At 36.3% G+C, this 122,832-nt stretch overlaps 2 protein-coding genes across 2 annotated transcripts; one reads left to right on the top strand and one right to left on the bottom strand.

Annotated features, from left to right (window-relative positions):
- Positions 1-18,925: 18,925 nt before the first annotated feature.
- On the top strand, positions 18,926-92,198 carry LOC140139752 (plastin-2-like). Its single transcript, XM_072161460.1, has 14 exons — positions 18,926-19,122; positions 56,730-56,885; positions 61,973-62,129; positions 66,573-66,681; positions 67,788-67,998; positions 72,529-72,673; positions 78,188-78,312; positions 78,696-78,770; positions 79,610-79,733; positions 82,371-82,459; positions 84,677-84,872; positions 89,745-89,869; positions 91,068-91,214; positions 91,954-92,198. Exons 1-14 carry the CDS (start codon positions 19,063-19,065, stop codon positions 92,125-92,127), a joined length of 1,893 nt encoding a protein of 630 aa, XP_072017561.1. The 5' UTR covers positions 18,926-19,062; the 3' UTR covers positions 92,128-92,198.
- Positions 92,199-103,413: 11,215 nt separating this feature from the next.
- LOC140139751 (uncharacterized) lies at positions 103,414-115,645 on the bottom strand. Its single transcript, XM_072161459.1, has 4 exons — positions 115,381-115,645; positions 106,492-106,577; positions 105,746-105,880; positions 103,414-105,111 (listed from the first exon to the last, which is right to left on the bottom strand). The coding sequence occupies exons 1-4, from the start codon at positions 115,403-115,405 to the stop codon at positions 104,959-104,961; spliced, it is 399 nt and encodes a 132-aa protein (XP_072017560.1). The 5' UTR covers positions 115,406-115,645; the 3' UTR covers positions 103,414-104,958.
- Between the last annotated feature and the right edge of the window lie 7,187 nt (positions 115,646-122,832).

Here is a 122,832-nt window from a genome sequence, read left to right as displayed (position 1 = left end):
AATGTTGCTGACATATGTGTACGTCCATATCAAAACGATGCACTTGTCGGCTGCTACATGTGTCTCATTTCACATAATAGCTAGAAATTAATACCAGACTCATCTCAAGTGGAGGTCACTTCAAATCATCCCCATGTGGCATGGTTAAGGAATGTTCTCTGTTTTCCTAAACCATGAGACTTGGGGATGATTTGAAGTGACCTCCACTTGAAATGAGTCTAGTATTTATTCCTAGCTATAATGTGAAATGAGACACATGTAGCAGCCGACAAGTGCATCCTTTTGATATAGATGTACACATATGATGAGATATGTTTGATTTTGATTTAATTGTCCAAATATTTATCCATGATTCATGCTTACTGGCAAACATTAACTGTGACTTATTCTGGTGATCAATTAAAACGTGGTAAATTTATGGTTTCAGTTAGTATGACATGACTGATAAGAGTCTTAAAAATGAATATAAATATATGAGAAAGATAACAAAATATTCAGAAATAGTAGCATTACCGAATAACCATTATGCAGACATTTAGGCAAAATATTTAATTCTTGATCATGAGAGCCAACTTGGGTACACAAAGATATTTGCGTCGAGCGTACAACGCGAAGACCACATGCATACGGCACAAGCACATCTTTTGAGAATTGACCAATCATGGTCTGTGGACACACGATCGTGTTGTTCCAGGAAAAGTGCACTAACGCAACAGTACGCAGAAGGTACATCCTCTCATGATCGATATTTTGCCTATAGTTTAATAGATGGTGCTATTAAGGAGCTGAAATGGTGTATAGCTAAGAGGCTTGAATGTGTAAAATAATATGTACACAGATATATGGGTGCTTTTGTTGGAATGTGATACCGTACCCGGTATGTGATAGCTTTTTATTTGCAATAGGGCTCAACCGATATGGCATTTGTCTACCGATCCGATATCTGATATTGATTTAGAGAATAAGCGATAGGAATTTTTATTTTGCCTATCCTCTACCGTGTGATAGATTTGACAGGCAGGTCCAATATTTTGAGTAGTGGATGCCGGCGCAGCCGGTATCCACTACGATAAAAATATTGGACCTGCCTGTCGCTATCATAGGTAGAGGATAGGCAAAAATAAAAATTCCTATCGCTTATTCTCATTCTTAGTCAGTTAAATATTATTTTAATAACTGTAAACAAATTTTTTAAGCAAAAACTAAGTTACCGTCATAAAAACTCCCCTCATTATAAAATGAACGAAACTTGTTTACAACTTCACATATTCTGTTGCGTGTATTGCTAGCGCGTTCGCGTATTCCACACTAGTCTACGCATCCAGCGCGATACATACGCGCACCTCTACACGCGTGTTACGCATTATCAAGACGCATGATGACGTGGGGTCGTCTACGGCCTGATAGACGGCACCCGAAATCATACGATTGTCCAATCAGAAATGTGTCTATGAACTAGACCACTCCCACTGACTAAGAATATATAATATCAGCCGATATCCGATCCGATATCGGCTGATGCATTATATGATGCATTGGTTTTACATGCATTTGTAATATGTGATATAGATGAAGAGGTAAACACAAGTTAATGGTTTACATATTAAGGATAAAAACTGTAATTTTTTTTCCAATTTTTGTTCAAATTAGCTGTGAATAACCACTTCAGAACATGTCCAGTGGTTCTTCAAAGTCGCCAAAAACTTTAAAAACAAAATTTAAAATTTTTTCAAAAACATTTTTTTTACTGATATCCGTTCCGATACTGACATCGAAAATATTGGCCGATACGATATCCGATCCGGTTGAGCCCTAATTTGCATGAAACAATTTATAACACCATGCAACATAAAGAGTTCAGATGGAAATGGGATGTATCCAATGTCAGCCTTGTGTATTTCTAAACAGTAATCGGCTATTCCAGTTGCAATCCATACCCCCTATGGAAGACATGACCTTAATCTCCCACACAGGGGTGCGAAATTCAAATTGAATTACCTGAATGGTTGATGTCCATTTGATGTCTACATTCCCTATGTGGATGATTAAGGTCATGTCTTCCATAGAGGGTGTACATTTGTATGGATTTCAACTGGAATAGCACAGTAAGATTGTTGACCATGATTATTAAAATGAACACTATCATCGACTCGCTTACAATGATAGTTCGGCCATAATAGGAATTTTATCGGTACCTGCAAAGGGGAATTTTAATAATTTTAAATTTTAATAAGAAGCGAACACCAAAATATAAATAAAACCATCAATAACAATTTTGATGAGACAAATATCACAAGGCACCACATGGCATTTATCGCATTTTCAGTATTTGAACTCTTCAAATGTTCATTGGTTATATAAGAATGAAATATATGAGAGGATTTATTTGAGAAAGTAATAGTACAAGTTTGGTGCCATTTAAATTTGACAAATGAAGTAACTAATATGGAACTGATATGCTGAATATAAGTCGTTCTTTAGGGATAACAATTAGTGTGGTCCTATAACATATCAGAGGCCCGCTAACACTGATGAATTTAGGAAAAATTACATTTTCAGCCCATATACAAAAGAGTAGGAATCTATCCTCTCAAAATGTTGGCTTTGCCGGCGTTAACTCAATTCCTGTCAAAACGCCCCCTCTTCCCGATATGGTAGATTTGAGCAGCATTGGAGGAGCAAAGTAGAAGTTATCCCATTTAAAAAAGGTGGTGTTTCAAATATGCATTGGATTTTTAAAAGAAGTATATCCCACCAAACATGGAAGTGTTTTCACTTTGGACCAACAAGTGTTTATTAGCTACAAGTAAAAACATTATTTAATCTATTCCTTTTCTATTTCCACTAATTAACTTCGAACAAATGTTTGATAACATCAAATTGATAATATATTTCCACCAGATATTTGACATAAATGTGATCAATTTTACGCCTTCAAACATTTGTTAGAAGTTATACATTACTGGAAATAGAATGGGAATAGATTAAATAACAAAGACATATTACATCAAATATTCTATGTCAAATATTCGGACTCAGTCAGACACATATTTATTAATCCCTCCAAGGACCACTAAGTTCTACCTGCTTTACAATTTGCAATCATCAACATTCTTCAGAATGGTCTATTGTAACATCACATTTGTGATCGAGATCAAGCATGAAAATACCTCAAAAATATGATCAGTACCATAATACCATGCCTCCGAGTAATATATAATGTAAATTGTCATAATTCCTTACACCCAACCTATTACTTAACATATTTATCGTAAATAAATTGGAAATCCATATTGGATTATCACCCATTGGTCTGTTCCAATCGAAATCCATACACCGCTTATGGAAGACAAGACCTTAATCTCACACCTAGGGGTGTAGATTTCAAATGGAGTCACCCGTTCAGGTAACCACATGTGAAATTCACACTCCCTGTGTGGAAGATTAAGGTCTGTCTTCCATAGGGGGTGTATGGATCTCAACTGGAATAGCCCAATCCAGATTGATGCTATGTAACTATTTAATTTGCACAGTAATCTAATGATATATTTAATCACATGATTGGTCATATGACTGATCACATGACCGACATTCCTACCAAATATAAATGCAACTTGTACTAATTTATTCTGTCCTTGCCAGCTGAAATCGGTTATTGTGTGTTAAATTCCCCTTGATATATTAAGAAAGCCAAAATAATTAAATGGTGCATAAATAGATTACCGTATTTCATTCCTTGAAAACACAATGTATCAATAATGTTAATAATGTATTATACGAGGGGGTATCAAAAAGTTTTTGAAAGCGCCCAGAAGTGAAAGAGCTATATCAATGAAATTTTGTCAGTGCAATCACTGGTCCTTAAGTACACTATGGTGCAAAAATGGTCTCATAAGTATGTTTACTCTTTTTACAGGTGCTAGATGTCAGTACCTGCCTATGTAACCGCATAACCAGCAAAATGGAGAAAATTGAGGCATGTAGCATGATTAAGTTCCATTTTAAGGGTTACAGTGCCCACAAAATCTGTGATGAAATAAAAAATTCCTTTTCCAAAAAGCAACAGTGACATATCACAATCACCACCGAAGATAACTTTCATTTCATCATCGATTTTCTAGGCACTGCAACCCTTCAAAAGCAGGATCTTAATCTGTTTGCCTCAATTTTCTCAATCTTGCAGTTTATGCACAGTAACTGGGACAGCAGGTTATTGGCATCTAGCGCCACCTGTAAAAAAAGTAAACATGCTTATGAGACCATTTTTAGCACCATAGTGTACATAAGAACCAGTGATTGCACTGACAAAATTTCATTGATATAGCTCTTCCACTTCTGGGCGATTTCAGAAACGTTTTGATACCCCCTCGTATCATTCTAGCAGATCCAAAGAGATAAGACCCAATGAGTACTGATTCCACCATGTTTGCACAGTGGCATAGCTAGGGGTTGTGGCACTCGGGGCAAGGACAAAAAATGGCGCCCCAAATCTGTGAATGACCAGACAGAAACATTGTTTCCTGGAAATTATTAATTGTAGACCCCAACTTTTTTCTGCCCAGAGCGCTCAAGAATCTAAAAACATTTTTTCAATGCAAGTTTAACATAGACAGCGATTTGGTGCCCCTCTCCCAAGACGGCGCACAGGGTACTTGCCTCCCCTAGCTACACCACTGTCTTTGCGTGTTGCTCACTGAGGGTAAAACCTGTGTCCTTCCAGACCACTCTGCCATGTAAAGCATGGAGTTGTTTGCTCTTGGCATATAACACATTGTGCCAATAGCGCACTAAACATTCAATGTGACCTGCTACCACAAAATCAGCGTAAAGTTGCTGCGACTTTATACTTATTTTGTTGAGTTGGTAGTTTCAAGATATTTGGTCTGACTAAGTTGATGTTCTTTGTTTGCCACCACCTGTACAAGCCAGTAGTATTATCCTTCATGAATGGCCCATTGTGCCCCATTCACAAAGGACATACAGACATACTTAGTGGCTTTAACAGGCGAGTGAACACCAACACAGTAGCCAGGGCGTTCTTTACTAACACCTTGCGACTTTACGCTGATTTCGTGGTAGCAGGTCACAAATGTGCAAGCCTCCATGACGTTATTATCTTTGGAATTACATCACTATTTTATCCTCCATGGGTGACAAATTCAAGTTGGCAGATTTGACATTTGTAGTCTTTGGGTCAAACGTCGTTGAACTGATTTTATTTTGATAAAAATATTGGGCAGAACCAGAGAAACGTAAAAGTATTTACACAACCCATAATGGATTTGTACAGCATCATTACACTATCCATTCTGGTGAGAAATATTTTGGGAAATGTGAAAATAATCTTAAGGGTTGTGTACCACTTTACGATGCTTGTCAGGAAATGCCTGTTGATCACCTTTTCTGAAATATAACTACTAGTGTACCTTGGAAAACAGTGTCAAACAAATTTAATAATTTCCTTGAAAAATTATTACAAATATTGATAATTTCTTGAAACCATGCATTTTTTTAAGTGTAGGATGTATTTGTGTTTAAAAGTTGAATGTAAAACCATCACCCAGTATAAATATCATGACTAACATTGAAATGCCAGTAAAAAAAAAAAAAAAAAAAAAAATGCATTGTTTATGTTAATTCTGTGTAAATCAAAACACCAGGCTGATAAGTTGAGTCATATATAGTCAATGTGCAGGGCTTACATAATGTATGTTAGATCAACATCCATCCATTTATTCACACGTTCAGTAATATTATTCATTTGTGACTTCCAAGTAGGAGCAAGGTTGTTTTATATGAATTTCCAATGTGAAATTAACATTCATAAAGATATATTATTAATGAAAGCTTTATTAGTATAGTATGGTTTACTGATTTGTTCATTTATATTGTGGTATTTTCCCCAACCCCCCTTCATAAAGTGTGTGTTTGTACCTATGTTTACCATAATTTAGTGCATTTAAATGCTAAAAAGTGTATTTTGTTGTAAATAACTAGAGATTTATCTTGTGTATATTGTGAAAGGGCTCTGATGAACAACTCAACTTGTTGAGTTGTAAAAAGTCGCTTCGCACAGAGAGACGTACTTGGGTCCTGATGGGACCAGGCTCAAGCAAAATGCTCAAGCCAGGCTGAAAAGCCTATATAAGCATGCTGGCTTATATGAAAAGATAAGAATTGAAGGAAAATAAGCCCACTTCCAGCAAATCATGACTGTGAACAATATTATTGTCACACTTTGGGTCAAGAGAGGGGATATTCTTAAATCCAATCGTAATGGCCACAAAGTTGGATACCAGTTGATTATCATATGCCTATTCCAACTATATAACAAGGCTGCTATACATTGGTTTGCCTCATATTTCGTTGGGCGCAGTATTGCGTTGTGGGGATCCTGGGGTGCACATATCATTAATCATGCAGAGTGTACACACATGCGTACAAGGGCGGTTTGTCGCCATGCTTGCAACGCAACCACGAAAAGGTATTGATATCATTACCGAACTTGTGGTGAACCAAAGAATATGTGACCATCCATCTCAAACTGCTCGTAAAGTCAGCAAATTGTATTTTGAGTTACAGTGCAAAATGTGCATAGAGTTTGTATTCATTTGTCCCTAATATTTGTCCTACATGTTTCTCATTTTAGTCCAGTCAAACACCAATCTTTAATCCTATTGTTGAAGAGGATAATAAGCTTATACTTATGTATAGCATTAGTAAAAAGCTTAAGTCTTTGTTTGCTTTGGCTAAATCCTAAATCAAATGGTGGGTTAACAAACCATTAACAATGAGAGGACAATGTAGAAAAAGAGAAATAATGTAGTGCCAAAATAATGTCCCCTTTTACTGAAGGAGCAAAGTTTAACAAGTTATAACTCCGCTTCTGGATATCGTTTGAAGTCAAATGATATATCATTGTAAAGCTTATGATATATATTTTCTAAACACGGAAGAAAACAAATTTGACCAGGGGCCGACTTTACGAGCGTTTCGACCTGGACGGTCACATGTTAAATTTCAATGTAGGTCAAAGTTCAACTTCACAACATGGCCAGGTCAAATTATTGACCTTAAATGTATTAATATCATTGTAACCTAAGATTATTCCTGTCATTGTAGCCGTTAGATCTGCCATTATGATAGGTCAAAGGTTAGACTATGCCATAGTCGATTTTTGATAAATAAAAATGTTATTAATCATGATGAACGCATTCAGTTGAACTCGAAATTATACTGATATTTAGTAGGCCTACATCAAAATACTAGTATAAAATGGTTATGAAAAAGTTTAGGCTATATAATTATATTTGTGACAGTAAAAGTAAAGTATAGGCCCTACGTAGGCTTATATTATTGAATGCAACATATCATAATGGCATAATTAAATTATAACTGTGATTATAATGACACTTCAATACTGTAAATTTTTCTAATTTTAGAATCTGCCAGTTTATTATCGACTATGGACTTTCACTTTTAAGCAGAACTTTACCCCGCGACTCACACACTGTCAATCATACTTGTTTATCAATAAAATCTAACCACAAGACTAAGCATGGTGGTACAATACGCGCTAGATGCATACGTTCATCCACCAACACAAAAGCGCCGCATTCCCTAGATAGTTGTGTACCATGTATAGTTTAAATGGTACCAGTACGCGTCGGGAGGATTTAAACAATAACAAGGTCTGGGCGACCAATCACAAGCCAGATTCATTTTTAAAGATGCATTACATCATCACCAATTTTAGTTAGGCCAGAAATTGGCAAAGTCAGTAGTCCACTTGGGAAGCTAACAAACAGAGGGCGTGCGGTGACTGAAAAGATCAGTTGTGAAAATCTATCAATTGTGCACTCATTAATTAAATCAGAGTTTTAAGCTTAAATGTAATAGCCAGAGTAGTGCACAATTGGCAAGTGGACTACGGAGAAGTCTAGTCAAAGGTTAATTTTGTTGTTTATTTCCACAGGTCAAGATTTGACCTTAGTGGGTCAAAGTTGAAAGGTTGAGACTGAATGATATTCTATTTTATTAATAGGCTGATGCAATGCAATGTTTTGTGTTATACATGTATGTGAATTATGAAGTCTATAATAATTGATGGTGCATATTTTCTGTAGTGTTCAGTGATTATGTAATCAATGGAAATTGTATGTAGTTTTGTTCTTTTTTAGCTTTGATCATCATGACTTATGTATACAACCAAATCATACATATTTTTGGTCGATTTTCATATAGTTTACTTTTTAACTTGGTGTAGGGTTCTTGTTCAGTGTGTTGTTAAAGCAGCCAAATATTGCACAAGCATCCTGTTCAAAATATTGGATTTGTCTATATTTTATTTTTAATTACTTCGCCGTGATTTTAGCTCTGATGTGTTATAGAAGTCAATATTCCTACTTAATTGATCCTGCATGATTTTGATTTTGCTCTGAGGTTCAAAGGAATATTTTCAGGAGACTTGTTCTGAGATTTTTGTATAATTTGCTGTATGCATATAAAATCAGCTGTTTGTTTGTTGTTGTTTTTCTTGGCCAAAACTTTTGGCCAAGAAACTTTATCCCTTTTGGCAAAAGGGGATAGAATTTAACAGAAATTTGGAAATTGTATGCATGTAAAATCGGGTGCTTTTTGAAAAAAGTAAGATTTATTTTCACTAAAAAAATATGAGCGAAAAAAAAATTGCAAAATAAAATGCAATTTATTTACAGGTTTTGTTGATTTTTTTTAGTTATTTGTAAAACAATCGACCCTACTGAGGTATGTTTTTAGAAAATGTAAAACAAATGTGTTTTCCGTCACGTAACAAAGCAAATTGCAAATCGGCAAAATTGCTATTTGTTTGTATACAGAAGTTTTGATGATATATTGTTATATTTATGTTGCAAAGACATGTTATACAGAAGATGTTTCTCTGCTTAATGAAAATTTGTCTATTCTATTCTATTCATCCATTTACAACTCAATAAGCGCTTGGCACAATACTCACATTTATTTAATTCAAATCTTGTTCTCCATTTGAAACAGTAACAGGTTATTCCAGTTGATATCCATACACCCCCTATGGAAGACATGACCTTAATCTGCCACACAGGGAGTGTGAATTTCAAATGGGGTTACCAGAATGGGTTACTTTATTTGAAATCTACATCCACTGTGTGGGAGGTTAAGGTCATGTCTTAAGTGGGGGTGTATGGATTTCAACAGGAATAGCCCAATTAATATTGTGTATAGCCAAAATATTAAATTCTCGATCATGAGAGCCAACTTGGGTATCACACAGTTATTTGCGCCGAGCGTGCTACATAAATACCGGCGCTACGGGCGCAAACACAGCTTTTGAGAATTGACCAATCACACGATCGTTGCTAGGCAAGGTCAAGATTCGGTCATGCAGGTCAATAGTGATCGTGTTATTCTATGAAAAGTACGCTGACACAGAAGGTACATCCTCTCATGATCGAGAAATTGTTATTTTGGCTATAGTAGTAATAGACATGTTTGATAGAATTTCAAAACTTATATTGAGGCTAAATAACTATTTCTAACCAATTATCTTAATTTTTTGTCAACTTTTATCAATTAATTGCACCCTGTATTTAACATATGTACTTGCTATTGGTATGTGGCACTTTAGTTAATGAAATCGGGGAAAGGGGTGTAAAATTATCTTAAATGTTATTTAAAATGTGTGTTCAAAGAACTTGTTGTATATTTTTTGTTCATTATGAATAGAACAGTGTTTCTATAATGAAATGATGATCAATTTATTATTATAGAATGACATTTAAAAGTGTCTAAACCTGCTCTAAGTAGTTTCCATGCCCAACCATGATAGTTTCGGGTCTTGTGGAGGGGTTTAGCACTTGAGATTGTAGCGTAGATCTCTTTGGCCCATTAGTTTATATTGTCAAAAATATGGCGTATAAAATTATTTTTGGTACTATATCCAGTACTAGTGTGTTATAAATGACACAACTCTTGCCAAACTAATCATATTGAAAAGGTGACATGATCAGAATTAAGGAATGGGATATTAATGTTTAGCGACGTTTTCACGTATTTTTTGTGGAGCTGAGAGTACACCAGACCTATCAAATTACATTCTGAATACGAGGGATGTCCTTCAGATATCAAATAATTTTGATTTTTTGAAATTCGCGATATAATACAAATTTTATGACAAATTATTAAAATTCAACATTTTTTTAATTTTTCATATTTAACAGTCCTCGAAGTAAACTTAATAAATCTAATGATATGTACTGAAAGTGTATGCAGCTGGGATGAAAAGCCGACGATCAATTGAAAATTTTGACCTTTCATATTATTGATATACATTTTTTTCCCAAAAAGACCTAATTTTTTTTGGTGTTTTTTTGGAAAAAAATTCCATATCTTTAAAGGGGGGTAACCCTATTGGTTTTGGATATGGATTGTCTTTAAAATTACATAATAATATCAAATATCGCCCCTTTATGCTGCTTTGTGAAAAAAGCGAGAGCATTTTCGGCGTAAATGTGAATAAATAGCCAAATTTGCAATCCAATACCTTGGTATACATGAATTGCATTCTGGGTAGGCAAGCAACAACAACCATTTCCGTTCGTATGACGAATTTAATGCTGACATGCTGTACAATCAATGCCCGGCCCGTATTGAACGAAAAATATTTGTTTTTTTCGTACCGTTTCAGAAAAAAGGAAAAAAATATATTTCCCCTTGCAATATGTACATTTCAAATGAATATAAAAAAGATTGGGTTAAAAATGGAGAGGAAAAAAACATTCCGTGCGGATTTTGAACCGGTACCTCTCGGTAGAAACATGAAGCGCTGCGCTAACCGACTGAGCTTATCGGCCCGCTGCCTCCATCGTGGAAATGTTATAATTATATACGGCACACCGTCTAGACGCGTCTCCTCAGCAGTTAGTGTGGTTCGCTTTTTTCACAGAATGTGTATGACGCGAAACCAAAGTAGCTGTTGAGGAGACTATTTTTCGAGCTATTTCGTTCATAATTCCCGGCCCAGAAATCCAAAGTATTTACCATTGTTTACAAACAGGTAGCCTGTAAAAGCCGCTGTGTTTCATGATTTCTCGAAATACATCGACTTGGAGCGTCAAATTTCAGGATAGTAATGAGAAAAATAGTATCTATTATGTGATACCAAAACCTCATCAACAATGAAAAAAATCGGGGATAATGCTGTCGATCGGGTTACGGACCTTTAATACGAGAGGTCATACACTTTAAGTACATATCATTAGATTTATAAAGTTAACTTCGAGGACTGTTAAATATCATTTTTTAATCATTTGCCATAAAATGCGTATTATATCGCGAATTCCAAAAATCTAAATTATTTGACATTCTTCGTATTCAGAATGCAATTCGATATGCCTGATGTGCTCTCATGTCCCACAAAAAATACTGTCTAAACGTCCATACCCCATCCCTTAACAACCACAGGTGCAGAGATTTCATTGGTCTGACAGGTTCCAAACTGATTAGGTATTCACCCGATGTGTTCATATGAATGGGCTATTCTGTTTAAAATCCATGCTCCCCATATGGAAGACATGACCTTAATCTCCCACACAGGGTATAGATTTTCAAATGGAGTCACCCATTCAGGTAACCCCATTCAAAATTCACACTCCCTGTGTGAAAGATTAAGGTCATGTCTTCCATAGGGGGTGTATGAGTATCAACTGGAATAGCCCAATTATGTAACAGTTTCTTATGTAAGTAAACCCCACATGCAAACCTCACATGCTAGCAGTCTTCCTCTTTTGCAAGTTAACATTTTTAACAGCAAAAATATCTCTCCAACCATAAACAGCATTGCATTCCCGTCCACTATTGTGGTAAATCCTAGGTAGATCATCATGTAAGGGCAAGAGTGTTGTATGTGTAATAGCAGTCAATTGTCATTTATAGTTTGTGGCACTCTAAATGTGTCAAGTCTGCAGGTATTTGAACTTGAGATGCTGCCAGAAGCAACTGAAGAATCTCAAAACCCAGCGCCAAAATACAATTTGCAAAATCTTAACACAAGGCAGCCTTTGGGTGCACAAATTTCTTAACACTCATATGACAATATAAAGGGTTTGCCGCTTAAGTTCCCGCTTAAGACTTTTTATAATAAATTGAAAAATATTATACTAAATTATTTTTAGCCTATTTTGTATTGCACACTAACCAATTTACAGTGTTACACATGTTGTGTTTGGTCACAGTGGTTCTTTACGTATTAAAGAAAATATGCCGTTTTGAAAGTTACAGTTTGGTCTATTTACTCAAAAAGCACGCAGAAACAAACACAAGAATAGATCAGGCCTACTACATTGTTTACGATGTTTGAATGGACCAAAGTGCAACTTTCAAAAGTGCATCTTTACATAATGAGCCACTGTGATGGATAACTTTTACAATTTTATAAACTGTTATAAAAAGTCTTAGGGGGGACTTAAACCTTAAGAACTCTCTATAACAAGCAATGCAATTCCTAGTGTTTTATAGCTGGCTTGGTTTAAAAATAGTGAACAACTCAAACCTTCATGTAAGCTGAATAGTTTCAGATGTAAGTGTCTTTAGAAAATAAGAAGCATATGATTGATATGATTGTTTTCATATTGTGCCATCACATTTGAGCCCATCTGATTCCAAGAGTATTTTTGCAATCTTGTAGTCTTTTGAAGATATTGTATTTGGTTTTAGTTTGGCAGATTGTTGATGCACATAATAATTATCCACTAATGATGTGTGAAGGCACATCATAATCTACTGTACCTGAATGTATATGTAGGTATTCTGTGGTTTTTTGATATGATAAAGTTAAATAATTGTGTTATTATTTTTGTTAGGCGGTTACAGGGTCAATCTGTAGATTTAAACTTTAAAGATGTCATATTGATATGTCTTTTGGGGAAAAATAATTCAAGTTGATTTGCATTCAATGTATCGGGCTACAGGTCGCTTATTAAAAGTTTTAGCAGGTTAAGTTCCCGAAGGATTTATTCCCTGTCTTGTTCCCCCCCCCCCCACTATTTTGTTAGGGGGGTGGTCCATATAATCATTCCCCCGCCCCCCCCCCCCAATGTTGATGCCTGGATGTGGGTTTCTGACCAAATTAACCTCATAATTGGCCATTTTAGCCACAAAAGTTTCGCGAATATATTCCACTTTTGCACCATATTTCATCATTTTAATTCAATATGGCAAAATTGAAGCGTGCATTTGTACCATAAGCCAATTTGGTCGGTGAAAGGTGCTGGATTCACTATACTTCAAGAATTTTTTTCAAACTCCATCCCCCAATGCCAAAAAGACATCTACGCCACTGATGTTTACAGTTTATTGTATAATAGTATTACTGAAAGAAAGAGAATTATATATAAGAGTATTGTCATTATGCTTAAGGTTGCAGGGTCATTATGTACTGTAGATGATAAAAGAGTCAATACCATGTTTTTGAAAATAAAGTTATTTTTAATTTGGATCAAATAATCATTCAGATTATTTTTGAAGTGTGACCAAAGGCTCCCAGTGAATTAGAAACAATTTGTTTAAATAATGTTATGTGATGTCATGGGCTATTCCAGTTAAAATCCATACACCCTGTATGGAAGACCTGACCTTTATCTTGCACACATGTGTAGATTTCAAATGGAGTTACCCATGTGGAAGATTAAGATCATATCTTCCATAGGGGTTATGGATTTCAAATAGAATAGCCCAATGTGTTTAAAGTGGATATACAATTTTGGTTTCAGTTTATTTTTACATGATGCGATATTTGAGACCAGTTTCATTTAAATCACAGCATTTTGCTATGGAGCCTAAAATTTGCTACATCCACTTCCACTGTGCACAGAAAACTTAGCCGCATTAATATTTTGTTTCTGTTGCAACATGTTTTTGAACGTATGATGTCTGCTTGAAGACTGATTTTGTTACAATGGACATTCCATTGTTGAATTTAAATTCAAGAATAGTATTTGGTGTATCTCTTTTTGAGTAAAATTGATATGTTAGATGTAAAATGTGATATATCTAAAGCTGCAGTGTAGTATTTGTTATTTTCAATATTCTATCAGTTGGAGCGTTGAACGAAGCTGTGCCACCTTGTGGGTATTGTGGTGCAGCAGGGGGGCATGGTGGTGGCAGGCTCTGCCTCCGACTCCAAGCCCCAGATGCGCCATTATGTTGTGCACTTGGGCAAGGTGCTTTACCTCACTTGCCTCTCTCTACCCAGGGGTGAAATGGGGAGCTCTTAGAGGTACTATAATAGATATTCAATTGTGATATCAATTTGAAAACATCACAATGCAGTCTTTGGATATATCACCTTATACATCTGACTTTTTATTAGTTTGGAGGACCAAACTCACTAACATATTTTGCTAGCACCTTCCAAAGCTCATACATCAGGTTTTTTGTTAACTCCAGTGGCAGCACGAACACCAAGGATGTGGGTGGGGGAGGTTTAAGGGTTAGGGTTAATACCCCCCCTGGCCACTGGTTAACCTGTGTATGCAGGCACATATACAGGTATTTACTATTGGTAATTGTTGAACACAATCATACATGCATGATTAAGATGGAATTGTCATATGATTTGATGAATAAAACAAACAAGCACAGTACATGTCAGTTTCTTTTGTATATTTTATCATTCCTTTTCTGGGGAACAGTCATGGCTGTGCCTCATGCTGATGCATGGAAGCAGGCATCCATTATATCTGTCTTGATTAAAGAGAGCTGATTATTTTCGATGAAGGCAAATATTAAAAAATTATTATATGCTATCTTCTATTACTACATTTGAATCTTGTGTAGGGCAGGTGCAGTGAATGACATGCTTAGGACAGTAAAATTAATTATCAATGAAAATTCATGCAGGCCTATGCGTAAATTGTAAGTTATGAGAAGTGTAGGCTGGACTATTTCAATATCAAAGTGTACACTATCGAAGCCTTGATCAAGGCTAACGCTCAGGCCTGCATGGTTGCACGTACAGCATGTATTAAAATGAAATGAATCCACGGCTGCCACGCACACCAAAAAGGGGGGCGAAAGTAAAAAAAAAATATTTAAATATTATTAGTATTAACATACCTGCCAACTACTCCGATTTTCGCGGAGTTACTCCGATTTCCCGAGTTTTAAACCCCCGTTTTTTTATAATTTTTTTAAAATTTCTTTTCCAAAGTTTTCGGCGACTTTGGAGAACCACTGGACCTATTCTGAAGTGCTAGGATCATTCACAGTTAATTTGAAAACAATTAAAAAAAAATTACGAAAAAAATAGTTTGTTATCCTTAATATGCAAACCACTAACTAATGTTTACCTCTTCATCTAGCACATATTATAAAATGCATGGAAAACCAATGCATGTATAATATTGTGATAGATGAAGAGGTAAACATTAGTTAATGGTTTTCATATTAAAGATAACAAACTGTAATTTTTTTGTAATGTTTTCCAATTTTTTTTTTTCAGAATACGTCTAGTGTTTCTCCAAAGTCAACAAAAACTTTGACATGTTTTTTGTTAAATGTTTTTTTTTTCTGAATTTTTACCTTTGTATTGTGCATCATATCAATGTCCTATCAGTCACGTAGGCCTTGTTATAAAGCCAATAAATCGCTTCAACGAATGATCATTATGTACAAAAGTATAGGAAACTGCATTTTTAAAAGCACATTTTCTGTGTGAAGGAAGCATATTTTTCAAACTTATAAAAACAGGTCCCAGAATGTTTTTTCACATTTTTTTCAAAGGTTGTAGTCATCAAATATGTGTTGAAATTGTTGCTAGATATGGAGTATAAATCCCTCCTCAAAGTGTATAAAAGCCTAGGGCTTCATTTTCACCTTGTTGTTTTTCTATAAAATGTGTCTAATGTGAAGGGGCTTATAAGGGTTTTTACAGTGTAGAAACCCTCTAGCTTTGGGGGGCTTCGCCCCCTCAACCCCCACCGGGGCTTTGCCCCTGGACCCCACCAAGGGCCCTTAAGCGGGCCCCTGGACCCCCCGCCGTCAGAGGCGATACTACGGCGCTTCGCGCCCTACGTTCGCCATGTACTCTGTTTTCTAGGTTTTCAATGTTGGCAGGTATGTATTAACTGTTGGGAAAGTTTTTTGGTCATTTTAAGCCAAACTAATGAATCAAAATATGTGTGGTGTTCTACATGAGGATTTAAAGTCATAATTATGACAAATTCAAACTTACTCTGTTGCCCTCAAATTTGCTTTGCTGAATCCAATTAGGTGTAAGCACAGATGTGTAAAACATTACAAATATGCCAAAAAAATCCGTCAATTTTTGAAAAAATTGACCAAACTCATTTTAAAATGATCTCACATTGTGGTTTTAGACCTATTCGGTCATGTTTTAATTCAAAAGGACGATGGGGTAGATATTTTTGGCATGTCAAGGGGGTCGGCAAGCGATTTTTGGCAGACTTTCTAGTACCTAAATTGTATACCCCGTGGTGGTCACAGAATTCTCAATATGGTCTGCCAAAAATCGATTTCCCCTCCCCTTGACATGCCAAAAATCTCCCTCGTCCTTTTCACACCATTATCCCCCCCGCCATTTGACTTGCCAAAAAATCATATGGAAAGGTTTCTATACAAAAACGATTCTCTTATCATGCGCACAGTTTCCACTTCGATACACCTGAGCACACATTTTCGTCCAACAGCTTCCAAGCAGAGAACAACAAGCAGTGAATCTCCACCACAGTCTTTGCTTACACTACACGGTTGAGTGCATAGCAATGTGAGAGCTGTGGAGCTTCTAGCTGAAAAATGGGCCTCCTTGATTGGTTTTTGTCGAAACCTAGTGTTCCCTTCATCCAATCAGAATTTTTTAAATATCGAACGAAAAGGCTAACACTTCCCCCTAAAACACTTTTCGTCACTAGGTCAACAGATAACACAATTCAATGTTTATAGCAAGGCAAATGTGGTAAATCTGTTGAAAACTACCTATCCAAGCACAGTTTTTGACCAAAATGTAGGTTTTAAAAGTCAAAACCTCAAGTGTTCCTTACACTATTTGTCAAATTTAATGTCATTAAATGAAAAGGCACACTTATATTGTCTATACACTAGCGTCATTGATGTGCAATATATTTTATTTTGTTATAAATAATACTGTATATGTAGTGTAATTTGTATGTTATTCTTATAGTACCAAATAAAATCAATCAATCAGTCACTTTCAATTGCGAATCTTGTGCAAAAAGTTACGGATTTCACCTGTTTTGTCATATTATACGGTTCAATGAACTATGACTTTGCTATTACAAATTGATACGCTTGAGGAATTGTCTAATCATGTGATGCGAGTAAAATATTTTGCATATTTGAATGCTTTTGAATGTTTCAACACCTTTTTAGGGTGTAATATCGAAACGGTGTCCAAATATCTGTGTCATAAATCGCTCCCCCCCCTCTTGGCCTGCTAAAAAATCTTTGACCTCCTTTGTTGGTCTACCAAGAAATCATTTTTGTTCCCCCCCCCCCCCAATTCACCACAAACATTTTTTTGTCCAAAGTATGAAGGGGTGGGCTACCACTTTTTCGAATGTGACTTACCTTGCTCAGCTCATTATTGAAATCCTGTGAAATAATTAGGGGCTGTGCAATAGGCCTAGGCCTATATATTTTCTGAGCCCGGGGGCGGAGCGGAGGAGAAAATTTGGGCAGGTCGAAGGAGGGAGGGGGGGGGCAAGTCAATAAAAGTTAAAATATGCTAAATTTCCTGCTCGCTGCGCTCATATTTACTTTTTTAATTATGAATTTTCGAAGCTATATTACACCTTTTGTTAATTACAATGATTTTTTCAAATATTGTCACCCCAAAACAGTTCCTTTTGGTTTTAATAGCTAAAGAACATTCAAGGCTACTACTGTGCATAAAAAAGAATTATTTTCTTAAAATTTTATATTCATTTAAGTTCAGATTTCCGGAAATTCCCTTTTTCCAAACGGGAAATATATGTGTATTTTTACCCACACTATAATGTCATGCCAATAACTCAATTTTAGCCAGAGGTGGATGTAAAGGGCTCATTGCAACTAACTGAGCTCTTCATATCGTGATGGTTTGTCATAAATGAGACATTTAGTAATTACCCTAATTACTCCGGATTTTTTTTACTGGGCCCTTGCCTAGCCAAGTGTGGTTCGAAGATCTATAGGCCCTAGGGGCCCGTTTTTGTGAGTTTGACAAGTAAAAGTCTCAACTAAATTTATCTCATACTGACCCTTCTCGCCTGTTTTCGTAGGCAGCGTTGAGAAGTACCGTATATAGGCCTAACCAGAACCAGAACTAGCTCAAGTGTATTGCGGGTTTGTACAAAATTCAACCAATTTTGTCCAATTCTCACCTGGGGCTCGGACCTTTCTGTCAACTATTCAATATCTTTCTTTCAACCTTTCTTTCTTTCAACATCACTCATGACTCATCATCCTTTCTTTCTTTCTTTCTTTCTTTCAAGTTTCTCTTTTAGTTTATATGACTAGGCCCACTCAGCCTTAAACTTAAATTCCTGTTCAACCTGTGTTCAAACATGCCCTGGTGCTCAACTTCTTCAGTACAGATCTACGCCCTCATTCGTAGTAAAAAGTTCCTACAACCACTTGTTCCGATCATTTATCATCAAAGAAGGTCCCTGATCCCTAATTGATCTGTTTTGAAAACATGGAAAATTATTGCATTAAAATGAAAGTCAAACACGTAAATATCGAATCGTAGCAACTTCTAATGAAGATTACATTAAATGCAAAGCACTAATAATAAACCATCATATTGATTAATATACATTTAAAGGCCTTTTTAAAGAAAATAAAACAATTTTAGAGCAACATCTTAAAATGTCTAGCAACACTAGCGGGCGGAGCTCGATCGATGATTGACGATACATGCCGTCACTACTGAGGGTGGCTTTTCAACTCATTACTGCATGATCAACAAGAACAAGGGCCGAAAACGCTGATTTTAAGGGGGATTCTACAGATTCTGGGCTAAAAATCAAAATGTCGGGACCACAGATCACAGATGAACAGAGAGCGGAGCTTAAGGAAAGCTTTGAAGAGGTAAGGACTGAAGATCCGAGTAGGAAGTGGCTGGGTGTAAAGCCCGGGGTTTACAATCTCAGTATATTTAGATAATTTACCATTGTTGTATGTGTTAGCACTTCCGGGTAGTGAAGTGTGTTCACATGTTCAAGGTTTTATGTTGTTGTAGCCTTAGACGAGCGCGTATTGTAAGGATACATCGCGTATTTACTGGGTTGCACGCACTTGTCTCTGATTGGCTGCTGAGGCGATCTGTTGTTGCCGAGTGGAAATTTATGAATGAACTGTGCGCCGTACGCGTTGTTAGCGCCGAATTTGCAACATCACGGTAGTCGCGCTCGTAAAAGGTTTTCTGCATTTTATTATAGTGAGGATGGACTCTTGACTTTAAGTGGTCTATATAATATAGAGATTATTTTATACTATCTGTGCATGCTGTGTGGGTTTTTTAGTGTTTAGAATCAGGTTTTTGCAAATAAGCTTAAAAAGTTACACTTCTCAATTCTACTGAAATCAGTATTTGAAACTGTCCAGCACATTATTTTGAACAATTTCGCTCTGTGCTTGCACGCAGTCTTGCTCTCTACGCCACGGCAAGAACTATGCCTAAAAAAGAATTTGGCATTTTATTTTGATTCCAAATTCCATCCACTATATGCTATGATAATATGATCTGATCCAGTGTCAGTGAAACCAAATCAAATTGGATCCATTTGCTCCAGACTATAAATTTAATCAACATGATCAAAGACCAAATTAAAAAGATTAATTTGCAATTGCATCTGATGTCAGGACAACGGCGCGGTGTGATTGGTTGCTGACCTGCGCAGTGCAGCATTTTTGGTCTAGCTGACAGGACGTCCAAACTTTAATTTGTTCTTGTACATTTCGCTGTATAATATCAGGGGGTACTGGTCACAGGGGAGGGAGAGAGGGTATTAATGTGTGACCCCCGGTGGGTTCAGTTTGTATTTAAAGGTAGGACGTATGACCGTTCCAGGATTTGAAAATGACCCCTATTTCACGGGGAATCGAGGACATTTGCAGCAATTTTACCCCTATTTTGCGCAAAAATCAAGGACAATTTGCCCCCAAATACCTCCCCTATTTTTATCATTTTGAGGATGCATTTTCATTTCGCCTCCTTATCACGAGGAATCGAGGACATTTTTTCGAAATAAATACCCCTATTTTTACCATTTAAGGACGCTTTTGAATTTTTACCCCTATTTCACCGGAAATGAGGACAATAACGAAAACTGTAGCGGTAAAACACGGACGAAAGTCCTAGAAATATACCCTATTTTTCATTTCAAGGACAATTTTGCTCCAAAACACCCCTAATTTGGACAATCGCGAACAATTTTGTCCTTGAAAATTCCTCGGACATTTCTTGAACAGTACCCCTAATTGGAACCATCATGCGTACACATTGTCAGTGAAGACTGAACCCACCGGGGTGTGACCATGTCCATTATTAAGTCTCAAGCACCGGAAACATACATGTATGCTAGGGGTGAAAATGCACTCGGCAAACATGTATTTTATAGGTATGCCAGGTGAATTCAAATTTGCAATCAAACTGCATCATTTTATCAAATTAAAGCCCCTGAGTAAAGAAAGCCAAAATTGAAAACCTTTTTGTCATATCTCATAGCACTTTCTGTAGCAAAGTTACATCTTGTCAAAGATTGACTTTCATCTAAAAGATTCAGCTAACAATTTTCGCATTTCGGTGGTGTTTCTAGCCGGGGTTTCTAGATCTTAGTCTCATGATGATACAGTGGAAACTCATTATAACGAAGTTGTCAGGGACAGAGAAACTAGTTCTTTATATCCAAATTTCGTGATATCAGGGTTGTAAAAACAATAAATAACAAAAGAATTTTGTATCTTGGTTCTGGAAAAATACTTCTTTATAACAGGGTTTTTCTTGTATCCGATTTCGTTATAATGAGGTTTTACTGTAGCAGCTTTTCTATGTGGAACTGCTATCAAAATCCCTCTAAAATTCCATGTGCGAGTGTCTCATCACCATAAAAAATCATATATTTGGGTCAAGTGAAGTATCTAGACAACATTTATGTAAGTTTCCTTGACCTACCTGTTCTTTTAAATTTCTATGTAAATATGTATTGTGTTCTAGGCGAATTTGGCTGACTAGCAAATGTGTTTAAAATTAGGGTTTGCCTGGCATATTTTAATGACACAAACTAAAAAAAGGCCTGTCCAGTTGACTAGGCAAGGTAGCTTGTTGGGAAGGTTGTAGCACAAATATATCTATGCACTGCAAGGAATCTAAATCCTGATGGTACAATTACCAAATAGGGTGCAACTTGCTAGACTTGAGTCCAGTCCTCGTTTACGGAGTAATAGGGTTAGAATTTAGGATTGGGGTAGGGCAGTCTTGTAATAAGAATAGTAGAGTTGCACCCTATTCGGCAATCGCCCGGGGGGGGGGGGTCACTCTCACACAAAAGTGCCTCCCACCCGCGTCCGAACACCTCTGAAATGCACCCCTAATGGCGAATTTTCACATAAACAAATTGCACCCCATAATGGCGAAACACATGCAAAATCCTACCCTAAATGGCGTAGCACATGCAAAAACCATACCCTAAATGGCGTCAACTTGGAAATATCTATATTGATACCCAAGTGGCGTAAACAGGGAAATCAAATGAGCTAATTTGATACCCAAGGTCATGGTGTCTTTTTGATGTTGCAGACATATAGATACTGAAGAAAAGATGCACAAAAGTAACAAGAATCAATTAATTAAAAAGTGGTGATTTTTATCAAATTAGTGCAAACTCACTCAAACAATAATATTACTAACCCTAAACGTCTAAGGATTTGGCTGAAAAAGGACCCCTAAATGGCGATGCCTTCTGAAAAAGTACCCCTTTTTCAAAAAGACGTCGACGCCGCTGTGTGGTGAAAACACACCCTTTTAGACGTTTTTCATGGACACGGGTGCGTAGCAAGTCAAGTAGTGAGTGACCCCCCCCCCCCCGGGCAATCGCTCTATCCTGATTTGCAAAATGTAAACACTATCTGCACAGGAAGGTCACCATAATCAATTTGCATATGGTGCCCACAGTCATCCCGTGTCTAGTCATTAATCTACCCTCATGGTAAAATTCCAGATATTTGGACTGGCTAAAAATACAATGCCCTACCCTAAACTATTTTATTTAGTATCTTTAGGTCAAGAAAATGAATAATAATTTCATTCATTTTCTTGACCTAAAACTCTTTTGTAAAATAGTGGGAAAACACAAATTCCAAAAGATCAAAACTTTGATAGACTGTACCAACTACCAAGTATGGTATGTTGTTAATTTTAGGCAGGGGGGGGTCGATTTAGAAAATAAAAGTTACATGTACTTTAAGGCTGGCATTTTCGGTCGGGTAAACGGGTACCCGCCCGAGATTACATTACCCGGGTAGGAAATACCCTCCCCGGGTACCCGAAATTCAAATTCAATACATTTTGAAATCATTATAGACTATGACATGAATACAAATTATCAATTTTCATATTAAAAATAACAAAATATCTTGAATTTTTTTTTTTTTTTTTTTTTTTTTTTTAGGTCAACCATGAATGATCCTGGCATTTTTTTTTGCAATTTCGGGTACCCGGTTACCCGCCCGAAAATTGCGGCGGGTACCCGGGTACAAAATTACCCAAAAATGCCAGGGTTATGTACTACTGCAGTTTTTCCTTGCATGCACCAAGCAAAATGTTACATTTCGACCCCTGTTGTTAATAGGATGTCAGGTTTTCAGTTTAGTCCAACAAGAAAATTTCAACCCCCAAACCCACCCATTTAATTGAATTTCCCCTTTAATTTATTTTTGATAAAATAGTGTAAATTAATTGGATTGGGAAATACAAACTTTCACCTTTACTTTCTTTCTTTCTTTCTTTTTTTCTTTCCTTCCTTCTTTCCTTCCTTCCTTCCTTCCTTCCTTCCTTCTTTCTTTCTTTCCTTCCTTCTTTCTTTCTTTCTTTCTTTCTTTCTTTCTTTCTTTCTTTCTTTCTTTCTTTCTTTCTTTCTTTCTTTCTTTCTTTCTTTCTTTCTTTCTTTCTTTCTTTTTGATCTTTCTTTTGCTCATTTCTTTCTTTTGCTCAATTTTGCTGTTCTTTCAATCTTCCTTTCATTCAATCTAAGTTCTCTCTTTTCAACTCGAATGTTATTGTTTTATACCTAACCAGTGTTAACAGGGCCTGTACTTAACTTCATCAAGTATGTACGCCCTCAGCCCTCATTCCATCGCAAGTAAACATTACAACCACTTACTCCAATCATTAATCAAAGGTCCCTGATCCCAAGATTAACCTGTTTTGAAAATATGGAAAACTATTGCATTAAAATATCAAAGTCAAACAAACTGTAGTAACTTCAAATGAAGGTCACATTTACATACATTACGTTATCTATTCCAGCTCCAGTCACTAGGATCCACAACATGCCCATCTATCAGGGCACAGTTCTTGAACCCCAATACATTTACACATTCATTGAATGACCTTTGACAATTTGGGTACAAAACTCATACTCCGCAACTTGATGTCGAATTTTGTACTATGATTGGTAAATTGACGGTATTGAACTATGCCATTGGGATGAGGCTATTGTAGTCCATAGTGAGTGATGCCTCATTAATTAATATCCCTGGACCTTTGGATGCAATAAAATAGGTGATAGCATTTTACTTCGAAAAAATCAATAACAGCTGTACAATGTACATAGTGTTACTTTTCATGCCCCTCCAGTAAATAGAGACCCAATCATACCCAGGCAAATATCACTAGGATCCAAACCATGCTCATCTATTAGTGCACAGTTCTTGAACCCCAATACATTGGTACATTCATTGAATGACCTTTGGAAATGGTACAAAAACTCATACTCTGCATCTTGAGGTCAAATGTTGCACTATGATTGTTTAATTGAGGTTATTGGACTATGCCATTGGGATGAGGCCATTGTGGTTCATAGTGTATGAGGTGTCACTGGACTTGGAACAGATGTATCTCAACGAAATATGTGATATGTAAAATTGTCTAGGAACACTTGTGGGCGGTGCTTGATCAATGTGCGATGCTACATTGTACATGCCTTCACTACTGTAGGGTGGCTGTTCAATTCATTACTGCATGATCAACGGGTATAACGGGCAGACACACTGATTTTAAGGGAGATTTTATAGATTGTGGGATAAAAATCAAAATGCCGAGGCAGCCGAGAATACAGATCACAGATGAACAGAGAGGAGAGCTTCGGGAGAACTTTGATGAGGTAAGGGCTGCAGATCCGAATAGGAAGTGGCTGGGTGTTAAGTCCTCAGTGTGAGTTGTAGCTACAATGGGCGGTGTTGGGCGGAAGAGCCTATCACTCAGTTTTGGAGCCCATCACTCAACTGTAACTTTAGCACTGGAACCTACCACTCAGATGCCAAAATTGCACTATTTTACTGAATTTGTCAAGAATATGGTCAATTTTGGCAACAAATTGCAAAATATGCAAGATTTTCACTTAGGGGACTACTGTACACATAATACATGCTCAAGACTGATGTACATGGTGGGAGCACTAGCTATGAAGCCACAGATCCACCACTGTTTGTCCGGCACCACTGTGTAAAGGGTGGGTTTCTAAAAAACGTGTGAGCGAAATATAAAGCGTGTGGGTAAGGTTACCAATTGGAAAAAAATTTGATGATATCTCCAAAAACATTAATATTTTCTGGGTAAATTTTGAATGAAAATTGCGGAAATTAATTTGCTGAGAATTGCACTAGATTTCACAAATACAGGCTTTTGGAGTTCGGGACTGGAGTGGAGTTTGAGGATAACAAAATGTTTTTGGCGCAAATGTTTAAAATTCCTATGAAATTGTGTGTGGAACTCAAATTTGAACTTGAAGCTCATTTTGGGGAAAATTTAGCCATTTTATCTCTGCAAACTTCATGCTATTCCATTGGGGTGTCAGGAATTGAATAAAAATTCCCTTTAAAAGGGAAGGCCAGCCTCAATGCAGAAGAGGTCTTGTAAATAGTTTGGGTCACCGTGAAAGGCATTTTTTAGGATCACGCTTACATCCATGTTACATGACAGTTCACCAAACCATCAATGGTGAGAACATGCACACTGAAACAGCAACAACATTAACTCCTATAACTCCTGTCAACTCTTTAATTCATTACTCCAAATTGTTCTGTATTTTTGTCTTTACTGCTTTTTACCCATGCTTATTATTAAAATCAAGAAATACACTGCAGTTGTTAGTTAGAGCCAATCTCCCTTATTATGTGCAGTTTGCGATACAAAAAAAAATAAATTGTCTCTAAAAATAATTTTGGTACATATTAGCACCAACAACTCACATGTAAAATATGGCGTGCACAGCGCCCTCGTTCAACTTGAAAAAATTCTTGAAATTTCAGCCTCTCTGAGCCTTACTTGCAAATGGTAAACTTTGGAGGTGCATAACATCGTGCACCATCATCATCCCAACCTGCATTTTGCATTTTTTTAAAGTACCAAATGGTTACATTACAAAAACCAAGAAAAAAAAAATTGGGATCTTGATGGCGCCCAAAATCAGCAAATCCAATGATACGATGAAAAGCGCCCTAGTGCAAACTTCAAAGCATCATAACGGGCTGCGCCATCAAGATCCCAAGTCCGAACAAGTTTGAAATTAAAGACCTCCATGGCAAGTTTCATTTTTCAGCAAAAATTTTTTGGGATTTAGTTGGCGCACCGAGTTAACAGAGGTCAAAGGTCAAAATTTCCTATTTTAGCACATTTTTGCACGCCTGTATTATTAAACGGCGCCAACGTCACCTGACTCTCCGAATAGGATTTCATCAAAGAAGAGGTAATTCTCTGCAAGAACTGAAAAAATTAGCTTGGGATCTCTTGATCTTCATATTTTTCTGATTTTTTGAAAATGGACTTAGCCTCATTTTGGAGGTCAATTTGACCTCTTTTTCCCACTTTCTGCACAATGTGGGCTTTTTACTGCATCACAAAAAGATGCGCCAACAAGATCCCAATTTTATTTTTCATCGTCTAGCTTCTTTGGCGACCAGTAGACAAAAAACAAGCAACAGCTAATTGGGATCATGTGGGCGCACTAATATAAAAGAGGTCAAAGGTCAAGCTTTGTGCCGAAGTGATGCATATTTTGTCTATGTGCAGCACGAAAGTGGAACTTTGACCCGCAATAAAATTGTGCGCCAACAAGATCCCATCTTACTTTTTGGATGATTGGATAAAGGGGCTTATGTATAACTGATAACAAGTAAAAAAAAAGTGGGATCATGTGGGCACACTAATTCAATAGAGGTCAAAGTTCATACTTTGTGCCGAATTGGCATTACTTTGCCTATGTGCAGCACAAAAGTAGAACTTTGACCATAATAAAATGTGCGCAACAAGATCCCATCTTACTTTTTGGATGATTGGATAAAGGGGCTTATGTATAGCTGATAACAAGTAAAAAAAAAGTGGGATCATGTGGGCGCACTAAATCAATAGAGGTCAAAGTTCATACTTCATACAAAATTAACCGATTTTTAGCCTAAAGTTGCGAATTCAGCAACCTTTCACTCAAATTTTGCAAAATATGACCAAGTATTTTGACAAAAATTTTTTTTACTCTCACCAACTACCATGATGGAATCAGCATCATCTGAAATGCACTCACACAAGTTTCTATGAGACATGTCTGGTGATCCCCATTGAAAAAAAAATTCGTCACAAAGTATGAACTTTGACCTCTATTGAATTAGTGCGCCCACATGATCCCACTTTTCTTTTTTGTTTTTATCGGTTTTACATAAGCCCCTTTATCCAATCATCCAAAAAGTAAGATGGGATCTTGTTAGCGCACATTTTTATTATGGGTCAAAGTTCCACTTTTGTGCTGCACATAGGCAAAATAATGCCAATTCGGCACAAAGTATGAACTTTGACCTCTATTGAATTAGTGTGCCCACATGATCCCACTTTTTTTTACTTGTTATCAGTTATACATAAGCCCCTTTATCCAATCATCCAAAAAGTAAGATGGGATCTTGTTGGCGCACAATTTTATGGCGGGGCAAAGTTCCACTTTCGTGCTGCACATAGGCAAATATGCATCACTTTGGCACAAAGCTTGACCTTTGACCTCTTTTATATTAGTGCGCCCACATGATCCCAATTAGCTGTTGCTTGTGTTTTATCTACTGGTCGCCAAAGAAGCTAGACGATGACTAATCAAATTGGGATCTTGTTGGCGCATCTTTTTGTGATGCAGTAAAAAGCCCACATTGTGCAGCGAGTGGGAAAAAGAGGTCAAATTGACCTCCAAAATGAGGCTAAGTCCATTTTCAAAAAATCAGAAAAATATGAAGATCAAGAGATCCCAAGCTAATTTTTTCAGTTCTTGCAGAGAATTACCTCTTCTTTGATGAAATGCTATTCGGAGAGTCAGGTGACGTTGGCGCAATAATACAGGCATGCAAATATGTGCGAAAATAGGAAATTTTGACCTTTGACCTCTGTTAACTCGGTGCGCCAACGAAATCCCAAATATTTTTTACTGAAAATGAAACTTGCCATGGAGGTCTTTAATTTCAAACTTGTTCGGACTTGGGATCTTGATGGCGCAGCCTGTTATGATGCTTTGAAGTTTGCACGAGGGCGCTTTTCATCAAATCATTGGATTTGCTGATTTTGTGCGCCATCAAGATCCCAATTTTTTTTCTTGGTTTTTGTAATGTAACCATTTGGTACTTTAAAAAAATGCAAAATGCAGGTTGGGATGATGATGGCGCATTTATGTTATGCACCTCCAAAGTTTACCATTTGCAAGTAAGGCTCAGAGAGGCTGAAATTTCAAGAATTTTTTTAAGCTGAACGAGGGCGCTGTACACGCTCATATTTTACATGTGAGTTGTTGGTGCTAATATGTACCAAAATTATATTTTAGAGACAATTCTATTTTTTTTTGTATCACAACCCCCCTTATTCATGTACATAATAAGGGAGACTGGCTCTTAATTCGCTATGTTAACTCAACTTACATGCATTTTAAAATAATTTTATATTATTTCGCAATGTATAGTTTACTATAAAGTAGATAGTGGCAAGCACATGATAAAGGACTGATCATTCACTACAGGTCGTGCGTCATGAATTGGGGTATTGGAAAAGGTGGAGGCGTTACATTTTTTCATTTTATTCAGGACGTTTTGTCCTAGATCTCAAGAATGGAGAGGGGTACTGAACTAGTTTTGGTCTCATTTTGTTGCTTATTTATCTAGCTCAAATTGTGGAAAGAAAGAACATCACACTTTATTTACTTCTTGAGATATTGCAGTTCAAGTGATGTGAAGTCAGGGGTGGAGGATCCTACGGTTGAGGATCCTACGGTTGAGGCATGTGTTAAAGTATAGGGAATGTTGATTTTTAGCGCCTCACAAATATATTTTTTACTGTAACTTCATAACCCAGTAAGGTATTGAGATGGATTATGTACCATTGTTTTGGTATGTCTAGTTTGAAATGTGACCAGTTTTACTCCAAGCTAAGTTAATTTGTTGCAAGTGTGCTGCATTCTGTGTCATGGGTTCTAGGCTTTTCCTATACGTTACTGTGTTAAGTATTCATTTATGCTCCGAAATGTTCCAAAGGTCATATTTCTTGAAGGAGTTACCCTACTGCTGTAAATGTTGACATTTTTTGGATGGAAACTTGATGAGGAATTCAAATATGCCATTGGTTTTTGTGTAGGTCATGAAGGAAAAAAAGTTTTGACCGATTCTGTAATAAAAATCATAAAAATTATGTGCGACTTTTGAACACCCTGTATCTCAGTTGGGCAACATAACTCATCCTTACAAGTTTGCTTTTTTTGGAAACCTACAATGTTATTAGCACATCTAAAAAGGTTTCAGCAGAACAGGAATTTTTGCTAGTAAATAAGAGAGGAACAAAATTGTCTACTTTTTGAACCAAAATTTAACTTTTCCACCCTATATGACATTTGTGGCACCCTGTATATTGACTAATTGTTTGTACATGTGTATTCCTGGTACCCTAAGCTTTACAGTGATATAATTTTATAGGGTTTTGATGAACAGTTTATGAATTAGATCAGTCTAAGTACAAAAACATGCAAATTGTTCAATTTTTTAGTATGTAACGCATTTGGCCCCCAATTCATGGCGCACGACCTACAATCTTCACTTTTAAACTGTATTTTTTGAATGTGTTGATTGTTAGTCCGAAACTCCTGCAAAGCTATGGACATGGCATCTAACCTACTCCATTCTGTAATAGTCTGCATTGTGTGTTTTCTCAGTCTTCAATCATTTTGTTGAATGTAATTTTAATATGAATCAAATAAAAATGATAGAAATTGGCCTCACTTTAGTTATGTGTCATTTTACAGTATTTATAATTGATAAAGTAAGACAATAATTTATTTATTTTCTATAAGTGCATGTCAAAATATGGGATATATTGTTCAATATTATAGCTAGCCCCTAAAAACTTTATTTTCAATCGGATTTTTCCCGTTGAAAAGACGAAACTGATGTAAAAGATAGCAATAATATCATCAATAACATTTTGAGTCAATTTTATCCATAAAACGATACAGGATAGGATAGATAATTACTTTGACTTCAATGTGGTCCATATAATGAAGATTTTGATTCTACAACATTATTAGATCTGTTATCAACATATCAATTATGCACTCACAGGCAACCAAACATCATGCTATGCTCAGTAGTCCACTGATATGACCTGGTGATCATTCCCCCGCTTTACTTTGACCATGTCATTTTTTTGATATGCTGATTGCTGAACAAGTTTATGTTTATATACATGTGTAGGCCTAACCTATGATAACTTTTTAAGTCATAATTAATTCAAACATAACTTTGGCAATACTCAATCGTTTTCGTTCGTTGAAACGGCAAAACATACTTTATTTCCCTTGCAAATCGAATTAGCAGACATCAAAAACATTTCCACCACGAGAATTAAAAAAAATAATTCATACCAATAAAAGAAGGCTATAATCTTAGCTAATCTTTAGTGTACACAAACCCCATCTCAGAATTAGGTACCAGCCCTATGGGCTGGCGAAAAGAGCTTTGAGAGGGTAGATTTGTCCCAAGTAGTTGTGAGAGGGTAGATTTGTCCCAAGTAGGCCTACTTTAAAGTTTTAATATTTCATCGTGCACTTCACCAATTGCATAATTTAATGATCAGTGCAGGAAATATTATTTTCCATAATTATGTACATTTTGGAAATGCAGATAAGATCCTTTTCTCCCAGAATCCAAGAGATAAAATAAACATACACATCAAATATGAAAAAAAAAAATCAGTTTGATGGGTTAGTTCCAGAATAGCTGCTGTATAGACATAATTTGACAATTTCAGCATTCTATATTGTACACATCTAAATGAATATAACACTGGGCAGCTATTGCGAATAGGACCTTCTTACACTTTGTTGTATTTTTAGGTAGATAACACAAGTGCCAGATCTAGATATTCGAAGTCCATGTCAAGTACAAAAGGCAATGATTGACAATGCAGTGTACATAAAGCGTACTATCTAAAACCCTATGTTGCCTTTTGGAACATGTGTGTCATAGTGCAGAACAAATGTGCATTCTTTCCATGATACATGTAAGTTTTTCTATTTTCAGTTTGCTCTGCATTTTGTACATATACCAGACATCAAGGTCCAAAAAATTCCCTCAAATATCTTTCCCATCCCTTAAATTCTGCTCGAAATCACCAAAATTGGCCTAAGATAACACAAGATCCTCCAAAAAATCAACCAAATTTTGCACAGAAAGTCTGTACCCCCCCAAAAAAGACCACTTTTTCAAATATGTGCTGAAATAAATCCACTCTTACAAAGTCTGCCCCTCCCCAAAATAATTCCTGGCTGCAGGCATGATTGATAGACTCTAACTTTAAGGTTAGCAACTATTTTAAACTGTTGCGATTTGGTCTCTCCCAGCATCTTGCGAATGGTAGTGAGCTTTGGCAAAAAATGCATTGATCATTTCATAGCGAGCATGTTGAAGAATTCAAATAATTATAATTAACAGTATAATTTTGTAGGTCCTGTGCTTCTTGAGTTATGTTGTAAAGAGGGCTGAAACAATATCACTTTGGTAACACGTACATAACTCATCAAGCAAGTTTTCAAAGTATTATCAAGGTGTTATTTTTCAATAATATATTGATTTAGATAATGAAAATCGATCTTTTTGGATGCCTCGACCAATAATACTTAGTCAACCCTTAAAATCTCAATTGATGAATTTAAAATACTTAGTGTCCAGATCACCACTTATTATCACTAGATACTACGCCATACTTCCTGTGAGTACCTGAAACTATTTCCTAAAGCATCAACTTCTCCCAAAATTAGCAAATTCATAACACAATTGATAACCAGTTCACTCCAAACCCAGCAGTAGTTTTCACTTTCAACGTAATCGGATCTTAAATGACGCAGCTGTTGTCACAGCAGTGCGTGTCGTTTTCATCTTCAAAAATAAATGTACTGACTGTTTCTGGTTTAGGATGACAAAACATCATGTTTAAACTATCCATACATGTATTTTGTAGGTGGGTGTGGTCAAAATGTTTAGAATTTCAATTGTCTTGAAACTGCTTTTCAAATTGTGAGCACTCGTAATTTACCATTTTTTCAAGAAGTATGTCATAATATCATTGAATTCTGTAAACTGTTTTTGTCATTTCAAGTTCCAAATTATCATGTAAAGAATGCCCTTTATGGTGTGCATAACGTATAGTGTAGGTATATCATGTTAATGATCCAAAGAACAGGGTTCAACTTTTTTTTACAAATTGTGCAGTTTAAATTTAAGTAAAATCAGTATTATTTATAGTTTGTGCATGTTGTACAAAACACTGAATTTTGGATATAAATCTTATACTGGATCATACTTTTTGCAACTTTGCTACGTTGCATCTGGAAGCACCATGCTTCATCAGACAGCTGACCTGCTGGACTGGTCATGTGATCGATGAGTAAGTCGTTATTCTGGATCAGGAGGAACAATGGCATACATGTAGGAGATAAAAGGCATGAAAGAAGTCATATGGGAGTGCATTGAGCAACCAAGAGATGGGGCCTACGCTTTTACTAAATCTTATGCATGGGTCCCGGCCATCAACACGTACGGTACCTAGCCATCTATCTTGTGACCAATCCAGCGGGTCAGTTACCAAGCCTGGAAATAAGTGGGCACAGGGAGCAAATTTGCCCTTGTAAAGCCACCAATTTCTCCTGGTTCTTGTATAATTCACATGAACCAAAGCAATTTATTTTAGAAAATTGCTCCTGTTTCCAGTTTTTGCACTTGATGCAGTAGTGCGGGAATGCTATATTACATGTATATGTGCAGAAAAGGATCTACTATTCGAAAATTGCTCCTGTTTCTTCAAATATTGTGCCTGGTGCATGTAAAATCCCAGTGAACCAGGAGCAATGTTCGAAAACAAATTGCTCCTGGTTCCAGTCTGCTTATTTCCAGGTTTGTCAGTTACCTGGTGGTCCCATACACAATGTAGCAAAGTTGCAGTAAGTTGCAGTATTAGATTTATTTCCAAAATTCTGTTTACAAGTACAACTATTGGATGACTAAGAACTTCCACTCCTTTGAACAAAAACACTGTTTAGACTGGATTTGCTTGAGTGAACACATTTTAAATGTCATACCAAGTCATTAAACTAAGGCATTCCAGGCCCAATTAACAAAAGGCATGTCAGGCAAGGCTGACTGCCTATTTTCCCTACATTTTGGAACTTTCACTAAGTCACTATATTTTCCTGTTACATATGTCCTACAATTTTTTTTTCTTCTAAATTTAGGAAATTAACATGGTTTTTTTTCAGTTTAACAAGTGAATTTGATATAAAATTTCTGTGTGCTTTGCGTGCAATTGTCATACATTTTCAGCAGGTCGGGGTAAATTTTACTGGCTTCTATTTTTGCCACCAATCTGAAGTGATGCCCAATGCAAAATTCAAAGTATCTATTATTGGGACTATAGTTACTGGTCTCAGATGCCCAATTTTGACTTTCACTGTCCAATCATTTGTCCTACCGTATTTCGTCAAATAAACGCCCCTGGGGGCATTACATTTTCCCAAAGGGGGCGTTTATTCAAGGTCAATTTTAGAACAGTAATTCACGTTAAAATCATTAGGTAAACTTAAAACTCACACTAAAATGACGAACTGTGAACTAGAAACACTGACTTCTGGTTCACTTCCGGGTTTCCAATTCAGATTTTCGCAAAAAGTGACGCTATTATCGACCATGTGAGCAACTTGGTAAGCTTACTACACAAGATAGCATGGAAATATCAGCATTTTTGAAACATCTTGGTTGAAAAAAGTGGTGGGGGCGTTTATTTGAAGGGGGCGACTATTTGACGAAATACGGTATTTTTCCCAGGGCTGGCTTGACACCCTGCTTCTTTCTTGGAACTAGGCAGACAGGTAGTTTTTGAATCAGGTCAACTCTCATGAAATGAAAATGTGCAGTCCAATCTTCCTTCCTTATCGTCATATGGCTGTATGTGCTTCCTTGAAAAGCATGTTTTTAATGCTTTGACACCTTCATACTCTGACACATTGGTGTATGCCAGGTATTGTGTGTGACCATCAACAGCACATTGGTTTGAAGTTTAAATCACTGAAATCAGTGTGCTTAAAATTCCAAGGTAATACCAAATAAATAGTTTGCACAATGAGAACAATGTGGAATGTTACTAAAGTGATCCCCACATATTTCATAAATGTTATTGAGAAGAGAATTGATTTTAAATACAAAGTACAAATAAAACCCTGGAGTAAAACATGTTTAACAATGAAAGTTTTCATGCCTGAACTGAAATGTTCAAGGAAACAGTCACTGACAGTATATTTATTTAATTGTTTGTTGACAAATTGTACACGGAAATTCCTGGTTTAGGAATGAACAATATCAGTTGAACCCAGAATCATAGCTAATGAATAAATGGCAAAGCTCTAGGACATTACAAAATTTATAAACAAACTCACCCCATCCCAATACAGCTCTTCCGCACCCCCTACAACTGTACATACATGTCCCGTGGGGGGGGGGGTACTCAAGTTTGGTTTTGGTAGGGACGTGCCGCTGAGAATTTGAAAGTGGTCCCATAAATATACCAATTTTTCAAGAAATTTGGACCCATTGATACACCAAAAGTCAAAATTTTCGGCCGAATTTAACCCAAATTGTCTTAGTTTTTACAAATTTTCCCAAAATTTTGGAAAATTTTGACAATTTTGGCTAGATTAAGGAAAAATTGGGCTATTTTCCGAAAAAAATTGAGAAAATTTTGAAAAAGGACCCATTCATATACCAAAATAGGCTTTGAAAAAGGGGTCATTGATATACCAAAAGGCTGAAAATGCTACCATATTTGCGCTGAGTACCCCCCCCCTCCCCGGGATACATGTAAACGTCAGGAAACAAGGACCTAAAACTTGGATCTAGTTTAAAATAGGACTTTGTACACCCAAAACTAAGCTCCAAACTGTGGATACTTTTGAAGTTTTACAATCCAACTGGGGACTGACTCTATAGCAGCAAACAAGGCATGGATTTTTACATGGTTTGCAATAAATGCTGGTGGGAGAATAGAACTGAGGACATAACATGCCAGGTCTAGAAATGCGATGTCGGACACAGATCCATTCCTGCAAAGATTCTCGTAAAACATCAATCATTGTACAATAAAACTGATTTGAGGGGCATTTTTAAACAGTAAAAACAGCCATTTGGTTGTGTAATAAGACGTGGAAGATACGATCGCCATATTTGATTCGGTGACTAAGATAGAGGGCAGTATTTTGTAATTATTAGTAATATTTTGAGCAGCGAGAGGTAGATACGTAAATCGTAGCAATCCTAAATTTGCGCCAATCAATGATTCTTGCAAAATCCTCGGATTGCGAGCGTACTGTCCCAGATTTCTAGGTCTGACAGTTGACGAGTGTCCACGGATGAATTTGTAATTCAGGTTTGTGTCCTCGTTTGCCTGCGTTTACAAACACACACCCATGTACACAACTGCTGACAATGCACCCATTATTATAAGCATGTGAGCTTCACAGTAAATTATTGCAAGAAATTATTTGACTAATTGTTCAATGTGCCTTATCACAGTTGGAGAGCATTTAATTAGGCAGTTAAAATTAGAAAGCTTGTTTGGTAAAGTGACAAATTACAAAGTACGTCGGAAAAGTCAAAAGTTCACATTGATATGTTGTTAATCGTCTGAGTGAACGAACAAGAAATTAATTAATGAGTTGTAGATCTCTAATAGCGATTAGTCTAGAGTTTTATGACCAATGGATTAGTGGATTTTTTGTTGAAAGTAAAAAAATAGGTTTAAAACTGCAAAACTTTGTTCTTATGTGTGTGACTTTACAGCCTATAAAAATGTTGTAAGTTGGTGCTGCTTTTTAAAACGATAAGAAAGTAAAAGTCAATTATCTAGGACTTAGATTCTTGGCAAAGTGGCCTACATGTAGTAGGCCTATACACTATACAGCAGGGTTGTAGCTAGGCCAATTTCTATGCCAGGTGGCAAAAAAATCATTTATTAAAAAAAATTAAAAACAAATTTTTTTTTTTTTGGTGCCGAGTGCCGGGCCGGGCAGCGCCAGCGTGCTACAACCCTGCTATACAGTATCCGAAATTGTTCCAAATTTTCCCGCAAAACTGCATATAACATTCCAAAATTCATATTTGAAACTGGCTATTCCAGTTGAAATCCATACATCCTGTGGAAGACACAACCTTAATCTTCTACACAGGTTGTAAATATCAAATGAGGTAACCTGAATGGGTGACTCCATTTGAAATCCACACACCCTGTGTTCATGTCTTCTACATGGGTGTATGAATTTAAGCTGGAATAGCCCAATTAGGATGTACCATATGGAAGAGTAATATTAATATAAACTTTGTATGTGTACCAGGATATTGTAAACCAAAAGTTGATATTTTGCTTGGTTTTGGAACTTAATCCGTGTACATGTCAAGGAACGGGAAAGAGCATCAAGGGTTACTGAGGTCAGATGTGAAGATGAATAAAAACATTGTATTTTTAGTATAATTTGAAGCAGATATAGAATGTATTATGTATACTTCTCCTGTCATATCCACCTACACACAATGCCAGTGATCCACACCCTGAACTTGTGTTATCTGTAGCGAGTCATTAGACATTTAGCAGATAATTTGCCCTTACATGATTTACCATATATTTATGCTGCAAAATAAAGAAATATACAAAATTTATGCTTAACCTTCAGTACATGGCCAGATCCAATGTTCGATTTACCCGTTGTAGCAGAGCAAAATGCTCCCCATTTTAATAGGACAACCTGCTATCAATTTCAGCTTGTATATCAATTTTTACAACAAACGTGCTAAAGAACATCGCCTAAATAATGTTTTTGATTAAAATTGCTACACAACTTTTTCAAAGTAAACCTTGACCAGATTCATAGCCAGGATATAGGAGGAGGAGAGTTGACAGTTTTAAACTGTGAACTTTGTATGAAATAAGTTGACTACCCACTGAAACTGAAAGTCATCTTCTTGGGTCTTATTTGAATACTTTTACACTTCAGGTTTGCAGACTGAATTTGCACCTTTTTGGGCAAATTTGGACGTACCGTATATTAAAAAGGTGAATATAAGTAGCATTGAGTTTGTTGCACCCCATGAGTACTGTCCTGTTTATAGGATGCATGTGAAACTGGTAGAAAAATTTAGGACTCAAATTCATGTTCTTACAGGCAGAAATAATTTGATTGTATTCAAATTTATGTGAAATTTGCTCAGAAATTGATAGATCTACAAACTACATACCGGTATATCTGTTTGCACAAGTGATATAAATAATACTGGTTTGTGGGATTATTTCAAGAAAATAATACTCAAGTTCCTGATATAATAAAATCTAATACCGGTACATTTATGTAAGTCGTGGGTTATACAAGGTTTTTTTGTGTACTACATAATTTCACATTGAGTAGTAGAGCAAAAATTCTGGAAGTAGGAAATTAATTGGAAGTAACAATATTATTTTTTGGCAAGAATTATTGATCTGATAACACAATGAGTGCTGTCATCGTGATACTTAAGAATTCAGATTGATTCACATTCACATGGATTCAGATCAAAAGATTTGCATCATCAAACCACATCCCAGATTGTAATAGGAGCAATCTGAATTGATTCACTTCAGTTTAGATGTGCATCAAATCAAAATGGGGTGTGTTCTGCTGCACATTTAATCTGGAATAATCTGGAATATGGATAATCCGCATTGGAGTGGATTGAAAGGTTGCATCTATAACATATACATTGTAGATAGACTGTACACTGTACAGGCAGGTCTCCTCAATTCATGCCCAATTATGGACAAAAAGGAAGTGTAAATAAAAAATTTCCAATCTAAGTGAACCTTGGACGTGAATAGATTAGGCCTATAATTTAGACCTGATAAACTTGAGATTTGATACAAACATTTGGACTCTTCTAATTGAAATCCATACACCCCTTATGGAAGACATAACCTTAATATCCCATTCTCTTGGTCGGGCTGACGTCACAAAGGGGAAATAGCCTTGTAAAACCAGTGTGCGCATGTGCAGTTCCCCTTTCTCGAGCTGGTTGCTATGCTTGCGCTTGTGCAAAGGGGACAATGTCCCGGATGTCCGACCGAGTGAATACAGGGGGTGTAGATTTCAAATGGAGTCATCCATCGGGTAACTCAATTTGAAATACACACTCCCTGTGTGGAAGTTCAAGATCATGCCTTCAATTTGGGGTGTATGGATTTCAACTGGAATAGCCCAATTGGATAAATTATTCGTCTGGTTTTCCCCTTATTGATTATTTCCTGATTAAAAAATATGTATGTGGATATTTTTGTGTTCTACTTGTATGAATGTGGTTTTGATGTGGGATTGTGAAGAAGTCGTCATCATTATCAATTTAGGTAAACATGTAAATAAATACGCCCTATTATAGAATGTGAAATAAAAAAGAAACACAATGCAGACAAATGAGTAAGCAAGGCAAGCTAAACTGACAATAATTTAATAAATAAAACCATAGTACTTTAGGGCCTTTTATACATTGTAGTGCGCCATACCACATGTATGGCAAGCCAAAACGCCTCAAATTTGCAATCATATTTGAACATACCTTTCTCATTCATTATTGTTTGATGACCTACCTATTCTCAGAGCTTCTTTTCATTTGAGACTAATCATGCTCAGACCAATTTAATGTATTTTCTTTGCTTGGCGGAAATGACCCTAAACTTTAAGGAAAGTGGGATGGCTGGAGCTAAGCATAGGGAAAATGCACAATTTTTGAGAGCAAAATGCGCGTGCCAGTTTTGGAAAATGCACAATTTGCATTTTTTTGTTTTAATTTTCTCCACAAAATGTTTGTAATTTGCAATACCGGTATTTAAAGATATTTTAAAATTCTTACTTATTTTTATTGCAATTTTTTATGATGGTCTATTTTCTATATTCTTTTAACATGGATTGTGTTGCAGATCATTATACATATGGATTCTTTGATTTTAGTGAAAATCTTAAAAAGTGCTGGCTATGCCTCTGGGAACCACTGACCATTTAGATACAACTGGGTATAAACATTCTCTTTGACAGCATTGCAGTATTTAAAATATAATTATGGTGATAAAGCTTTTGATGTTACTGGTACATACATAAACTATACTGGCATCTGTTAATAAAAGCTCAGACAAGAATGTCAAATGCCAGTAATGCAGTGATTAAGCTTAATGTGTGTGCAATTGTACACTGATCATTAAAGAGACATAATATATGGTATCAATTTGATGCATTTGTATTCATTGTATTCTAAATTTAATACATAATTTTATACAGTGTTCTGGTAAAACATAACATTAATTTTAAAAATAACAATTAATTTTAGTTTTATGCAATTTTTTTTATAGATCTGTCTTATATTTATAGCAATTTGCAAACTTAACTTTATATTAAATTATTATTTTTTTAATTCCTTTGGTTTGTTGTGGCAAAAATAAGTCAATTATAGTGTTTTATGTAAACACTGTGTTGCATGCATTCACAATCTGTATTGGTGCAAGCAATTCATGCAATGTGGCGGACCTGGGAGGAACCAGAAATGGAAATGTGTTGATCCAATCATACTAGGCCTAGGCTGTTGTTAATGCATCAGGTGTTATATGATAAATGAAAATCAATTACTCTGATTGAAAATTAGACAAGGTTATGGTTGGAGTGCTGTTCCATCTGTCATTGCAATTGTACACATATGTATCCAACATGTACAATGTACCAGGGTTATACACGGCAACCGGCATTTAAAAAAAATGATTTTTTTTTTTTCATCATAAAAAGAGTAAAAACAGGGCCGTAGCAAGCAGGGCAGCCGGGGATGCCATGGCCGCCCCACTTTTTGAGAAATTTGTTATGTTTTTCTTTATATCTTTATTTCAATTTGGTTATATATTTGTATTTTGGCACTTCCCACATTTGTCATGGCCACCCACATTTTACAACCTTGCTACGGCCCTGAGTAAAAAACAAATAATTTTTAGGGGGTGATACCCTCTAGGGGACCGTTCACAAACACTTGTAAGGGGGGGCCTGATGCAAAAAGGGGGTCCCTGAAAAATTTTGAAAAAAATGACCACAATTTTTTCTGGGAAAATTGAGTTTATATGCTTTTCTATGGGGTTGACCGATAATTTTCATGTCTGTAAAGGGGGGGCCTGAAAAATGTTCGCGATAATTTTTTTTGCATCAGGCCCCCCTTACAAGTGTTTGTGAACGGTCCCTAGCCTATTCCCATCAACCAATCTTTCACTATGTTCATATTAATACTGTGCTCAAAGTTATCCACCACTCACACAAATTGAAGACTTTTGTTTTTGAGGTGTTCATGTGCTCAGTCATAGGACCATTTAACAACAATGAGTAATTGGCTGTATATGTTCCTTCAGGCTTTTCGGCACTTAAATTTCAGTATTGGTTGAATCATAGACCATTTAAAACATGGTTTATGGTTGAATCTTGCCAGATGACAGGTATGGTAGTATGGGATTTCTTTTGTATTGACTTTAGGTTTGTTTTCTGAGAACTAATACTGACTTGGAACGATTTTCTGTTGACTCAGTGGATTACTACATGTATGTACATACATTTTGTATCTGATGACCAACCAGTTGAATGCATTTTTCTCAAAAAATAATAGCACACTGGTAAAAAAAGTTATTATTATAGGGGCAAGGAATCCAGTTACTACACTGGAATTTCAGTGACTCAAGATAAGGGGTACGTTATTTAGGATAAGGAAAGAGGTACCACTAGAATGTACCTCATTTCTAAAACATCCCATAAATAACCACTTGTCTTGAATCACTGAAATTTCAGTGAAGTAATTGGATTCCTTGTCCATATAATATACATAACTTTTGTTACCAGTGTGTAGTTATTTTAAAAAAAGAAAAATGCTAAATTAGTCACAAAATTTATCAGGGGGTGTAGTATCACCTTAAATGCACTTACAACCTTCTTACATTCAACTGATAGTAATGGTCCATTCATCCTCATCCAACATGGCAGTCATTGCATTGGGTTGGCATGGCGATGGTGAGCTACAAGATGTTGACATTGGAAAATGAGATTGAACAAAATCTGTGCTTTATTGTCTGATGTAAATAAATGGCTGGTATCAATTTCCTGCTGATGCTGCACTGGGTGTGCTGATGATGATGTGAATCTTTATGTGACTGGGAACCACCTGGGTATTGATTAGGGCATACTTGTTTATATGCATGTATGATACATGTACGTTGCTTGTACAAAATTACTTGATCAGCAAAATCACACATTGAGAATCTGTGGTAAAATCCGGGGGTACTCAAGTTTGGTTTTGGTAGGGACGTGCTGGTGAGATTTTGGGGGGGGACCCATAAATATCCCAATTTTTCAAGGAATTTGGACCCATTGATATACCAAAAGTCAAAATTTTCGGCCGAATTTAACCCAATTTGTCTTAGTTTTTACAAATTTTCCCAAAATTTTGGGAAAATTTTGACAATTTTGGCTAGATTTAAAAGGAAAAATTAGGCTATTTTCCGAAAAAATTGAGCAAATTTTGAAAAAAGGACCATACCAAAATAGGCTTTGAAAAAGGGGTCATTGATATACCAAAAGGCTGAAAATGCTACCCATATTTGCGGCACGTCCCCGTATGGTCATTTGTACTGAGTACCCCCCGCGGGGTAAAATCCATGTGTGCACTCTGCAACAGTTATTGTAAATTGGCTCAAAATATTTAAAGGGGCATTTTGTGATCCATGCCCTTTTCACCCACTTTTCTCAAAAAAAAGTCGGAAATTTTTATACCACTGGAAACCTCTGGCTGCATTATGTTATTGTTTATGTACATATTTTTGGTGGGGCCAGACTGCATACAATGTAGTGGGAACACCCTATATTAATATATGTTACTAGCTTACTAGCTTACTTACAAGATATCGTCAAATTGAATTACGTTCTGATATACTAGAACATAATTTGACACAATGGCCTATGGAGCAGTGCAGAGTAATACACATAATCATGGATAACTATGCAAAATCGGAATCCACTGAAATTTTGGGAATAAGCTTTTATCATGGATATAGGAAAAAAAAAAAAAAAAAGAGGATGCCAGGTTCACGCAATACTCCTTTTTAAAAATAGTCATCAAAATATGACAATATGTACATACCCATATAGGCCTGACTTGTAATTTACCATGATGACAGTCAGAAACTCTTGAGTATTGAGTCCTTAATTACATGCCTTGATTGATCATGATTGCACACTGTACCACTATCGGGGTATTACCATGATTACCGCTACCAATATCCCAGTTGTAATCAATGTTGATGGACTATTATAGGGCAAACATGTAATTGAGGATATGCTTTGGCATCTTGATTTTGGTAAGAGCAACATTTAGGGAAGATTTGCTCATCAAACTGATGGATATGGCCTATGGGGCCGATTCTTGAGGCATTACACATTAACCCCTCAGTGCGCTGCACTTTGCTGTTACGACATCATCAGCATCCCTCCCCAGTGAAGTCTAACTTGAATCCAGGTTTTTTTTAAAGCCCCAAATGTCTAGTATTCTGCTTTAATATTATTTTTCTATATTGGCCCATTTGCGACTTTTTTTGTAAATTTATGTGCTTTTTACCTTTTTACCAAATTTAGGCTTTTTGAGTGGCACTAATTTAGAACTTGTAAAATCAAAAATGAGTAGGGCCTTTACCATCCATGGTGTTGGTCTCTTCATTCTGGGTAGGGAGCTCATGGTTTAAACTGTGATGATATTTTGGACCCTCACGCTTCATACGTGTGGTTCCCAATAGACTGTATGCAATAAACCAACCCATAACAATTGAAATGGCAGCCATGTTGGAGGACAGTTCTAAGATAACTTAACCCTAACCCCCTAAGGGCTTTTCGGCGACGGGAATGGAAAGAAGGAAAGAATAAAGAGAGAGAAAAGAAGGAAAGAAGTTGTTTGCTCTGGGTGGGATTCGAACCCGAGACCCCTCGCATGCCAAGCACTCGGTCGGCGACACTTTGCCACGGGTTTTGGGCTTCGCTGGCCAGCGAAACCGTGCCTATATATCACTTAGGGCGATTGCGTCATCACACCACGTGGGATGCATGCACGAACAGCGCATATATCAAGTAGTATTTTGTAGTATTCAGGCGGGTTAGGGTTAAGGAAGCCTATACTGAGTTTCGATAGTGGTAACCTAACCCTAACCACCTAAGGGCTTTTCGGCGACGGGAAGGGAAAGAAGGAAAGAATAAAGAGAGAAAAGAAGGAAAGAAGTTGTTTGCTCTGGGTGGGATTCGAACCCGAGACCCTCGCATGCCAAGCACTCGGTCGGCGACACTTTGCCACGGGTCTTGGGCTTCGCTGGCCAGCGAAACTGTGCCTATATTATCACTTAGGGCGATTGCGTCATCACACCACGTGGGATGCATGCACGAACAGCGCATATATCAAGTAGTATTTTGTAGTATTCAGGCGGGTTAGGGTTAAGATGACAGATGGACACATCTCTAGATCGATTCCACATACTCAGTGGCGGATTTAGAGGGGGGCGCACGCGGCGCGCGCCCCCTCTATTTTGTGCAGATCGGCGCCTGTGTATTTTTGCAGAGTGGCACCTGACTTTGTGTGGGTGCCGAGCCGCGGCGGCGGTGGCGGTGGCTCGGCGCCCCCTCTATTGAAAATTCCTGGATCCGCCCCTGATACTTGTACCTATCACCTGTTTTATTGTATTATCATGCGAATTGCTCCATGGTACCTTATGGAGGACAGAATTTTATTTTAAAAATTGATGATGACTCGGTCATGTGTGATGACTCTGTCATGAGTAACGTCGTATCAATTGAATACCTTCTTACGAATCGTAATCCCCCCCCCCCCTAAAAAAACAAAAACAAAAAGTCAATGTCAGTATTATAAAGTCAAATTTAAGTGTAGATTCTGCACAATTTTCAAATAAAACCTTGGAAAAAATGGTTCATCATGCATGGGAGCTGTAATATAACAGACAGTCAGCTTAGCTGATGAGGATTAAGTCTTTGTAATTTGTTCTTGAAGATGATTAGTAATCCCAGGATGCATTGCTCATATCACAACAAATCAAGGCCAGAGTTATCCAGGTATGTACATGACAATGTATACATCGATTTTGACAGGGGTGGGGGCATCATCATTTTTGGTGTGCATGCTCCCTGCGGATCTTTTGGAGTTGATTTGCGTAGTGATAAAAGGGGGGTCTTTCGAGCTGCAACCTGTCAAAATCAAGGGTCATTATTGGAAAAAAGATAAAAGGAATGAGCAATTTGGGGTCTTTTATCTGAAATGATCAAAATCAGGGGTCTTAAAGCTCTTGGGATCAGGGTTCTCTCGGAGCTCAGAGGTCTTTCCTTAAAACATGATACATACCTGTAAACATAGTAATTTGAGTTAAGTGAACATCTGCATCCTATGTTTTAGGTTTAGGGTTTGTGTTTACAGAAGGGTGTGATGTTGTTGTATAGTTTACTCCACAAATTCAGATTCAATATTGTAAGGACATTTAATAGTCCTATACATACATGTAGCAAACTGCAAAAGGCACTATGGGTACACTGGTACAATGTATGTATACTTTACTATTTCATGGACATTTAATACAGTCATACATAGTAAAAGGCATTATGGGTACAATATAACATGTGTACTTGTACTCTACTATGACTGGCAATCATCCTTTTATATATTTCTTATTTTCATTCTGATTACCTGAATTCTCTCCTAATTAAGCCAAACAACTAAGCACAGCAAAGCATTCATATCATCAGAGTGCTCTATCTGCTTTCATTTGTGCCATTTGCTTCCTGTCTTTTTCTCTCACTATAATGACCTCATACCCATGGCATAGCCCAATGACCCCAACTTAACAACCAAAGGTCACATTTTGACCCCAAGTTGTGAAAGATGAGTTTTTGTACCCAATCCATCAAAAGGTCATTCTTGAATGTAGAAGTATACTGAGGTTAAGGAACTGTGCCCTAGAGATTGTCATGTGTGAGATCCTACTCTCTATATTGCAAAATGTACAATGTATAGCACTTCCTGGATGTGTATGTAGTTGTGTGAAAATAGGCCAGTAATAGCGCTGATAAATTTGAAAACCTTTCAGTTTCTCTGATAATGAACATATTAAGGATACCACTGTAAAGCACAATATTTTTGCAGTACGAAATCTTTGCAATTTGAAAATTTAATTTTCACAAAATGTTTTTAAAATGTGTGTAGGCTACAGAAAAAAAGAAATATTTGCAAGGATGAAAATGTCGCGCGAATTCATTCCAATGACTTGTGGACTTGTATACGCGCAAATATTTCATGCTTTGCGAGTTAGTATACCTCCCAATTGAGGTAAAAATTCAAGTAAATACCGTAACCACTCGGGTATAAGCCCACCCCCCTAGATGGCAGATTTCACTTCAAAATGAGTGTGGGCTTATACCCAGGGAGGGGCTAGTACTTGAATTTAGAAATAAGAAAAATCATCCCTGGGAATCATCCCCATTTGTATAAATGCCCAATGTACCAGTAAATTCTATCATCTATGTCAATTTCTTAACATTCTAAGTGTGGAATGTTAATTATCAGCTGATTTTTTTTAATTTGTTCTTATGTGAGAGAAAAGCATTGATTTGATTTAGTACTGGGCTTATAGCCGAGTGCACCCTTGTTCCCAGAATGTTTTGAAAAATAAGGGGTGGGCTTATACCTGAAGGTGGGCTTATACCTGGGTGGTTACGGTAACAGCGGCCAGTTATTGTAGTCTGTCTCATCTCAAGTTGAGAGTAACGCCATGTTGGATTTTGCAGTGGCAGATTCAAATCATGCATGCTAACCTAATCCCGAGAGATTGTATACAGGCACACAGAATATTTATCTGTACGCTGGCAATGCAAACGCAATGATTCAAATCTCACTACAAAATCTAACATGGCGTTACTCTCAACTTGAGACAAGACAGACTATACACAATTACCTTATGAGGCAGACACATCTAGTTATGTTACAACTACATGTAGCCAAATGAGTTGCAAAATGTACATCATGGACCTTGGAAGATACTTGAGGGCCTAACATGCATGATACATCGTTAGGCCAAAAAAAATATTGTTTGTTTGTCCACGTCCGACCGACCGTGTACCCTGGTCCCGACCGGGTCTTTTTTCTTTTTTTTAAATTTACGTTGAATGTGCTAGTAAAACAGTGGTTAGTATAAATTTAAAGAAAGAAAATGTCAAGAAAATGAACAGTATAACATGCAGAACCATCTCAAGAGTTAAACCAGTATAAAGTGCTGTGTGTTTTGACTTATTTACCAGTCTTCAAATTGTCAGTTTCAAGTGCAATATCTGTAAAAAAATTTTTTTTAAAAATCCGACCTACCGACCCAACTGTTTCATAAGCCTCTATGGACAAACAAACCTTTTTTTTTTTTTTTGCCTTACATGTAGCCAAAAAATCAATTGTAATTTCTTCCATTTAACATAAATTGTGTATAGCAAGCTACAATAATAAAATGCATAACTTCAATCAAATTCCAGTTACAGCATGCACTATTTTAGCAGCATGGTCACTATGACGACAAGGGGCGGGGCTATGGAAACAAATGTCAATTTTTAAAAGTAAATTGTCTACTGAACATGTAGCTCTTGATCAGTTCCCTTGGATCGCCATGTCCAAACAGGAGAGACATGTAACGCTAATACCAATGCACGGAGATGAAAAGAGGCGCATAGCGCAGACATCGAGGCAGTTTGAATGTTTTAAGGTGCAGATTAACCATAGGGCACACTGTTTTATTGCTGCGTTTCAGAAACAAATCATTTCCAAGTTTGATTGGCAGATGACGTCAGATGCAAACTGTGTCCTATTAATATAGATGAGGCCTTTTGACCATGCCAATCCCTAAAAACGCTTATATGTGACCCTCGGCACAACTGAGCCCTGAAGTCGCCAATCATCATTTTTGAGATATTCAACCAAAATATTCTGCTTGAAATTAGCTTTAAAATGATGTATATCATGTCTATAGTACTTGACATTTAAGTAGTGAAAAATCAATAGAACAGTCAATAAATCCTTTGTTTCCTATTGTTTATTGTTAAGTTCGACGGAGCATATCTCAATAGTGGCACTGGCGACATCCGGGCTCAGTTGTGCCGAGGGTCACATATACTCAGAGAAATGGCAAAACCCAGTGACCACTCCCCTGTGCATGTCACACTGGCCTACTAAAGACTTCAATTCTGAGAATGATGTTCTTTGATGTTTAAATTTTCTCAATATTTCTGTATGATATGGGCCTCGATACATACCACAAGTCCAGCGTGCCTACTTCCTGGATCAGTTGGATAAGGCTCAGTGTAAGAATTCTCTTTTAGCCCACATGTAGCATATCTTTGAATAAATGAATGGCCTTCTAGTTTTGATTGATAAAGGAGGAAATAAGTGTGAAATAAGCATTTTGTGACAGTAAGGCTGGCAATTGAAGTTAACAGGGGGACTGCTATGTGATATGGATTCAAACTGATAACAATGAAGAGCTGATGGGATGATCCAGACCTAGAAATCTGTGGCAGTGCGGGCGAATCCATTTGGATTCTCGCAAGAGAATTGTGCGAGAATCCCTGATTCGCGCAATTCTACATCCCGCTCCCGCTGCACAATGATTGAAAAATATACTGCCCTCATACGGTTATGACAGTCTGATTTAGTCATCCAAGATGGCGGTTCTGGTGAAACGAAACATCGGCACGCAACCGATGGCTGTTTTTGCTGTCAAAATGCCCTCTCAAATCAGTATTGTTGCGCAAATTATTAATGATTTAAGTAAATTATACCATAATTCATCATTTTGGGGGTTCAGTTTGAAGTATAAATAGTCAAACCGGGACTCAAACTGGGTACATATTTTTTTCTTTCTGTACACTGCCAATGCACTACGCGAATCCATATGGATTCGCCCGGTTGATGTTTACGAGAATCTTTGCGCAAATCGATTCGCGGATTCGCGTCGGATTTCTGAGCCTGCGATCTGATGGTTCACTGTATGTCAGTCACAGGCTCGCAGATCTATGATCACCAGAAAGCCTGAGTATTAGGCAAGCCTAAAGATATTTTACATTGTAACACCTGTTACCTGGGGTACATAGAAAGTCTAACTATTCTAGAAACTGCACTCAGTGTGAGGCATAGTGGACCTTCCAATCCTTCAGATTTCCAAGGGGATATGTCATGTAACTTGGTCTTAGGACTTTGCTTTTCTTTTTTATTGGGCGGAAAGTATAGCAGGAATGTAAATTTTCGCTTTTTTACGGATTTCCGTTTTTTTCCAGATCCGGAAAAATCCGGAATTGTTTTTTTTTAAATTTGTGTTCCCTAAAAAATAAAGTGTTACATCAAGCGTTAAACTTGCTTGCTTCGCTTGCACTGTTTCAGGGTGTGTTTTTTTTCAACAGTTACTTTAAAGACCTACATCCCTGGTATGGGGCAGCTTTGTAGCAAAGCTAAACTCAGAGCTGCTTGACAATGAACCAAATGAATGAAGTGATGTCCTGGTGTGTACTAGTACTAGTAGACCTTCAGAGATAATTGTTTATATAGCAATAGAGAACTGATCTTTGATCTGTGGTACATCATTTATAATATAGGTCATCTGATTTATTACTGAAATACTTGGATAGGTTATGAATTTGTTAGTTTGTACAAAGTGGGCATGACCCACCAGGAATATTGAGAAAGAACAAATTTTTACAAGGGACTCTGTAGCTAGCAAGATCCTTAAGACATGGAGGGGGTGGAGTTTGGTATTTTTACATTATAGACCACTAATATTTGCCCTCTTTTATTATTTATCATCCCAGATCTATAAACAATGTTAATAAAGGCTGGCATTTTGCAGCTTACAATAAATACATGTACATTGTAAATATGAACAAGATATGAAGCTTCTAGCATTGATGTATTCATATGCATGGACTGGGTGTAGTGAGAATCAGGACCTTTCTGATATGCAATATATAGTGTGGCAGCATAAATCCTGGCCAGGATCTATGGTGGCAGTCAGAATATGATCAGGCTGGGTTGATTAGTAAGAAGTAGAAGGATATTAGTCAAATTGAATTGAAAGAATAATGATTGGAATAACGCTACCGTGAAATATTTTATTTTGGGAAGGGATGGAAAGAGTAATAAATGTGGCTGGATATGAATCAAATTGATTTCCATTAGTAGCTACAGGGTGTCCCAGAATGATTTGTACCGTGTTTGCAAAAATAACTAAAAATAGAAGACGGGCAGTGTATCTATTTTTGATACCAGCATTATAATGTTGGACATGTCTCCTACTTATTCTGTTAATTTTAGCACGCTACCTTTATTTGTTTTGCCGTGGCATGCAATAATGTAAAATCGATGAAAAATGACTCGCATACCTTTGAAAAATGGCACGATACGATTAAATGAAGAACGTGGGATGTTTGGCACAGCATTTCGACGACAACTACTGTTGGGGTTGCGCCTTAAAGCTTGCCGGACAGATGCAATGTTAAGCTCTAGTTCTTACAGTCTTACGAGCACCTGAAGCTTCACTCTGCCGATTCCTGACAGTTCCGTGCTCGTCAAACTTCTTTACGTTATACACTATCGTCTAATGAATCTTCTTTGCGTCTCAACATAGCTGCCGGTTTGCCAGTGAGTTTTTGAAAGAAATCCACGCTGCTGTACAGTAATTGAGGAGCCGTATTTTCTGTACCACAACCAGTTCAATCTCTGCAAGCATTTCAAATGACATGGACCTCACACCACAATAACTATATTTAAAACTACCGCCAAAGAGAGAATGGTATTAGGCCACAAATCCTTAATTCCATGTAATGATTGCTTCGTAACGTCATAAATAATAGATAGATATCGGCTATTTAGTGGAAACATGAACAGGGCACAACTAAAATACCTGCATAACTTTTTCCAAATAACTTTGTGCTGAACGGTTAGTAATGTTACAGATTTTCAAAAAAGGTTGCGTTGTCAAAACTTAGAATTCACCATTTTTACGCAATCTTCTATAACTTCTACTAGAAACGTCCAATTTTTAAAATCTAAAAATCTGAGAAAGCTAACTATATGTAAAACTTAAAATGCAAAACAATATGACCATTCAACATGCCCTTCATACCTAAAAAAATCCATCATTCTCGGTACAGATCATTCTGGGACACCCTGTAGTTACTTGAATTTTCCTGGAACATGGTTTAGTTTAAGTCATTTTAAGGCTGCAGTCTGTGGCCCTCACAGACTTAGCGAGCGCCGCAGAGCGCAAGTTGTGTGGCGCGAGCAGCCGAGGCAAAGCCAACGCAACCTCTCTGGATAGTATTAAGTATACTAAAGCAACAGAGCCCGAAATTCCAAATGAGAATTCACAGAAATTAAAAAATCACCCCTGGACTGTGTGAACTCCACAGCGGCAAGTTTATAAATGTTTAATTGTCGATTATAAAGTTACCCGATTGCAAATGTAAACTGTATTCGGCCATTGTTATACTAGTAAAACAAGAAGCAGTCTTGACATGAATCGTGAAACATAAAAGTATATAAAAGGACGTCCAATTTTTATTTGTTTACAGTACGGGTGTATTATTTGCATAGCGTCTGTTACAAGTGTAATGTGTACATAAGGCCTATCAAATTAGGTCCCGTGAGCTCAGTGAGTCAGGTCACAACTTGGTTTCTAGTAATACCAGGATCCATATCAGGGAAGATATCATACCCTTCCCAGAATCCTTTGCAACATGATGCATCACCTCATTACATACATGTATTAATGACACTCCTATTACTTTCAGGCCTGTATGCAGGATTTCATTTGGGGGGTGCTGAATTTGAAAAAGTGGACTTTTTTTCCCAAGGGCGGTGGGGGGGCAATTTTGTGAAAAGTGGACTTTCTTCCCAAAATTTGGACCTTTTTTGTCCAAAAAAGCGTAAAAAACCTGATTTTGTTGCTCGCTATGCTCGCAAATTCTAAAATTTTGGGACTTTTTGTATACTTTTCCAAATTTTTCGATTGCACCCCCCTGCGTACGGGCCTGATTACTTTGTACAGGTTCTCTTTGTTTTCATGCTGAGAATAGACTTAGCTAAATGGGTGGGTAGTCAAGAACTAAACAAATTTTGCAAGATCTGGATGTGCTCTGTTAGGTACTTTTCATCACTTTTGACCCGATTGCACTATATAGCAAATCAGTACAGAAAATTTAAATTGAAGAAATGCGTTGTGGGAAGTGTAAGATATAGATCTTCTCTGGATCCACATCAAGTTTCAAAGTTCACTTGTACATACACACAACCTCCCATAAACCAATAAAACTTGATGGCACTTCTACCCACCATTGCTTGAGGAAGGCATACTGGACTGGTCCAACGATTAAAAAATTTCGCAAAGTGAAAAAGATTATTTATAAATAAAGGAATTTTTGTTGCTAAATGTGGCATTAATAATAAAATATATTTTAAAATGAAATACGTTTTATTCATAACCTCATTAATATACGCGAAGCCTGTGATCCAATCAAAAGGAATTGATTGCCTGACCGCGCATTAGTTGCACGGTCATAATAACTCACAATGACTCCTGACGCGCTACAATGACTTCTGCGTGTGCGTGTGTGTATATGCTAAGCGATATGACAACGCACACGCTTACGCGATGCCGTCGCGCTTCTGTGATTGGTAGCTCTTGTTGTCGGCAGGGATGTTAAATTCGCCTGGTCGGTTTTTTTTGTAGGGTAGCTAATAACAATAATTAAAACTGGTTACTTAACAGCGTTTTATGACATAAAATAACATGTCAATTTGATTTGTTCAAAATATCAGATACGACGGTAATGAATGACAATAATAACTTTGCACCATCTATTTTGAGTTCATTGTGTGAAATTGTCGGGTTTTGTTTTGGGCCTCGGTATTTTTCCTCGGGATGATGCTTAAACTTTTTCAAAATCAGCACCCCCCCCCCCCAAAAAAATCCTGGCTACAGCCCTGCATTTTGCACCTGATTTAATAGAGGTTGTAATTGTAATTAATTTTAATATCATTAAAAACAAATTATATCAACTGGATTTTTAGCAGGTATATGTAGGTTTGAGCGTGACCTCTTTTTACAATCACAGCAATTCTCTGCAATGTGCAGTGCAGTGAAGTATGAATGTACTTTACGACTGTATTCAGGCGAAAGTAGTCATTTGCTTTGACTTTCATTAACTTGGTGAATAATGAGTGCCCCCATGACTTTGTTAAACATGCAGGATGCTATGATTAGGTTGAATAAATGTTAACTTGTAGTAGACAGTCATGGTAGAGTCAAGGCAGCATAGGGTTTAATAGTTAGGTTAGGTTTTCAGAAAGGCCTGCATATTTGGGATTTATAGAACTTCTCGTAATCGATGGGCCTTATAACAGGTTTAAGAGTGCTAACTATATATAGTTAACCTGTTTGGACTGTATTGGACTATATTGTACGTTAAAACGTGGATCTACTTTTGGACATAGTGATAAAAAAGCCTACCCCCCCGCCCATTAAGAGCAGTTAGCAGTGAATTGTTTAGTAATTGTTTAGTACGTTTTGGTGAAACCTGTAGTTGTTGAATAGCTGGCCTTTATGTACATGTAGGTGGTTTCAAGTGGTTGCAAGTGTAAGGTGGGTGTTATGATTTATACAGTGTTTGGGTAGCTAGCCAGGGTGTGTCATAGACTACTGGCATACCACTTCACCATGTAGTAGGGCCACTCAAGGGATAATTCAGGCTATACTCGTGTTTGATCTGTAGTCAATGAGGTAGAACCAAAGAGTACCGACTCTGTTTGTGTGTTGCTCATGCAGGGCAAATAGTGTGCCACTGGGTAATTTCGCTATGTACCCAGTAAACTTTGCACAGATTACTGTTTGTTTTCTGGCTTTTGCTTAAAAAAGCAAAAAAGTACACTACAACAAAACAATATTGCTGATTTACCATAATGTTACACACATAGCAATTTTGAGTTGGTACTCATTGGGTATAATCTCTGTGTCTGCAGTGAATGAAAATGTGACTTGCCAACCATGCAAAGCACTCTAAATGTAGTAGCACCACTCAAAAGGCCAATTCAGACCAGCCTAGCAAAACATGCCTAAATGTTGCACACCTAAATTACAACTAGGTTACTCATACACAAAGTTTCATGTGCAGTAGTACCTTTTGTTTTATATCGGTAAAATATATTTGCATTTAGTGCCATCTGCTGCCTGGTCATTCCATGGTATGAATTTTTTTTTTTTTTTTTTTTTTTTTTTTTTTTTGTTGCAACTTCAGTTCATCAAACTTCTATTTTTGCCCATAAAATCAGTTGCTAATCCCCCGCCCCATCTGGGCACTCTTCAAATTTTTTTATCTTGAGATGCACTTTTGCACCTCATTTGGAAAGTTATGGTGCAATTTCATTTGACGCAGAGCAACTTGAAGTGCAGTCTCAGACAATTTTAAAACACATAAAGTCAGTACAATGTGGTATCGCAAGTTTGCACCACACTTTAAAGTTGTATCGCAACAGGCAAATTTTGGGGGTGCAAATTGCACTGCGATAGGGCTTATTCTGAATGCAGTCTCCTGGGAGAGGTGCCTGATTACTTACATGTACACATTCTTTGACATTTTGGGTCAAAGTGCATTTATTTTATCATCTGCCAGATACAACGTTTTTCACAGATGGGCTGTTTCCCAAAAATAAATGATTGTTTTGGTTTGAAGAGCAAATAAGTTAAGGCCCTCTTTATAATTAAATAGTTTTTTTTTCTTTTTTCCCTGCATTTCTTTTTTCAATTTAGGAGCTGTGTAATAATGTGCCAAAATTGCTTCCCCCTTCTGACTAGCCAAAAATATCATGTGAGCGTAACTATATATTGAACCTTTCTGTATTGTTTTCCTCAGAGCGTGTTGTTTAAAAGGTGCCTTGTAAATGTGTGCCAAAAATCCCCCTCCCCCTCAATTTTACCATCAGGCTCATAATTATTGCACAGTCTGAAGCTTTGGAGCAAGTTTGCCAGAAAAATATTACTGTTTAAAATGTATACCACAAAAACATATACTACAAAGAAATTGACCTTTTAAAAAAGGAAGGAAATTCATGTTCACACAATTTGCGATGTTTTTTCTTTTCAATAATTGAAAAAAAGAGACAAAAGCATAGCAATACACGATTTTACAAACGTGTGTGACCTTTAAGTCAAATATTATGGCCTTAGTTATTTTAAAACAGTGTAAATATGATGCTGTGATTTGACTTACGAAAGTGAGAGAGGGAAGCGAGTATAAAGCCTAAAAATGACACAGCAGTCATAAACCCTGCATGTTCATCATCTTGGCGTATTTTGTGGGGGGGCTTTGGGGCGCCAGCCCTGGGGTCAAAGTAGGGGCGGCAAAAAGCGAAAGGGCGGCGGAAGAAGAAGGGGCGGCAAAAACAGGGGCTTCAAAAACAAAGGGGGCGGCAAAACGAATTAACAACGAAAAAAGGGCGCACAAAATTGAAAAAGCATACAAAAATTTGAATAAAGGTTGCTTTTAGGGCGCTAGCGCCTAAATTCCTTTTTTTTTTTTTTTTTTTTTGCTCTTCACTTTTCAAACGACCGTGAAAAAAATTGGGTCAACCTTTTCGGGCTGTTAAGGAAGGGCGGCAAAATTGTTTCTTCTTCAGCCCCGGGGTTGGGGCGCCACGATCGCCACTGTTCATCATGAGGATTTTCCTGGTTTTTACAGTGGCGTAGTTGGGGGTTGTGGCACCCGGGGCTAAGGATACATAATGCGCCCCCAATTCTTGAAACATGCACAAATAGTGCATTTTTCAATTAATTTGGGTTATAGTGAAGTTGAATATCTACTTAAATTGATCCTTCAAATGTTCATTTGTGTTAGAATGCGTGTGAAGCATGCAAAAAATCGACTTTCATCGCTTGGAGGGGGCGCAGAATCGATGCTGAATTGGTCATACCCCCATATCTACTTGGTTTGTAATGGAATCCTGTGCAAAATGTGTTATAAAAAGTACAAAACACTTTAAAGATTGGTAACTGATAGCAAATCAAAAGTGACATTTATGATCTATGTTTAGTATGTTAACCATATTATATAGCTGTCAACATGCTGTCAACATAGACCTCTAGAGGGTCTATCCTGTCAAATTAGCATAGCTTCTGTGCAGTCATGTATATGTTTTATTAACTTTCTGGCACAGACATTTATGTAAGTGTATGTGTTTTGATTTTTGAAAAGAAAACTTTATGCTCTATGAAACATGTACTACAGAAAATAGATTAATGTATGATATAGTGTTTTGAATTGTATGCATGAGTGTGGCTGGGTTTTCATGCTGTTGGTTCAATGTATTTTGTGAAGTGTTAGCATTTACAGCATGATGTAAACTTTAGGGATCTATAAATTATGTAAATTCAAAATAATTCGAGTTAGGGTTAGAACTAGCCCTGTTCGCAAACCGTGATGCCCACCCCTCAAATATCAAGCGAAGCAAGCAGCGATCACAAACTGTGATAGCACTCAAATAGCAAGCAAAGTGAGCATCTTAGATCATCTTAGATCATCAGAATAGATTGGTTTATTGCAGCTTGTCATCAAAGGTTTGGGATTTTTTTGGCTGTCCATCACTGGTGCTGCAGGTTGTAAAAGGAAACTCCTTTGCATGCAATACTGCTATTAGAGGAAAACATGAAATTATTGCAATGACTTTTCTTTGTATGAATTTGGTCAATGCGATTGTTTATGTGGAGTTTTGTTTGCATTAGTATTCCTGACAAACAGGGGGCAGCTGAATCCCCTGTGAGAAGTCTTGCCCCCCTCCCCCTTGTCTTATGATCTGTGTTTCAGCAGTGTCTAGCTTAAGAGGGCGAGATGGCCGAGTGGTTAAAGCGTTGCGCTGCCGGCCGGGAGATACGATCGACGAGGGTTCGAGCCTTGGGCTTGCCTTAGGTGAAAATTCTCTTCCCTCCCAAAAAGTTCCTATATGGTCAGGAATCCTTCAATTCAGTTCAGTTATTTAATTTCAGAATTTAATTGAAGAATTTCTTCTCGCCCCCATACACTGCTTATCACATGCAGATATAGGTAGTGTATGTGCTTCGTCCGTGATTCGGAAGTCACGTAAAGCCGTTGGTTTAGGTGAAAATTCTCTTCCCTCCCAAAAAGTTCCTATATGGTCAGGAATCCTTCAATTCAGTTCAGTTATTTAATTTCAGAATTTAATTGAAGAATTTCTTCTCGCCCCATACACTGCTTATCACATGCAGATATAGGTAGTGTATGTGCTTCGTCCGTGATTCGGAAGTCACGTAAAGCCGTTGGTTTAGGTGAAAATTCTCTTCCCTCCCAAAAAGTTCCTATATGGTCAGGAATCCTTCAATTCAGTTCAGTTATTTAATTTCAGAATTTAATTGAAGAATTTCTTCTCGCCCCCATACACTGCTTATCACATGCAGATATAGGTAGTGTATGTGCTTCGTCCGTGATTCGGAAGTCACGTAAAGCTGTTGGTCCCGTGTACAGGAAGAGTCAAAGCTTGTGCACGTTAAGTGTCAGAGCTATTCGAAAAGAGAAGGGGGACCATCCCCGGTTCTGATATTTGCAATCAATCCTAGGTTCCAGGATCGTGCATAGGTAAAAAAACTGTGCACGTTAAGCCAGTGCGACAATACTCAATTTGAGGTATGCACGTGTATAGGAAGAAGAAGAACATATAATACAATCACTAATTAATGTTTTGTTACTTCTTTGTTTTAACAGTACGATGCAGATGGAAATGGCCATATCACAACAAAAGAACTTGGAGAATGTCTGAAGAAGAGTGGGGTTGATCTACCCGGCTATAAACTGAGAGAAATTGTAGAGCAGGTAGACAAGGATGGCAATAAAATGATTGAATTCGATGAATTTGTTACGGTAAGTTTGTATGTTTGTTTGCGGGTCTCCCCGTCAGTCCAAAACACAGTCAGTCCGAACCACCGCTAGTCCGAATTTTTTAGGGTTAGGGGTAGGGTTAGGTTTAGGGTTAGCGTTAGGTAAGCTTAAAATTTGGACTAGCGGTGTTTGGACTGACAGGGTTTCGGACTGACGGGATGTACCCGTTTGTTTTAAATGGTTGCTCTCTTTTTTTTTATACATTTCCAGAATTGGATGATAATTTGTCATAAAGAGAGCAAAAAAACAATTTTTGAGGGGGGGATGAACCCCCGCCAGGTTCGCTGCCCCATGGACCCCCTTTGCACTCATCGTCTTCGGCTCGGCTGTTCGGCTGCTCGCCTTCGGCTCTCATGATTTTCAGGAAGTGGATCATTACCTCACTTACATCTCTGGATGAATCTGATGGATGATTCTGGTTGTGTGGGACAGGTCATCACTACGCAGTTTGTTTTGGTGGTGGCATGGACCGGGAACCAATGAAAGTCGCTGTTTTGTGAGCGCTTCAGAGTGCGATTCTGTTATAATTGTTAACTGTTGGTTTTGAATCAAACGAAAGGGCATCGTAAAATATTTGCTGTCTTACAGCAATATTTACAACTAATTTGAGCACAGCTTAAATAAGTTCCAATATCGGTATTTCATAAATATGATACTGAGACAACTTTGTCGCCGTCAAGGTTAGCTGGATATTTAGTACAGGATTGAAATACATTTTGTAGAAGTTGCAAACTTTGTTACAAAAATAATTCAGATCACAATAATCCAAGTGCATAATAAAAGGTGTCTTGTTTGATTGCCAACATGATTAGCAAGTTTGCATCCTTGTCCTTTTTGGTTTCTCTGTCCAAGGGTAAACAAATCTAAATACACAATTCAGTTTTAGCAGTTCAGTCTGAGTTAGTTGAATTTTCACTTATGCTGTAAATGAGTCCTAACCCTAACACTGACCCATGCTTTTTGATATCGGAAGTAAAGAAGATCCGAATTGTTCAAGAAGAAGAAGAATTTTTGACTTGGCACCCCCGGGATTCGAACCTTTGACCCCCGCATGCTAAGCACACAATTGCGAACCGGTAGCTGCACGGGTTATTGCTGCCCGGCCAGCAATTCCATGAGCATATCACACTTAGGGTGATTGTGTCATCGCAGACCCTGGGATGCACGCATGCGCGGTATTTTTCATCGTGGTATTTTGTGGTTTTACACTGGTGTTAGGGTTAGAAGACACTCTAATCTGGAAAATACATCTTACCTAACCCTAACACTGACCCATGCTTTTTGATATCGGAAGTCAAAGAAGATCCGAATTTTTCAAGAAGAAGAAGAATTTTTGACTTGGCACCCCCGGGATTCGAACCTTTGACCCCCCGCATGCCAAGCACACGATCGCGGACTGGTAGCTGCACGGGCTATTGCTGCCCGGCCCGCAATTCCGTGAGCATATCACACTTAGGGTGATTGCGTCATCGCAGACCCTGGGATGCATGCAGAATTTTTCATTGGGGTATTTTGTGGTTTTTACTGGTGTTAGGGTTAATCAGCTTTTGTTACATAGTATGCTTTTGATACTTGTATTCATTCATATTTTATTAATATTTATCAAAAGGTCACCTGAAGGTCAAATGACATGATAAATTTACAGAGATAAAAACAACGAATCTATATAACACACAGAATGATATAAAATTTCATTTACAGAAACTAATATTGCAGTCGCACTTTGAAAATATTATTATATAAAAAGAAGTAAGAAAAACATTGCATAATACAATTCAGAAATTTGGGATTGCGCAGCCACTTTGCATGCAGGATACAAAGAGTATTAAAAATAAAAAATATAAAACACTACTTGTTAAGCAAGTTCACAAAGTATGGTATGGGACTATTTTGGAAGCGGGAAGTCCTGAATTGCAGCTGGGTGAATCTATTGCATAATTCCGTAACAAAAAATGCTTCCAAGTATTGAGGAAATCCTAAGACAAAAAGAAAGAAACATCCTTGTTCTAATGGTAGTGAAACTAAGTTTAGACTTCCAGTTGGTCTGATACTGCACAATCATTTCCTCTTCAGAAAAAAAAACCTATTTCTACCTGTTTTTGTTATGTAAGGAAATAGAGGTCTCCAAAAATGAATAAAATTTGAAAGTTGCTAATTAAAAAAAATTGAGCTTAATCTTGAAACCTTTATTTTAGACCTTTGGTTAAAATTTGGTCTCATATGAACAGATTAGATCCCAATGCAACCATTATTATGTTTTGATGAATCCAAGTGTGTGAAAATATTAGATCCAACACATAATATTAATAATGATAAAATTGGATGCTTTACGCCTAATTTTTATTGGTCTTGCTATAAGTTACTCATACAGTATGACATTCATATTATTCAGCTATTAATATAATACTAGGCGGTTACCCGTATTTCGCGGTTCTCGGCTGTCATAGTTATTGGCTTTTGCAGATCTCAAACCTGGGCTTCCTTGGCCAAAGTTACACCCACCGACCAAGTTTGAGCTCCATGAGCAATTTGCAATCTTTGTTTTTTGACCTATGACCTCTCAACCGTAGGTCTGACAAAAAGGTCACAATGGAACTTTTGTTTGTTAGTCCAATTTCCACCTACCCACCAAGTATGAGCTCCAAAGGCAATTTGAAATTTTTACCTTTTGACCTTTGACCTCTTAACCATAGGTCTGAAGAAAAGATCACCGTCGGGAAACTTTTGTTTGTTAGTCCAAGGTCAACCCACCCACCAAGTTTGAGCGCCATAGGAGCAATTTGAAATTGTTACCTTTCTTGACCTATGACCTCTTAACCGTAGGGTATGACGAAAAGGTCACCGTGGAAACTTTTGTTTGTTAGTCCAAGGTCCACCCACCCACCAAGTTTGAGCGCCATAGGAGCAATTTGAAATTGTTACCTTTCTTGACCTATGACCTCCTAACCGTGGGTATGACTGAAAAGGTCACCGTGGAAACTTTTGTTTGTTAGTCCAAGGTCCACCCACCCACCAAGTTTGAGCTCCATAGGGGCAATTTGAAATTTTACCTTTCTTGACCTATGACCTCTTAACCGTAGGGTATGACTTAAAAGGTCACCGTGGAAACTTTTGTTTGTTAGTCCAAGGTCCACCCACCCACCAAGTTTGAGCTCCATAGGAGCAATTTGAAATTGTTACCTTTCTTGACCTATGACCTCTTAACCGTTGGTCTGACGAAAATGTCACCGTGGAAACTTTTGTTTGACAGTCCAAGGTTAACACAATGGCATGGCTAGATTTGCCATTTAAAGTATTTGAAATTTGACTTCAATTGAACTTGACCCCGTCCTTGACCTTTGACCTTAAAAAATATAAACTCGTTCTGTCTCATACCAAGCTGCACCCACCCACCAAGTTTGAGCCCATTATGACCCACGGGCGGCCTCACATTAGCAGTCACAGACAGACAGACAAACAGATCTACAGACAGAGAATAGCGTATTATTATATAGATATAGGCGGTTACCCGTATTTAGCAGTTCTCGGCTGTCATAGTTATTGGCTTTTGCAGATCTCAAACCTGGGCTTCCTTGGCCAAAGTTATACCCACCGACCAAGTTTGAGCTCCATAAGCAATTTGAAATCTTTGTTTTTGACCTATGACCTCTCAACCGTAGGTCTGACAAAAAGGTCACAATGGAACTTTTGTTTGTTAGTCCAATTTCCACCTACCCACCAAGTACATGTATGAGCTCCATAGGCAATTTGACATTTTTACCTTTCTTGACCTATGACCTCTTAACCGTAGGTATGACGAAAAGGTCACCGTGGAAACTTTTGTTTGTTAGTCCAAGGTCTACCCACCCACCAAGTTTGAGCTCCATAGGAGCAATTTGAATTTGTTACCTTTCTTGACCTATGACCTCTTAACCGTAGGTATGATGAAAAGGTCACCGTGGAAACTTTAGTTTGTTAGTCCAAGGTCCACCCACCCACCAAGTTTGAGCTCCATAGGAGCAATTTGAAATTGTTACCTTTCTTGACCTATGACCTCTTAACTATAGGTCTGACAAAAAGGTCATTGTGGAAACTTTTATTTGTTATTCCAAGTTCCATCCACCGACCAAGTTTGAGCTTCATAGGGGCAGTTTGAAATTTTTACCTTTCTTGACCTTTGACCTCTTAACCGTTGGTCTGACAAAAAAGGTCACCGTGGAAACTTTTGTTTGATAGTCCAAGGTCAACACAATGGCATGGCTAGATTTGCCATTTAAAGTATTTGAAATTGGACTTCAATTGAACTTGACCCCGTCCTTGACCTTTGACCTTAAAAAATATAAACTTGTTCTTCCTCATACCAAGCTGCACCCACCCACCGAGTTTGAGCCCAGTACGACCTACGACGGCCTCACATTAGCAGTCACAGACAGACAGACAGACAGACAGACAGATCTACAGAGAATAGCGTATTATAATATAGATTTCTGAAATTAAATCGCCCCAGTGGAGGCATCCCAATCTACGCCTAGCGTTGACAAGAATGTGACTTTCTAGTTAACCTTTGAGAGCCTCAAACCCCTCAACCCCACCAGGGGCCCTAAGGTGAGGCCCCTGGACCCCACCCATTATACATTTACCAAAACGGTGCTAGCACTGTGCTTTGGTTTTAGGTTAGCATTATACCATTTTGGGTTTTCCATTTTGGCATCTGCATTTTGCATCAATTACTCAATGAGTAAAAAATGAGGACTGATTTACTTGGTACATGTACTTGTCATATGTGACCATCCAGCACAACTGAGCCCTGAAGTCGCCAATCATCATTTTTGAGATATTCAACCAAAATATTCTGCTTGAAATTAGCTTTAAAATGATGTATATCATGGCTATAGTACTTGACATTTAAGTAGTGAAAAATCAATAAAACAGTCAATAAATCCTTTGTTTCCTATTGTTTATTGTTAAGTTCAATGGAGCATATCTCAATAGTGGCACTGGCGACATCCGGGCTCAGTTGTGGAGGATGGTCACATATATATATGAAAGTTGATTGAATCATGTATGTATTTTTCATTTTTTTTGTGCAGATGTTTGCAAACATCAAAGCATCAGACATAGCACACACATTCAAGAAAGCTGTCACAAAGAGGGAAGGTTTAGTGGACAAATCAAGCACAAAGGAAGAATCCGCTGGAATCGCAATTAAACACAGCTATTCCGTTGAAGAAAGGATTGCCTTTGTAGGTAGGTAGATCCTAACCCTAACACTGACCCAGGTTTTTTGCTATCGGACGTCACAGAAGATCCGAAAAAGTGAAGAAGAATTTTTGACTTGGCACCCCCAGGATTTGAACCTTTGACCCCCCGCATGCCAACCACACGATCACGGACCGGGAGCTACACGGGTTATTGCTGCCCGGCCAGCAATTCCGTGAGCATTTGACACTTAAGGTGATTGCGTCATCGCAGACCCTGGGATGCATGCATGCGCAGAATTTTTCATCGTGGTATTCTGTGGTTTTTTTGGGTGTACGGGTTAATGCTGGTTTCATACTTTCCTGCTGCTCTGACGACGATTTTTATGCTTCACTGCGCAGTCGAACCAGAAACAGGCTATGTGCTGGACTCTGATACCGCCTCACCGCTAGCTCTAGCTTCTCCCCTCAAAAAGATTATGTTAGAAAATAATATATTCCAGTTGAAATCCCCGGGGCACTCAACTTTGGAAGTGACGGTATGTGCCTACCGGAGTCGCTAAGTAGGGGCCTATCGGGTACAAAGCATTATTTTAAAAAGGGGTCATTGGGTACAAACAAAATAAAAAGGGGGTCATTGGGTACAAACAAAATAAAAAAGGGGGTCATTGGGTACAATATTTTGAAAAAAGGGGGTCATCGAGTATAAGATTTTTAAAAAAGGGTCATCGGGTAGAAAATTTTGAAAAAATGGAGCAAAATTTTGAAAATTTCGGCATAAAAATGAAAAAAATGGAGCAAAATTTGACAGTTTCTGCATTTTTTTGTTGCATTTTGATGATGCTATTCTAGAAAAAGGGGTCATTGGGTAGCAAACCAAAAAAAAAGGGGTCATTGGGTAGCCGCAACTAAAAAAAAAAGGGGTCATCGGGTATGGCTTTAAAAAAGGGGTCATCGGGTATAGTCGACTTCAAAAGAGGGGGTCTATTGACAGGCACATACCGTCACTTCCAAAGTTGAGTGCCCCCCGGTGAAATCCATACACCCCTGTGGAAGACATGACCTTAATCTTCCACACATGGGGGTGTCGATTTATAAAGTCAACCATTTTAGTAACCCATTTGATATTCTCACCTACATGGAAGATTAAGGTGATGTCTTACATAGAAGGTGTGTGAATTTCAACAGAAATTGCCCCTTCCTACATGATTTTAATGCAAGTCCTTATAAAACTTTGCAAGTTTTGCAAATGGTTGGGCAAGAACTGCTCTAGTGCCCTTGGATTGAGCTGCCCTCATGTACAGGAAGTTCAAGAAGGCAGCAACACCTAGAAAGTTTGAGGCATGATTTTACCTCATTACTGTGAATATGGATATTTTCGCGCTATATCTATATTTGTGCTTTTCACGTTCCAAGCTGCTATAGCAAAAATAGCAACATGCAAATATAAATGTAAGGAAACTTTAATAGGATTGTGAACTTAAAAATATGGGAGACAGATCACAGTTGGCAAAAATGACAAATTTTATTGTAATCCTCAAAGGTAGTGGTTGTGGCTCTTACAACTGGTGATAATCCATCTAAAAAAGGGGGGGGGGGGGCATTTGGACAAAAAATGGTCATTTTGCCAAAAAGTGTTGGATTAGGTCCAAGAGGGTACAAGATTTACTTTTTCCATGACAAAGAACTTCTAATAAAAAGCCCATTTGTATGGTAAAACTTGTTCTGTGGCAACAGTATGGCTCACCTGGACCACTTCCTTTCACTGTGTTTATCTTTTAGGGTAAGTCTCATATTGGTACCTCAAAAGTTGACATTTTTACTGCATGAAAATGTTCATGTTTTTATTATTTCGCCAACTAGTATGCAATACATTTTTGGACATTGATAAATATGTTTGGAAGTGTTGTGTGGATTAGCCTATATACTTAAAAATTATGTTGAATTGAAATTTTAACAGCACAGTTTCATTTTACTTGGAAGTTGTAAGAATGAACAATTTCAGCGCAAAAATTGCTACCATACATTGATGTTGCACCCATGCATGGTATGAAGCCCTACAGCTAAACTATTCTGACTCATTCAATTCTGTTAAAGGGGAAACTAGTTCAAGTTGACTGAGATTGTGCCTCCTTACTATTCATGTTGTATCTACTACATGCACTATGGCCTCATCCCAATAGCATAGTTCAATAACCTCAATTAAACAATCATAGTGCAAAATTTGACCTCAAGTTGCAGAGTATGAGTTTTGTACCCAAATTTTCAAAGGTCATTCAATGACTGTACAAATGTATTAGGGTTAAAGAACTGTGCCCCTGATAGATGAGAATGTTGTGGATCCTAGCGTTGTATGTTGGGTTATGTCAAAGGTTTGCTATGTTAAAATTAAGGTTCACTTTGTCCGAATTATAGGTTAATAAATGCATATCACTTGTTGGGGGTGATATTGTACAAAATAATGCATGCATACTGAGATGTTGATGCGTCTAATGCACAAGCCCTGAAGGGGGGAGTGCATTAGACGCATCAATATCTCAGTATTTAAAGTGCATTATTTTGTATAATTTCTTGAGCAACAAGTGATATTTCATACTCATACATGACTAAAAAATCCTGTTATTTTTGCTAATTTTATAACAAAATTGTCACTAAAACATGTTGGAAAATGCAAGCAAATGTAAATGCATCCACCCGCAAGAAAAATGAACTTTTACCCATGCAAGTATACAATATTTATGCATGGCTAGTTTATATAAACGTTTGCTCTAATTGGTTATCAATATCTAGGAGTGTATGAATATGAAATATGTTCGCTATGTCGAATATCAAATAAGGTACGCTATGTCAAATCTATCCTTAAACCTAACCTTAACCTTAACCATGACCTTAACCCTAACACTAACCATGGTCCTACCTGTAACCCTAAACCAAACTCAAGACTTCCCTATCAAAAGTATAGTTCAGGAGTTTCAGTATTCAGTAGCAGTTACCAGTATCAATAATAACAAAACTGCAACATAAAATACTGCACATTTTGCCATTTCTTCTGTAACAAAATGCAAAAACAAAATCTAACATGAAATGTAAAACATAGGGTAGGCCTAAAAGAAAAACATGAAATGCAAACATATTCATGTTTTATTGTTGAATTGAAATTTAAAAAAACATTCAATTTGCTTTTAAAAATATCAAAAAGAGGCCACATTGGTATAAAATGTCACTGTAACTTGCATGCACTTTGCATTTATCTCATTAATGGGCATAACATCAATGTGGCATGATAATTACAGATTTCTGTCTGCTCATTAGGAGGAAGGTGGCCTTCGTTTACATCCCGCCTAATTGAAGTCTCGTTTTATAGGTTTTTGCTTTAATTGACGCTCTTCTTTTTCTGAAAATGCCGCTATTTATAGCTGCGTATTGTTTGCTGTTCATCTCAGTTGATGAAAATGATTTTAAAACAAATTAATTCATAGTTCATACTAGAATTCATTGCCTGTCATAATGTAGTCCATACTCTAATTTTTTCAAAAAACAAACAAACACATGAAACAGCAAATAAACATCTGTGGATTTTGAAGAAGCACTGTAGAAGCAGATGTACACATATAGGCATAAACATTTAATATGCTGCATAGATAAACATGCAAAACAGTTGCCTTGACGCATTGATGTTACCGACTCACCAAGATAAAACATAGTTTACCCCACCCCATCTCTGCTGTATCATCTTTTAGGCTTCAAATCCTGAATCTGCCCCTGATATATGTATTGCATTGCAAAATGTTAATTTTAGTTCAAATTTGGACCTCAAGTTACGCAACATGCATTTAGGCTTCAAATCGTGAATCTGCCCATGATATTTGTATTGCATTGCAAAATGTAACAGCTGTAGTTCAAATTTGGACCTCAAGTTGCACAACATGCATTTTAGTACCCAGTGCATCCAAAGGTCATTCTTTTAGTGTATAATCATATCAGGGTTAAGGAACTGTGTCCTAGAGATTGTCATGTTTGAGATCCTATAGTGTGATCAGCTCGTAATTGGCGGGAATTGTTCGCTTGGTCAGAATTTCAGCGAGAATCCGAGAATTGATTCTCGCAAAGATTCTCGTGAACAGATTTGTAGTTTACACAGAAGTTGATTTGCAAGAATCAAATGATTCTAGCAAATTTATACTGCAAGAATTAAGATTGATTCTCACACTGTGATTCTGACCCTGCGTTTTTTACCACTACACCGAAAAATAGACCCACGTTAAGTGTGATATATAGTTGGCCTGTCTGGTCTATAATATGGGTTCGAAGAAAGTATAGGGCTTGAATTGATAATTTGTGATGCCTCTGGCGAGAAGTCACAAGGCAATTCTTGAAGTAAAATATATTGATATTATTCGGCAATGTTATAAGGCCCGCCGATTACGAACTGATCAAACTATAGTGTATAATAATATAACATTTTGCTTTCTGTTTTGTCATCCTTTTATAGATTTTATCAACAGCAAGTTGGGAGAAGACCCAGACCTCGCAAACCTACTTCCAATAGATCCTGAGAGTGAGCAGCTATTCAATCGTGTGGGTGATGGATTACTACTTTGGTGAGACCCATTTTGTTTGTTTGTTTGTTTGTTTTCTTTTTTAACCGGTGACACTCAACACCTACATAAAACATCCTATTCAGTACACTGTCTTTCATATATACAGGCTGTATCAAAATGATTGGTACCCATCAGTTTCCAGTGATTATGGACAAGACTGCCATATCAAAATGAAACATTGTTACCTTATTTATTCGCTGCCATAGTGCACGTTCGTATACGTATATACATTGGTTACTGGTTCAAGCCTGGGCTCATACACCTGTTCCGAATTACGATATATGCCATAGGCTTTGTGTTGTGATCATTTTGATCAGTGGTTCGTAACAACGAAAACGTGAGCCAATTGACCTAGCAATGATCATATTCTAACGTGCACTACGCCATTGAATAGAGGATGTTATAAAAGGTCACAAAACTATAAATTCTGTGCATTTCAAGTGGATCCAATGGCGTATTGAAGAAGCGGGCTTGTCAATATACATAGTGGGTACAGTCATTTTGGTACACAGCCCTCGAATTAAGCTGAAGGGGCACAGCAACATTTTTAGGGCAAGTCGATAATTGCCTTGGATTTTCACTGAAAAGGCAAGGCAGCACGGCAGTTTGTAATATTTCAAGAGGGCATCATGGCAACTGTTGAAAATTTGATAAGGGCACCAAGGCAATTTCTCAAAAAGTGAAGAAAACACACACAAACAGTCTGATAGATGATTTTATAATGAAGGGGCAGGGCTGGGGCACCGACGGCAACTTCATTAGAGGGCACGGCAAGTGACTGCCTTGGGAAAGGACATATTTTGAGGGCATTACGGCAGTGGGGATGGGCACCCACAGCAATATGCCATGGGTGCCGTGGGTTAATTCGAGGGCTGTTGGTACAGCTGTATGTGGAGACTTAAAAGCCGAGTCGTTTCTCATTATCAAAATACCAGTTACTGTCAAAACTGAAAGAGGTTATCAATTTTGCTCTGGAAAAAATCTCTAGATTATTTTGTGGCTTTTTAGATTGGCTTTTCAACAGGAGCAGTCGATCTAAAAAGCCACAAAATATGATAATGATTTCAGTATAATAATCTTTGCGTTAAAACATTCCCATATTACAGTAAGCTCATCAACTACGCAGCACCAGAAACCATCGACGAGCGAGCCATCAACAAAGGCCAGAAACTGAAGGTCTTCACCAAACATGAGAACCTCACCTTAGCCGTCAACTCCGCACAGGCCATCGGCTGCAATACCGTCAACATTGGGGCCGAGGATTTCACCCGAGGAACACCACATCTTGTGTTGGGCCTCTTGTGGCAAATTATCAGAGTAAGTTGACTGCTAGAATTGGCTATTCTGTTTGAAATCTGCTGGACCTCAGTGGAAGATTTGAGAAACATCTTCCACAGAGGGAGTATGTTTTTCAAATGGAATTTGCTAGGATAAATTATTTTGAAAGCCATACTCCCCTTGAATTATGGCTTATATCTTCCACAACTGGAGTATTTCAAATGCAAGTTATCCAATTGTCTAGTCTATTTGAAACCTATACTCCCTCTGTGGAAGACATAATTAGCTTAATCTGCCACGGTTTGAGTGTGGATTTGAAATGGAAGAGCCTACCTCTTTGGATGATTTAAGAAACATCTTCCACAGAGGGAGTCTGTTTTTCAAATGGAATTTGCTGGGGTAAATTATTTTGAAAGCCATACTCCCCTTGAATTATGGCTTTACCAATATCTTCCACAACTGGAGTATTTCAAATGCAAGTTATCCAATTGTCTAGTCTATTTGAAACATATACTCCCTCTGTAGAAAACATTAGCTAAATCTTCCATGGGGGAGTGTGGATTTGAAATGGAAGATCCCAAAATCCTTTGAAATCAAAACCTCGTATGTGGAAATTCTGCTCAGTTTCAAAACTGTTTGCAAAATTATGAATTAGTAATATTTTCTGGTACAACACTAGCTCTGTAAAAATTTTCATGCAGAGATGCCAGTCTTCAGTAAATATCCGGAATTCTAGAAATTGACCATAAGGCGATGAAGAAAAACCAACCCTGATGTATAGGCCTGACCAACCCAGATTTTGCGATTTGGGAGAATTTTTTTACTTTTTGCTAAAATCATGTAAAATCAGCCATTTTGGGGCCAAAATTTAATGATTTTGAGTGAAAATGTTTGAAAAAATCAGAACATTTTTTAAATATGGTTGGAAAAAAATCATCAAATTGCCAAATTTTAAACCCTTTAGGTGATACATTTTAGGGTCATTTTAGCCTCCAGAAAAAAAGTCCTAACCGACCGACCGACCCTATTTGAAAAGTCCATACACCCACTTAAAAAGCAAGTAGATTGTTCCACAGTCTCGATTTTGTCTGTGGGTAATGGAGCAATACATAGTTCAACTACAAAACCTGAAGTAATGTGACCCTGCCCTGCTCAGTTCTCTCCAAAATCCACTGCTAAATACCCAGAGCTAGAACCACCTTCCTCTTCATCACTACACAAATAATGCCTACACACCACTGCATTATATAGACCTAGCAAAATTGAGGTATTGTCAACACTAACGTAACTCCCCAATTTTTTTTTTTTTTTATAATTTTTTCTGGATTTTTCAAATAAATTAATCAAATTGTGGTTAAATTGTGCACAAAAACTAAAAGTGCTGTGTACAGTTTTTTTAGCCAATCTTGAGTTGCAGTGTTATTTTGTATGTATATGTAATTTGACTTTGATAACATTGCAAAATGATAAGTGCCTCAAGGGTTTTAGGTTATTATTTAGGTCAAAGACAGGATTCCCAGAGAAGATATCTCACATTTCCCACAATGCATTTCTACTATTTCAATAATCTGTACTGATTTGCTATCCAGTGCAACATGGGTCAATAGTGACAAAATGTACCATACCTTAATGAACAGAGCACATCCAGAGCTTGCAAATTATGTTTATTTCATGACTATTGACACATGTTTAGCCAGTCTATTCTATGAAACCAAGTGGAACATGTACATGTACAAAGACATAGGGTGTGTCATTTGATGAAAAGAGGTGATGTATCATGTTGCAAAGGATTCTGGGAAGGGTAAGATACCTTCTCTGCAGTACTCCTATCTGATGCATAAATACATATTACATGGATTAATTCTGTTCCAAGTCTCTGGATATGTTAGACCTATACTTTCCTTTTCTACAGTATCCATTTCAAAACATATTTATACAGACCATAAAAGAATTAAGGTACCAGTTATGTTCACCCCTGTATATCCTAAAGGAAGACAAAAAATGTTGAAATTAAAACAAACAACCAATACCTGTATGCATTTTAGCTCTGATTTAAGACCTTATTTGTTGAAATTGGTTGAGAATTAAAGAAACAGTGATCATCTAACACCTAAGGAAGGAACAAAATCAAAAGTTTTAATGTGCTAATCAATGGAAGCATGGCGCTAGTTCTCTTGTTCAACAACACTTTGTGTACAATGGAGCAAAATGCAACTTTTGAATTTGCATCTTCCTTGGGTTTTTAGATTATTGTTTGTTTATTTTTTGAATGATTTTAATGAATGAGGTCTTTTAAGAATCTGGGCTAACAGAAGCAGCTGTTGGCTGCTGGTTCTGATTATGACATAATTTGTGTAGGATATATTGAAGCAATGGACTCTGTCCCCAGTACATGAAAGCAGACTTGTAGTGTGAGTACCTGTTTCTGAGTACAGCGTACTAGTACCTTGGCCATGAGTACGAGCACTTGGCCATGAGTATGAGTACAGCAAAATTATAACGCATGAGTACGAGTATGAGTATTGATGCATGAGTACGAGTACTTAGGTATGAGTAGGAGCACGAGTACAATTACAAGCGGAACAAGAAAGCATATATTATTCTGAAAACACTGCTTTTACATGAAAGACTGTCTGGTGGTGACCTCGTCTTGGGTCAGTGGCCACCCGTTCTTGTCACAACTTGAACCTTGAGGTCCCTAAGACACATAAATGTACTGGGGACAGGGTCTTCTCAGTTGCTGGCCCCAGGGCTTGGAATAATCTCCCAAATCACATTCGTAATGTTCCAACAGTTGAAACCTTCAAATCTGCTCTCAAAACTCATCTGTTTCAGATTTCCTATGTTTAGTTTCTCTTGTTTTTGCTGCTATGTTGTTATTTTTATTGCGCTTCGAATCCAGCGGTAAAGGCGCTTTGTAAGTGTTGGTTAATGTAATGTTATACACATATTAACTGTCTATGAGTGTGATGGTCGAAATATAATCACTCTGTGAAAGATGGATTGTTCCATGCGAGTGGAATGGAACAATGCATCTTTCACCGAGTGATTATATTTCGACCATTACACAAATTTAAGACTGTTAATATTTGTTTTATATCACTCATACATAAATTCTTTTACTGAAACACTATTTAAGGTAGGAAATGCATTTTTTCATCAACATAACACCATGTTTTGTTGTGATATACTTCACATTTTGGGGTCCACCCCATAACTAAATCGGCGAGTCTCTCGGCTCACTGCTTGGCGCAAACGCACTACGGCGCAGCTCTATGATGGTTAAAACTATCACACGGAGAGGCTGATGGTAAAAATGATAAATGGTAATCAACCAATGAACTAGAATTTATGTATGAGTGATATAAAATGTAATATATACAGAGGTAAAAACTAACTGGGACCTTTATTGTTTAGCAGTCTGTATATTCAAATAACAAGTGAAAGGATATCTCGTTGGGCTTTGTTCCAATCATATAAGTACATCATAACTTAAACTATGAAAGATTATCTTGTCCGGAAATGGGCTGTTCCAGTTGAAATCCTTACACCCTCTATGGAAGACATGGCCATATTCTCACACACAGGGGGTGTAGATTTCAAATGGAGTTACCCGTTAATGTAAAACCCCATTTGAAATCTACATCCCCTGTGTGGAAGATTAAAGTCATGTCTTTCATGGGGGTGTGTGGACTTCAACTGGAATATCACAATCCAAACCTTCATTGGGCAATAGTCGCTTTTGTATTGCAGTACATACTTCTTAAAACATTTGTTAACTGTTTTATCCACTGGCCAAATTTTATATGGTTAACCCTAACACTACCAGAACTCACTAAAGCTCACTATATGAAAACCACTGCGCATGCAATGCATTCCATGCGATGCGATGACGCAATAAAAAAGTATGAAAACCAAAATTAATGATGTTTCTGTTTTCATTATGTATATTGATTTTTACTTGCATAAATGTTACTTAAAACAAGAAGATCTTTTAAAAATCATATATTGTGAACATTAAAAAATGTGGTGTGACCAGATCGACAGCTTCATCTCACATTTTTCTTCTTCAAAACCTGAGATTTTGGTATCGGAAGAAAGCTCCTATTTTTCTCATTGTACTCCAAATTTAACGCCTGAGATATGTTTCATTTAGATGGTGTGAACAAAAATGTGGTGAATTGTGGTAACTACAACAGGAAGTATATACTATCTTACACATTATTCCTTCTCATATCAAAGACATTGGAGCAATAAACTCAAAATTTGGAAGCACATTGTTTTATTGGTAGGCCTTAGCCCCTCAATGTACGAGAGAAAACAGAACATGAAAAATCCGACCATTCCCTTATTTAAGAAATAGACAAATACAGGCCAGCATGCTTATATAGGCGTTTTAGCCTGGCTTGAACATTTTGTTTGAGCCTGGTCCCATCAGGACCCAAGCGTGTCTCCACACGGAGCGACCATTTTTAAAACAAACAAACAAATACAACTTTTATGAAAATCACATAAATTTCATCAACTAATCATTTAAGTTGATATCTGTTTAAACCTATGACCTTACAGATAGGACTGTTCTCTAAGATTGACATCCATGAGGTGCCTGGACTCTACCGCCTTCTGCAAGAGGGTGAAGATCCTGAAATCCTGAAGAAATTGTCCCCAGAGGAACTCCTCATCCGCTGGGTCAACTACCAGATGGAACAAGCAGGTAAGGATAGCAGTATGATGGTAAAAAAGTTACGCTTATATTCATGAAAATAGCAACCACATTGGTAAACAAAATAAGATGCTGGTCCAAATGATGCCAGAAGACACATTTTTGGGTCATGATCAATGTGTATGTTTTCCAATTAAAGTATTTAGTTGGCCTTAAAAAGGAAAAGTCACTCACACCGTACTTAAGCTTCATCTAATTGTATTTGATTTGCGTCACCAAGATATCTGGGAGAAGAAGAACATATGAATCACCCTGAATGGCCCATCAGTATACAAATATTGAATGTTTATGAGCACAATGGTCAGAATATTCTCATGAGGTGAAATATGGACTGTTGCATTCAACAAGGATTTAATAGAATAGTAATTCACCGAATGGAAATATGCTTTTAATTGGACAAATAAAAACATTGAATATTTGTTTTATATAACTCCTGGATATAATTATATAAATCACCAGGAAAACAAAATAAATTTAAAAATATCTAAATTATATTTATTTTGGAAGCAACACCCATACCTATAATTGACGAGTCAAGGTGGTCACCATGTACGCTATAGGCATGGGTTTGTCAGCGTTGCCTTGGTAGCTGCGCAGAGAGCAATGGAAACTTAACTATTGCACTCAGTCAGTGTGTGCAATGCAACACAATCTGGTCCATGGGGGGCCAAATGCGGCAAATTTGAAACTGAGATAAAGGCAAAAACATAGAGTAAAAAACAATAGAATACATATAAAGTACACATCACAAAACCTCATAATTTTGGAACCAAGTATGCTAGACCTTTGGTGTTTTCAGTATATGATAGCCTAATGTTACTACAAGGTAATAGTTATAGTAACTCAATTATCAAAAATGCCTCTGGCCCGCATAGAGCAGATTGTGTCACAAATGATCAATAGTAATTGGCCAATCAAATGGCAACAATCTGTGTATGAGTTATAAGAACATTTAATTGGCCATAATCCATTATTATTTGCAATCAAGACATGCTGGAGAAAATTAGCATTTTGGTCACCCTATATTTCCCAATAAACATATTTAATTGCCCTTACATTAGCTTCTTCCGAATATCCGATTTGTCAATAAGACGCAAGTGAAGATGAAACATTTGCGCCACCCTACATGTATATGTCCCAATAGACGTATTTAATTGGCCTTAACGAGACACATTAGCTTGAATAGCTTCATCCAATAATCCATAATTTGTCATCAAGACACACTTTAGTAGATGCCTTACAAAACACATAGTGATGACAACGATTTGCTCTGATTTATTAACCCACTGAGCACTACCTGCCGATCTAACATTGCCTCTGATTGTCAATTACGTGATATCTTCATTTTAATCACCAATCAGAATGGAGTTTTGCAAATAATTCATCCCAATTTTTTTTGTGGTGAAATTATTGTAACAATGGTGCTGATTGGTCCAATTGATAATGAAAACTTCTTTTTTGACCAATAGGCAGGTAGTTCTTGTGGGGTTAAGAAATTGTCAACTGTAAAGGATGATGTACATGTACTCAAAATTGATTCACAACTTTGACAATTTTGCATAATTTTAACTTCCATCATTTGCAAATGTAGGTTTTTTTGGTAATCAGTACATTCCATTGAGGACAAACATTCTTAGTATAACTTCAAGGGCTCTTGAATTATTAGGGTTGATGGTCTGGTTGCTGGCCATAGGCTACACCATAAGCAGTCAAAGTTTGGACCTGTTTTCTCAAAATATTAAGAGCTATCTCAAGAACCACTGAATCAATACTGGGCTTGTTTGTACTCATTTTAATGTATTTTTCATGCTTATTCCAAATATAGTCTTAGAAACATACAATTCTGAAATTTTTTGGAATAAAAAAAGACTTGAAAAGCATGGAAAATATTATTATTGATGCGCGCAGTGACATTAAAAAAATATTTGTGTTTTATTTATTTTCGAAATTTGGGTTACACTGAAAGCATTTGTGGTTTTGGTTTGTGAAATTAAGCTTACATAAATTTGTCCTTTAAAATGGATGTTTGCTGCATGTAGGTAATTAATAAAACAAAATTGGTCTTCTATGAAATGATGGGCTTTGCCATGTTTGCAAAAGTAATTTGCAATATAAATGAAGTGGTTCACAGTATGTCATCACTTAGTACTAAACCATTAGGTGGAATGCGTGTCAACAGTTAAATCGTGGCTCAGGAGAGAGATTGTCATGTGATGCCATTATAGGGCTGATAAGTGGTTTTAATGTTTTGCTGCAATTGTGGATTTATCAGTCCGGAATCAACATTTGTTTGACTCTTCCATTTAAAATCCACACTACCCAGTGGAAGATTTAGCTAAAGTCTTCCACAGAGGGAGTATGTGAGTTTATACAGGGTGTCCCAGAATGATCTGTACTGGGAAAGATGGAATTTTTTAGGTATGAAGGGCATGTTGAATGGTCATATTGTTTTGCATTTTAAGTTATACATATATTTAGCTTTCTCAGATTTTTTAGATTTTAAAATTTGATGTTTCTAGTAGATGTTATAGAAGATTATGTAAAATGGTGAATTCTAAGTTTTGACAACGCAACCTATTTTGAAAATCTGTAACATTACTAACCGCTCAGCACAAAGTTATTTAGAAAAAGTTATGCAGGTATTTTGGTTGTGCCCTGTTCATATTTCCACTTAATAGCCGATATCTATCTATTATTTATGACGTTACGAAGCAAGCATTATATGGAATTAAGGATGTGTGTCCTAATCCCATTCTCTCTTTGGCGGTAGTTTTAAATATAGTTATTGTGGTGTGATGTCCATGTCATTTGAAATGCTTGCAGAGATCGAACTGCTTGTGGTACAGAAAAGACGGCTCCTCAATTTACTGTGCAGCAACGTGGATTTCTTTCAAAAACTTGTTGAGACGCAAAGAACATTAATTAGACGAGAGTGTATAACGTAAAGAAGTTTGACGAGCACGGAACTGTCAGGAATCGGCAGAGTGAAGCTTCAGGTGCTCGTAAGACTGTAAGAACTTGAGCGAACATTGCCGCTGTCCGGCAAGCTTTAAGGCCCAACCCGGGGCCCAACCCCAACAGTAGTTGTCGTCGAAATGCTGTGCCAAACATCCCACGTTCTTCATTTAATCGTATCGTGCCATTTTTCAAAGGTATGCGAGTCGTTTTTCATCGATTTTACATTATTGCATGCCACGCCAAAACAAATAAAGGTAGCGTGCTGAAATTAACAGAATAAGTAGGAGACATGTCCAACATTATAATGCTGGTATCAAAAATATATACACTGCCCGTCTTCTATTTTTAGTTATTTTCGCAAACACGGTACAAATCATTCTGGGACACCCTGTAGAATAGATAACTGGGTAACTTCTATTTGAAATACTCACTCCAGCTGTGGAAGATATAGGTAAAGCCATAATACAGGGGGAGTATGAGTTTAAAAATGATTAACCATGACCAATTACATTTAAAAACATACTCCCCCTATGGCAGATATTACCAAAATCTCCCACAGGGGTAGTGTGGATTTTAAATGGAATAGCCCATTTGAGAGGTATTTCTTCCTCATTATTGAATCTATGTTGGAAGTGCAGTTACAAAGAGTTTTGGTGCATCAATATGGGTCAATGGGCTATCTACACTTCATGTGTGGGAGATTAAGGTTTGTCATGGGATACATATATGTGACACGATCAAGGGAAATGAGTCGGATGTCGCTAATAATGATTTTGAGATATTGGCAGAGAAAGTGTTAAAATTCTTTTGTTTTATATTGTTTTCAGCTATTGATAAATTGATGTAACTTTGCACAGAAAAGTTGTATCAACATGGGGTTTTCAGTTTCTGAAAGCTCTAAATGTCCTCTTTTGAAACCTCTGTAAAACTCATTTTCGACCAGGGTCGACTTGTGACTCATTCCCCTTGATCATGTCACATATTTCAACTGGAATAGCGATATTTTGATCAATATACAAAGGTATCTCTTTGCATTTGATATTGATAACAATACAGCAGGCAGCCTTTTTGGAATATCATGTTATGAACTCAGACTTGCAAATATTCAACAATGTTCATTTGATTGCATTCCCACTTATCACTTATTCACTATAAGGTATATCATGGACAAATGAGAATGGTGCATTTGGTATGTAAATGACACGGGTGTCAAATAATTGACACACACAGTTTTGTGTTTATAGCTAGAGTTGTTCAATGTGTAAAACATAGTAATTTGTGTATGTATGCACAAGAACACCCCTACAGAACCCCTCACACAAATTCAACACATACTTAAAACGAAAATGCATGCTTTTAAAATTGAAACACAAACAATTAACACTCAACACTGTTGCACACTCAACACAAAGAAACTCCACACACCCACCCCCACACACCCACCTAGATGTATTGACCTGCAAACCAGGACTCTGGAATTTGCCAACCGGGAAGACCAATTTAGACCTACAATATTATCTTCAATAAACACCCCCCCCCCCTACAATTTTTCAACAAAAAAGTGACCAATATATTAATGTCCATGTTAATGTCCATGTATCATGTGAGCATGGTATGAGTAAGCTCAAAACTGGTTAGCACAATCACTAAATTGCTTGGACAAAACCTATTCTAACTTAAACTAGTTCATTCTGGTCCATGGGGGCCAAGCTGGCAAATTTGAAAATTGAGATAAAGGCAAAAATATGGAGTAAAAAACATTCTTAGTCAGTGGGAGTGGTCTAGTTCAGAGACACATTTCTGATTGACAATCGCATGATTTCGGTGCCGCCTATCAGGCTGTAGACGACCCCACGCCATCATGCGCTTTTGATAATGCGTAACATGCGTGTAGAGGTGCGCGTATGTATCGCGCTGGATGCGTAATCTAGTGCGGAATACGCGAACGCGCTAGTAATATACGCAACAGAATATGTGAAGTTGTAAACAAGTTTCGTTCATTTTATAATGAGGGGAGTTTTTATGACGGTAACTTAGTTTTTGCTTTAAAAATTTGTTTACAGTTATTAAAATAATATTTAACTGACTAAGAATGAGAATAAACGATAGGAATTTTTATTTTGCCTCTCCTCTACCTGTGATAGACGACAGGCAGGTCCAATATTTTTATCGTAGTGGATACCGGCTGTGCCGGCATCCACTACTCAAAATATTGGACCTGTCTGTCGCTCTATCACACGGTAGAGGATAGGCAAAATAAAAATTCCTATCGCTTATTCTCTAAATAAAATCCATAAGAAAGTGGACATCACAAAACCTTAGCTCTTTAGAACCAGGTATGTTAGACCTTGGTGTTTTCAGTATACATTGTATGATAGCTTAATGTTTGTATAAGGTAATAATTATAGTAACTCAATTTCAAAAATGCCTCCTTTGGCCCCCATGGAGCAGATCGTGTTGCATAAAAGTGCACTATAATCTAGTTTTTGTTTTATTATTATTTTTTGTCTGTTCTTATTAACCATGGATTTATTTTCTCTGTTACAGGTGACCCAAGGAGGATCAAGAACTTCAGTGGTGATATCAAAGATTCTGAAGTATACATCACCCTCCTCAACCAGATCTGTCCTAATGACTTGAAATCCAACCTCAAACATGTGCCTCTTGGAAAAGTAAGTAGGCACCAGTTTTGAAGCATAACATACAAAGCTTGGTATAGGACAAAAAGCCTTAGGGGGGTAGATGTTTCATGTGTAGTCATTTTTCATGTGAAGCCTTATTTGTTTTTACACTTATGGACCAATTAATTGCATTAACATCATTGTGTTCGTACATGGTTCATCGTGTAAACAAGGAGGCCGTTTTCAAAGTTGCACCTGAGTCCATTGGAGTCAAACACATGCATATAGGCCTGGCCTACTGTATTGTTTGAGAGTTGACTACTATGGACTCAAATAGTATGCGTAACCTGAAATAAAGAAAGTGCAAGGAAAAAGGAATGAAGGAAAACTGTAAATTTGAATTAAACACTAAAATTATTTTCCCTATTTTACAGGACCACCGTGCCCGTGCCGAAGGAATGCTTGAAAATGCAGATGTGATGGACTGTAGGGCTTTCGTCTCAGCAAACGTAAGTAATTAGATCAGAGGGTTGACAGTAAATTTCGCTGATCCCCACCTGTTCTTTTCCTATGTCGACTCAACACACGATTCCCGCTGTTGTTTTGGTCCCACTTTAGCACCCCCTGGTACACGTATGCGTTCCCGTCTGTCAATCATCGGAGGTCAATCACCTCGAGCTTGACAACGATATCTGAATAGACTATCGCCAAGTCTTACGTGTAAGCGCGAAATTAAGGTTAATTTTGATTACTGCAAAGGTTGTTATTTTTGCGGCATTTAATGTTGTATTTTGGAGAGATCCCATGTTTCTGCGATATGAAATTTTTGTGAATTCGTACATTTCCTTTAAGCCATTATGCAAAAAAAATATATACCCTGATCTCAATCTGAGAACTAGCTAAATATAAGACTGAGGAGAAAATATGACAAAGAATGGCTGCTTCTTCTTTGTTTGTTTGTTTATTGTTAAAAACAAGTCCTTGGTCAATATGTCAAATTTGAATCTAGACCTACCAGATGAAAAACTGGAGAAAGAAATATGAAATATGAAAAAGTCCTGACCAAGCCCATGGCACTTTGTACAAACTGCCCATACCGATTTTGAGGACATCGATTTGTAATAGTAACAAAATGGCCGCTTGGTTAACGTCCCCGGCGGGTCTTTACTATATGTGCTGTGTAATAAGAAGACACCATATCGTAGAGCCCTACATTTTAAAGAGCCAGATCTGAATTTTGAAACCATCTATAATTATTACACAAGGTCCCGGTATTACACTATCCCACAGCTTTGCGATCAGAGTGTACTCTCAGTTCCGACTAATTCTTGTCATGTTTTTCTGCTAGGATGTTGTTGCTGGAAACTCCAAGCTTAACACCGCCTTTGTTGCTAACTTGTTCAACCACTACCCATGTCTAGAGCCACCAGATGAGGCATTCATAGAGGTAGAAGAAACAAGAGAAGAAAAGAGTAAGTCAACATTATAGTAAAGTCACGGAAAAACAGAAAAATTCACGGAATTTAAGAAAAAAAAACGGAAAACACTAAAATTCCCGGAAAACATGTTTTTCCTTGAGAAAATTAAAAATGAAAAAAAAAAAAAAAAAATTAGAATGTGAGGTAAAAATAATGAAAATGAAGTCTGTCATTAAAGATATCAACCTTAAAATAACTAGACATAGAGTAGACATAAACATCTCAAAAAAAGTAACTAACCCCCTTAAATAATGACCATTATTCAAAAACGGGTGATTGTATTACAAATCTGTAAAATGCGTTGGAAGCAGAATTTATTTCTGCACATTTTGATTTGAAAGTTGCAGTAAATTGTATTGATTTTGTATTCAGTGTAATGAAAGGAAATCTGTGTAATGATATCTGAGTGTTTTTGTATAGTAAAAATTTGTATGTAAGTGCAACTTTCAAATCTGGACCTCACTACATTAAATCATGGAAATAGTAGATGAGAAGGAATCACAACTAACCATCATCAAAGTTCCAATCACATTGCCGACATGTACATTGACGTTTCTATACACGTCAACCGCTATATAATTATATCATAATCCTCGGGATTATATCCCAACACGATGGTCATCGGTGACGTAATATTTCTACGACATGACATTTTCAATTCTAAAGCTGCAGTCAAGCGACCAATGCTTATGGACTAAATGCGGCCTTGTGAGCAGGAAAGGGCGAGAAATATGAATGCATTATGGGACAGATGGGATAACATAGCCAAAAATAATGCCTTGTGGGAAGGATGTATTACCAAAATCGGAAGTAGAAAGTCATATATTTGAAACATTTAGGGGCAAATTTACCTATGAGGGCGGTCTAGGGCACATGTGAAGGCAATTTGATAGAATTGATTTTGCGTTTGTCTTATGATAGAATCTGTTCCCATTTTTCGGAAACAATCGGAACAACTTGTTTTATACCTTAACATTTTAATTAAATTTGGGGTCAGCGAAAATACGATTATCCTTACAAAATGTAAAACTTTTTTAAAAGTGTCTTTAGTCGAAAATACTACGTATTTTGATTAAATTTCCCAATATTTGTATTGTTTTGACTTCTCTGCATCTGAAAATGCAGAAATCTGTTGCAAATGTTTATAAAATCCAGTCTAAATGAACGTTAAAAGTGCGCTTCATCAACTAAGGTCACAACCGGTTCAAAATTTTTTTGTTCGCAAAAGATTTATCGCTATGAATTTCCAGTTATGCTACCAAATCACGCTGATGGCGGCAATATGAGTGTCCTCAAAAGGGAATTTGTTGAGTCCTCTTCCTTTGTAATGAAGAATAGATAAGCTGGATTAGTCACAGGCGATCGATTTCGTTGTGATTCCTTCTCAACTACTATTTCCATGATTAAATTGACCAGTGCTTTATTGTTTTCTGGGCTATCCTATCAAATGAGGTGTCAAAATGCGTAGAAATAAATTCTGCTTCCAACGCATTTTACAGATTTGTAATTCAATAGCCCCTTTTTGAATAATGGCCATTATTTAAGGGGGGATTAGTTACTTTGTTTTAGATGTTTATATGCTTATGTTTAATTTTGATTTGTGAAATGTGATTTTTAATCACGGAATGTGAACACAGAATTGAAATTGCATCACAGCAAATCACATAATTTAGTATTTAAAACAACCCACGGAAAATCACGGAATTGCCACTTTAGGTTATAGTAATGTTCAATCTAGATAAGGCAAACAAAAATGTATATGTGGCCTTAATCTACTATACAAAAGAATACTGAGCCTAATTTCTGACAATCTAGGAAGGCTTTTTTTCCCTTGTCTATATTTTTGGATTCTAATTAAAATATGTTACTTAAAACATGCTTTAACATGTAAATTAAGCACCGCAATAGCATGAGTGATATCTTTATGCTCTAGCATTACAAAAAGATTTCATGTGCGGTAAACAATCCCACGACGTAATTGCACTCTGGCAACAGGACATTCGATGAGCATGATACATGGTATGACTATACACACCAATCATGTATCGTGTTACTCTTACTTGACGTTGATTATTGAATTCAGTGTCCACTGCATGGTGGAATGTACATTAAAAGATAGAAATTGATTGGTTGAATATGTTTTGATGGTTGCATGGAAAAAGTCCTCCTGAAGAGGTCTATTGTGTGATTTTCCTCTCAGACAGATCATTTTAAACATCTCAAAAAAAGTAACTAACCCCCCTTAAATAAAATAATGACCATTATTCAACAACGGGTAATTGTATTAGAAATCTCAAAAATGCGTTGGAAACAGAATTTATTTCTGCACATTTTGACACCTCATTTATAGCAATTGACTAAATATTGACGCCACAGCGTACATTTAAATCAATGTAACCCAAGATTTGAAAGTTGCAGTAAATTGTATTGATTTTGTATTCAGTGTAATGGAACTTTCAAATCTGGTCCTCACTACATTAAATTGACCGGTGTTTTATGAGGTGTTAAAATGCGCAGAAATAAATTCTGCTTCCAACGCATTTTACAGATTTATTGAATAATGGCCATTATTTAAGGGGGGTTAGTTACTTTTTTTGAGATGTTTATTTGTCAACTTTGTTGTTTTCACAGCATACCGTAACTGGATGAACAGTCTGGGTGTAAAGCCGCGTGTCAACTACATTTATAATGATTTATGTGATGGCTTGGTCATCCTTCAGGTAAGAGTAAACAAACAAACAAACAAACAAACAAACAAACACCATTCCTTCATTCATATTTGTGACATGATCAATGGGAATGAGTCACATGTCGGCAATTTTTTAACATCATTTTCTGGCAGATTATAAATGTAATATGCAAACCTCATCAAAATCGGACATCTGGTTACCAAGTTATGAGCAATTTATCAATGGCTAAAAACAATATAAAACAAAATAATTTGAACACTGTTTTTACCAATATCTCAGAAACAATATTAGTGATATCAGACTCATGCCCCTTGATCATGTCACATTTATTCATCAATCAACATAAACAATAAACATAATTTGATAAATATAATAAAATATCAGGCCTGCCAACTGTCCCTCATTTTGAGGGACTGTCCCTCATTTGGGGTTTCCCAAAGTGAAAATGAGGGACAGTCCTGCTTTCTGAAAAATTCAGTGATGGCAAATTTAAATGTAAAAACAGCAGAAAATGATGCAAATTTCACTTTGCTATAGCATTCTCTTTAGTCTATTGTGATAACTTAAGACTTGCAAAACCTTCCCTGAATTCTGAAAGTAGGCCTATTGCACACCTCAAGTCTTTGAATTTGTCGGTACCTGGTTTGTGTACATGTACAAGGTTTTGGCCTTAATGTCCCTCTTTCTGACTTCGGTAGGTTGGCAGGTCTGAAAAATAATAGTAACAATAAATTGAAAGATTATTGACAAAATTTTACAGAATTTAACAATACAAATTAAAGTATAAGCAGATAGGATTAACATTTTTGGTTTAAAACCCAAATGTTATAGATTGATGGGCTATTCCATTTGAAATTCACACTCATCCTGTGGAATATTTAGCTAAAGTCTTCCACAGAGGGAATATGGGTGTCATATAGAATAGAAAATTGGATAACTTCCATTTGAAATACTCACCCCAGTTGTGGAAGATACAGGTAAAGCCATATACAGGGGGAGTATGAGTTTCAGAGTTAATTAACCATAGGCAATTCCATTCGAAACACATGCTCCCTCTAGAAGAGTTTTCTTAAATCTTCCACATTTTAAATGGAACAGCCCATTTGATAGGTTGTATAAATCCTTAAATATAAAACAACCCATGCAAGCAAATTTAAAAAAAAGCACAGTGGTTTATAGTGGGCTACACACAGGCACAACACCTAGTATAGACATTGATCCACAAGCCTCGGCACACTTTACAGGTTGTCGCTGACTACGGCCCCAAATCATTCCATAAACCATTTAATAACAATTCAGGGACTTTTCTGCTTCAAGTGCACACACCCTAGACATTCCACAAATAACCATCGCAACCAGGATCAGCTCCTGAGTTTCAGACGGTCGCAACAAGACAATTACAGGGATGTGAGAGTTCTGCGTTTTCGCGAATTTCCGCGTTTTTAGCTTGCCTGCGTTGCGTTTTTATTTTTCACAAACTAAAAATCTGCGTTTTGCTTTTCCCCAATGATTTATACGTTGTCCGTCCGCCTGTCTTCCATTAATTTAATGTATGAGACTAACTTACGTTGCGTGTATTAAACCTGCATATGAGACTAATTTGCGAAAGACGACCGCATGTATAGAGATCCGTGGTAGGATGTGTAGCATTGTGTAGTATCATATCATATGGCAGCGGTCATTGAACATTGCCGTTGGGATCGATGTTTTGTTTACGTACGACGCCATTACAGAATTGTTTCATGTGGGTTGTCGAATTGTACTATTTTCAATCGTAACCATCCATCTAAAGTGTGACACCATGTTTACTAAAAAGCACAAGGAATTAAGAGAGGATATATCATGGCTACCAGGATTGTAATTTTGTCGCGCAATACTCACATATGTGCAATGAAATATAGCTTTTAATCTTCTAATATTTATGATGAAATACGCACAAATACGGATGGTAGTAGGTAAGCTTTCTATGCGTGCTTCGAACACACTATTAAATGGATACTTGTTTTTTTCCGCGTTTTTTGGAAAGCTCCACTCACACCCCTGCAATTAGCAGTAAGTTCCTTGTCCAGGGGAATTTCAAGCTAACTCTAGACACGAGAGCGTATTTGGCACCGCCAGGGTTCGAACCTGCAGTCTTGGAAGCCTTATTGATTGAGCCAACTTGACTGCTTAATTACAAACATGACAAATTTTCCACTTTTATAAACCAGAAATGTAATAATTTTGAAATGCAAATTGTGTTTTCAGTTGTTTGATATTGTGAACCCTGGTATTGTTGACTGGAGTAGAGTGACTAAAGGGGATAAGTTGAATAAACTGGGAGGAAACATGAAGAAAATTGAAAACTGTAATTACTGTGTGGAGCTGGCAGGACAGATGAAGATGTCTCATGTAGGAATTGGTGGATCAGATATCAACCAGGGAAATGAAACTCTTACTCTTGGTAAGGAACATTCAATTCAATTCACTCAATATCAATAGATCATATATCAACAAGGGGAATGAAACTCTTACTCTTGGTAAGGAACATTCAATTCAATTCACTTGATATATCAATGGATCAGATATCAACCAGGGAAATGAAACTCTTACTCTTGGTAAGGAACATTGGAGTTCAAATCAATTCAATTCAATTCACTTGATATATCAATGGATCAGATATCAAGGAAGATTTGAGTTCAAATCAGTTTAATTCAATTCAATTCACTTGATATATCAATGGATCAGATATCAAGGAAGATTTGAGTTCAAATCAGTTTAATTCAATTCACTTGATATATCAGTGGATCAGATATCAACCAGGGAAATGAAACTCTTGCTCTTGGTAAGGAACATTGGAGTTCAAATCAATTCAATTCAATTCACTTGATATATCAATGGATCAGATATCAAGGAAGATTTGAGTTCAAATCAGTTTAATTCAATTCACTTGATATATCAGTGGATCAGATATCTACCCGGAAATGAAACTCTTACTCTTGGTAAGGAACATTGGAGTTCAAATCAATTCAATTCAATTCACTTGATATATCAATGGATCAGATATCAAGGAAGATTTGAGTTCAAATCAGTTTAATTCAATTCACTTGATATATCAGTGGATCAGATATCAACCAGGGAAATGAAACTCTTACTCTTGGTAAGGAACATTGGAGTTCAAATCAATTCAATTCAATTCACTTGATATATCAGTGGATCAGATATCAAGGAAGATTTGAGTTCAAATCAGTTTAATTCAATTCAATTCACTTGATATATCAGTGGATCATATATCAACAAGGGAAATGAAACTCTTACTCTTGGTAAGGAACATTGGAGTTCAAATCAATTCAATTCAATTCACTTGATATATCAATGGATCAGATATCAAGGAAGATTTGAGTTCAAATCAGTTTAATTCAATTCAATTCACTTGATATATCAGTGGATCATATATCAACAAGGGAAATGAAACTCTTACTCTTGGTAAGGAACATTGGAGTTCAAATCAATTCAATTCAATTCACTTGATATATCAATGGATCAGATATCAAGGAAGATTTGAGTTCAAATCAGTTTAATTCAATTCAATTCACTTGATATATCAGTGGATCAGATATCAACCAGGGAAATGAAACTCTTACTCTTGGTAAGGAACATTGGAGTTCAAATCAATTCAATTCAATTCACTTGATATATCAATGGATCAGATATCAAAGAAGATTTGAGTTCAAATCAGTTTAATTCAATTCAATTCACTTGATATATCAGTGGATCAGATATCAACCAGGGAAATGAAACTCTTACTCTTGGTAAGGAACATTGGAGTTCAAATCAATTCAATTCAATTCACTTGATATATCAATGGATCAGATATCAAGGAAGATTTGAGTTCAAATCAGTTTAATTCAATTCAATTCACTTGATATATCAGTGGATCATATATCAACAAGGGAAATGAAACTCTTACTCTTGGTAAGGAACATTGGAGTTCAAATCAATTCAATTCAATTCACTTGATATATCAATGGATCAGATATCAAGGAAGATTTGAGTTCAAATCAGTTTAATTCAATTCAATTCACTTGATATATCAGTGGATCAGATATCAACAAGGGAAATGAAACTCTTACTCTTGGTAAGGAACATTGGAGTTCAAATCAATTCAATTCAATTCACTTGATATATCAATGGATCAGATATCAAAGAAGATTTGAGTTCAAATCAGTTTAATTCAATTCAATTCACTTGATATATCAGTGGATCAGATATCAACCAGGAAATGAAACTCTTGCTCTTGGTAAGGAACATTGGAGTTCAAATCAATTCAATTCAATTCACTTGATATATCAATGGATCAGATATCAAGGAAGATTTGAGTTCAAATCAGTTTAATTCAATTCACTTGATATATCAGTGGATCAGATATCAACCAGGAAATGAAACTCTTACTCTTGGTAAGGAACATTGGAGTTCAAATCAATTCAATTCAATTCACTTGATATATCAATGGATCAGATATCAAGGAAGATTTGAGTTCAAATCAGTTTAATTCAATTCAATTAACTTGATATATCAGTGGATCAGATATCAACAAGGGAAATGAAACTCTTACTCTTGGTAAAGGAACATTGGAGTTCAAATCAATTCAATTCAATTCACTTGATATATCAATGGATCAGATATCAAGGAAGATTTGAGTTCAAATCAGTTTAATTCAATTCACTTGATATATCAGTGGATCAGATATCAACCAGGGAAATGAAACTCTTACTCTTGGTAAGGAACATTGGAGTTCAAATCAATTCAATTCAATTCACTTGATATATCAATGGATCAGATATCAAGGAAGATTTGAGTTCAAATCAGTTTAATTCAATTCAATTCACTTGATATATCAGTGGATCATATATCAACAAGGGAAATGAAACTCTTACTCTTGGTAAGGAACATTGGAGTTCAAATCAATTCAATTCAATTCACTTGATATATCAATGGATCAGATATCAAGGAAGATTTGAGTTCAAATCAGTTTAATTCAATTCAATTCACTTGATATATCAGTGGATCAGATATCAACCAGGGAAATGAAACTCTTACTCTTGGTAAGGAACATTTGAGTTCAAATCAATTCAATTCAATTCACTTGATATATCAATGGATCAGATATCAAGGAAGATTTGAGTTCAAATCAGTTTAATTCAATTCAATTCACTTGATATATCAATGGATCAGATATCAAGGAAGATTTGAGTTCAAATCAGTTTAATTCAATTCAATTCACTTGATATATCAGTGGATCAGATATCAACCAGGGAAATGAAACTCTTACTCTTGGTAAGGAACATTGGAGTTCAAATCAATTCAATTCACTTGATATATCAATGGATCAGATATCAAGGAAGATTTGAGTTCAAATCAGTTTAATTCAATTCAATTCACTTGATATATCAGTGGATCAGATATCAACCAGGGAAATGAAACTCTTACTCTTGGTAAGGAACATTGGAATTCAAATCAATTCAATTCAATTCACTTGATATATCAGTGGATCAGATATCAAGGAAGATTTGAGTTCAAATCAGTTTAATTCAATTCAATTCACTTGATATATCAGTGGATCAGATATCAACCAGGGAAATGAAACTCTTACTCTTGGTAAGGAACATTCAATTCAATTCACTCAATATCAATAGATCAGATATCAACAAGGGAAATGAAACTCTTACTCTTGGTAAGGAACATTCAATTCAATTCACTCAATATCAATAGATCAGATATCAACCAGGAAATGAAACTCTTACTCTTGGTAAGGAACATTTCATTACGTCTTGTTACCTGGAGAGATTTGATCATGTCTCACCTCCTTTTTCAACCAAATCAACGGTAATAACTCTTGCAGTGACGGATCAACATTTAACCACAAATTGCCTCAGGCAAAACTCACTTCCTGGGAACTGAATACCACACAAGGTCATTTTTATGTAACTCATTGACCCATTTGTGTTATATACACAAGGTCAATTTTATGTAACTCATTGACCCATTTGTGTTATATACCGCCTCTAGCTATAATGATCTGGTCAATTCATTGACAGATACCAACCTCAGGAGGGAAGTCAATTTTTGATCAATTCTCTCCAGGTAGTGAAACGTAATGTGAATTTAAGGAGTGGGGTATGAACGTTTGGACAGTATTTTTTGTGGGACAAGCACATTAGACATATAGAATTGCATTCTGAATACGAACATTGTCCTTTTTTTGAAATTCACAATATAATACACATTTTATGGCAAATGATTAAAAATAAAAATTTTTTGATTTTAACAGTCCTCAAAGTAAACTTTATAAATCTAATGATAGTGTACTATTTCCCAAAACACCAAAACAATTTAGGTCTTTTGGAGGGAAAAATGTATATTTTCAATATGAAAGGTCAAAATTTTCGATTGATCGTCTGTTTTTCATCACACCTACAGTACTGTAAGTACATATCATTAGATTTGGAAAGTTTACTTTGAGGACTGTTAAATATCAAACATTTTGAAAATATCAAATTTTAATAAATTTGTCTTGAAATTTGTATTATACCGCGAATTTCAAAAAATCAAAATTATTTGATATCAGAAGGACATTCCTTGTATTCAGAATGTAATTCGATATATCTGATGTGCTTTCATGTCTCACAAAAAATACTGTCAAAACTTTCATACCAGAGCCCTTAAATCAGTTTAATTCAATTCATTTGGAATCAATGGATCAGGTTTCAGGTTTTTTTCAAACAGCTACTTAATCCCTGAATACAATGTGCATAATTGCATAACAAAGAAGATGGATTAACCTCTGAACTGTATCTATTGTTATGCAATATGTGACCCCTCGGCACAACTAAGCCCTGATGTCGCCAATCATCATTTTTGAGATATTCAACCAAAATATTTTGCTTGAAATGAGCTTTAAAATGATGTATATCATGTCTATAGTACTTGACATTTAAGTAGTGAAAAATCAATAAAACAGTCAATAAATCCTTTGTTTCCTACTGTTTATTGTTAAGTTCGATGGAGCATATCTCAATAGTGGCACTGGCGACATCCGGGCTCAGTTGTGCCGAGGGGTCACATATGTCTATTACTTTTTGGGAAGGAATGTAGGTACAAATCAAATTCCGGTAGAGAAATCCTAAAAGTGCGTGTTGGAATCTGTGCAGCAGCAATCAACCAAGGAAATGAAGAAATGCTTGCTTGTGTTCAATTCCATTCCGTTCCATTCAATTAAATTTGGTACCAACTAAATAGAACTCTTATGGTGATAGTTTTTTATTGTTTCTTTCAGCCATTGTATGGCAGTTAATGCGTGCCTATACCCTCAGCATCCTTCAGAAGATTGCCAAGGACTCAGGAGATGAAGACCCAGCACCTATCACCGATGAGAAGGTTGTCGCTTGGGCCAATGAGAAAGTAAGTTTCACTATGTAAAGACAACCTCTGCCCAATATGTTTTTACTGTTTATGGGCAGTGACAATAGGATCAACTAGGGATGGGAAAGTTGCATGTACCATTAAACGCACGCATGACCCAACGTTTTGCAATTGCGGTAAATGTGTACACACAAGTCTTTTTCAAACTTCAATTTTCCATTCTTCATTGCTAAAGAACAGTTGAAAGTAACAAAATCTGAAGACGACCTTAAAAATTTACATGAAACTTGCTCAAAACATTCATTCTTTAACAATAATACATCATAATAAAATGCATAGTTTCTGACATGTTAGGGCCGTTGCCTTCGCAAATTTAACCTCATGTCCGGTGCCATTGGTACTAGTATAACCTGTTAGAAATTCCTGTTTTGTGAGGTGCACTGCACCTATCGTGTATTCATGAAATCTTGCCGCCAGATTGATGCGTGTTAATATGTCACACGATCAAGGGAAATGAGTCGGATGTCGCTAATATTGATTTTGAGATTGAAAGAAAGTGTTAAAATTCAGGCCGCTTTATACGGCCAATAAAATCAACTAAGTTTCTGCACTAATCATTTATATTTCGCACCATTGGCGAGCGAAGTAGCGAGCACTCACAGGTATTGGCACTGTCAGTTTTATCTTCACTATGATGGTACAAACCGTGTTCTGGTCTGCGAAGCAGACCGTCTTGTACAACTTGTGTAGCTCATTAATGTTTGTATGTAAATGACCCAATGCACTGATGAAATAAGCTGTTTTCATTGGTGGTTGTACGATGATTAGACCACGCATATGCTGTCAATCTTGCGGTCGAGAAGGTTGTCGTGCGCAAGTGTTTACGTTATTTGTTGCGCGAGTGTTTACGTTTGTTGTCAAACAGTAAATGACATACAAGATCTCGGTCAGCTCATTATTTCCTACAGTCTACATAAAATCCGAAATCTCACGAGATTTATATACAAATTGATATTTGAGCACCCCCATCAGTATAGAATCAGTCACCGTTGTCGGCTGTTACATACGCACGTAACATACAGTATGTGGCCCCAGGTGGATACAGGCTTGAATCAAGACTAGACCACATCATGTTTTGTATAGGGTGTATGGAATTCAAGTGGAATAGCCCTTTGATTTGATCATGTTCTACTGCTGAGTATAACTTACCACCATGTTTACCTTTTTATTTGTTCAGCTCACCGCAGGGGGCAAGGATTCCAGCATTAGAAGCTTCCAAGACAAGACAATATCCAATGGTCGCTGTGTATTGGATCTGGTGGACTGCATCCAGCCTGGCTCAGTCAAGTATGAAAACTACACTGCTGGTGCTAACTCATTTGAGGTAAGTTGAGTAAACAAATCGATGGGGTTTGTGCAATAAAGCCTGTCTGCTATAGCTGCTTTATAGACATTGGACAATTTGTATGCCTCCCCACCTGTGTTTCCTGGTTGTCCGGCTGTTGGACTATTCGTCAGTCAGGCCGTTCATCCGAGCTTGTGAGCACAATTTCTCAGAACTGCTAAAGTGTGACTTGATGCAGGGGTGGCATTTAGCAGTCTTCAACTTCTATTGGATAAAATATGCTAATTAGGTAGCTTATTTGCATATTTTGAAACGTGTGTGCACAATTTCTTGTAAATGGTAAGGTGTCACTACTTCAGGGACCCCTGCCCTGGGTTATATCTCTTTTACTCACCATACAGGTCTATTGTCACTCTCTTAATCACACTTCTTCTTTTCTTTTTTTTATTCTGCATTTTTAAACTGCAAATTGATCTTGCCAATGAAACTTAATAAGATGTGAACACAGGCATTTCATTCATAGTTTACAAAATTTGTGAATCAACTGTTTTACAAACTTTTTAGTTATAATTGAAAAAAAAAACACCTTCTTTTAGTTTTCAAAATGCTGGTGTGGGTGGCAGACAGAGAACATCCAGACAGCTTGTATTTTGCCCAAGCAAACTAGGGGAGTACAGTATACATGCCCATTTTTAATATTAAAGGTTTTAGGGTAGATTCACTAACACATGATGATTAATATCATGGATAATCTCTTACTGTTTATTTATTATCTCAGGATAAACTTGACAATGCCAAGTACGCCATCACAATGGCCCGCAAGATCGGCGCCCCCATCTATGCTCTTCCAGAGGACATCGTAGAGGTAAAACAGAAGATGGTGATGACAGTGTTTGCGTGTTTGATGGCAACAGACAAAGCTAAGGAAGCAGCCGCCTCTAGAGATGAATAAATCACATGACCTAGTCACATGACCTTGTCACATGATCTAGTAGCATGATTAAGCTTCAGATTTTTTTAAAAGACAAAGCAACTTACTATGCACATGTGCATTTTGTAATAATACAAGAAACAAAACTCAGCCCAAATATTATATGTATATAAAACCCGTAAGCACATGATGATGAAATATATTATGAAATAACTTAGCAAATTAATATGAGAGATGAATTAACAAATTATTTGAAGGGTAAGTGCAAATGTATATCTGCAGAGAAAACCTAGCGCATATTTTGGTGTACAAAAATTAAATGAAAATGTATATTATTGTCATGATAAGGAGGGATTTGCGCTTTTGAAATGACAACTAGGTATCCATTCACCAGTGACGGGCACTTGTCAAATCCCAGCTAAGATTTTGATTCAGTCCACCATGATACATTCATCATATATCAGCCATTTTCAAAGCCCTTCAGATGTATTGTATAGAAGAGTTTAACCTTTAACCCCTGAGTACTACCTACCGATCTAACATTGCCTCTGATTGGTCAATTACATGATATCTTCATTTCAATCACCAATCAGATTGGCCAAAAAGAAGTTTTCATTATCAATTGGACCAATCAGCAACATTGTTAGAATAATTTCACCATGCAAAAAAATTAGGGTGAATTATTTGCAAAGCTCCATTCTGATTGGTGATTAAAGTGAAGATATCATGTAATTGACCAATCAGAGGCAATGTTAGATCGGCAGGTAGTGCTCAAAGGGTTAAATACGTCACGATATACAGCATTATTATAAAATTGCATCAATGGCTAAATGCATTGAAGTAACTAGTAAGAAACTTGCAATTTTAGATAGATTTAATTGATTGAGAGCTAGCTAACTTTAAGGGAGGACACTAGGATCCACATGTTCATCTATCAGGGCACAGTTCTTTAAACCCAATACATTTGTATATTATTTACATGACCTTTGAAAATGTGGGTACAAAAACTCATACCCTGCAAATTGAGGTCAAATTTTGCACTATGAGTGTTTAATTGAGGTTATTGAACTATGCCATTGAGATGAGGCCATTGTGGTCCATAGTGAGATGAAACTTTGAAATTACATGTCACCTTGCATATAAATATGTCTTTGGAGTGATTGTGGAATACTGTAGGTACCTGCGATATATACATAGACTTTTGCCAAGTCTTCAAAGAGTTCACTAAGCTAGCCTTAGCGTATTCAAGACTTGACTTAAAACTAACAGGTGTCTGCAGTAGTTGACAATTTAGCCAGATTTTGTACATCAGCATTTCATATGTAGTAAAAACCCACATGGGCACTACTGCCTTTCTTACAGACCTACTGATTGGTTAATTACATGATATAATCATCTGAGTAACCAATCAAAATAGAGCTTTTTTAACTCTTAGCAAATAAGCTTAATGCCATTCAGTCCTACTGACTATTCTTAACATGTCACTGATTGGCTTAATATATGACATAGGCTTCTTTATAACCAATCAAAATAGATCTTAGAGCCCGATAAATTGGCAGGTAGTGTCTGTGGGGTTAAAAGCTAATAAAGCAAAGAATCAAATTGTACATTTTTATGAAGGCTTTGCTTTTCATAATAGTTCCTGTTTTGAGGAATGGAATGTGCTATGAAGCAGTCAAACAAAAGGCAAAAAGGAACAAAGCATTACATTTATGGGGGTGGTTGTGTGTCATAAGTTTAAAATAGCAGATTGCAAGATACTTCTATGAAGTTAATTTTGATTTTTTCATACCTTTTGTGCTTTTAACTTTGGAAGATTACATTTGTCATGTTATATTTTTCTTTTTGTTACATTTCATGTTACAACAAGAAAACACTGAATATAATGTAAGCTTACCATAGTTTCATCATATAGGGATAAAAACTTACAGAAGAATTGATTTTTTATGTTTGATTTAAATTTTCAGAACATTAGAATATGTGACTCCTCGCCACAACTGAGCCCGGATGTCGCCAGTGCCACTATTGAGATATGCTCCATCAAACTTAACAATAAACAATAGGAAAGAAAGGATTTATTGACTGTTTTATTGATTTTTCACTACTTAAATGTCAAGTACTATAGACATGATATACATCATTTTAAAGCTAATTTCAAGCAGAATATTTTGGTTGAATATCTCAAAATGATGATTGGCGACATCCGGGCTCAGTTGTGGCGAGGAGTCACATATAAACTTTACTCAACAAAAAATGTTTGATATAATTTTTTCTACTAAAAATCATGATTAAGATTAGAAACACTGAATATAGACTACTGAAGTAGAAATTGGTACATTTTTTGACTAGAAAATTTTCAATATTTAAATACATTATGAAATATTCTACTGTAAATGTGGAAATTTTTGTGGAACATTTACTTTAACGCTTTTCACGATCAACACAGCTACTGTGAAAATATACACGCATAAATGTGTTTTATGCCTAAGCCTACAAGAAGGCTCAAAATCATGAATTCAAAAACAATGAAATTAACTCAAAATCGCCAAAGCACAAAAAAATTAAACATGAAAATTACCACTTTTACTATATTATGAAAGGCTTTCATTTATATATATGTAACGGAAGTGTTATTATACCTTTTCAAGTATTACTTTATTATATTATGGAGTTAGATGTTGCAATTATGTTTGAGAATGGGGATGTTCACATGATTCTCTTGGATGTAGATTTAGTTCTGATAACTCCAAATAAATCTGGATCCAATCTGGATTGATTTGGTTCCATTTGTGTCATGTGGATAGCTCCATATGACCTTTCTGCACTGGGGTAACTACTATTTCCAATTTTTTATCCTGCTTCATAACCCAGAAATATCACATGATATGCTAAGTAGAAAGATAATCAAACTGTGTTTTGAAATAAGTAGGTTCATGACTGCTTAAATATTCATCTTTGTAAACTTTTCTTTTGTCTTACATTCCTAAAAACAACGGATAAGTTCAACTCCACGATTAGACCAATTATTTTGTTGAGAATAATTAAATATATTCCTAAAGTAATAATTTGTGCAACACACATTATTACGAGTTGCTCATGCGAAGCATGTTTCCTCATTTCATGACAATTGAAACAGTAAACATGGCTAATATGAAGCTCTATCGCATACATTCAACAAATGTTCCTACATTATGTAGTCTACGTCTTTGTAGTCAAGTTTGATCCAGACCAAATCTAGATCAATCCGGACCATTTGTATGTGCATAGCTGAAATGATCTGTTAAAACAGCATTCCAAGCAGCAAAAAAACGCATTCCACGATTCAATATCAAAATTCCAAAAATATTCCTGAAAATAATATTTGAAGTGTACAATGTCCCTCCAATTGAAGAGTATTGATGAACATTGAGTGTAAAAGAATATATGCATGCAATATTATTAATTATGAAAAAACAAGTTATCCCAAACAATTTCTGCATTTTAAGTTACATTGATTGTATATCTGCTAGGTTCCAAATCCTTTAATAAATAATTGTAACTCTCTTCCAGACCTTTGCAAACTTTCTGTGAAGTACACTGGAATTCAACTTTGTGCAAATTTTGTCACAATATCGGTTCAAATGCTCGGAATCTAACATTAAGCATCAATATGTTATCAATATACTGTAAATGAGAGATCATCTGTTGAAGGTCATAAGGTTCACAAGAAGTTGGATACTGTATCAGTGGTAATTTTCACGAAGGTTTTATTTTTGCGAATTTCGTGATAAGAGCTCCAACCACGAAAATAACACTTTGAATATATGCAATAATGTATTACAAGTATAGGGAAGGACTGGGAAATCGCGAAAATAACATTCAAGCGTAAATGTGTCTCTCACTCCAAATCGTGAAAATAACTGTACGCGAAAATTACACAGTATAAAATAAAGCATTTACCACCTTCCTACAGTCAATTGCATGGGCTATTCTAGTTGAAATCCATACACCCCTTATGAAACACATGACTTTAATCTTGGACACAGGGGGTGTGAATTTTAAATGGGGTTACTTGAATGGGTGACTGCATTTGAAGTCTACTCACCCTGTTTGAGAGAATAAGGTCATGTCTTCCAAAAGGGGATGTATGGATTTAATTTGAATAGTCCAATGTGCTTGGTTTTATTAGCTGCAGTTGATTTGAATATCGTTGTTGGGCAGGAAAAACCTCCTGTGTGCTTGTTGCCCCTGAACATGTTTAAAACAAAACTGCCAACAGGTTACAAAGGAGGTTTTGCTTTAAACATGTTCAGGGGCCAATGATACATAGGTTTTTCCTGCCAAACGACGATATATCTGATATCAGAACCTTTTTGATGAACCGTTGATGACATAAGTATGGGATCAAAATAGAATGTTTGTTTGTTCAGTGTACATCTCAGAAATCTTTTTTTTTTAATAAAGGAGAAGCCTTACTACTACTGAAACCTTTTCTACATTCCACATGGGTTGAACTGACCAAAGTGGGGCTTCTCTTTTATATATGTGACCATCCACCACAAACCCAGTGAAAAGTAGCCAGTGCTTATTCAGAGATATGGACCAATAAGCATTCAGAAATCAATAGAAAACAACGGAATTTTAAGGGCAAATTTTATTTTTGAGCACCTACTTCCTAAGCAGTTATGACTAGTGATATATCATTTAAAGCTTGTTTAATGGATATTTCAACTGTTTAATAACCTAAGACACTCAAAAATGCGACTTTAGACTGGATTTAGTCGTGGATGGTCATATATTTAATTTGAGTAGGAATGTGTAGAATCCAGTACCCTGACATCTAAGTCCCCTATATACTTCAGTAGTTTTCCAATTCAAATTAATTTGTAGCATATTCTGCATGTGAATATTTTGTATATTGCGTCAAATTCCTGCTAATAACTTACTCTATAGCTATTTAGCCAAAACATACCTATTTCTGTATGTTTGAATTATCACTGTTTAATCATAAGGTATTGGAATTTTATGAAAAAAATTCAAATTGTCAAAGAACTACTTCGTCCACCTAAGTTTTTAAAGTGTTAAAATTTGAACACTTATAAGTGTTTAAATTTCAACACCGATGAGGTGTTTAAATTAAAACATTTGTAAGTGTATTTACACTTGATAATGTAACCAAATAAACACATGTGACATATATTTTTTTAGCTGATCCTGTCACTGTTATATTGTCTTCTTGCCACTTGAAAAGTGATTTGCAAAAATGAGAGAATGAATTTATATGAAAAGTGTTTAACGTGTGTGTCAATTATTAAGCTGAATTTATACTCAATCGCCGAGCGATTGCGATGAAACGCTTCTGGAAAGCGATGGGCAATCGCCGAATTTTGCGATGCATCGCTCGTCGCTTTTGCATTTTATCACGGCGATAGTGATTGCAGATGACAATTAAAATATTCTAAATGCCACAAAATACATTTTGAAACATCAGTTGCTGTCAATAATTATTGCTTTAAATTAATTCATCTCCAAAAGTTAATAATCGAGAAAGGTAAATTAATTAGCAAAATAATAGATCCAGTTGGTTGTGTATGATTGGTTGACGCATTCACGTGTCAAGCGATATCACTGGGAAGTTGAGGTTTCTTCAACTTGCAAAAGCGACATCGTTTTTGCCTCAGCGATTTGAATCGATTGATCGGCTTGACGCTCTGGAAATGTAAGTAAACACTGAGCATGCGTGAGAATCGCTTTTCTGCAAAAGCGATCCGAGTATAAATTCAGTTTTAGAATTCTCTAGTTTCAATATGGGCTATCATAGACTGGTGTGATATCAGTAATTCTTATTACGGTTGCACAGTGTGAATGGTGGCAATGTGTTAATGCTTCGACTCATAATATCGGGATGGTGGGTTCGTATTCCTGTAGAGCCAACTTCTTCTGCACTTTACCCAACTTGCCTCACACCGCTATTGGGGAGCTGTTAGGGGATAATTGCAATCTAACTGCTGAGTGGAGTTGCCCTACGGTTACAAGCTGGCCATAAGTTTGACTATATCACACAGGCTTATTATAGCCCATCTTGAGCAGGGAAAATTATAACCAATACCTATATTTTTTCAATCAATTAATTGGTGGTGGAAGCTCAAGTCTTGCGCATTTTTTCCTGAAATTTCTGTTCTATTTGTCTGTCTATATGTTCTTTCTACGCAAATGATGCACTTTAAAAAGGTAATCTAGTTCAAATTTTTTAGTTTATTTTATTTCACTCACATAGAAGATATACTAGATGTAATGTATATATCAATTTGTTTCTTTTGATGAGTTCAGTCCCAAGTTTACATCAAGTCTGATGAAATAAAAGTGCGTAATTGTTTTTATCATAGAGCAATTTATTCTAACATATACTTGATGTATGCATGCAATGTATAAGAATACTTAATTGTTTGTACTGTAATTTGATTTTTTTTATGTTTGGGATTGCATAGGATGGGAAGGGTAATAACATCCAGACAGGCTTGTTACTAATGGTGATTGTTCCACTGGATTTCTTCACAAAATTGTTACTTTTTGTATACAAATTTCATCAAAGCCATCATAAAGGAAATATTTCTTACACTGGAATAGACTCATTTGCAATTGATGCCAACATAGTTACTGCACACTCGATGTGCACATCGGGCATGATGTATTTATGGTTTCAATCTTGGGGATTTCCAAATTGGTTTGTTTCTGTAAGGAATCTTCGTTCTAGACTAGTCTAAGTGTTTCTAGATTCTGATTTCAGAAATCTAGTCTGATTTTGAAGATGTCCCCTCCACACGAGCGGAATTTCCCTTTTGATGAAACACTGTTTTAAGAAACACTGTGTTAAGAAACAGTGTTTGATTTGAAGAAACAATGTTAAAAGAGACAATATTTGTAGAAACAGTGTTCAAAGAAACAATATTTGAAGAAACAAAGAAACAATATTTGTAGAAACAGTGTTTGAAGAAACAATATTTGAAGAAACAGTGTTTGAAGAAACAATCATTGAAGAAACGATGAACCTGTCTGGATACTAACACTGACCAGAAAGAGCACAAAGTACCATAGCCTAGCACATTATGTATACTTGCACCGCACAGTAAGTCTTTTCACAGATTTTTGCATTATTATTTGTCGAAATATATTTTTTAGATGGTTTTCAATACTTTGTATAATTTGGCAGATTATCAGAAAGCATATTTTTGGTCGAAATTAGGGAGTTAAAAAATGATTAATAATCTATCGTATATATATTTATATATAGTGCTGAAACAAATAAATAGTCCACAAAATTAGCAAAATAATATTGTCATTGCTTCAAAAGAACCAGATTTTGTTTGTTAGTGCTAGCTGGCAAACTTAACCTCATCTACACATGTACAGTTCAGCAACCAGCATTGAAGGAACTGAGGCCTCTACTGTAAAATATGCATTTTAATACACAGAGTGCTTGACTTTTGTCCTGATATTTAACATACAAACCCAGGTAATTGAACTGTGTAGTTGTAGGTGAGGCTGTAGAAATATTGGCTCTAGAATTATGGGAATGTTTGCAAAGAAGAATAAAGATTAGATAACACTTAATAAAATAAGTGAAATATCCGTATTTGTGATGTTTGAATCTTTATATAAATGAGCAGAAGAAGTATCCAAATACCTAAAACAAAAGCAATATCTTAAGGGATCTAAAATGAGCGTTTATTGCATTTCGACAGTATTTTTTGTGGGACATGAGAGCACCTCAGACCTATCGAATTGCATTCTGAATATGAAGCATGTCTTTCTGATATCAAATAATTTTCATTTTTGAAAATCACAATATAATACAAATTTTATGACAAATTATAAAAATTTGATATTTTTCAAATTTTTGATATATAACAGTCCTCGAAGTAAATTATATAAATCTAATGACATATTCTTAAAGTGTATGTAGCAGGGAGGAAAAGCCGACGGTCAATTGAAAATTTTGACCTTTCATATTGAAGATATGGATTTTTTTCCCAAAAGACCTTATTTTTTTGTGTGTTTTGGGAAAAAATCCATATCTTCAATACTGAAAGGTCAAAATTTTCAATTGATCGTCGGCTTTTCATCCCACCTACATACAATTATAAATTATCAGATTTATAAAGTATACTTCGAGTACTGTTAGTGTTAAATATCAATTTTTAATCATTTGCCATAAAATGTGTATTACATTGCAAATTTCAAAAAATCAAAAATATTTGATATCAGAAGGACATTCTTCGTATTCAGAATGCAATTCGATATGTCTGATGTGCTCTAATGTCCCACAATAAATACTGTCCAAACGTTCATACCCCACCCCTTAAGGAATCTCAGGTAATTTTGTTCTGCATATTTTGATACCTCATTTGGCACGATCCAACTTTATTTCCCCATGTAATACCAAATTGAATGGAAAAAGAGCATTTCAAAAGTGACACATTTGGGTTATTATTCCTCCTTCAGGGTGATTCCTACCGGCTATTCTAATAACTCGTTGCCGTGCTTATAATTAGCATGTTTTGAGAGTAAATCTGTAAATTTTGTCACTTTTGAAATGCTCTCTTTTTTTATTTGAATTGATCAATTTGGGAAATTAAAATCGCATCATGTTGAATGAGGTATCAAAATTTGTTGAAGAATATACTCAATGTATATGACTACTTCATTTAAAGGAGTATTTTGTGATCCTAGCATCCTCTATTTATTACATTTTTCTGTAGATATCCACGAAAAAAAGCATATTTCCAAAATTTCAGTTGATTCCGATTTTGCGTTCGCGAGTTATGTATGATTTTGTGTATTACACTGCTCCATAGACAATGTGTTGTAACGAAATTCAAATTTCACAATATCTTTGGTAAACGAATTAATCTGCAAGAAATTTTTTGTAAATAAACATGTAGTCGGAGGTTTCCAGTGATATAAAAATCTCAACTTTTTTTGAGAAAAGTGGGGGGGATGATGCTGTGGATCACGAAATGTTTAGCTATTGCTTTGGTTTTGAATGATAAAATACTTTTTGTGCTCAGTATATTTGCAAGTTATATTATATCTCCCAGTATGCCATTAGATACCACAGTACTGGTGCAGCCAGTCCCTATGTGAGTGGTCAAGCTTTCGTCAGCTGTGTCTCTGACTTCATCAGGACTTTACATTTGTCTTTCTCAAAGACACCCAATGGCATAAAAAATGTTTTGACCAAAACCAAAACGTGTTTATGACACGATTATAACGTTTTTACATTTTCTTTGTTTGCTTGTGTACAAAATGAGATGAACATACTGCAAACACAAAATGTTGTTAAAACGTTATATACGTGGTGTAAACTCGTATTGGTTTATGCAAAACATCATGAAAACCTATGCTGGCCTATAAGGAGAAAAGTAAAATTGAAATAAACGATCATAAGCACATATCCACACACTCCTTTGTACTGAAGATAACAAAATATAATAATATAAACACTCCTGTGTAATATATACTATCTACTGAAGACAGCACAAATCAACACCTTAATCTGCCCAGGAAAACATATCCACATGATATCTACTGAAGATAGCATATATCCACATGATATCTACTGAAGATAGCACATGTCTACACACTGAAGATAGCACATCTCCACACACTGCTATCTACTGAAGATAGCTCATATCCACACCGCTATCTACTGAAGATAGCACGTCTACAAGCTGCTATCTACTGAAGATAGCATACATCTACACACTGCTATCTACTGAAGATAGCACATATCCACACACTGCTATCTACTGAAGATAGCATATATCTACACACTGCTATCTACTGAAGATAGCACATATCCACACACTGCTATCTACTGAAGATAGCATATATCTACACACTACTATCTACTGAAGATGGCATATACCTACATACTTTTATCTACCGAAGATAGCATATATGCACTGCTATCTACTGAAGATAGCATATATCTACACACTGCTATCTACTGAAGATAGCATACATCTACATACTATTATCTACTGAAGATAGCACATGTCTACACACTGCTATCTACTGAAGATAGCATACATCCCCACACTGCTATCTACTGAGGATAGCACATCTCCACACACTGCTATCTACTGAAGATAGCTCATATCCACACCGCTATCTACTGAAGATAGCACATATCTACAAGCTGCTATCTACTGAAGATATCACATGTCCACACACTGCTATCTATTGAAGATAGCACATATCCATACACTGCTATCTACCGAAGATAGCATACACCTACACACTGCTATCTACTGAAGATAGCACATATCTACACACTGATATCTACTAAAGATAGCACATGTCCACATACTGTTATCTACAGGAGATAGCATATATCTACACACTGCTATCTACTGAAGATAGCACATGTCTCACACTGCTATCTACTGAAGATATCACATACCTACACACTGCTATCTACTGTGCGAGGGATAGAGGACGATTTTATTTATTCTCCTTAATACAAGCAGGTAAACAAACAACAGCAAATTAAGATCAAGACATCCTTTTTTTCTGTAAATACTTTATTCACATAATATTACAACTTTTATACATTTACAAATGGCGCCAATAATTTATAAAATACTTGTAGTGGAAATTAATTCTAATATGATCACATGGTCATAACTTGCAACGAAAAAATACAGTAGTTTTGCTATGGTCAATTTGGATCGCGATTATAGTCGATAAGGCCGAGATTTAAAGTCCGTCGATTTTGCGGGAGTTTTCTCGTTCCCTTCTGTCCCCGGCAGACGTCAATTAAACATGATAAAGCGAACAAAATCCCAAGCAATGGTAACGCACGCAATTTAGCATCGGACTATATTTTGACCCGGGTTTTGACGTTTAATCGTACAATCTACTACTTCTAAATTGTAGCTTAACGTGTTTCAACTGAAGCAAAGTATTATAGAGCTTGCCAACTACTTTGATTTCACCGCGCTAGAGTCCGTTTTAAAAGGCCTTGAATTAGTCAAACAAACATCTTTGCGGGCGATATTCCGTTGCGACACGCTGCGCGTTTTCCATTCTCCGCAGTGAAATCTTACAAGTAGGCTTTAGGGCTTCGGTCTCCTTCTTGAAGCTTGCAAAATACCACTGGCGGAAAATTGGGCTTTGCGTTGCCGTAACGGAAAAGCGAGCGAAAGACGTCGGGCACATACTGCTGCGGCTAATTTCGGTAGTGGCTAAAATCATCCACAGCGTCTAAAATGTCGAGGAGGAGAACTGTACAAAGATAACTACTTCGCTGCGGAAAAACGCGACATATGTCGCAACGGAAAACCGAGAAAACGTCGGATTTTAGGAGAAAAAGCTGACAATTTGAGTGGAAACAACCCTGGGAAACAACCGAAGGTCGTAGTGGACAACCGGAAATCACTGCGGAGAACCGTAAACACAACGTCTGTCGCCGCGACATAGTTTTCCAGTATGTTTTTTTTAATCTGGCTTTGACAAACGCCCGGGGACAAGCGCTTCGTTGCGGCTTTCTCTGCTTTGATTCCCCACCCCAATGATTAATTTTTTTCTATTACCTCTTCGGTAACTCCCATAAGCCTTTGCGGGTAGACCTCTGATGATGTCGTCCCACCGATTTGCACACTGCGTACTTTCAAGTAACGGCTTTCAAATGCTTCGATATTACAATGTGCACATCGACGTGACGTCAAAAGAGGACATTTTAGGGCTACCCACAAAGGCTTTTGGGATTTGCCGAAAAAGGCTACGTTTTAATTAAAACCCTAGTCCGATGTCTTTTGGGCGTTTCCCGTTGAGACAGACCCGTGGCTTATTTTCCGGTAACGTCTCCTGCAGCGGTTAAATTTTTACAGCGTCTCGTCCATGGCTGAAGACGTCCATAGAGCAAACAAACAAAGCTGATCACAGCGCAGCGGACAACGGATAACAACAGGACGGGAAAAACGCCCACTAAAACGACCAACTATAACTTCTTGTATTCCATGTTCTGAGAACTTGGACATCACCATTTGACAAAATAATTATACAGGCTGTATCAAAATGATTGGTACCCATTAGTTTTTGGTGTTTGTTGACAAGCTTGTTTCATATTCAACATAATTTAGATCCTCTTGAAATGTCCAGGGTTTATACTTTACGACCGTTCATAGCATTCATGGCATAGCTCCTATGTTGCATTTTGATGTAGCAGTACTTTCCATAATCACTGAAAATTGATGGGTACCAATCATTTTGATACATCCTGTATTCAAACGTTTCAACAGTCGTCAATAGACCAATAAGACTACCCGAGCGCATCAGTCGAACAATCCAAGCACTGAATTGTTTCTCAGTTATAGCCTACGGGTAACTTCTGCGTTCGAACGTAAAACGTTTTTCCAGTGGCGTGTCTGGGTGCTTTGGGGGGCTGAATCCCCTGCATTTTGTTAAAAATCACGTAAACTCAGCCGTTTTGGGCGATTTTAGCCATTACTATATAGCCCCTCGCATAACTCTGGAAGCCCTCAGCTCTGAGATCCTGGATACGCCGGTGTATTCCAAAGTGGCACTATGGTTAAGAATCGTCGCCAGTTGGGTAAATACAGGCCTACAGTATAACCATGTTAACTATACCATATCAGTTTTTATTTTCCTTTGAACATATTCTTGTGTAACAGTCATGATATTTTGGTGCAAAATTTAGTAATTTTTAAACATCAAGAATAGATCCTCCAACGTACGTACGCACCACGCGTTGCAACAGAAAGTCATCACTGTAATGTTCCTGCGTATAAAGCAGGACAGAGGCGAATAATTAATCCACGAAAGTCATGGTGTACATCCATTACACGTTCAGATGAGATGTTCAAAACTTATTAACAGATATACAAGAATAAACATCCACATACAGATGCCAAAAGTCACTGCAATGCTGGAAAGTTTTTTGGCTGATTTTGAGTTCACTTGTGCTTTATCTTCGTCTCCAGCTTTGAAAAGCGGTAAAACCTGCAACGAAAAGGTGAAATTGTGAAGGTTGTCATTCATCCAGGTATAATATACCGTAATATTAAAATTGGATATATGAAACTGATCAACTGGACTCACGTTTTTGAGAGGCTACAGTATCGCACCTTATCCTAGGTGCATCTTCAGGCCGTCTAATATGATCTGTCGGCAATTGGTCATCGACCTGTGACAAGGTGGTGTTGCTAGAGGAAGCGAGTTTGACAAAAATCAATCACAGATGCCGTATATTCCACTAGTCACCAGCAAAATCTCACACAGCTATTATGATGCTATGCACTCAACCGTGTAGTATAAACACTGACTGTGTATAGTTTGCTGTGTGAACTGTGCGTATATGCATTTATAAGAGCCTATCGTTTTATTTTGTAACCAAACCTTTTTTATTACCAGCATGGCTTAAAAGGATAAGGATTGAGCTATGTTTCAGTCGAAACAATATATATTTTGTTAATGTTATTGATTTAGGCCTAAATTGTTTAACGTTGTGCTCGTTGATAAAAATTCTGTACATTCACTAATTTTGTTAAATATATCTTGCAGATATTTCTTAATTAACTCCCATTGCACGTAGTATCAATTTTCACTCACTCCTGAAGCAAATGAAAGTGCTTACTTGATTTGATCTGTATAATGCAACTGCACCAACTGGAAGACAAATAATCGTTCCTATCAATGACCGCAGCCAGTAGTCTTTGGGTGGTGATGGATTCTCAGACGCCACACGACACACTACAGTTCCAGGAGTAACCTAGAATGACAACCAATCAATCATTATAATCAATCAATCAATCAATCAATCATTTATCAATCTATCAAATTTATCAATACACTCGTACACCGTTCCATAACCAGTCAACCAATCAATCAGCATACCGATAAATCAATCAATCAATCTTTCGATCGATTATTCAAAAAATGAAGAATTATGACAGAATCAAGCATTGTATCAATCTATCAATTCATTAATGCATCCATCCACCAATCAATCAACAATTCAATTAACATACAAATAAACAATCAACAATCAATAGTTCGATCGGTCAATCAAACAATCTACAAATCAATCGATTGATCGATCAATCGATAATTATGAAGGAAGTAAGAATGACAGTCATTTAATGAATGGACGCTATAACGGAAGAAAGAACGAAAAAGAAAACGAACTAATGAAAGAACGAAAAAACAAAAGTTTATGACTTTTTCGCCTTCTAAGAAAATCATGCACGCCTTACATCAAACCTTGGGATGTCCTTAATAGAACCCATACCATTCATCTTATAATGTGCCAGCTTTATTTGTCTCAATATTTGAGTTAGGTCATGCCATCTGTAACTCGCCTTAAAGGGAAAAAATTCTTACCGACTTGGTGTCAACTTTTTCTTCCGGTTTAGGTTGTGGTGGTGGTGGTCCGGCTAACTCCGAATCATTAAGAAATAGTCTATAACCTGTATGAAAAGCGAGAATAAATTATAATTATATCATGTTTGATTGTAATGCTTGCTAAGAGCGGAGACATATTTGGGTCCTGATGGGACTAGACTAGGCTCAAGCAACTGCTTCATCCAAGCCAAAAATCCAAAAAGCGTGCTGGTAAAAAAAAGAACGAAGCAAATTGAAGGAGACCCAAATCAAGTGAACAATTTTACTATTAAGTGTTATCAGGGGTGTTCTCTATACTATTGGTATAAGGCTTACTCATTAAAGTGCACATCATGGGATATCCTTGATGCATTTATTATCATTTATAATATAAATAACAGGGTGCAAGAATTTACCCTTGGGGTACACCACAAGTTAAATTTTAAATCTTGAACTTAAAAAATTAAAAAATTGTATAATATAATAAATTATAGGCTAGAAAGCAAAATAAACTTCTTGAATATTTTCAGATATTGGCGTAATATCATCGTAAGGACACCATGTTGTTTGATAATTGGGCACACGATTATTTAAAGAGCATGTAAACCAACTGGCTCGTCGCCATTCGCATATTTTCTTTTTGGCATAACTAAATCATGAAATATAGCTACATAAAATAATAGATTTTGAAAGTGCACAATCTGATAATGACTCGATTTTTATTGTCATTTTTTATATAGCTACAGCTCGATGAAAGTACACACCACGAATATGCATAACGGTATTATGTTTCAAAAAATGTTAATCAGAAAATAAATTGGTTGGAGTTATTTAGAAGGGTAGGTTTCATTTCATATATAAATCCATTTAATTGACTTGTCATTATTTTTACTTAGCTACTGTCCAGCTCGATGAAAGTAGCCTATACACCTGGTTCATGAATGTCACGTTAACGATATTATGTTTGAAAAATGTTAATCAGATTGTAAAAACGAAGGAACTGCAAAATTACATAAAATTCACACATGTGCATCAATGTCCTATAATTGAAGACCTTAGTGGAAAAAGTACTCAACCACCATTTTGGCGAAAATGAGTTATTGGTGGTTTTGAAGTCATTTATAGGGACGATTGGTAAAATTTTTAGGCATTTGACCCCTTCCCTGTAGGGGTTACGTATCAAGTAGGGGTCAAAATTTCAAAATGATCAAAATGATCAACCATGTATATCAAATTACTCGTTACGTTGTAAGGATTCTGAATATATATAGGGGCCTACTTTGCTATTATGTTAGACGTATGGTTATGGAGATAATGACGAAAGGTCACTCAAAGGTCAAATGGGGTCAAATTTTCAAATACGTCGGATTTTCATGAGTGATATATCAAATTGTTCGTCTTACCTTGCACATTACAAATATATAAACACTTTTATATTATTTGAATGGGTCCATTTAATTTAATTAGTAAGATGAAAGCTGGTTTACTGATATCAAGTTAAACGGTAGGGGAGAGCGGGGAGTGTTCGCCCTAGGGGCAGGTTCGCCCACCCCTTGTTTCTCAGCACTACGGCTATCGGGGGATTTGGTGATGGCAAAATTAGGTGACATAGGTCATTATAAACTTCTCATATTAGCTACGCGACATATAGGGACGTTTTCATCGAACTGCAGCCAAAACAAAAAAAAATTACACCAAAACGTAATTTTTTGTTGCATTAATAATGTTGTATTATCATTGATACATAAATACAGATGGTTTTAATGGAAATCTGTGTTGGGAACATATGGGATTTCTCAAAGATTTAATGCAGTTATAAACTCCTTATTCGATTTGTATTTTGCATACCCTGAAGAAAATACAAAAATGTGCACAAGGGCACGTTCGCCCTTTGAGGATGGGGCATGTTCGCCCTATATCTTCCCAGGCGGACTTACCCCAAACTGGAGGGCGGACCTGCCCCATTAGCGTATTATGCAAAATATTAATAATTATACCATTAAACAAGGTAAAACTACTGAAAAGCATGTTTTTTAAAGTTATGTGGTATCAGTATTACTCATACCACCGTTTATGTCCTAATCCATAATCTCCCCGAAGTTGTAAACATGATACGTTTAAGCTCACTTTGGACCCCTAACCCGACCCATGCAACACATTTAGTGACTCCCCAGAAGAGAATGAATGCCCTGTATACTCTTGCTATTAAAATGTTTGCATTGAATATGTTATTGTTATGCAATGTTTAAATCTTTTTTTTTGTGATTAGGGTGAACTTACCCCACCATATGGGCGAACCTGCCCCAATATGGGGCAAGTTCGCCACTTTGCAAAACGTTTTTGTTTGCTCTATCCTGTTGCTATTGTAAGGCCTATAGTTCTGGGATTGTAGCCGTATATAGCTAAGACATAGGGCTTTCACATGGGCTAATCAGGTCATCCCTAACCTTAAAATTGACATCGCTAGGCTGGTCAGAAAAAAATAGGGCGAACACTCCCCGCTCTCCCCTATTATGTTTAAAAAATTTTATCAGAATACAAAAACGCATACAACGTCGCATACACAGGTGCCTATAATTTCTTAAAATGTCACACCGTGGCATATATTCTCAAAAATGTGACACTGAGATTTCTGTAGGCCCTACATTTCGCAACTTAAGTGACGACGCAAAGGTGCATATAAGATATCAAGCTAAATCCAATGGCAGCCATATTAAAACTTTGCATTGAAGAATTTTTAGGGGACAAAATGATGTTGAATATAGTCAGAAAATAAGCTAGAGTAGGCCTACTGTTACATCCATTCCAATCGTTAATGTCATTTAAACTTAAAAATGTTAAAATATAGGCCTACCAGAAAATGTAACACACGGCAGCTATTGGATTTAGCGCGATTTGGAAACAAACTCTTCATATATGCCCGTACGAAACTCGGGGAGCTGATCCTGGTTGCGATGGTTATTTGTGGAATGTCTAGGGTGTGCGCTCTTGAAGCAGCAAAGTCCCTGAATTGTTGTTTAATGTTTTGTGGAATGATGCGGGCCGTAGTGGTCAGCGACAACCTGTAAAGTGTGCTGAGGCTTGTGGATCAACGTCTAGGCGTTGTGCCTGTGTGCGTATAGCGCACTATAAATCACTGCGCTTTGCTTTTGCTTTATGCCAATTATAGACCTCATGTTTTTACAACAAAACTGACATACATGTGATTTATTAACGTAGGCCTACCTTTTGGGTTTTAAGCGTAATTTACATGGAGACTCTATTGCTTGAAATTTATTTCCAGCAAGGGAGAGTCCCCGTGTATATTGGTAATTTTGCCAGGCAATGCTCCTGGACCTCTGACCTTTCATAGTTTCCTCAAAATAGAACCGGGGCTATTTTTTCAGGACAGTATACACTCTCCAGAGAGTTTTCTCTGGTATGTTGATGGCTTTTGCACACTTTTGTTATGTATTTACCTGGTTATAGTTTTATAGGTCACATAGGGGGCCCCAGATATAGTTGATTGAGGTCATAATTGCTGGACTCTATGTCCCCATGTAAATTGCATCGCCAGGGCAAGTAATCCATCAAAATAAAATTTATGGTTATTATGTAGGCAAGGGTAAAGTCCCCATGTAAATTAGGCTTTATAAAATAACATTAAGGGATCTGGAATGAGTGTTTTGAGCGTTTCGACATTATTTTTTGTGGGACATGAGATCACATTAGACATATCGATTATTGCATTCTGAATACGAAGAATGTCTTTCTGATATTAAATAATTTTCATTTGTTGAAATTCACGATATAATACAAAGTTTAGGGGAGAGCGGGGAGTGTTCGCCCTATTTTTTTCTGACCAGCCTAGCGATGTCAATTTTAAGGTTAGGGATGACCTGATTAGCCCATGTGAAAGCCCTATGTCTTAGCTATATACTGCCACAATCCCAGAACTATAGGCCTTACAATAGCAACAGGATAGAGCAAACAAAAAAGTTTTGCAAAGTGGCGAACTTGGGGCAGGTTCGCCCATATGGTGGGGTAAGTTCACCCTAATCACAAAAAAGGTTTAAACATTGCATAACAATAACATATTCAATGCAAACATTTAGCAAGAGTATACAGGGCATTCATTCTCTTCTGAGGAGTCACTAAATTTGTTGCAGGGGTCGGGTCAGGGTAAAATGTAGGGGTCCAAAGTGAGCTTAAACGTATCATGTTTACAACTTCGGGGAGAAATGGATTAGGACATAAACGGTGGTATGAGTAATACCGATATCACATAACTTTAAAAAAACATGTTTTCAGTAGTTTTACCTTGTTTAATGGTTTAATTATCAATATTTTGCATAATACGCTGATGGGGCAGGTCCGCCCTCCAGTTTGGGGTAAGTCCGCCCGGGGAAGATATAGGGCGAACATTCCCCATCCTCAAAAGGGCGAACGAGCCCCTTGTGCACATTTTTGTATTTTCTTCGGGGTATGCAAAACACAAATCGAATAAGGAGTTTATAACTGCATTAAATCTTTGACAAATCCCATATGTTCCCGATACAGATTTCCATTAAAACCATCTGTATTTATGTATCAATGATAATACAACATTATGAAAGCAAGAAAAAATTACGTTTTGGTGTAATTTTGTTGTTTTGGCTGCAGTTCGATGAACACTTCCCTATATGTCGCGTAGCTAATATGAGAAGTTTATAATGACCTATGTCACCTAATTTTGCCATCACCAAATTCCCTGCTAGCCGTAGTGCTGAGAAACAAGGGGTGGGCGAACCTGCCCCTAGGGCGAACACTCCCCGCTCTCCCCTATGACAAATTAATAAAATTGGATATTTTTCACATTTTTAATATAACAGTCCTCGAAGTCAATTTTATAAATCTAATGATATATTCTTAAAGTGTATGTAGCTGGAAGGAAAAGACGACGATCAATTGAAAATTTTGACCTTTCATATTGAAGATATGGATTCCCCCCCCCTAAAAAAAAAAAAAAGACCTGGTTTTTTGTGTGTTTTGGGGGAAAATCCATATCTTCAATACGAAAGGTCACACTTTAAGTATAGGCCTAAATCATCAGATTTATTAAGTTTACTTCGAGTAGGCCTACTGTTAAATATCAAAAATGTGTATTACATTGCGAATTTCAAAAAATCAAAATTATTTGATATCAGAAGGACATTCTTCGTATTCAGAATGCAATTCGATATGTCTGATGTGCTCCAATGTCCCACAATAAATACTGTCCAAACGTTCATACCCCACCCCTTAACGATAACATTAATGTCCTGTTATGTTACTTCTGAAATGTACACGGACTTTAAATTGGCATTATTTTCTCCAGGTATTTTCCTTCCTTGAGGGTTCCTTAGCATATTTCATGACCCATAGCACGTATATGAACTTGTATACGACAAGACCGTTAATCACGCAGAGATGATAATGAAATCGTATCCGAGGTTCAAGTTCAACTCGTCCCTGTAGAGTTTGGGAATGCCTATTGTTTTAATATCGTGTATACTTCAGAATATCCCTTGTAAATGTGGGCCTTTTCCATATTTCTATGACATGAATATAATTATTTCGTTGTAGGCCTATAGCATACGTAATAAGGGGTGGTGCAATAATTATGTGGAACCCGGGGTGGTGAATTATAAGGGCACAGAGTTTTGGTAGGCTAAAAAAAGGGGGGGGGGGATTTCAGGCAGCTTGAAAGGGCTTGGGGAGCGATTTTGGCAAAGATATTTGGGCAATTTGGCACCGGCGTTTCGGTATTACGCAATAAAAATCTGGCATGTGTACAAACAGTGGGAGCAAAGATTTTTGGCCCTGTCCGTGTTTAAATGTGTAACGTTTCAATAACATTCTGAAAACATTTTCGAAAACTTAATCCAAAATATTCAAAGATAATGTTATTAAGGGTTGACAAAATATTTTGCAAGAATGTTTGCCAAAAAAGTAGTTTGCAATATTGAAAACATGTTTTGAAATCTCGTTATAGATTTTTTCAAAACGCTTTAAAATGTCTTCAAGACCGTTTATATTTAACCCAGACCTTTAAATGTTATCAAAAATATTTTCACCAATACCAAATATAAAACATATATCAATGGCGTTCGTGGCCGCTCCTACCCCGCCGCCCCCTCAACATCCCGAAAAGGTTGACCCAATTTTTTTTTCAGTGGTAAAAAAAGCGCTAGCAACTTAAATAAAGAAATTTTTTCAAACATTTTTGAAAAATTTCCGCCCTTTTTTCTTTGACTGTTTTTTCTGTTAACTGTTTTGGCCACCCCTTCTTTTTCTGCCGCCCCTTTTTCGCCGCCCCTCCCCCGCTTTTACCCGGGGGAAGGGGCCTGGCGCCCCCAAAGCCATCCCCAAAATACGATGTGAAGAAACTTAGTTTTGATTTTAAGGGCTGTGCAATGGGTCATTCATGTTATGTATAATGTTAACCTGCCTCTTCCCATACGTCAGAACATGAACTGAAAGAACAGGTTCTTATTTCTGGCTAATGTCATACGAGGGTATAACCCTGGTTATCTCGTATTAATATCCCGCTGGTTTTCCAGGCTTGAAGCGAAAACCGATCCTCATAGAAAGTGGCCTGATACTTGAAGGCAGCTAGTATAAATCTCTAAATGTAAAAGAGTGAAAACCATTCTAGAAGAGTGAATTTCAACTCGTTCAAGGAGTTAAATGAAGGACAACACGTTTTCCTTCATTTAACTCTTTGAAAGAGTTAAAATTCACTCTTTTAGAGTGGGTTTTACTCTTTTTAGAGTGGCTTTAAAGTTAAAAACACATTTCACTCTTTTTTGAGTGGTCTTATAATATAAGTGAATCACTCTTTTTGGGGAGTGGGTTTTTCACTCTTTTACATTTAGAGAGTAGGCCTACTATATTCAATTGAAAAAACAACAACTTGATTTTAGTTGATGTGCACAGCTCCTTGATTGCTTGCCTGTTTCCTTTCTATCTCGTTTTCGATTGTTGTATACTGCTTTGTTTGTTTGTTTGTTTGTGTCCCGGGTCTGTGTACTTGTGTTAGTTTTGTTTTAAATTACAACAATAAACGGTATGTACATATATATATACCCCGCAAACACAAAATGTTTTACAGAAAAGGTTTAAATGTCGGGTTATAAAGGGTACGTTTTAAGAATATTCAGAAAACATTTTTTGAAAACGTGATGCAAAACATTCTAACATAAAGTTATTTAACTGTTGACAAAAATATTTTGCAGAAACGTTTGCCCAAAACATTTTACAAAACATATTCACGACCTTTGTATAACCCGACATTAAAGTGATTAAAACGGGTTTTTTTTTAATAAAGAGTTTAAGAACATTTGCTGGTATCAGTAAAAGTAAAGAAGAAATTCAAACAAAGCAAACCGAATAATAAGCTGAAAAAAGTTGTTTCGTCGGTTTCGCTTAAGGCCATTGGTTCTTTATCGCAAAACCTTTGTCATAAATGCAAATAATATATAATTATCGTGGTTTTCTTTTATGTCCCGATTAATATTTGCCAGGAGGCAATTCATATAGGCCTATAATAATTATTGTGGGTATTGAACCAGTCAATTATTACTGCAATGCAATAAATGATATTGTCCGATTCTGCCAAAAAAATTCCAAAAGGGAGCTTCTTGGAAATAAAATGTCTAATTTATTGTAACGGCCTGGGAAAAATATTTATTTATTCTTCTATTAGACCTAGATAAAATATTTCTAATTAATTAATTAATTATTTATTTATTTATTTATTTATTTATTTATTTATTTATTTATTTATTTATTTATTTATTTATTTATTTATTTATTTATTTATTTATTTATTTATTTATTTATTTATTTATTTATGTATGTATGTATGTGCTTCTTTAATCTGAAATGATTTCCATCGAATACAATTATCAACGGCATCCATTCAACGAAGTACAATGGCCAGTGCGACATTAAATTATGGTAGACCTACCAGTAAAATTTCCTTGGTTTAATTGGCATATTACTATTTAAATTAACATTAAGTTTAAAATTAAATGAATTGAAATTAACGAAAACATCAAGATCTTGTATTCATGGCTAAAGAATCATCTTAATCCTCCAACTTTTTTCATCCCATAATTTTAGAATGAGATAGTCTCTAAAATCCTAAGAGTTCTAGGAAATTACACAATGGTTCTTTCTGGCCTTTGCAGTACCGGTACCCCTTTTCATGTCTAAAATGGTTCTTTCTGACCTCTACTTTTAAAACCCCTTTTTTGTTGTTAAACTATTTAAGTTCTACATACAGGACAGCAAAAGAACTTTACCTTAGTTCTATTAGCCTAATCAGTGGCCCTGCACCCCCAGTAATGTTGGGGAGGGGGGGGGGGGGCTACACACAAGCCCCTATATCAATAAATTCACCGTAAAATTCACAATTTTAGGGTAAAATTCATTATTTTAAGGTAACATTCATAATTTTAAAGTATCAAAATCATAATTTAAGATATTCATAAAAAGTGCATGCATTTTAAAAAGCTTCCACCCCGCACCCACCCCCTCAGCGCGTTTCGAACCTAGGAGAAGGCCTATCTGAGCTGATGCCCCCCCCCCCCCTATATTAAAAATTTTCCGGGGAGATTACACATTGAAAACAACCAACAAACCCATGAACTTAATATTTTTTTAAATAATATGTCGCTGTAATAATATTCTAATATTATGATCAGGCCTACTCGAGATATAGTACTGTTGGGAGTTTTACCCAGGAGTTTTTCATCGTACATGTATAAATCCTATAAAATGCGCCATAATACTAAATGCGTACGTTCAACCCATCATCGAATATCACACTATAAAAACTATTGATATTGTAGGCCGATATATTATTAAAATGATTTTTTTACTTACTATGAAAAGTCGCCGCCATCGCCATAGCTTAAAACTTGAACAGTCATCTGTTGCACATTTCTGATATATAAAATTATTCCTTAAAATTCCTTCGTACACATTTCCAAACACCTTCTTTTGGTCGGCTGGCTGTGTATCAAGTAGCACACAATGAAATAGGACCCAGCAATATTATGTAGCTTAACAGGCATGTATCACCTGTCGCAAAGGCTTGAGCTTTTGGCAATGACTATGGCAATGAAAATGTGTGGCATTGACAACAATGTATTGTGAACGCTGGGTCACGCTGAAATAATAAATGACAAAACAATTGTTTATGTGGTTCCCTCGGTTGTTCAATTGTTTGCAGTACTTGACGTCATTTCCCAGATATTTGTATTAATTTTGAATATTGACAAAATAAAAAATACAATTATTGAAAAATATGCTTAAACTGAGGCTATTCTATATTCTATATTAGTTAGTAGGGATAATATTTACAATCGCAAATTTCCATTTTTTTGGTATATGTTCATTTTACAATTTTAGTACGGTACATATCAAAAATATTTGGGTCAAAATATAAACATGAAATTATTATTTATCAATATTATTATTAATCGCACCTGTTTCACTCAGATCATTTTAGGTAGAATGGGTTTGATACTTTTATTGCAAGTGTTGTTTGTTGTGGATGAGTGTGCTTGCCTGGCTTGGTGTGGGTGTGCAATTTGGGCAAAAGGTGTTAGGGGTTGTGGGGAGAGCTAGACCTACAGCTACCTACTCAGTATTAGGTGGGATTATAAGATGGGGGGGGGGCGGCAAAGTTTTTTTGGCAGGAGGGGTAGGGGGGCAAGCATATTTTGGCAGGTCGAAAGGGGGGGGGGCAAACGATTTTTGGCAGGTTGAAAAAGAGGTTGAAAAGGGGGGGGTAAGTGATTTTTGGCACAGATATTTTGGGCATGGGGCACCATTTCTATAAAAAGGATGTAGGAAAATATTATATACCGGTACCGGTATATCTATAAAAAGTAAATAGTATACACTATATATGAGTTAAAATAAAAATATCAGCTATTAGGCACGTAAGCAGGTTTTTTTTGGGGGGGGGGGTGCTGATTTTTAAAAGTTGGACTTTTTTCAAGGGGGAGGCGGCAATTTTGTGAAAAGTGGACTTTCTTCCCCAAATTTGGACCTTTTTGACCAAAAAAGCGTAAAAAACCTGATTTTCAGCCCGCTACGCCCGCCGCTACGCTCACAGATTGAGATATTTTGGAACTTTTTGTATACTTTTGCAAATTTCAGCCGCACCCCCCCTCTCGCCATTGCGTACGGGCCTGTCAGCTATTCAATTTCAAATGCATCAAGATAGGTTGTTGAAAATCAAAAGCAATAAACGCTCGTATTACTAGCGCCACCACTTCATTTCAAGTGCTTTAAAAGGCGTGCCACAATGAGGGCGCATAACAATTTGATAATTTCTTGTTCATTTTATTTATCCAGCAACTTGGTTCACGGCGCATATCAGCAACAACTTTCCTGGCGGTAAATCAGGTAGGTCTAAGGTTCCCAGTTTTTAGCAAGTTTTTCACAGATACGCATTGGCAACAACAGCAAAACGTTGGGGAGAAAAAGAAAAAGACACATATCCCCTCAGAAAAAAATCTGACCATACACAATTATGTGACATGATCTGCTCCATGGGGGCCAAATGAGTCATTTTTGTTAATTGAGTTACTATAATATTACCTTAAACAAACAACAGGCGATCATATACTAAAACATCAAAGGTCTAGCATACTTAGTTCTGAAGTTCTGAAGCTCTGTGATGCGTATTTTGTGTATTTGATTGTTTTTTACTCCATATTTTTGCCTTTATCATGTTTATCTCAATGTCACATTTACCGCCTTTGGCCCCCATGGACCAGATCGTATTATACCCTTAATTTTATTTTGTTAAAAAAATTGTATGAGCGAATTACACTTTATTACTCTTAAAGTATTTCTTTTTTGTTATCTGCACACTGCAAAAACAAGTGTTTATATTTGAACACCATATTGTGTTTATCAGAGCAACACTTAATAAACACATAATTCATGTTAATGGTCTAACACTAATGTTAATGGTTCTAACACTAATGTTCATAAATTAACACTTGGTGTTATATTACAAACATTAGTGTTTGTAATATAACACCAAGTGTTAATTTATGAACATTAGTGTTAGACCATTAACATGAATTATGTGTTTATTAAGTGTTGCTCTGATAAACACAATATGGTGTTTAAATATAAACACTTGTTTTTGCAGTGCAGAAGATAACAAATACTTAAGTGTATGAGCGAATCAGAGCACTGAAGTATTTCTTTCTTGTTATCTACAGAAGATAACAAATACTTAAGTATATGAGTGAATCACAGTCTATTACACTTGAAGTATTTCTTTCTTGTTATCTACAGAAGATAACAAATACGTAAGTATATGAATGAATCAGAGTCTATTACACTTGAAGTATTTCTTTCTTGTTATCTACAGAAGATAACAAATACTTAAGTGTATGAGCGAATCACTTGAAGTATTTCTTTCTTGTTATCTACAGAAGATAACAAATACTTAAGTGTATGAGTGAAGCACAGTCTATTACTCTTGAAGTATTTCTTTCTTGTTATCTACAGAAGATAACAAATACTTAAGTGTATGAGTGAATCAGAGTCTATTACACTTGAAGTATTTCTTTCTTGTTATCTACAGAAGATAACAAATACTTAAGTGTATGAGTGAAGCACAGTCTATTACTCTTGAATTATTTCTTTCTTGTTATCTACAGAAGATAACAAATACAGCCTGTCTCTTACAGGCGGCATAGGACACGCAACACGGACGTACGAGGCTGGCGAAGATACAGGGCTGACAGCCCCATTCACAATACACGGTTAGCGATTATAAATGGACAATTAACATACTTGCAGTGGGGTACTTTGCAGAACCCCAACGGTTTTAGAGTAAGATAATTTTGCTTTGACACCACATAACAAATTTAGAATTGTTTGTGAAGATTTCATGATTATGTGTTAATCCAATGGCGACGTCAAAATCATCCACCATCATCTGTAATTTTACAGCAGAATGTGAAATATGTATCGTTTAATTTGTCGTAAGTGGAAAAAGAGAATTATTATACCTTTATCATGATAAAACATTAAAAACAATTTTGTATTGTTGTGTAATTGATGCATTCTTTTGATTTTACGAAGGAACTCTTGATATACTTGATGCTATCATTGATTTACATGTACAGCCCTCTTCCCTAGTAAAAGTGGCACAATTGTGATTTTTCCCTTTCGTTGTTAAGTAAGCATATCTCGAGATTAAAACAAGCAAATTGAACAGACTAAACGGCATTTGAGAGCTAAGGCTATGCCCTTGACGTTGATGTAAGCATTATGTCACAACGGTATTTTCTAATTGCCACAGAGGGTGCTTTTCACTTGCACAATTTTTTTTGAGACAGGCTGTACTTAAGTGTATGAGTGAATCACAGTCTATTAAACTTGTAGTGTTTCTTTCTTTCTTGTTATCTGCAGAATATAACAAATACTTAAGTGTATGAGTGAATCACAGTCTATTACACTTGAAGTATTTCTTTCTTGTTATCTACAGAAGATAACAAATACGTAAGTATATGAGTGAATCACAGTCTATTAAACTTGAAGTATTTCTTTCTTGTTATCTACAGAAGATAACAAATACTTAAGTGTATGAGTGAATCACAGTCTATTACACTTGAAGTATTTCTTTCTTGTTATCTACAGAAGATAACAAATACTTAAGTATATGAGTGAATCACAGTCTATTACACTTGAAGTATTTCTTTCTTGTTATCTATAGAAGATAACAAATACTTAAGGTGGTACGAAAGGCAAAATCAAGTTGCTCTGATTGAGGTTAAAATAGACTTGTTGCAGAGAGATATGCAAAATAATCTTAATTCTAAAATTTGAGCCAAATCGTACAAACGGTTTTTGAGATATTGCTGTTGAAAGATTCTTTGTATTCTATTGTTTTTTGCCAATATATTGATGAAGTTAATGAGGAAAATGTGCTCATTAATATTAATTTTTGCCAATATTTTGCCAATATTTTATGAATAAACCTTCATACTACTTTTACCTATAAGAATTTTGACCGGAAACTTTGCCAATGTGTCTCTATGACCTAAACCTTTAACATGTGATTTTCCCGCCCATCTAATTTGCATATTTGCATAATTAATTAGCCGTAAGTATAATGCTAATTAATTATGCAAATATGCAAATTAGATGGGCGGGAAAATCACATGTTAATGTTTTAGGCCATAAAAACACATTGGCAAAGTTTCATGTCAAAATTATATAAAATAAAAGTAGTATGAAGGTTTATTCATAAGATATTGGTATAATATTGGTAAACATGAATATTCATGAGCACATTTTGCCAATTTTCCTCATTAACTTCATCAATATATTGGTAAAAACAATAGAATACAAAGAAACTAAAAACATGTATATCTTGACAACCGTATGTCCGATTTCCTTCAAACAAAAACTATTTTGCTCAGTGTATTTAGCTTAACTTATACAATCTATTCAAATGGTTCTAAATTCAGTTTCTGTTTTCCAGAAACATCGTTTCGAACCCCCTTAAGTATATGAGTGAATCAGAGTCTATTATACTTGAAGTATTTCTTTCTTGTTATCTACAGAAGATAACAAATACTTAAGTGTATGAGTGAATCAGAGTCTATTACACTTGAAGTATTTCTTTCTTGTTATCTACAGAAGATAACAAATACGTAAGTATATGAGTGAATCAGAGTCTATTACACTTGAAGTATTTCTTTCTTGTTATCTACAGAAGATAACAAATACTTAAGTGTATGAGTGAATCAGAGTCTATTACACTTGAAGTATTTCTTTCTTGTTATCTACAGAAGATAACAAATACTTAAGTGTATGAGTGAAGCACAGTCTATTACTCTTGAATTATTTCTTTCTTGTTATCTGCAGAAGATAACAAATACTTAAGTGTATGAGTGAATCACAGTCTATTAAACTTGTAGTGTTTCTTTCTTTCTTGTTATCTACAGAAGATAACAAATACTTAAGTGTATGAGTGAATCAGAGTCTATTACACTTGAAGTATTTCTTTCTTGTTATCTACAGAAGATAACAAATACTTAAGTGTATGAGTGAATCACAGTCTATTAAACTTGCAGTGTTTCTTTCTTTCTTGTTATCTGCAGAATATAACAAATAATTACCCAGCAAACACAAAACGTTTTCGACATCATTCGCAAAAGGTTATAAAAGGTTGTCAGAAAACGTTTAAATGTCGGGTTATATAAAGGGTATATTAAGAGTATAAAACGTTTTCATAACCTTAAAAACATTTTTGATAATCTACTGCTCAGCAAACAAAAATGTTTTACAGAAAACGTTTAAATGTCGGGTTATATAAAGGGTATAAAACGTTTTAATAACATTCCAAAAACATTCTTGAAAACTTGATACAAAACAATATAAACAGAATGTTATTTTGGGGTTGAAAAAATATTTTGCGAAAAATGTTTGCCCAAAATATTTTCAATAACGTTTTAAAAACGTTTTCATGACCTTTATATAACCCGACATTTAAATGTTATTAAAAGGTTTTGAAACAAAAACTATTTTGCTCAGTGTATTTAGCTTAACTTATTCAATCTATTCAAATGGTTCTAAATTCAGTTTCTGTTTTCCAGAAACATCGTTTCGAACCCCCTTAAGTATATGAGTGAATCAGAGTTTATTATACTTGAAGTATTTCTTTCTTGTTATCTACAGAAGATAACAAATACTTAAGTGTATGAGTGAATCAGAGTCTATTACACTTGAAGTATTTATTTCTTGTTATCTACAGAAGATAACAAATACGTAAGTATATGAGTGAATCAGAGTCTATTACACTTGAAGTATTTCTTTCTTGTTATCTACAGAAGATAACAAATACTTAAGTGTATGAGTGAATCAGAGTCTATTACACTTGAAGTATTTCTTTCTTGTTATCTACAGAAGATAACAAATACTTAAGTGTATGAGTGAATCACAGTCTATTAAACTTGCAGTGTTTCTTTCTTTCTTGTTATCTGCAGAATATAACAAATAATTACCCAGCAAACACAAAACGTTTTCGACATCATTCGCAAAAGGTTATAAAAGGTTGTCAGAAAACGTTTAAATGTCGGGTTATATAAAGGGTATATTAAGAGTATAAAACGTTTTCATAACCTTAAAAACATTTTTGATAATCTACTGCTCAGCAAACAAAAATGTTTTACAGAAAACGTTTAAATGTCGGGTTATATAAAGGGTATAAAAACGTTTTAATAACATTCCAAAAACATTCTTGAAAACTTGATACAAAACAATATAAACAGAATGTTATTTTGGGGTTGAAAAAATATTTTGCGAAAAATGTTTGCCCAAAATATTTTCAATAACGTTTTAAAACGTTTTCATGACCTTTATATAACCCGACATTTAAATGTTATTAAAAGGTTTTGAAACAAAAACTATTTTGCTCAGTGTATTTAGCTTAACTTATTCAATCTATTCAAATGGTTCTAAATTCAGTTTCTGTTTTCCAGAAACATCGTTTCGAACCCCCTTAAGTATATGAGTGAATCAGAGTTTATTATACTTGAAGTATTTCTTTCTTGTTATCTACAGAAGATAACAAATACTTAAGTGTATGAGTGAATCAGAGTCTATTACACTTGAAGTATTTATTTCTTGTTATCTACAGAAGATAACAAATACGTAAGTATATGAGTGAATCAGAGTCTATTACACTTGAAGTATTTCTTTCTTGTTATCTACAGAAGATAACAAATACTTAAGTGTATGAGTGAATCAGAGTCTATTACACTTGAAGTATTTCTTTCTTGTTATCTACAGAAGATAACAAATACTTAAGTGTATGAGTGAATCACAGTCTATTAAACTTGCAGTGTTTCTTTCTTTCTTGTTATCTGCAGAATATAACAAATAATTACCCAGCAAACACAAAACGTTTTCGACATCATTCGCAAAAGGTTATAAAAGGTTGTCAGAAAACGTTTAAATGTCGGGTTATATAAAGGGTATATTAAGAGTATAAAACGTTTTCATAACCTTAAAAAACATTTTTTGATAATCTACTGCTCAGCAAACAAAAATGTTTTACAGAAAACGTTTAAATGTCGGGTTATATAAAGGGTATAAAAACGTTTTAATAACATTCCAAAAACATTCTTGAAAACTTGATACAAAACAATATAAACAGAATGTTATTTTGGGGTTGAAAAAATATTTTGCGAAAAATGTTTGCCCAAAATATTTTCAATAACGTTTTAAAAACGTTTTCATGACCTTTATATAACCCGACATTTAAATGTTATTAAAAGGTTTTGAAAAAAA

The sequence above is a fragment of the Amphiura filiformis genome, chromosome 18 (assembly GCF_039555335.1).
Source record: "Amphiura filiformis chromosome 18, Afil_fr2py, whole genome shotgun sequence".
Classification (NCBI taxonomy): Eukaryota; Metazoa; Echinodermata; class Ophiuroidea; order Amphilepidida; family Amphiuridae; genus Amphiura; species Amphiura filiformis.
The sequence above is the reverse complement of the archived record's forward strand: the minus strand, read 5'-3'. Positions and strand labels throughout refer to the sequence as shown.

Excerpts from the sequence above, each read along its gene's own strand:
- LOC140139752 (XM_072161460.1), top strand. The coding sequence starts at position 19,063 with ATGTCGGGACCACAGATCACAGATGAACAGAGAGCGGAGCTTAAGGAA. Across the intron at positions 56,886-61,972 it reads AATTCGATGAATTTGTTACG|ATGTTTGCAAACATCAAAGC; the intron begins GTAAGTTTGTAT and ends TTTTTTGTGCAG. Across the intron at positions 84,873-89,744 it reads AAATGAAACTCTTACTCTTG|CCATTGTATGGCAGTTAATG; the intron begins GTAAGGAACATT and ends TGTTTCTTTCAG.
- LOC140139751 (XM_072161459.1), bottom strand. The coding sequence starts at position 115,405 with ATGGCGATGGCGGCGACTTTTCATA. Across the intron at positions 105,881-106,491 it reads AAAAAGTTGACACCAAGTCG|GTTACTCCTGGAACTGTAGT; the intron begins GTAAGAATTTTT and ends TTGTCATTCTAG. Across the intron at positions 105,112-105,745 it reads CATTATACAGATCAAATCAA|GTTTTACCGCTTTTCAAAGC; the intron begins GTAAGCACTTTC and ends TTTTCGTTGCAG.